Source organism: Crinia signifera, chromosome 11 (genome assembly GCF_055691185.1).
Source record: "Crinia signifera chromosome 11, ASM5569118v1, whole genome shotgun sequence".
NCBI lineage: Eukaryota > Metazoa > Chordata > Amphibia > Anura > Myobatrachidae > Crinia > Crinia signifera.
This window is the reverse complement of record NC_139227.1, coordinates 8827503-8971681: the sequence shown is the minus strand read 5'-3', so window position 1 is coordinate 8971681 and position 144179 is coordinate 8827503. Positions and strand designations below refer to the sequence as shown.

At 45.9% G+C, this 144179-nt stretch overlaps 1 protein-coding gene across 1 annotated transcript; it reads left to right on the top strand.

Annotated features, from left to right (window-relative positions):
• Positions 1-49517: 49517 nt before the first annotated feature.
• CDH5 (cadherin 5) lies at positions 49518-117147 on the top strand. The gene is made up of 12 exons (XM_083165483.1): positions 49518-49845; positions 91765-91974; positions 92815-93103; positions 94546-94665; positions 95510-95677; positions 96902-97089; positions 98346-98599; positions 105478-105605; positions 107520-107644; positions 108666-108774; positions 111913-112161; positions 114746-117147. Exons 2-12 carry the CDS (start codon positions 91783-91785, stop codon positions 115234-115236), a joined length of 2313 nt encoding a protein of 770 aa, XP_083021609.1. The 5' UTR covers positions 49518-49845; positions 91765-91782; the 3' UTR covers positions 115237-117147.
• Positions 117148-144179: the final 27032 nt, after the last annotated feature.

Genomic DNA, 144179 nt, shown 5'->3' with positions numbered 1-144179 from the left:
TTTGTCCCCCGTATTTTAGGAACCAGCGCCGGACCTTGAGCCTGGTGCTGGTTTCATTAAATCAAGGGGACCCCTATTTGTCGGGGACCCTGATTTTATGTCACCAGCACCGGCTCAATGAGCCCGGGGCTGGTTATGCTCTGGCAGGGGACCCCGCGCTGGTTTTTTTTTTTAAATTTTAACTGTTTAATTTTTTTTTAAACCAGAACCCTGCACAGAACATTGCGATCTGTGCAGGGTTCTGGCTAATTCGCCCATCAGAACCTGGTCTGATTTTTGGGCGAATTATAGACACACTTTATACAAATCGCATACCATTAAATATGCGATTTGTATACTTTTTCATGTGAAAACATCTGGATGTGATGTGCTGCGAAAAGCAGCCATTGCATTTCCAGTGTGTCCAACTTGTTGGCAAAAATCACACTTTTTTCAAATTTTCGCAGCTCATTAAATATGCGAAAATGGAAAAACATGCGATTTCGGCCGTTTTTGCGAAAAAAATCGCAAAAGTCTATTTATCTCAACCCATAGAATGTCACCCATATTCTTTTAGTTTGCTGTCCAATTTATTTTAAGGTGATGGCCAGGTCCGGGAATACGTGTTGTGACTGTAGGAGACATTAATAATGCTTGACCTTAACAGACCTAACGCAGCGATTGTAACAATGAACAAACTGCATTGTATCCTTTATGGCCTCTCCTGAAAGGAAATATATTTTTAGCATATGACATTCTTTGTGAAAGCTGTTCATGCACATTGAGTTATCCACAATGCGATCCATGATACCATAAATTCCAATGTGTTAAACTGATGCCATAAGTAATGTACTGCACACATATCTGTGTAAATGTTTACCAACTTTGACAGAATTTAAGTCAGCAATCTCATCAACAAACAGCCAATGGGAGGGTGGGCAACATTAGGCTGGGCAACAGTGGTAATAGCTTGTGGGTTGTGAGCCCAGGTGCAAAAATATTATAATTTGGGCCCCCCTCCTCCACCCCAACCCAAGATAACAATATGAAACACAGCAGTGGGTGATAGGGAGAGGCAGAGGGTGACAGTGTAAGGTAGGGGAGGCAGAGTCTGACAGGGAGTAATAGTGGGTGACAGGGGAAGACAATGTGTGACTGGTACATGCATAATGCCCTGCATGGTGCAGAGAACAAGGGGCATGTACCTTGGTAGAGGCAGGAACACAGTGGCCCTTGTGTGTCTGTGACAGTCCTTCCATCACTTGGCGTTCCTCAGTATGGCACTCGGTCAGAGATACTCTAAAAAGTGCCAGTTACAGCGGGTGTGAGCTGCCTTTTATTCGCAGACAGAAGTGATTTAGAAATTATGTACAGCTGTCTGCTACTTAGCGGCAGCATGTGACTGTGATAATCAGCACTGATAGGTGGCTGGACAAAGTCATCCCTGCCTATCTAAGGTAAGTACCAGGTCCCTCAGGCAGTGGGGACCACCCTGCTCTCTGCATTGGGCCGTTCATACAACATTGCTCAAAATTGCCTGAGGGAGGGCTGAGGGCAGCAGTGGGGCCCTTAGTCCTCAGGGACCCTGGTGCGTTTTAACTTCTGCTCCAATTGTAGTTCTGCCTCTGGCTGACAGGCAATCGGGACAATGGATGGGGCTATTTTTCTTCACCTCGGACTATTCCTGATTGCCCATACACACTAGCCCAATGCTGAAAATTGCCATCTGTGTCTACTGGGTTACTTGCTATATGGTCACTGCAACCAAAACGAGGTCTTCAGTTTTCTAACACTAGCTAGCCTTAGCTTTTGGAGATATATCAGATTTATCAGGAGTTCGCCTCCCGCAGCGAATGCCATCTGAAGATGGCATGACCTCATTTGCAGACTATGGGCTACAGACTGCAAAATCATCTGGTAGAGGTCTCCTCTAAACTTCCCCCATAAATGGCCACCACACATTGTGGTCATTACAATATGCATGCACGGGATTCTGGGTACCACTTCATGTACATAGCAGTGGCTGGGCTCTGTCATACTGACCGGTGGAATAATCCAATTCTGCAAAGTGATTTGGATGCTAACATTGCTCCCAGATGTCATCATTCTAACAATATTACTGTTATATATAGTGTAACCAATCACAGGGCACGTTATATATATATATAGTGTCACCATTCACAGGGTACCAGAGGTGGAACTCTGTGAGGCAATGGAGTCATCTGCTGCCGGGCTCCAGCTGTCAAGGGGGCACCTTTCCTTCCCCTTGGGTTTGAATCAGTTAATTGAAAGCAGTTGATATTGCTAATGTGGCTTACTCCCCCTTCTAACATCATTTTTGCAAGTGTCACACCCTGTATTAGACCCATGACCTTACTGGAGACAGACACCTTACTGAATGAGCTATTTGGGGGGGGGGGGGGCACCAGTGTTTACCTTGCCTCCGGGCAACTCGGATGAACTTATGCCACTGCAGGGTACATTATATATAATATCACCAATCACAGGGCACGACTTTCCATTACTATTAAGGTGATTTCCATCAAAATCTTGATTCTATGACTTGTCACGTATTCACTGAAAGACTTCAGTTTAGATTTACCAGAGACAGAGAAAGCCTGTGTCAGGGAGTGAAGCCATTTGAGGTAAACCTTTGGAAAGGAGAGAAGTCAGTTGCAGAAAACTATGACAGGGAAAGAGGTTTTTGTAATTGATTAACTGTTCCAGTTTGAATTATATTGTGACAGGCGACAACTGAACAGTACAGTCAGGAGCCAGAAACTTACCCTTCTCCAAAGCTCACACACTCTGACTAAAAGTTCCTAAGGATTTGGTAGAAAGTGACCATTTTTAAATGAACAGCCATTTTTACAATTTATTCCTTGATGGTCTATAAGTCCATTGGCCAGAAGTACTGATTCAATCAGGAGAAAAGCAAGTAACCATCCTGGAATTGTCATTTCTGCTGAGAATGTTTGTATTTAAAAAAAAAAAAAACCATCACTTACAGTGGCGCACCCAGGGGGGTTTCTGAATACCCAGAACTCCGCGCCCCCCCCTGCACCTATTCATTGCCGCACGCAGATGAGACCAGAGGAGCCGCAGATTGAATTATGAAGTGCTCAGCGCACGGTCCCATCCCCTTAGTCTCCTCTCCCTCAGGCTTTGAGGGGCAGGGGAAGCAGGCAGCAGGGGTAGCTGTCAGCTGCGCTGTCTACAAGTGTGAGTGGCCGGGCTGCTGTGGAGATGCTGCCGCATACTGAACTACGTAGTGCCCAGTGCACTCCCCTTCCTTTTGTCTCCCCCGGACTTTGAGTGGTGCACTGCAGCCGGGCAAGCTGCTAGCTGCTCTGTCTGTTAGTATCAGCGGCCAGGCTATATATATATATATATACATATATATATATATATATATATATATATATATATATATATATATACTTGTCCTACTCTGCCGGCACTCCAATATAATAGATGTATTCAGCCCCGGTGCCCGAAATAAATTGACACAGCTCCCCACAAGAAATGGCACTCCAGAGGCAATTTTCAAAGTTGCAAAAAAATAAGTGTATTACATCAAGCTTTCGGGGTGTAACCCCCGTCGTCAGGACACACTAGAAAACCTACAGCCATATATATATATATATATACTTCCAGCAATTCCACTTAATAAAAATTGGAAACTCATCTTTAAAAATTCTGCGTTTGCTGCTGACTTACTGTCATATAAAAGAATATAAGAAGAAGATCATAACAAAAAAATTTATGGTCTAGGAGACCTATAGACTATCCACCAAAACCAAGAGATAAATGGGTTGGAGGACGAGGAATAATACAGTATATCTGTTATTTCATATGCATAGTGATACTGGACTCTTTGTTCTATTTGAGATCTGAGAGATTTGCCAGTATTGCGCAATTAAACATTTTTATGTAATTATGATATGGTCATCAATATACCTGTCATTTAGCAGGACTCCATGGAACAAATTAAAAATTGCTATTTTCTGATTCAGAAGAATGGGAACATTCACAACTGTGGCAAAGACTGCTGTCCATAATCTGGAAATGGATTGGAATGCCCAGTATTTATATGCCACATTGAAGATTAGAATTGGATGGTCTTATTTTATGTAATGGAACTGGAATTATATAGAGACAATGAAGTAATTTATAGAATTGTTCTGCATGAGAGATACATTTAGACACTTTAAAGCCAGTTTGAAAAATTATATGTCAATCCTCTTCAACAATAGTTTTATGACTATTTTTTAAATTTTAGAATATTTTCTGAAATTTGTCAAATTTCAAAAATATCCTTCTTATTGAAATAGGAATATGACATATATTCCCATTTCAATAAGAAGGATCTTTTTTAAAATGTGATGTTTTTTTCAGAATATTGTACCACCAAGTACCTCCCATACTATACACTTGTGTCAATTTGTCCTCTATATATAATGGAAGAGTGGGTACCGCATGGGTAGTTGGAATTACACTATATAACCAATGTCTAAGATGAAGGAATTTATTAGTCATTATGAGAGGGAGAGAACTGGGATTGTAGTTGGGAGTTAAGCTGGCCATACATCTACAGATCGATTGTCAAATTGGGCTGTTTGGAACAAAAACCTAATAATATCTGAATGACAGTTTTTGGCAGTTTTCCAGCAATTCAAAGCAAATGGTCAACTGTCATTTGCTCTCATCCATTACCAGGTTTTTGGTCCAACCAGCCCAATCTGACAATCGATCTGTAGATGTATGGCCAGCTTTAAGACAATAGGATTCCTGAGGATGTCATCTCAACAAGAGATGCAACTCCCTGAGACTTGGATGGAGAATCCTGAGAGAGTATTTAGTGCAAGGTAGTTAAATATCTGCAGCCAAATTAAATACTTCCAACCATGCCTTAGGAGTATTTAGAATTGATGATGCCTGAACTAATGGATATATATATACCCATGAGGGAAGCCATAGAGAGTCTGTGACAGGAAGCGGGAAAATTAAATTACATTCTAAAGTCACCCACACTTTCTGGTCAGTCTTCACAAACAAAGCCAGACCTTGAGAGAGGATACTCGTGAGTTAATAGATATGTAGGTCTGGGTGTGCCACACCTCCCTTCAGTTTTGATAAAGACAGTGTTTTCCAAGCTAGTCTTGGCTTTGCCCCTTTCCAAACATATTTAATAAAACCAACCTGAGATTTATTTAATAAGGAAGTAGGAATTATAAGAGAAATGATTCTAAATAAATATAAAAGTTTAGGTAATGTCACCATTTTCAAGGCTGCAATCCGACCCAACCATGAAATATTCAGCATCATCCAGTCGGAGAAGTAATTAGCCTGAATTATAAATACATTCTCTATTGTGGGGGTAATGTAAATTCCCAAATACTTAAGGCTTCCATTCTGCAGGCATACTTATAGTTAGTTTGCAATACATAATTGAGGCAATGTATACACTGGATCTGTAAGAAAGCAAAATGTAATTTGCAAATAAGCAAATTTTGTACATTATGCCTGATATTCTAGGGCCTTTAATACAGTGGCGTAGCTAAGTTTTGGGCACCGCCCCGCCGAGCACCCCTACCCCGCCACCCCGCCGAGCACCCCTACCCCGCCACCCCGCCGCCCATGCAAACCCCCCTCAATCCCCCACAACCTTACCTATCGCGCTGGTCCCGGCGGCTCCATTCTTTTGCTGAGGACCACCACAAAATGGCCGCCCCCATATAGCACACAGTTCTCTGAAACTGTCTGCTGTATGGGGGTGGCCATTTTGTGGTGGTCCTCAGCAGAAGAACGGAGCCGCCGGGACCAGCGCGATAGGTAAGTCTGCGGGGGTTTGAGGGGGGGGTTAACTATAGCACCGCAGCCCCCGGCGCCCCCACATGTACAGCGCCCCCCCGCGGTGGCGGGGGCTGCGGTGCTATAGTTACGCCCCTGCTTTAATAGAATCCGTTGTAAACATTTCAGCCAATGGTTCCATAGCTAGTGCGAAGACCAGGGGGGACAAGGTACAACCTTGGCGAGTCCCATTAGTAATTAAAATATGGGGAAAGCAGATCACTTACAAAAACCCTAGCTGATGGATGTCAGAGCTCGACCTGAGAACCAAAAACTGCATTAAGATAGTCCCAGTGAAGCCTGTCAAAAGCCTTCTCTGCATCCAGGCAAAGCAGCAATAAATGTTCCTGAGACCCAGAGAAGGCCTTGATCAGATGACCGTCTATCTTGTACAAAACCTACTTGATCCTGATTAATGGCAGTGAGGAGTAGGGGATTGAGCCTATAGCTGTCAATTTGTCATATATTTTAACATCCGAATTGAGTAGTGCAATGGGACGATAGTTAGTTATAATATTTTTTTTTTTTTTTCCTGGAGGATACTACTCTAGCTTCTAGAATTTATTTTAGGAAACTACCAGAATTTGAAGCTTTATTGATGACATGTGGTATTGCTCATCATAAGCAATACTGAGTGTACACACTAGGCTGTGAACAATGTCGCTCAGAAAACCCTTCTACTCAGAATATCCTCAAGTGTTTATGGGGCTTAACATCCGTCTCCTACAGTAGCTGCCATTCCCAGGCCACTCGGATTTCTCAGTGGTCCTGGGTAGAGTTCAGACTATCCACTTACCCAAGCTTTAAAAACATAGTACAGTATTGCGGAAATATTTTTTTTTAGAAAGAAACAAAAATAAATGCGACCATTACCTGCTAATGACACACTGCCTACAAAATTGTTGTCATTGAGGAGGTCAATCTAGTTTACATGCTCTCCCGCACATTTGCATTGGGGGAACGTTGTTTTGCGCATGTGCAGGCTCTGTTGGTGAACAAACGCGGCAACTTGCATAGTCGCAGGCCTGTTTGCATGGAGCAATGCGGGCGGGGTAGGCGGGCACAGTTTGCGCCCATGGGAGCGCCCAGCATTTAATGGGTGTCCGCATGAAAATGCAGGATGTTCCCATGGGAATTCGGGAAGGAGGAGGTGTGCCAGGGGCAGGCAGCTGACATCACATGACGCCAGTTGCCCGCCATGTCTCCGGCGGAATGGCCGCAAATAGTAGTCAGTCTCCATTGACTTATATTTTTGTGTCCTGAAGACCATCGAATGGATGCATCCATTCACATGCCTGCAAGGAAAATCGGCATTCATGCCTGCAGGGGGGATCTGCAAAATTCACTGCTTGGTGAGTCAACCAGAATGCCCTCCGGTATCTCTAAACCAGAAGTACACATGAATACATTTGGTGCATATTTGTACTCCTGGCACTAAATTGGGCACATTTTCAGTAGAACGGAACAGAACCACCTCTTCAACTATTCTCACATCATAATTTTATAAATAAAACAATCAGGGCCGGTGCAAGGCAACGGAGCGCCCCAGGCGAGTCGGGGTGGGGGCGCCCCGGTGCCGGGGGGTGGTACCTGTGTAAAAAACTTGCGTCCCCGGCGTCCCTGCAGTGCTGGTGCGTGCAGGGGTGACCGTGCCGCCGGGGGAACCTGCGGCACTGTTATTGTGTATAAGCTGGCCGCGGCCGGCGGGGTCCCTACAGTGAATAGAAAATAACTAGCGCTTCCCGCGCCACCGTGCGCATAGTGCTAGTTATTTTCTATTCACTGTAGGGACCCCGCCGGCCGCGGCCAGCTTATACACAATAACAGCGCCGCAGGTTCCCCCGGCGGCACGGTCACCCCTGCACGCACCAGCACTGCAGGGATGCCGGGGACGCAAGTTTTTTACACAGGTACCACAGTTCGCTAACCCTCCATGCTGGGGGTGAGGGGCGAACTGCCGCCCTCCAGGTGCCGGCGCCCTAGGCAAATGCCTAGAGCTGCCTAGTGGTGGCACCGGCCCTGAAAACAATCTGAAAACATTCTTCTATTATGCCATTAGATACAGGCAAGGGCGTAACTACCATAGGTGCAGGGGGTGCAGCTGCTATGGGGCCCAGAGCTGAGAGGGGCCCATTTTGACTGTCAAAGTATCATGTACTAAATACATTTTTCAGCATTAGGTGATGAATAGGGGCCCTTACAAAATGTTGCTATGGGGCCCACATGTATCTAGTTACGCCACTGGATACAGGTACAGTATCTGACCTTTGATTTGATTTGCCTAACTATCTAATGGTACAGTATGCCTTCCTATGTATTTTATGCCGACAACACAAAGTTCAGAAAAAATGCCTTGGCAGTGAAGGAGTTAAATATGCTCGAGCAACAATGAGATGGAGTCTTGATAAGCATCAGAGTCTGTAAGTGCAACAACAAAAAAAAAGAGAGCAATTAGTTTAACAAGCTACTCCACCGTAATATGATAAAAGTATTCTAAATTGAGCTTGCTATCCCAAATACTTGTGTTAATTGATCTCTTAAGCCACAGTGTTTTTACAAATTTGATAAGACTAATTAAACATACAAGATCTTAAGCTTGTGAAGGTGAGAAGAAATCAGCGTAAATGACTTGTAATGCCCTTGTGTGGATATTAGCTTCATTGTCCTACAACACCGAGCTACAGAGGACACGATCAGAGATGTGTAAAACAGCAGGTACCTCGCTACACGTCATTATTTTCATCACAATAACTGGTAAATTGGTTGTCATATTACAATACTTGCAGAATTCAAGAATTGCCTTATTAGTAAAAACAAAAAAAGAATAATCTACATATGTTAAGTGACACCACGGGCTCCATGGGAGTCAATGGTCATTGGAGGAAGCAACTAGGTGGAGCTGCAAAATGTTTAAAAATAAATAAGCCAGCATCATAAAAAAGAGTCAAATGTATGATGCGGTTACAGAGATGCAGAGGAGCACCAGAAATGAGGTCACCGTGAAGCTGGTTGGCGGGCAAATATTTATTCGCAAATTAATATACCAAGAACCTCTATTATTGATTAAAAATATGGAGTGTGCATCTGCGCCAACTACAAGTCCCAACATGATAGCACTTCATGTATATAGGGTGTGCATTATAAGATCCCCCCCCTCCCCATAAGCTAATATTGTGTACAACTGAGGGTAGGGACTCCTTTAACTTAGAGTAGCACCCCACCCACCTGATTTGAATATTATTTTACCAGCTTTGTCCCTGGTAGACACCGACTGCAAACTGGAGGCACAATGTAGGTAAGACCTAAAATTGACATTAATTGCTAGTCTTGGGGATGGATTTGGGGCGTGGCTCCCATTGGGTTGGTGTGGCTGAGTTGCTTTCCGGGTGGCACACCCTAACATTTATTTTGCACTATTTATTTTCCGCTAATATATTACACTTTCTAGCATTTCACTTTTTAACCTCTAGCTTCTGCTTCTTTCTTATTAATACAATTTTAGCCATTGGGTTAAAGTGGGCCGGAACGGAGCCGAACTGAGTTCCGGCAGTTGTAATTGAAGGTGGAACTCAGTTTTGCCTCCTTCCATGGCCATCCACAATGCCCGGCTGTTAATCACAACTGCATTTCCCCACGACCGGCCTGTCACAATCATATTTCCACCCACAGGCAGCCTGAGACAGCCTGCCTTTAAAAATTCGACATAATAGTGCCTATGTGCTGTGTAGTTTCGGGGCTAGGATGCTTACTTCGTGGGAGGGAGGGGCGGTAACGGAGGTGCAGGTATAGTCAAGCCACATTGGAGGCGGAGGCGCCGCCCAGAAGAAGCTGCTCCGTGGAGCCGATCAAGTAGCTGCGTGCATGCTGCCAGGAGCATGCCTCCTGCTACTACCACTGTGCTGCCTGAACCCGCTCCCTACAGAAGGAGGACGTGCCGTTGCTGCCTAGAGCCTGTCAATGTTGCTGCGCTGTCCAGAGCTGCGCAGTACAGGACTATTTGCAGGTGCCGCTGCACTGGTCGGAGCCTGCCTTGTGCCACCCAAAGATGCCTGGAGCTTCTTCATGAAGAAGGTGCTGCTGTACTGCCAGGAGCCTACCTGGAGATGCTCAGTGTAGAAGGAGGTGCCGCTGTGCTGGTCAGAGCCTGCCTGGAGACGCTCTGCTCCATGGAGGGAGGACGAGCTGCTGCTGCTGCCCTGAGTGGAGGAGAGGAAGGTGATGGTGAGCTACTCCCAACTGTTTGTCAGTCTGTCTATGCCCCCATCCACCTATGCTGCCCCCATCCATCTGTCTGTCTTTGCCCCTTCCCTGTTCGCTTATCAGTTTGTCCCCCATATGGTGCTATGTCAGTACATACCCCTGTCAGTATGTCCCCCCATATGATGCTCTGTCCCTCTTTACACCAATATGGTGCTCTCTCCGTCATCTACAGTATGTCCCATTTCCATCTGTCTGTCTCCCCATAGGTTGCTCTTTGCCATCTAAGCCCCCTGTTTAACTATTCCCAGTATTTCCATCTATGTTCCTACAGTATGTGGTGTTATGTCTCCCCATTTATGCCCTTATATCAGGGATGGGCAATTGCGGCCCTCCAGATGTTGATGAACTACACATCCCAGGATGCCTTGCATTAGTTTTGCTATGTGGCCATGCTGAAACTGATGCAAGGCATGCTGGGATGTGTAGTTCATCAACATCTTGAGGACCCCAATTGCCCAGCCCTGCCTTATATGCTGCTGTCTGTCTATGCTTGGCCCCCACCCACTCATGCCCTTCCCGGTCTGCCATCTGTTTGTCTATGCCCCCCCCCCCTGTTCTGTAATCATGTAGTGCCCTTTAAACTTTCTCTCTCCTCCTTCTCTCTCTCTCCTTCCCTTACACACAAGCGCAAAACAATGAAAATACTTAACATGGCCGTGTTAGGGGTGTGGCTTATGAAAGGTGGGAGGTGCTAGGGGTGTGGCTCCCAAGGGCGGGTGTAGAGGAGTGAGTTCTACCACCTTCCTTGGACCACTTTAAGTACTGCTTTTAGCTTAGCTTTTCACTTGTGTGCTGCCCTGGGGTGACTGGCTTATGACGACCATTTTGGGGTTCCGTGCCCCAGATTCAAACTTAGTATTAGGGACCCACCAGAAAAGAGGTCACCGAGAAGCTGGTTGGTGGGCAAATATTTCTTGGCCAATTAATATACCAAGAACCTCTATTATTGATTAATAATATGGAGTGTGCATCTGTACCATGTATTGGTCTGAAGAAAGAGCCTGGGATTGCAACGATACTGAAGTAGTACAAAATGACAAGTGCCACTGAATATTCCACTGATGGTGCTCGGAGAACTGATGTGCAGGACCAGCAGAGTGAGGCTGAGATCCAAAGACAATGTGTCAGCACTTGGAGACACAGCTGAGATCCATAGAACTGTATGATTTAAAGCTGTAAAAGAGATACGTTCCCACTGAGACCTGTTTAAGAACTATTGAAAGATAATAAGTACCATTGAAAGAACTTGAGAAGTACATAAAGAAATTGGAATTATTGGAAGCTATTAGAGATGGGTCGTTCGCGAAAGAAGCGGTTCTTTTGGACGGATCCCGGATTCCATAAAAGAGTGAGTGAGCCGCCGAGCCAAATAAAAAAGGTGAACCGTCATTCTTTTACTTTCAGTTTCACTTTTCATTACAATGCATTTGCCAGAGCTCAGCACTGCCACCTGTGGCAGCTGAGATGTACTAAGTCTGGAGACTGAGTACAGTGCTGCGACTGCAAGTGAAAGAAAGAATAACAAGGCTGCTGCTGGTAGGGATGGCATCGGTGCAGACTCCATCGAGGGTTGCCATCGATGGCGATTCTGCACCCAGCCAGCGATCAGTGTTTTACTCGGTCATGTATGTTCTTATTTGTTCAACTCACTGTTTAAAAAAATGTAAAAAAAAGTTAAAAAAAAATGGCAACAAATGATTGTAAAACAAAGTATGCTTCGTTATTATCAAATTACCTCTTTTTTCAAAGTGAGCCAGTGATCTGTCTAAAAGATCCTGAACTTTTAATTGCTTGATTGCAGCTCTTCTTAGTAACCCGTTTTGCCCATCTCTAGAAGCTATTGTGAACTATTTGGAATATTTTGACATATTAAAACTACTGAGAAGCATAATGAATGTATGGTGTAACTACAGACTGAAAAAAAATGTGCAGACAGCATTATATTTGAGCGTCTATTGTCTCAGCGACTAAGTCTAACAATGTCTTTAGAAGGAGCCATTTTTGTGAGGGAAACAAACAGCACTTTGGGCATTAGCAACTGATATTGTCAAGTGCTGAAGATAACTGTGCTATTAAAGGTGAACTGTGTTTTTTGTGCATTGTCATTGAAAAGCAAATGCTGTTGTGTCTCTGGAATCAAGAAAGATCAGAATTAGATGTAATCAATTGCTTTTGTCTACCGTGTATTAGTCGCCACCTCCTCTAGCATCCTCAAATACTGCCCCTTACATGTATGCTGTAAGGGAGTGGCCAATTTGTGAGGGACACTTTTCATAAGGAGCTAGGAGGAGTGCCGGGATGCAAACAAGTAGATCTGTGGGTCCCGACTCCCGGCCACAGATGCAGCTGTGTGGTAAGGCTGTGTCGCAAACTGTGTTGCAAATTGCCATATGCAATGTGGGACAGATTTTTGCATGTTTTTGACTGATCCAATGTATTAGAGAATTATACCCCTTTCACACCGCACAAATAACCCAGGTCTGACCCGTGTTGTTGCCAGCCCACCCCCGTGTGACATCAGCAACCTAGTTTATTGCTGGGACGCTTTACCTCACAAATGCCAGGTCACTCCTAGAATGGACCAGTGTCCAAATTTGGGATGTGAAAAGGGTATTTTAATGCAAAGTAACAAACAAAGCCAAACTTTTGAAAATGCCTATGCACTGACCAAAGGTGCCAGCTAATAGACGGAATAAAACTTCAAAGTTACCGTACACTGAATTCTGAGGCAATTTGCAAGTACTATAAGATGATAATTAATTTGCAAGCAGGGGCTGTACTTACAGGCTGCAAATTAGTCACCATGTCTGTTTCTGCACTTGTAACAAACCTACTTATAATTCTAGATGTAAGGAACATTTCTGAAGAGCTGTAAAAGTGTAATTACACGCAGCAGTTCTTAAATCTGCCACCTCTCAGCTGCTTGTTTTATTATAATCCTTCTTAATCTATATCACCAAAATACTGTATTCAGCAGCACTGTACAATCAGAGCAGTTATTCTGTTCATTTTATACTCTTTCAACTTTTTAGATTTTCTGCAGCACACAAAACATTATAGATTGAAGCCAGGGCAGCCATATAGGAGGGAGGAGGGGTGCAGACGACTGCTAGGCATACTTGCCTACTTTTGAAAACTAGTTTCAGGGAGATTATAGTTGGAAGTATAATTGAGGGGGCGTTTCATGTTCCATATATGGAGAGATTGTGAAACGAGATTGTTACTGTGGCACCTAGAAACGTGGGTGTGTACTGCTACATCTGAGGCGAATCTTTTAAAATGATTTATATCCAAATGTAGATGAGCCCCAAAGCAGTTAGAAAAAGAGATACTATACTTGGTAAAGTTCTGGGAAATGGTGCTGATGATTCTATGTAAATGTATCTATCTCTCATTCCTCCCCCCCCCCCCCCAAAAAAAATATAACAGCTTCAGTACATAATGTGGGTTAGGTGAAATGAGGGAGATTATTAGACTAATGAGTGAGAGAGGGAGATTGCTGCTATGACAGGGAGTCTCCTGCAGAATGCAGGAGGGGAGGTATCTATGATGTAACATTGTAATGTGGAATAGATGACATGAGGGAGATTGCTAGACTAATGAGGGAGAGAGGGAGATTGCTGCTATGTCAGGGAGTCTCCTGCAGAATGCAGGAGGGTAGGCAGCTATGCTGCTAGGATAGAAGGATCGGCCCATGACAGAGGGGACTGGGTAGTCAATAATGTTCCAGAAGCCAGACATAGAGGGGGAAATTTACTAATATGGATTCGTAGAAAAAAGGTGTATTCGTAGGGAGAAATACACCTTTTTTTTACGAATTAGTATTTTCGGGATTTTCTATCCCCAAAATACAACAATTCGTATTCCTAAAGATGGAACATTCGTATTTGTATTTACAAATACGAATGTCTACACCATCATTAGGATACGACAGAAATCACCATTCAAAAGAATGGTGGTTCCTGATTTACTAAGCAGCCTTATAGAAAATACGGCTGCTTTTGTCCACGAAAATACGGCAGAAAAATAGAACACCATTTTCCTGTCGTATTCTCGTTTTAGCCTGCACGGATCAGTCAGATCCGTGCAGGCTGCTGTGTAAAAATAAATAAAATAAAATAAATAAATAAAAAAACGGCGTGGGGTCCCCCCCACAGATGAAACCAGCACCAGGCTGACAGAGCCTGGAGCCGGTAATTAAAAATCAGGGAACCCGACAAATAGGGGTTCCCTGATTTTTAACAACCAGCCCCAGGCTCCTGCTCTGGGGCTGGTTCCCAAAATACGGGGGACAAAATGAGTAGGGGTCCCCCGTATTTTAAGAACCAGCCCCAGGCAAGAAGTCCCCCCGGCCAAAGCATTCATCCCTACCGACTAGTCAGCCTGGCCAGGGGCCCTGGGGGAGTGGGGACCCCCCCAATAAAGGGGTCCCCCCCTCCAGGATTTACCTGACCAGGCTGAAGCCTGGTGCTGTCCCCGATGGCCTTGGGCGGTGGGCATCGGGCTGATTCAAGTGTAAAAAAAAGATTAAACTATTGTTTTTTACTGTGGCACTACAAGTGCCAGCAAGCTGGGACTTGGAGATCCACAAGTCCCAGCCTGCTGGGCATTAAAGGGCCCGCTGGCACTTGTAGTTCCACAGTTAAAAAAATAGTACACAAAACACACTGACACAAATTTTAAATAAAAGTTTAATACACACATCACACACACACTGATACTTACCTACCTTGATCCCGTCGGTAGGTCGCTGGCTCCGGTCTCGGCGGCTCCGGGGTCGGCGTCCTGTCTGAAGAAAATCCATGGTGGACCTGTGGAAGGAAATCCTACTCACCAGGTCCTCCATGGATGGTCTTGTGTCTTCTGTCTTCTTTTCCAGGGCTTATTTCTTTATCTTCTTTCTTCTTTCTTCAAGCTGCCGGGCTCCCGGGACTTTTAGAGCTTCTGAGATGTTTCCTCCTCGACGTCTGGACTAAGAATGAATACTAGCCAATCAGGAGCCGCCTAGCGGCCAAACAGGAGCCAGTAAAGTCGGCTCCTGATTGGCTAGAATTCATTCTTAGTCCAGACGTCGAGGAGGAAACATCTCTGAAGCTCTGAAAGTCCCGGGAGCCCGGCAGCGTAAAGAAGAAGAAAGAAGATAAAGAAACAAGCACTGGAAAAGAAGACAGTAGAGACACAAGACCATCCATGGAGGACCTGGTGAGTAGGATTTCCTTCCACAGGTCCACCATGGATTTTCTTCAGACAGGACGCCGACCCCGGAGCCGCCGACACCAGAGCCAGCGACCTACCGACGGGATCAAGATAGGTAAGTATCAGTGTGTGTGTGATGTGTGTATTAAACTTTTACTTAAAATTTGTGTCAGTGTGTTTTGTGTACTATTTTTTTAACTGTGGAACTACAAGTGCCAGCGGGCCCTTTAATGCCCAGCAGGCTGGGACTTGTGGTTCTCCAAGTCCCAGCTTGCTGGGGAGGCTTGCTGGCACTTGTAGTGCCACAGTAAAAAACAATAGTTTAATCATTTTTTTACACTTAAATTAGCCCGATGCCCACCGCCCAAGGCCATCGGGGACAGCACCAGGCTTCAGCCTGGTCAGGTAAATCCTGGAGGGGGGAGGGACCCCTTTATTGGGGGGGTCCCCACTCCCCCAGGGCCCCTGGCCAGGCTGACTGGTCAGAGGGCTGAATGCTTTGGCCGGGGGACTTGCATAAAAAGTCTCCCCCCGGCTGTGGCATTACCCTGCTGGCTGGTTTTGCCTGGGGCTGGTTCTTAAAATACGGGGGACCCCTACTCATTTTGTTCCCCGTATTTTGGGAACCAGCCCCAGAGCAGGAGCCTGGGGCTGGTTGTTAAAAATCAGGGAACCCCTATTTGTCGGGTTCCCTGATTTTTAATTACCGGCCCCGGCTTCTTCAGCCTGGTGCTGGTTACAGCTGTGGGGGGGACCCCACGCTGGTTTTTTTATGTATTTAATTTTTCAATTTTTTTTACACCTTGCAGCCTGCACGGATCTGACTGATATGATGGATCTGACTGATCCGTGCAGACTGCCTGTACGAATTCGTATTAGCAGCCGTATATATGGCCAGCTAATAAGAATTCCTACGACATCGGTGGGTTACAAAGCAGTCTTATATGACTGCTTTGTACATTCCCCTCGGGAACATGACTTTGCATACGACTGAAACAGTCGTATGCAGTCGTACGGGAAATACTAATACGAAAAACTAGGTTTTTCATATTGGTAAATTTCCCCCAGAGAGACTGCAAGTGCATTTAGAATTTTGCGCTGGCTGCGAATGGTGAAGAATTCAAAATGTCACCCACAGCTGCTGTCTTTCCCATGGCAGGCTGCGGTCCACAATCTGTTAGCGAACACATCGCCTGGAAGGGAAGGGATTCGGGTGCCGGGGGAGGTGGGGTGGAGATAAGGTGCTCGTTAGCAGTGAATGACTGCTGATTAGCGAACCAGCCTGAATAAGGCCCTATGTACACTGTGTTCCCATTGAAAACTATAGAGGTCCAGAGAGGTTGGTACATGCTGTCGATGTCTCATGTGTCTCACTGCACAGTAAAGGTGCATTGGCGTGCGGTGGGGTGAGGCAGGTGAGAAGCCATCAGTGGCGTGCGGTGGGGTGAGGCAGGTGAGAAGCCATCAGTGGCGTGCGGTGGGGTGAGGCAGGTGAGAAGCCATCAGTGGCGTGCGGTGGGGTGAGGCAGGTGAGAAGCCATCAGTGGCGTGCGGTGGGTGCACCTGCCTCACCCCACCGCACGCCACTGATGGCTTCTCACCTGCCTCACCCCACCGCACGCCACTGATGGCTTCTCACCTGCCTCACCCCACCGCACGCCACTGATGGCTTCTCACCTGCCTCACCCCACCGCACGCCACTGATGGCTTCTCACCTGCCTCACCCCACAGCACCCCACTGATGGCTTCTCACCTGCCTCACCCCACCGCACGCCACTGATGGCTTCTCACCTGCCTCACCCCACCGCACGCCACTGATGGCTTCTCACCTGCCTCACCCCACCGCACGCCACTGATGGCTTCTCACCTGCCTCACCCCACCGCACGCCACTGATGGCTTCTCACCTGCCTCACCCCACAGCACCCCACTGATGGCTTCTCACCTGCCTCACCCCACCGCACGCCACTGATGGCTTCTCACCTGCCTCACCCCACCGCACGCCACTGATGGCTTCTCACCTGCCTCACCCCACCGCACACCACTGATGGCTTCTCACCTGCCTCACCCCACCGCACGCCACTGACGGCTTCTCACCTGCCTCACCCCACCGCACGCCACTGACGGCTTCTCACCTGCCTCACCCCACCGCACGCCACTGACGGCTTCTCACCTGCCTCACCCCACCGCACGCCACTGATGGCTTCTCACCTGCCTCACCCCACCGCACGCCACTGATGGCTTCTCCCCTGCCTCACTCCACCGCACGCCACTGATGGCTTCTCACCTGCCTCTCCCCAACGCACGCCACTGATGGCTTCTCACCTGCCTCACCCCACCGCACGCCACTGATGGCTTCTCACCTGCCTCACCCCACCGCACGCCACTGATGGCTTCTCACCTGCCTCACCCCACCGCACGCCACTGATGGCTTCTCACCTGCCTCACCCCACCGCACGCCACTGATGGCTTCTCACCTGCCTCACCCCACCGCACGCCACTGATGGCTTCTCACCTGCCTCACCCCACCGCACGCCACTGATGGCTTCTCACCAGCCTCACCCCACCGCATGCCACTGATGGCTACTCACCAGCCTCACCCCACCGCATGCCACTGATGGCTTCTCACCAGCCTCACCCCACCGCACACCACTGATGGCTTCTCACCTGCCTCACCCCACCGCATGCCACTGATGGCTTCTCACCAGCCTCACCCCACCGCATGCCACTGATGGCTTCTCACCTGCCTTACCCCACCGCACGCCACTGATGGTTTCTCACCCCACCGCACGCCACTGATGGCGTCTCACCTGCCTCACCCCACCGCACGCCACTGATGGTGTCTCACCTGCCTCACCCCACCGCACGCCACTGATGGCGTTTCACCTGCCTCACACCCCCCCCCCCCCGCTCGCCATTGATGGCTTCTCACCTGAACACAGCAGAGACTGTCAATGAGCTGTCAGTTACTCGTTACTCAAAGTGCTGAACATCAGACTATTCCTTACTGAATGTAGGTAAGGTGGGGAAAGAAACACTTCATATCGCACCCACAGGCAAAAGAAGAAAATATCATGTAGCTGGACGTATAATTAACCCTTTGAGTGCCAAGGGAAATTCTCAAAATAGGTGTGAAAATTGCCCAGCAAACATTTTTATTCGTCATAATGATCTGTAATGTTTTCCTTATATGGGAAATATAGGAGGTTATTCTGGTTCACTCCTTCTGGCAAATTCCTTCTTAAGCCCTGTACACACACATCGATTTGCTTTTGATTCAATGTTAGATTCGGTTTTCTATTAGATCTGACATTAGATCTGTACTTTTACATTAGATATCGAATTATACATCGATATACATTCATGGTACATTGTACACATTCAATTTACTAGATCGAATTCGATATTTCCTTGGCTGCACGGTAGATTTTTCTGTTCGATTTTGTGAAAACGTGAGCGCTCATTGAATCGAATGTAGATAGAAAGTGACACAAAAAACATTCGATTTCGTTTAGGATTCGATTCGATTTTGCTTCTATAAGCAAAATCAAATCGAAAATCGGGAAAATCGACCCACTTGCTTGCACCTCTTCTTATCTGTCTGTCTCCCCTTCCTACTAGATTGTAAGCTCCTCCGAACAGGGCCCTCTTCCCTCCTGTTGTCAATGCCCACTTCTCTTCACATGTCACTCACAGCTCTTCAATACTCACTCAGTGACCATCTTTGTCCGCATACTCATCTCCATCATTGGCCTCAAGCCTCTAGTTCAGGCATTCCCAACCACGGTCCTCAAGGCACACCAACAGTGCAGGTTTTAGTGATATCCAGGCTTCAGCACAGATGGTTTAATCAGAATCCCTCAGATACTAATCAAGTCACCTGTGCTCAAGCCTGGATATCTACAAAACCTGTACTGTTGGTGTGCCTTGAGGACCGTGGTTGGGAATGCCTGCTCTAGTTGTATGTTGATTGAGTCCTCACTACTTACATTTAAGCCGTAATGTGTATTGATCTGTGGCGCTCTTTATTTGTACTGTATTTTTGTTATTTATTCTATGTTATGCCAAGTTTTGTCTCCCTGTACTGTTCCTTTGTACGGCGCTGCGAAACACTTGTGGCGCCTTATAAATAAAATAATAATAATAATAATGCCCCTAGTAGTGCTTCACATATTATGCCCCAAGAAATACTCACTGTCCGCTGGCCTGCTCACTCTAGCAATGACCTCTACTAACCCTTGCTCCATCAGTCTGCCTGAAGTGACTTGAGTGTAGAGTGGACGGCGCGCTTCCGATGCCCGCCGCTCAACCATTTTAAACATGGCGCTGGCTTGTGACATGATCCATTTGGACCTCGTGGACTGACAATCACTTATCAAGGGTGCCTATCCATGAGCTCTGATTGGCTGGCGGATGGCACCACATTTAAAATGTGCTGCACCTGGATCTAGCCCTGCTTGGAAGCAGCAGTTGCTGCGCTCTGGCTGGGCGGGTGGAGAGGAGGGGCTGCTTCCACTCTGGCTGGGTGGTGGTGGTGGCTGGGGGTGTAGACGCTGCCATATGCCTCTATATCCACCCTCACCCACTGCCCTGTGTCTCTATGTCCTTGATCTCAAGCTTCCCCGTATTCCTATATCTGCACTAGCAGCCACACTGGTCGGGCGGCGGTGGTGAGGCTGCTGCCTCTCTGGCTGAGCTGGGAGAGGCGAGGCTGCTGCCCCCTAAGTGGGGAGGTGAGAGAGGAGACTTTTCTATTGTGCTGGCCGGCGTAGGGGAGAGGCTGCTGGTGCATACCTCTCAACATGACCCATTCCAGGAGGAGCACAAACTCCAGGAGCCAAAATCTACAGAAGGCGCAGTACATCAGCGGCTTATCCTCTCCCCTCCCCAAAGCCCTCAGTGCTGCTCAAACTACTGTAGGGCTTGGGGGAGGGGAGAAGAAAAGCTGCTGATGCACGGAGCACTCTATAGATTTCGGCTTCTTAAACTTGTGCGCCACTGTAGCCAACCTCCCTACGCCCCTGGGTGCAGATCCATATACTTAAAGGTTAATAAATGTCTCTTTCTGACTTTCTTTGTTCCTCATTCCATTTCTCTTTCACACAGTTTCAGTTTTCATTAAATTGGCTTATCTGCACACTTGCGCACGTAGTTCCCAAGACGCCCTATTGAGAGTATAGTCACTGATTTCCAGTTATCAGCAGGTCATAATAATAATTTGACTTGTCTTACTGAACAGGTCCTGTGGATATTATCTCTTCCTTTAAAAACGAAAGCTTGTTTTTATACACGTATACCTTTTCTAGTTGACCCTTCTTCCTCCTTGGTTTAATGAAGAACATCAAAGAGAATACCCAAAGTGTGAATAACAGTATTCTGTCCCATTCATTACACTTCCTCTGTGCAGCCGAGCGGTTGAATAAAACTTTATTAACAGATCTAAGCGTTTTAAACATCAGGTAATGAGAAATATTGTACGTTTCATATTTCATGTCACCCAGTAAGCAGTTGGCATTCTGTCCTGTTGCAACCGGTGTGCCTGTATAAAAGGAGAAGAAAAGAAAAAAAGAGCTTATGCCGTGTACCTTTCTTTTAATCAACACAATATAAAATCAATGTAGAGTTCCTTCCTCTTGACAAGGCCCTGTTATACAGCAGGAAGGAAATCCTTTTCAGCCTGAAACTCTAAGGTTGACATCAGTGACCTAACAAATGACAAAGGAAACACACTAAGCTATTATACCTTTGTACGCAACCACATGGGAACGCTCAAAGTTGAGGTCACATAAAGCAGCAATGTCATGAAAAAAATAGGTGTGTTTTTTTTTAGCATGGTATACGAATAATGTTGCTATTTACTCTTTCTCTTTTGTTTGTTTGTTTTAATGCTGGATAGTGAACTGCCATGGCAACCACAGTCACAGGTCACATAACAAAGTTAGCAGAGAGGCTTTGGAACACCCTTTTGAGCTCTGTCTGCACTCTTCTCTCACTAATGCCTTTTCATGTTTATATGTTGAGAGTTTGCGCCCGATTCAGACAAATTTCACCCATGTGCACAGCTGAAAATAAGTTCACACCCGTGCAGCGCCGAGTAAGCCAAGCCTTACTTGGCGATACGAAAGCAGTGGGGAGGAGGCCGCTGCTGACGTCAGTGCCCCCTCTCTCCCAACAGCGAATGTGTCTGTGTCTGTGTGTGCATGTGTAACTGGCAGGCATAATTTTTGCACCCTACTGAATGATTTTCTTAAAATCACTATAAGATGCATGTTTAAAAGATACTTCATTTAACTAAAGCTAAAGAAAAAAGCAAACAGTAACACTTAAAATCTAGGGGGAATAATTATTACTAGAGACAGGATTATATGCAACATAAAATACTTAAAATATGCATGAAAAGTGTTGAAATATGCTACGTTAAAAATTGCTTTTTTTATTATTTAATGTATTTATTTAAAAATCAGCATACAATTAGCTGCAAATAAACCTCAAATATAGGCCCACAGATGTCTAGTGCTGTACACAGGATTTGTTTTCTTCCTGGCTGCTACAGAAGACTGCAGCGTCCAAAGCTCTTCCTGCATCAACTACACGGAACCTCATCTCCAGCGCTGCTGGATCAAATGTCAGCATAGCGTGTGAGGGCGGCGCAGTGGAAGGCTTCCTCCCTGCGCCGCATACTCACTGTGACACAGAATTTCCTCCGCGCAGTGTGATGTCGCAACCCTTTCGCCCACCTCCTCTGCTGCAGAAGTCTGTCTCTTGGTGTCAGGGGCAGGCAAAGGTTCAGGAGCTTCGTAATGGCATCCGCCCGACTGACTTTTATCAACATGGATTGGCAGCCTAGAGCAGTGTCAGACATAGCATACATCCAAGGTTCCCCACAGCGTGCACACATATTGCCCCAGCCTGCACACTCTACCACTACATGGCCAGCAGCAGCAGGGCAAAGCAGTGCTGTGACTCGCGGGTGGGAAGAGGGCAGGGCCTAAAATATGCACCATCACTAGATTTTAGGTAAAATATGCAATAACCAGTGAGAATGGGCAAAATATGCAAATGCATATAATCCTGTCTCTAATTATTACATTTTTGGAATTCCCCAAAACAGCCATTTGCAGGGGATCCATGTTAAATGTAAGAATCACCATAAGGACCAAGAAGGTACCGTGGTCACCTCAGTGGGGAAGGTCTTTGTTTCTGACCTTCTTGCTCTGGTATTTTTAGTGCAAGTGTCTCCTCATAGCCGATATACTGTTCTTCTCACCATGCCCTGCAGAACACGTCACAGGGGAAGTATAGAGTGGCATAATTTTAACATATTTTGTCTGGTAGGAGGGGGAATGACCAGGTCATAGAGGGAAATGACTTGTGCTGTAGCACGCCCTTGGAGCTAATGGACTACACAAGGCAATGCCTAATCTTTACTGATTCTGCTTAAGGTCATGCACCCCTTCTGTACAGTATAACCTAGGACATGCCCCCTCTCTGCACTCTAACTCATACCTGGCCCCTTGGCCCACCCCCTCTTCTACCCCTATCTTACTACACCTCTTCTACTCCCCCTCTTACTCATTCTTCCTGTCCAGCACAGCTTCCCTCCTGCCTCCTTACTACAAGTGGCCATTATGGAGGGGGAGGGCAGCCGCAATGCGGGCCCCCCTCCCCCTCCGTCCCTGGTCACTGCCGCCATCCCCGGACGCCGCGCGCACCCCTGTCCCTGCACGGTGCTAGCGCATGTGCAGTAACGTGCAGAAGCCCCCGGAGACTTTATCGGGTTCCCGGGTTTCGGTGGGAGAATGCATTCCGCCGCCCCTCTGGGGGCTCGCTGCGCTCGCCACGCTTCGGGTGGCGTGTATAGTGGGGGGGGGGGGGCAGTGAAACCTCATTGTATGTCATACAAGTGTATAGCTAATGGCATGGCATCGCACCCTATAAAATCGCATGTGATTTTGCAGGAGGTGCGATGCAATGCAATGCAATCCCCTAGGGCCAACAGAGCAGTGTATAAATGACATTAAAAAATCGCATCGCATCACATTGCATCGCATGGCACTATAATGGCCCATGAGATGCAATGCAATGCGATTTTGCTACGGTAGCGTACGTAAGAAAACTGGGCACCCTGCTAGGAAACAAATACCTATCTGATCTCTTTAACATTTGCAACATTGATTTATGTCATCCCTGAGCTGTGTCAGCTAGCAGGCGGAGATAATGCCCAATCAACTCTAACAAACTCACAATTCTGCTTTTAAATTGCGCTCCAATTACATAGAACATAGCGAGATGCTGGATCTCGATACAAATCATAAGACATTCAGCGTAGGAACAAACATTCCGAAGTCTGGAACAGACAGCCATTGTTGTGCCGCATCCTGACACAGTAGAAAGCAATGATGATCCATTGTGACAAACACTAAAATATCTTCCTGTCTGATTGACTCTCTTTCCACAGACTACTGCGCTTGTATTATCTGTACGACAAAGGCAGGCATGTGCCCATGATTCAGCCCCAATCTGCCGAAGTGGAGGAAACAGACTCACAGAGGAAACGTCTGATCACAGGGAACTTGCTGATTAAACACTTCATAAAAACATCCACTTTTAATCATTATATTTAGCCAAGTGAGGCTTTGTTTTTAAATGACAGTATGGTAAACGTCACCCGGTATAACGCCGCTAATGATGAGTTGGATTCAATACAAACATTTCTTCTACATTAACCAAGCTCTACATTTACCCAGTGTGACACGTTTAGTGGTAAGTTCTCAACAACATAAAACAAAACTAAATTAGGGAAACAAAAAATATTTAGTAGATCATCATTGAAAGCGTTAAAAGAGTAAATAAACCTACAGAACAACCAACAGCAGTGTTATTTCGCTGCTTAGCGAGCTGGTAAACGCCGGGGAAGCGAACAACCCCCCTTCGCTGACCAAATGCCCGCGCCAACATGCAAATGGACTTGTACGCTGACACAGCCATTTGCATGCAGGTGTCCGGCCCACTCGCAGATAAAAGTCAGTCTGATCTGACTTTTATCTAGGCCGGGGATGACTGAAAATGGGGCGGGCGCTGACTTCATGGGCGTCCCCATGCGACAGCCTCCTGCCCATCCACTATCCAGCTCTCTGTGCGCAAACGGCTCAGTGACTGTTATAGTCACCAAAGGCATTCACACATCAGGATGGCAAATGCGTAATTTCGCCGAAACGCATGTGCAGACCCGCTCCATCGGACCCTGGACCAAATTTGGAAACGTAGATATGAACCTGAATCACCCACTATGTTACCGGTATTTCCACATACTCCCCCGCTCAGGGATTCTGGGCAGGATGCAGCCATTGCAGTTTGCTTGTGGGATTCTGGGTTTATGTACTGGGGTCCAACATATGCATCCGTGGGCTTATGGCCCTTATTCAGATCTGATCGCAGTGCAAATTTGTTCTCAAAATGGGCAAAACCATGTGCGCTGCAGGTGGGGCAGATGTAACATGTGCAGAGAGAGTTAGATTTGGGTGGCTATGTTGAAACTGAAATCTAAATTGCAGTGTAAAAATAATGCAGCCAGTATTTACCCTGCACAGAAACAAAATAACTCACCCAAATCTAACGCTCTCTATTCATGTTACATCTGCCCCACCTGCAGTGCACATGGTTTTGACCATTTTGAGAACAAATTTGTACTGCGATCAGATCGGAATAAGGGCCTATGGCCCTTATTCTGATTGAGTCGGACGGATCTGTGTGCGGTCGGACGGACGATTTTTGGTATTTGCGCATATACAGAGGCGTATCTGCACACGTGCGAATGCCTTTCACGAAAATGATCGTACAGAACCATCCGAGCAGGGGGTGGAGAGGGACATGAAGGGCTGTTTTGGCTCATTACCATATGCGAACGCCCCTGCGTTTCATGGGCGTTCCCATGAAAACGCTGGGCGTACGTATGTTAATGCGGCTGTGACACACGTGTGGGGGGCGGACAGCTGACATAGCCGGATGCCAGCTGCCTGCCCATATCCCTGCTTTCGCACTGAGAAATGCCCGAGTTCTCTAAAGCACTCGGAGCTGTCTGACCGCTCGGTCCATCATTCGATGGTTGGGGACTATCGGGGGATGGGGGAGGTTCCCACAGATGGAGGAGTTGTTCACATGAAACATCCACTCGCGGTCCGTATTCTCGGCATCTTACCGCATTCGGACGGTGTGATCGATCAGTACGGTAGGCGGAGCTAAGAACACTCGGTTCCTGTTCGAAAAACACATCCGTCCGAATCAACTAGAATAAGGGCCTATGTTCGATGGAAGAGATTTAACTGGATCCCTATCAGCAAGGAAATGGGAAAGGAGCCCATAGACTTCTATCGGAAAACACCAGCTAAAGACACTGTTGCCTACCACATCCAAGCCCCAGAAATATCACATCCCAGGGCCATTAAACCCTGCTGCATCCCGGCCACTGCACCAAACCTTGGCTGGAGATAAGTGTCTAGGTTGAAAGTCATGAAAATCTTATGTCAATCTTTTATGTCTGACTGTTGACCTTGCCTATATCATCCAGCTTGTGTCTACCCTTTGGCAGTATCGGCTTAAGGTATGTCAACCCTTTTTCGGTCTTGACCTAGTCACTGTCGACCTTAAGGTGCCATTTTGCATCATTTTATCCCCGCCCCCTCTCTGCAGACCCGTGAATTGCATTGTTTCTATTACATGGGGAACGGTGACGCCAGCCTAGTTCCCCCCTCTTCACGATGTGCTGCTTCTCTCTCGGAGAGGAGATATCAAAAATAGGCAAGTATGCTGTAAAAGTGGTTTTACTTTTATTTTGGGATGCAGTTTAAATCCCGGCGGTCGGGATCCCGGCGTTCAAAATCCCGACGCCGGAATCCCGACACTTTCTCCCCCCGTGGGTGTCCACGACACCCTCTGAGGGAGAATAAATTAGTGTGCCGAGCGTAGCGAGGCACCGGGCCCGCAAGGGGGGGTGATCCACGTCCCCCCCTTGTCGGGATTTCGGGATTCCAGGATCGGGATTTTGAACGCCGGGATCCCGACCGCCGGCTTTTCATGCCGAATCCTTTATTTTTGTGTTGATCTCCTGGCTGGTGTTAATTGGCTCGTGTTGAGTATAGTAATATGTTCCCAGTGTCCTTTATGTTTCTTTTGTGTTTTATCAATAAAGTTTATTTTGTATTGTTTCAAAAACTTCACCTACTCTTTAGAGCCTTCTCATGTTAACAATGGATGCTGCTGGACTTCTGATTGGTGGACAGAATTTGTGTATTCGCAGAAACCCATCCAGGGGGTATAAAGAGTAAAAGCAATCTCTTCTGAGAGTTTGAGGTAATTTCTCAAACACAGCCTTGAAAAAATGGCAGTAGCTGATTTGTGGGGAGGGAGGGGAAAACTCAGATTTATCAAAATGCCCATTTATCATCCAATATTTGCAGCTACAGTAATTTCCTGAAAACACCTGTTTTTGGGGTTAGCTGAAAATATAAGCACAGGTTCTCAGTCGGCTCTCAGGACCCCACACAGTGCATGTTTTGCAGGTCTCCTGACAGAACCCCCGACACACAGGGGGTTCGCTCTTAGCCAAGATGATGAAGGTGCCCCTCAGAGGCGTAAATTTATCCCCAGAGGCAAGATAAAATTGGAACACCCCCCCTACACACACACACATAACACTTTATATAAATATATGTATGCATGTGTGTGTATGTGTGTGTGTGTGTGTGTGTGTGTGTGTGTTATGTTTAAATTAAAGAGAGTGTGATGTCTATTGTCCTGCTAGAAGGGGGAGTCAGCCACAGAAGCGATTTTCAATTAACTAATTCAAACGTGCAAGGGAGGAGAGGTGCCCCCCTTGGAGCAGGACTGAGCCTGGTGGCAGATGACCCCATTGGCTCCCAGAGTTACGCCTCTGCATCTCAGCAACAAGTTCCTCAATCTGGAAATAACAGCTGCGTGCATTTGAATTGGTTGAAATCCTAAACCAATTCAAACGCTCTCAGCTGTTATTTACAGATCGAGGAAACTTGTTGCCGAGACCAATGGGCTCAGAGTACCTCCAAGTCCCAGCAACTGTGCTGTGCAGACGCCTTCATCATCTTGGCTAAGGGCCCCATACATTAGGCCGACTTGTCCTAGGGACAAGTCAGACCCAATTCTCCTGCGAGCCGCCGCCAGCTCCCCGCGAGGCTCACATACAATTTGGATATTGATGTGCCATTTTTTACATGGGATAAATTGCATGCAATTTATCCCATGTAAAAAAAAACGCGGAGCTGCAGGGCGGTGAGGAGCAGTGTGTGGGGGGGGGCGGACAGCGGCAGTAGTGGGGGCTGGCAGCAGCGTCTCTGAAATGAGTGTCCAGTGGGCGCAGCGGGGGCTGCCGGTGACAGTGGGGTGGGCGGCGGTGATAATCATAATGCTGTCACTGTGGGCCTTATTCTAGTTCACTGTTTCTGACAAATTCCTTCTTAGATGGACAAAATCATGTGCACTGCAGGGGGGCAGATGTAAAATGTGCAGAGAGAATTAGATTTGGGTGAGTTATTTTGTTTCTGTGCAGGGTAAATACAGATTTTTTTATTTTTACACTGCAATATATTTTGAAGTAAAGCCCCACCCAAATCTAATTATCTCTGCACAAGTAACATCTGCCCCACCTGCAGTGCACATGGTTTTGTCCATCTAAGAAGGATTTTGTCAGAAAGAGTGAACTAGAATAAGGCCCTGTGTGCAGCGGGCGGGCAGCGGCGGCTATTACAACTTTAAAATAACATGTCAAATGACTGTCCGGCTCCTTCCCATTGACCGCTGATTGGCTGAGAGTGCGCTATCTCAGCCAATCAGAAGCCGGAGAGTCATTTCACATGTTATTTTAAAGATGTAATAGCCCCCGCTGCCCACCCACTGCACACAGTGACAGCATGCTGATTACCACAGCCTCCCGCCCCACTGTCACCGGCACCACCCGCTGAGCACTAATTTCAGAGCCGCTGCTGCCAGCCCGCTGCAGGAGGTCGGACATCATTGTACATGCTGAACGTCCGACCCCCTGATCCGGTCCGATGAGCACAGGACCGCGCATCGGATTGGATGAAATGTCACACGCGTGCGATTTTGGGACGATTTCACGTGGTTTATCTGCCCAAGTGACGAAATCGCCATAAGAGCGAACCCCCTGTGTGTCGGGATAATTCCCCCGCATAGTTATCCCACACTGCCCGGGTGGACAGAGCCGTGGTGCGGCAGTGGATCGGTGAACAAGCGCCGCACACAGGAGTGAAAGCAATTGCCGATTGCCACCTGCCAGCAGAGAGACATGGAGAAAACGCGGCTACCCAATTTTATGCACCCCAGCACGGCACCAGTGGCACATATATTCAGGACATAACATCTATTAAATTGGCCACTCAGTGTCGATACTGGTAACACTGTGAAAGGTACATGTGCCTGCTGGGGGGGGGGGACCTATTATCAGAATAATCAGAATTCAGCCCAGACAGTTCCTCCCTTTCTTTCCCATTAACAAAATACTGGACATTGTACAGATCATTGGGACGTTATAGATCACAAAAAGGAACCTGTGGAAATATATACAGCTAAAAATGCAGTGCAAAAAATTATTTTGATTGTCATTTATCATTTTTTTTTCTTTATATGCTTTTTATCCTATTTTAAATACTTTTTTACTGTAAATGAGGTGCAGATCAATTCTGTAACAAAATAAATGTTTTTTATAAATTGTAGAAACAGATCAGAATGAATCTGTTTTCTACAATCCACCTGTTTTCAGTGAAGTGCTTCATTCTTTCTCTGTATTGAACACTTCTCTTCGGGAGAGGGCAGCCAGTTAAGTGAGGCACAGCGGGCAGGGCCACTGACAGGGCGGGATGGCAGCGGGGTGGCCGGAGGATGATCTGTGTGGGGGCATGGCCAATGCAATTGTGTCCCCGTGGCCACGCCCCCTGCAGTGCAGTACTGGTATTTAGGCATTGCACAGCAGGGGGGGGGGGGGGGGGCTACAAAAACATGAATTGCGTAATTTGCTCCCACGGACCCCACCGCCGAGGGGGGGGGGGGGGTCGCGGGAGGCTGCCCTTATTCTAACGGCATGCCTACCTTCCCGGGTGGGGGGGGGGGGTAGGCAGCCCTGATTTTGGGTGTGAAAGGGGTATTAGTTTAGGAACCATCTCTATGCCAGTAGACTATAGGTACACTCTGCTGCTGGGGCGACTTGCAGGATCCGGTGTGATACGCATTAATGCGGTCATTGCAGGAAAATAGCCCATATTGCAGGTGAATTACCTACTGTATGAGGCCTTTATGCTGATTCCATACATTCTGCAGAGGGAACACAGAACACACCGTTATAAAACTAAACACAAGCCAGAGGGTATTTTTAACTCTAACCGCTTTGAAAGTAGCCAGTGCACGAACTGAACAATGGTCCCTGAAGGCTTATAGACATGTTTAATATGACAGCATTGTAATCATCATCCCGGGAGAGATCTTTGAAAAACGCTCACTTGTTACTTGCTCAGCCACACTGAATAATTAATGAAACAAAAACTTAAAAGCCAATTTTTCTATACTGCTGCAAGCCAGGCACAGTATTCTTACCAAAAGACAGTACAACCTTAACGTACATTATGAAACAAGTAAAAAAAAAAAAAAAGTAATAGATCATATAAACAAAAACAGTGCAGCTAAAAAAACATATAGACAACACGATTCAGAGACAGAATGTGACGGTGCCGCCGCCCCTTGTGTAGTCGCGGGCAAGATAAAATGTGAATGCTAATTTCAGCCTACGCTAATTTTATGTACGTAGTAGCCTGTGTCAGGAGCAGTGCCTCCCTCTGGCCTCTGTGGAAGTGGTTATGCACCTTAGAACGCAGTCTGTATCCATTGACACGCCCTCAGCATCCCCATTACCAGTGGCAGCTTTTAGTGAGTTGAAGGGGGTACTGCACATGCACAAAAGCAAGATGGGCTGCATCAGCTACAGCCCATAGAAGCTGGCTAGGGTTGTATGGTAAGGCAGGGAGCGGCTTCGTTCAGCAAACCAGCTCTCTTCTTAACTCAGCCCAGACTGGCGGTCTCAGAGGGAAGTAACACTTTCCAATTGGACTTTCTGTCATGCAGTTGACTGGCAGGTCGAATTTCTAATAGGAAAGTAGAACTTTCAATAGGAAGTCACTGCCAGTCACAGTGAAGCCACTGGTGAGTAGATGGGCGAGTATCAGCGCTGTCAGTAGATACATTGTTGTAGGTGGATGTGATGTCCCGAGTGTATGGTCAGCGGAGACCCCTTCTCCTGTGTGCATCTAGACGGGCATTTGGCAAGTCTCAGGATCCCACATCTCTTCTCCTCGGGTGCCAAGAACCAAGTAACTACAGAGACATTGTCATCTACCTGCAGCCCCACTGCCACATTCTGACACAACCAAGGAGAATAGACGTGGGATCCCACGAAAGCCGAGACTTGCCAAACGCCCGATAGATGTACACAGAAGACAGAGAAGGGGTTTTATGCTGCCTTTAGACTCGGGACTTCACGTCCCGAGTCAGGCTGACTGGTTTGTAGGGTGTATTACAGGAGAGAAAGAATAGCTTGTCTTATGGTGGTGCACCATTTATAATAAATGAAACATAAAAAATAGCTTTTATTTATTATAGGTTAAAAGTCTGCGAAATATGACGAACAAAACATAAAACATAAATACAAGTGAGACACAAGTGTGGTTAAAATGGCTCGTGCGGCTTCTCACTCCACTGTTCTTAGTCTATATAATTACTGACACAGTTAAATTCCCTCTATTGTCCAAGTGGATCTACTGGGGACTGCGTCTATATTTAAATCAATTGTGAAACTGTAACAGTAACCATGCACATCTACTGGATTATTGAGTCTTATGTAAACAATTGGATACTTTATCACTTATATCTCTAAGTAGTAGGATGCACTGTCTCTCAGCACCGCGAGTGGCAGGTATAACACAGGTATTTTTGCAGAGTGGCTCTATGCCTACAACATGCAGTTCCTTGCTACTGCGACTCGCCGGAGTGATAACGGCGATTACTGTTAATCTAACAGCGTCTCTTGGTGGCGTTACCGCTGCCGCTGGTTGCAGACTCTCCCCGTGGGGACGAGTTCATGCACAGCCGGCTAGCGTGTATCCACCTCACACCCAGTGCCGCCGGTGTTAAACGCAGCGGTTAGCTGGGGTGAGAGATAATCTGTTATCTAGGTACATTAGAGTCCTGACAAGGACTAGTAAATACAGTCACAATTATAGACAGAGTAGGAGTGAGAAGACGTCCGCACGGCCTGAGCAGCCGGCGTACGCTTCGCAGGTCTTCTTCAGGGCAACCCGTGTGGTTGCCCAGGACAGGTTAATATTGCTTGAGCTCCGTTTAAACCAGCCAATGGGGGTCCCCCTCTTAATTGATGGTGCCGCCCCTGTTTCAATTGATTGTGGAGTGTTACGTTAACTTATTCTCCACACCGTATGTATCGCTGATAGTCTGGTTAAGTCTATTGTGTTCCCTGTTTGTTATCAGGGTAAAATTACCTGTGCAAAGGTATGTCCCCTGTCACACAATTGTGTGATAATCCATTAATTGGGTGTATGTTAGTGATACACGGGGCTCCGTGTTTCATCTATGCGATCTGTACTGTTATCCTGTCACTAGCTTCCATCTAGTGATTCTAAGGTCCCTAGCCGTATGATGTCGGCACTAATAGCTGTCGACTAGAAACATGTTCAAGTACTCTTTGCTTTTTGTTTGTTATCAGGGTAAAATTACCTGTGCAAAGGTATGTCCCCTGTCACACAATTGTGTGATAATCCATTAATTGGGTGTATGTTAGTGATACACGGGGCTCCGTGTTTCATCTATGCGATCTGTACTGTTATCCTGTCACTAGCTTCCATCTAGTGATTCTAAGGTCCCTAGCCGTATGATGTCGGCACTAATAGCTGTCGACTAGACGGAAGTGTCTGGATCGGGGTCAGGCGTTTAAGATTACAGTTGTAATTACAACCTGGACTTTTATGTCAATATACATTCAGAGGTTTAGTTATGCGCTGGTCTATCAATTTAAGACTACATCAGTGGTTTAGCGGGGGCTCCGTGTTTTTTCTCCCTTATGCGACACAAATAGGTTTGTCTGTTAACTCCTCTCTTCCCTTAGTACTGGAGTCGGTAATGTGTCAGCTTTGCTCGTATTACATCTGTCTGGTTGGTGGGTATAATCCTTGCGGGTGGGTATTATCCTCTGTCCCATGTTTGGGAACCGTATCTGTATATCACCACAGGGGTGTATGATAATAGAAATAAGATGCGTGTGGGTGTGATGCCCAGGTGGGAATGTGAGGGTGCTTGTTATGGGGCATACCACCATCTCCATATTATTGGATGTGGTAATCCAAGTGTTGTGAAGTCTATCTCAGATTAGAGATGTCTGTTACTAAAACAAAAACAAAGAGTGTCATGTGCCAAAATCATGCAAAGAAAAATCATGTGAACAATCAGTGATGCAGCCGTGTACAGACTACTCTGAGGTGATATAGGAAATTGATATCATTCTTTCTTGTGGTGTGTGACATCTATATTGCCGGTGTTGGTAGTGTGAAGTGTACTTGGTGTAAATCTGTGCTTCAACAACTTGAGGTTGTCAGAGCATAAATGTTGTCCTTAACATACATTGTGTATAGTGCTAAAGTATTCCTCACTTCATCCCTGCGGGTGTCGTTATAACGAAATGGGGTATTAGATCCTGCTGATTGGCCATTCCATGTGGTATTCATGAGTAGGTATGTCACCTGTATGATAAGTTTTCTAATATATTTGACACCAATTCCTGATAGTCATATACTATAATATCACTGCATAAGAGTTTCTGTCATTGATCCTCACAATGAGGCTTATTATCTCTATTTCTATTGGCTATGTCATGTGTACTTCAATGATAAGAGGTAACCCATAGCAGATTTAATATCACTGCGTTCGGAGTTTCTGTGATTTAATCCTCAGGATGGACCTTGATGTCTCTATTCCTGTTGGTTATGTGATGTATTCTTTCTTAGTAAAGGGTAGCCCATAGCAGACTTGCAGGAGTCCCAATTGGGTACTGCCTGATTAGAGGCTTCTAAAATTTGTCAATCCTGTTAGTTGATTTTGCTCTTTAGTATGTACATATCGTAAACGTTTTCCTTAAAGAAAGGCCGCGTAGCTCAGATCTTCATTAAGGCCTTTTGGGGTCATTGTATCTAGCAAGAAGATGAATTTTGTCTCTTGTTGGAGGAGTTCTTTATCCAGGTCCCCTCGTCTGATGCCTTTTGCCAGATGCATCATACCAAAGGCTTGTAGGCCTCTTGGGTCACTCTGGTGGTACCTGAGAAAGTGCTTGGCTATGGGTGTTAGTGTCCTCATGTTCTGTTTGTCCCTACTGGCATTTTTTATGCTTGAAACATGTTCAAGTACTCTTTGCTTTAAGGGTCTAATGGTTTTCCCAATATACGTGAGGTTGCATGGACACCTGAGATTGTATATTACTCCCGGTGTGGTGCATAATATTTTGCCTTTGATGATCCATTTCTTCTCAAATTTATCCACAAAAGCAGTGGTGCTGGTCATATACGGACAGGCTTTACACCCACCGCATTTGAAAGATCCTTGTTTGGCCGGCTGGTCTTTATGCGTTTGAATTTTCTCCAGATGACTGTGGACTAATAAGTCCCGTAGGTTATTGCTACGTCGCCAGCTTATCTGAATTTGGTCATCAAGAATTTTTGCCAGGTCTCTGTCTGTCCTGAGAATGTCCATGTGTCTATTGAGGATGCTCTGGACCGTTTTCCACTCTTGGCAAAAAGTACCTATAAAGCGTACTTTCTCATCGGGTTGTTTTTGCTCCTTCTTTTTGGGAATTAGAAGTTGACCTCTCTCTTGTACATCAGCCTCTTTAACTGCTCTTTTGATCGCTCGTCTACTATAGCCTCTGTGTATCAATCTTTGGCTTAATTCTGTTGCTCTTGTCTGATATGTTTCTTTATCCGAGCAGTTCCTCTTGGTCCTCAGGAACTCTCCTTTTGGTAAACCTTTGAGGACAGGTGGAAAATGGGAACTGTCCCTGTGTAGAATCGAGTTAGTGGCAGTTTTTTTGCGGAAGAGGTCAGATGAAATATGGCCATCAGCTTCAATCGTTAATTTGAGATCGAGAAAAGTGACTGTTTGTCGACTGATGTCATGTGTCAGTCGGAGCTTAAGCTGATTACAGTTTAAGATGTCTATGAATTCGATGAACTGCTCTTTATCACCCTCCCATATAATCAGCAAGTCATCTATGTAGCGATGTCATTTGCTTCACAGAATACCATCTCCCGCTCCCACCATCCCAGGTACAGGTTTGCGTAGGTAGGCGCACAGGCACTACCCATCGCAGTTCCCTGCACCTGTAGGTAGAATTTACCATCACAAGTAAAAAAGTTCTTGGTAAGAACAAATTTTAAAAGTGTGACCAGAAATTCATTGAGGGGATCATCACGGTCCATACTCAGAAAATATTTCGTGGCATTGATGCCATGTTCGTGGATTATGCTCGTGTACAGGCTCTCGATGTCACAAGTGATAAGCCAACAGTTCTCGTTCAAAATAACATCCTGGATTCTATTGAGCACATCCATGGTGTCACGGATGTATGATGGCAATGTGTATACATATTTGCGTAACCAATGATCCACGAATGTGCTTGCATTCTCCGTTAGGCCCCCCACACCGGAGACAATCGGTCTTCCGGGTGGGTTCACTTCATCTTTGTGAACTTTGGGGAGAAGGTACAGTGTTGCTACTTTCGGGTGTTCAACCTGTAGGAAATCCCACTGTGATTTTGTGATAATACCGTTACCCCTGGCCTCCTTTGTAATCCGTGCATATAGCTCATGGAAGTTGTCAAGGGGATTAAAAGTCAGCCTTTGGTAACAGGACTTATCCCGTAGTTGTCGTTCTAATTCATGGAGGTATTGGTCACGTCCCCACAGTACTATATTCCCCCCCTTATCAGAGGGTTTGATTATAGTGTCTTCCCAGTCTCTTATCTCCTTCAGAGCCTGTCTCTCTTCTTTTGTGAGGTTATCTTGTTGGTGAGGAGGTTTATCTCTCTCTAATTTATCCAGGTCCCTGCTGACAAGATCAAGGTAGGTTTTCACCTGCGGGCATAGGTGGTAGTCGGGATAGAAGTGGGATTTCTTTTTTAGGGAAGGGGTCTGGGTGCCATCTGTTCTGGCCTCTCCTGGGGGTCCACATTCTAAGTCACTTTCATTTGCCAATTCTTCCAAAACGGAAATGGCTATTTGATCTTCTTTGGAGAAGAAGTCTGTAATTGTGGTTTGGTTGGGGGTAGAGGTCTGTAAAGAGGAAGCCCCATCATTACATGGTTCCATTTCTTTACGAGAGAAGAATTTCTTTAGCAACAACTTCCTCCCAAACAGGTTTATATCTCGCTCCATATTGAAGCGGTTGAGTGACTGGGAAGGGCTGAAGGATAAACCTTTGCTTAACAGATTGCATTGAGGGGGTGTAAGTATGTGGTCAGTAAGGTTGATGATACGGAGGTGGTCTTGGGGTTCTAATACCTGTGTCGCCGGTATTCCCTGTTCTCCTCCCTCCATTCCCTGTTGACCCTTTTTCCTCTTCTTCCCCCTCCTGATCTTCCTGGTGGGCCCCCTATACTGTCTCTCGCCTCCCGTGGCGTAACCCCTAAAAAATCCTGGGGTGTTCTACGCATACTGATGTGATCATATGAGGAATCACTACCCGAGGAGTCTACATCGGATGTGGTATAATTAGTTCGTCGTGCATCCGTGGGTTTTCTATTTCTTATATGGCTCCATTTGTAGACATTGTTGGTTGTGAAGTCTTGTATATCCCTTTGTAATTTAGATTTCTTACGATTTATTGTTTCTTTCTCCACATTATCAATTTCGACTTTAAATCGTTGGTACATTTTTTGAAATTTCTCTAGCCCCTCAAATTCTTTGAGTTTAGTGCTTAGTCTGGCTATTTCTGTGGCATGTTCATCCAATTTGATTTCCTCATGTTTGGTTAGAATGCTGATGAGTTTGAGGGAACAGTTTGTGAGGGTCTGTTCCCATTCTACTCTCAGATTTTCTGACGCCAGCTCGAATGAGGGAAAGACCCTGGGTCGTAGCCCCCTTGGTGTTACTCTCTGTTTGGAATAGCTATCAAACGTAGCCTTATTCCAGAATGATTTTGATTGTTTTATAAGTACAAATTTCAGAGAGTGTAGGTCATTTACCCAATCATCACTGGTCTGTATTTGTGTTAAATCTCTGGTAAGTAGGTTATCAGAACAGTTCTTAAGTTTTGTCTGTCTCTCAGTTAGATCCTGACTGAGGCTGAAATTAGACAGAGGCGTAACCAGGTTTTCAATATTGGTGGTCATTTTGGAGCTTATAGATTAGTCTGTCCCGGGTTCACTGTCGGGTTCAGAGTGTTATGTTTAATATCAAATAGATTTTAATACCCTCGTGTCTGTGCTAGTGAGACCAGAAAATGATACTAGATCATATAGGATAGCAGGTAAGTTAGATGGGGGTGGTCTACTGCACAAGACTTGGGAATTGTGTAATAATGGTAATACCAAAAGTGGCCCCCTCTTAGTTAATCAACCACTACTGTATCTTAGTAGTATAATCAGTATTCAGGGGTGTGCTACCACGGACAAAAGGTTAGGACTGTATTACAGGAGAGAAAGAATAGCTTGTCTTATGGTGGTGCACCATTTATAATAAATGAAACATAAAAAATAGCTTTTATTTATTATAGGTTAAAAGTCTGCGAAATATGACGAACAAAACATAAAACATAAATACAAGTGAGACACAAGTGTGGTTAAAATGGCTCGTGCGGCTTCTCACTCCACTGTTCTTAGTCTATATAATTACTGACACAGTTAAATTCCCTCTATTGTCCAAGTGGATCTACTGGGGACTGCGTCTATATTTAAATCAATTGTGAAACTGTAACAGTAACCATGCACATCTACTGGATTATTGAGTCTTATGTAAACAATTGGATACTTTATCACTTATATCTCTAAGTAGTAGGATGCACTGTCTCTCAGCACCGCGAGTGGCAGGTATAACACAGGTATTTTTGCAGAGTGGCTCTATGCCTACAACATGCAGTTCCTTGCTACTGCGACTCGCCGGAGTGATAACGGCGATTACTGTTAATCTAACAGCGTCTCTTGGTGGCGTTACCGCTGCCGCTGGTTGCAGACTCTCCCCGTGGGGACGAGTTCATGCACAGCCGGCTAGCGTGTATCCACCTCACACCCAGTGCCGCCGGTGTTAAACGCAGCGGTTAGCTGGGGTGAGAGATAATCTGTTATCTAGGTACATTAGAGTCCTGACAAGGACTAGTAAATACAGTCACAATTATAGACAGAGTAGGAGTGAGAAGACGTCCGCACGGCCTGAGCAGCCGGCGTACGCTTCGCAGGTCTTCTTCAGGGCAACCCGTGTGGTTGCCCAGGACAGGTTAATATTGCTTGAGCTCCGTTTAAACCAGCCAATGGGGGTCCCCCTCTTAATTGATGGTGCCGCCCCTGTTTCAATTGATTGTGGAGTGTTACGTTAACTTATTCTCCACACCGTATGTATCGCTGATAGTCTGGTTAAGTCTATTGTGTTCCCTGTTTGTTATCAGGGTAAAATTACCTGTGCAAAGGTATGTCCCCTGTCACACAATTGTGTGATAATCCATTAATTGGGTGTATGTTAGTGATACACGGGGCTCCGTGTTTCATCTATGCGATCTGTACTGTTATCCTGTCACTAGCTTCCATCTAGTGATTCTAAGGTCCCTAGCCGTATGATGTCGGCACTAATAGCTGTCGACTAGAAACATGTTCAAGTACTCTTTGCTTTTTGTTTGTTATCAGGGTAAAATTACCTGTGCAAAGGTATGTCCCCTGTCACACAATTGTGTGATAATCCATTAATTGGGTGTATGTTAGTGATACACGGGGCTCCGTGTTTCATCTATGCGATCTGTACTGTTATCCTGTCACTAGCTTCCATCTAGTGATTCTAAGGTCCCTAGCCGTATGATGTCGGCACTAATAGCTGTCGACTAGACGGAAGTGTCTGGATCGGGGTCAGGCGTTTAAGATTACAGTTGTAATTACAACCTGGACTTTTATGTCAATATACATTCAGAGGTTTAGTTATGCGCTGGTCTATCAATTTAAGACTACATCAGTGGTTTAGCGGGGGCTCCGTGTTTTTTCTCCCTTATGCGACACAAATAGGTTTGTCTGTTAACTCCTCTCTTCCCTTAGTACTGGAGTCGGTAATGTGTCAGCTTTGCTCGTATTACATCTGTCTGGTTGGTGGGTATAATCCTTGCGGGGATTGACATTTGTACCATCCCCTTATATGTGAAGCCGAAGGATTCCATTACATCGCTGGTAAGTATAATTTCTTTGTTGAGGAATTACTGTTTCTATATTATTCTTCAGTTAATTCCTAAATCCCTATCCGCCTACTGTCGGCATTGGTGAATGTCGACTTGAAGGGGGTGTCGGGATTAGGTTCGGAGATTTTGGATCACAGTAGTGATTGCATTCGGGACATAGTATCTTTAGATCTAGGCTCTCCAAATACTGCATGTGATACGTATATCATAGTATGTAGTTTCTTCTAATTTTGATGGGCATATGTCGGATCCCTTGGTTTATGTGCATATAGAACCCAATCAACATATTCCCTCTGTGGGATAGTCGTCCATGGTGATCGTTAAGGATGACTACTGAACTGGGTTTTCCAGCTCATCGGCTGTGCATCCTCCCGTAAGTGTTATAGCGGTTCATCTGTTCTCCGTCCCCTATTACTTTACATCACATCTCTATTATAATCATACAAGACCTACTATTAATAATCCTTTTATCTTGTCACTTTTGTGTGTTGACACTCAGGTAGTGTCGATTGGGTGGTTGATTCTGTCCCCTTTCTGGGGAACCATCTCCGTGTTATCCTCTGTCCCATGTTTGGGAACCGTATCTGTATATCACCACAGGGGTGTATGATAATAGAAATAAGATGCGTGTGGGTGTGATGCCCAGGTGGGAATGTGAGGGTGCTTTTTATGGGGCATACCACCATCTCCATATTATTGGATGTGGTAATCCAAGTGTTGTGAAGTCTATCTCAGATTAGAGATGTCTGTTACTAAAACAAAAACAAAGAGTGTCATGTGCCAAAATCATGCAAAGAAAAATCATGTGAACAATCAGTGATGCAGCCGTGTACAGACTACTCTGAGGTGATATAGGAAATTGATATCATTCTTTCTTGTGGTGTGTGACATCTATATTGCCGGTGTTGGTAGTGTGAAGTGTACTTGGTGTAAATCTGTGCTTCAACAACTTGAGGTTGTCAGAGCATAAATGTTGTCCTTAACATACATTGTGTATAGTGCTAAAGTATTCCTCACTTCATCCCTGCGGGTGTCGTTATAACGAAATGGGGTATTAGATCCTGCTGATTGGCCATTCCATGTGGTATTCATGAGTAGGTATGTCACCTGTATGATAAGTTTTCTAATATATTTGACACCAATTCCTGATAGTCATATACTATAATATCACTGCATAAGAGTTTCTGTCATTGATCCTCACAATGAGGCTTATTATCTCTATTTCTATTGGCTATGTCATGTGTACTTCAATGATAAGAGGTAACCCATAGCAGATTTAATATCACTGCGTTCGGAGTTTCTGTGATTTAATCCTCAGGATGGACCTTGATGTCTCTATTCCTGTTGGTTATGTGATGTATTCTTTCTTAGTAAAGGGTAGCCCATAGCAGACTTGCAGGAGTCCCAATTGGGTACTGCCTGATTAGAGGCTTCTAAAATTTGTCAATCCTGTTAGTTGATTTTGCTCTTTAGTATGTACATATCGTAAACGTTTTCCTTAAAGAAAGGCCGCGTAGCTCAGATCTTCATTAAGGCCTTTTGGGGTCATTGTATCTAGCAAGAAGATGAATTTTGTCTCTTGTTGGAGGAGTTCTTTATCCAGGTCCCCTCGTCTGATGCCTTTTGCCAGATGCATCATACCAAAGGCTTGTAGGCCTCTTGGGTCACTCTGGTGGTACCTGAGAAAGTGCTTGGCTATGGGTGTTAGTGTCCTCATGTTCTGTTTGTCCCTACTGGCATTTTTTATGCTTGAAACATGTTCAAGTACTCTTTGCTTTAAGGGTTTGTAGGGTGAATGCTTTGGCCGGGGGGGACTTGCATAAAAAGTCTCCCCCCAGCTGTGGCATAACCCTGCTGGCTGGTTTGGCCTGGGGCTGGTTCTTAAAATACGGGGGACCCCTAGTTATTTTGTCCCCCTGTATTTTGGGAACAAACCCTGGACCTGGGACTGGTTTAAAAAAAAAAAAAATCGGGGAACCCCTATTTGCCGAGTTTCCTGATTTTTTATTAGCAGCCCCGGCTCTTTCAGCCTGGTGCTGGTTACGGCTGTGGGGGGGAGCCCACGTCGTATTTTTTATTTATTTTTCTATTTTTTACACACTGAAGCCTGCACGGATCTCACTGATCCTTGCAGGCTAAAGCCAAATACGACAGGAAAATAAAGTGTATTTTCCTGCCGTATTTGGCCGGCCATTCGCAGCCGTTTCATGCCAATTAGCAGCCGTATTTTCAATACGGCCACTTAGTAAATCAGGAACCACCATTCTTTTGAATGGGGATTTGTGGTATTGTATCGATGGTGTAATTATTCGTATTTGTAAATGCAAATATAAATGTCCCATCAATACAAATACGAAAATAAGATTTTTTATGGCGTATACATATTTTTGGCATTTACTATGCCAAAAATATGTATACGCCAGCAAAAAAATAATATTTTGTATGAAAATACGATTTTTTTCACAAATTTTTCTTAGTAAATTTCCCCCTTGGGCTGTCTTGCATGAACTGCACATTTGAGATCTCCCCAGAGTGGCTCAATGATATTGAGGTCAGGAAACTGAGATGGCAACTTCAGAACCTTCACTTTATTCTGCTGTAGCCAATGACAGGTTGACTTGGCCTTGTGTTTTGGATCATTGTCATGTTGGAACATCCAAGTACGTCCCATGTCCAGCTTCCGGGCTGATGAGTGCAAATTTTCCTCCAGTATTTCTGACAACAGGCTGCATTCATCTTGCCATCAATTTTGACCGTTTCCAGTGCCTTTGTAGCTCACACATCCCCAAAACATCAGCGATCCACCACCATGTATCACAGTAGGAATGGTGTACCTTTCATCATAGGCCTTGTTGACTGCTCTCCAAATGTAACGTTTACGGTTGTGGCCAAAAAGTAAAATTCTGGTCTTATCACTCCAAATGACAAGTTTTGAGGCTTGTCTCTGTGCTTTTTGGAGTATTGTAAGAGGGATGCTTTGTTGCATTTGCATTGTAATGGCTTTCTGACTCGACCATGCAGCCTATTTTTCTTCGGATGCTTCCTTATTGTGCCTCTTGAAACAACCACACCACTTTTTTTCAGAGAGTCCTGTATTTCAGCTGAAGTTATTTGTGGAGATTTCTGTGCATCCCAAACAATTTTCCAGCAGTTGTGGCTGAAATTTTTGTTGGTCTACGTGAACGTGATTTGGTTTCCACAGAATCCCTAATATTCCACTTCTTAATAAGAGTTTGAACACTGCTGATTGGCATTCTCAATTGCTTGGATATCTTTCTATATCCCTTTCCTGTTTTATACAGTTCAGTTACCTTTTCCTGCAAATCCTTTGACAATTCTTTGGCTTTCCCCATGACTCAGAATCCAGACACGTCAGTGCAGCACTGGAGGAAAGATACAAGGGTCTTTCTGGAGACCAGAAACTCACTGACCTTTTACACACACACACTGATTACAAGCAAACAGATCACAGTTGAGGATGTTACCTTTAGTAGCCATTCAAACTCGTTTGTGTCAACTTGTGTGCATGTTATCAGGCCAAGATCTCCAGTGTATGTAAACTTTTGATCAGGGTCATTGGGGTAGTTTCTGTTGTCATTATAATTTAAAAAGAGTAAACACAGTTGTGTGACAATAAATGGCTTCACCCAACCAATAACCATGAGTGACAGAAAAGTTTGTGGAGTTATCATTCATATTCTCTGACAAATGGCCAGAAAATCACAAATTCTGCTAGGGTAAGTAAACTTATGAGCACAACTGTACTATGCATCCAAGAGTCTGCCCAGCGGGAAGCCGCTGGCAGCTCAACACTGTCACAATGATAGTGTAACAGAGCTTATTACGCACAGCTGTAGGGAAATGTAGGCTCTGTAATAGTCTATGGGACAGTAGAGGGGTTCTAAAATACCACCTGAACCCCTACAGGGAGTCTCCCTATGATTAGAAACTACAATGATATACTAAGCATTTAGGAACTTTTTATCGGAATCACTGAGGACATTGTGTATCTTTATTACTGTATCACCCTAATTTATCCCCCCCCCATATTTTCACCTGGATCGGATCAAAGTAAAATAATTGCACTGTGATTTTTTTGCTTGTTACACTTTTTCTATATATATCCAAATTGCCTCCAAATCGCTTAGAAAACGCTGGCCGTTCCCCTGCTCCCCCCCCCCCCCCCCCATGCCCACACCCTACTCATCCACCATTGAGCGAACAGCCCGGCGAGTGTGAAACTTGCGAAGCTGTTCGTTCCTTGAATTTACATATTCACACATGCATAGACCCCGGCCATCAGACTTTGGCCAACAGCGGCCGGCCTGAATCAACCCCATTGTACACATTATATTTGTCTTTTAATCAGCATTGGCCCCCTGGAGCTAATTTCCTAGTAGGCGTCCAATACTGTACTTCTCCCTGCATGTAAAATCTACCAGACAGTTGTCAATAATACATTCCAAAATATCTGTTCTCAGATATAAGCTCCCAAAGATATCAGTGAGTTATTCCTGCCAATCACAGCCCAGCCTCCTTCACTGATTTCCTTTACAAGAAAGGAAAAATATTTGTATGAAGACTTTAAAAAGCACACTGCTGCCATAACGAACCCAGACTCTGGGCAGGGAACCACATGGGGGCACTTTCTGGAAGATGTCTTCGGCAATAATTCATTATTCTTACATTCAAAGTGTCAAGACACCCCCGCTGTGGTTCAGTACACAAAGTCAGCATGCAGATCTGCTACCTGACTATTCACACTGCGACCTGCCTGATCTGGGTCAGCTCATGCTGAGTACGGTAGCCGGTAGGGAAGGAAGAAATAAGTCATTAAGATGTATCTAGGACAACATGTAGTAAACAAGCAGAAAGAATGCAATTATAAACAACAACACAGAAGGCAGCCATCTATGATTTCTTGTACTATTATGCAGTGTTATTTCTATGAATGTATTCATTAAAGCATTGTATGTATGTTATTGGTGTAGGAGTCTCAGATTTGCCCTGTTCTAATGTACAGCAGAATTGGGGACTATGTCAAAACCAGACCCGGACCCATCCCGGGGGTGTCTTGTCCGGGGAGATGCCTGTGATAGATTTCACCAGGGACATGAGGAAGGGAAGATTACAGCCTCCTCGTGTGGTCCGGACTGTTCTGTTTTTTGATACAGGCCCGGATCATACAGGGAGACTTTATTCTCCCCCTCCTCCTTTCCAAAGTTTGAAAAAGTTGTCAGAGAACAACGAAACGCATTAGGTTGCACCTATTGTTGGACACTGGACTTCTGACCACACATCCCACTTGGACCAGCTCCCCTTAAATATTTAATCTTGGATCCCCAGAATTGGTTTACACCCTCCAACTGGACATTTAAATCTGGGACACCACCACCTGCTCAAAAATTGGAGATCCACCTGTTTGCAGACATGGAAACCTGATCCTCACATCATCAGGAACAAGCTATTGGGCCTCTGGTTAGGTTTATGGACACCCACAATACCAGTTGGGAGACCAAGTTTGACCATCAGAAGGGAGCACTAATAGGAACAAGCGGGACTGACATTAAGTATAACCTTCCACTGTCCTTCTAACATTAATTATATTTGTGCATAATATATTTTATATGTTCCCTAATAAGGAGAATATTTTATCTTATATAATTTATTCATTTGTTTATTAGATGTTGCTTTTTAAATAAATTCAACTTTTATGTGTGATAACCAATTGATCATTCTGTTGTGACTTTTATAGACAAATGCTCCACCACCAGCTTTGCTTTTTGTCTACATTCCATATTTTGGGGGACTGACCCTCCCCTGAGTGTGAGCAGCTAGCTCAACCTCCTTTCCCATTAGCGCCTGTATAGTTCACTTAGGTGAATATTTTATGCCAGGAAGGTAAGTTGGCCTGGGAGCCATTGGGCGGCACTGTGGGTCAGGGAACTGATAGTGTATTCTTCAGCCTGGGAGCTGGAGATGGTTGGCGTTGACCTGGAAGTCGGACCTGGGAGTCGATGACTGTGTCAGTCTGGGAACCGATGGTCCTGTGCTGCACTAGGGAAGCTGACTGTAAGCTGGATGCTGGAGATAAATATAACAGCAGCTACAGTAGGTGGAATTAACCAGGCAGGGTGGTCATAGCAGCAGCAGCAGGATGAGGATCACTGTAGCAGGTACTCAGGAGTCTTGGACTCAGTCTCTGGGAAACTCTCAGGAGAGTGACGAGTGAGGTTTAGAGTTGACACCTGTGTCGACTAGGGAGTCGAAGATGGTGATGGCCCTTTAAGACCAGTAGCAAACTCTGCTGGGAGATGCTGGAGTGTTCAATCTTCTTCCCTTGGGAGCTGGAGATGGTAACAGCGAGGAAGGTAACCTGGCAGGTGGAGAGAGCCACTGAGCTTTGGTAACAGCAGGTAGTAGCAGCAGCAGATTGCACAGAAAGTTACAGGGACTCTGGGCAGGAACCTGGAGCCTTGGAATGCTGAAGACTGGATACACACAGGAATCAGACAAGTTGTTCAAGGCCCTGAGCTGTTCTCAAGTGAGTCCTTATATCCCCCTAGGTATCTGTGGATTGGCTACTGACCACAGCAGCAATTAGGTCACAACCAGGAAGTGGGGTTACTTGAATATACAGCACCTGGATCATGTGACCAGTGCTGAAGCCAGGGAGCCTCACAGGTGGTTACTCCAGGAGGAATGCAGCAGCAGCAGCAGCATGGACACAGACAAGCCTGGAAACATTGGAAATCACAAAATAAATGTGAGCCAAGTCAGGTTTATGACAGTTTCCATTGCTTACCTCCCAACATGACCCTCTCCAGGAGGGAAACATTGCTCTGCTCCTGGACTTCCCTCTTAATGTATGATTGCCATCACCTGTGTTGAAACACCTGTCTTATCACCTATTATGTTCAACACAGGTGATGGCAATCATATATTATGAGAAAGTCCAGGAGCGGAGCAATGTGTCCCTCCTGGAGAGGGTAATGTTGGGAGGTATGCCATTGGAGTTTGTAAAAGAGTCAAAGTGTTCTCTTTATGTTGCATCATACGAGCCAGGCTCAACCAGCATCGCATAACCTGTGATATTGCAATAGCAGAAAATACAGTGAGATTCAAAATGTATGAAAATTCTCCAAAATGTTAATATCCAGAAAAAAACATCAGTTGAGTCTTGAGATATGTACAGCAGCTCCCCCAAGGAGAACAGAGACGGCACACATGTCACATCAGAGACTGTTGTGCGTTCACAAAGACAACCGTAAACTAGATTATCTCCCTATAGCCCAATGTTAAAATTCACTGGTCCAAATAAAATCAATATTTAATTTCTATTTCCATAATAAGACTGCAATAATGGAACGTTGTATGTTGTATGTTGTATGCCTTTATTTTCAGAAGTAATTACAGGGAGGGCATCCATCTGAAATATCAGATGATGTAAGAAATTAACCATTCTGACAGGTTGTTTATCAATGTCAGCACAGTATGTGCACGTTAAAGTGGAATTATTCAACAAGGCACTTGTGATAGGTTGGTACATTCACTGATAAGCTACAGTGTTTGAGATTATATTTACTGTACATTAAGTTGAGGTTGGGAAGGGGTTTTCGGTACATAAACTGGGTACACTCAGTGGCATAACAATATCCCCGCAGACCCAGCGGTTGCTGTATAGGTGTAGGCGCCGGGGTGCGGGGCTATTGTAATGCCGCTGCCACTGCAGGGAGCTCACCTGTGGTCAGAGCCCAGGACTCGCAGAAGATTTGTCTGCGCCGTGGTCCCGGCTCCACTGTCCCCTCCTGGCTTCTGCTTCTAATCTAAACGGACCATAACAAAATGTCCGCCCCATACAGCAGAAAATTGTCTGCTGTATGGGGGCAGACATTTTGTGATGGTCCGTTTTCATTAGATGTTGGGAGTGGGCAGTGGAGCCGGGACCACAGACAAATCCTCTGCGGGTCCCGGGCTCCGACCACAGGTGAGCTCCCGGCAGGCGGCAAGACAGGGGGGGGGGAGTTAACTGTGGGAGGGGGCGCTGCCAAAATTTCGGCTGGGGGGGGTGCATAATTTTTAGTTACTCCACTCAGGGCCCTAGGCAAATCTTCACCCACCCGCCCGCCTGCCCATCGCCACCGCCACCCATCACACTTCTCTCCACTCCCCCCCCCCCCATCTCAACATAGCCAGGAAGTGGGACTCCCACCCCCTGGCTTTCTTCAGAGGCTGCTGGAGTCGGCACTTCTCATCACGTCGGGCAGGCGGGTGTAAGCTCACCCGCAGATAGCCGCGGCGCTGACCAGCAAGGGTGGGGGAAATGCGGGCAACACCCGCCGATAGCATCAATGGGCGGGCTCCACGGGCGGGCCAGGCAGGTGTAAGCTCACATGTTCCAGCAGAGAGCTGCTGACCAGCACAGGGGTTTGCCGGCAGCTACTGCCGATCACTTCAACGGGCGGGCTCCACAGGGGGGGGGGGGGGGTGATGTGCACGGGGGGCAGGACGGGCGGCTGTAATGTAAGCTCACCTGTTCCCTGCTTGTACTTAACAGCTGCTTTAGTTTCACTTTCTGCTCTCCTCGGGCGGGAGCGCTGCTGCAGCTCAGTACCACCCTCCAGTGGCCGGTGCCCTAGGCAAATGCCTGAAGCTGCCTAGTGGTGGCGCCGGCCCTGACGCCCCTGGGTATACGGTCACTTGGTCTACCAATATTAGCGTCGACCACTGGCCGAGAGGACTTAGGTGGACACATGAAATAGATTAACATGGCTAAGGTCGGCAGTGTCTGAAGGTCGACACAAGCATTAGGTCGACAATGGGACAATGGGAAGGTTGACAGTCAAAAGGTCGACATGATTTTTTCATCCTAATGTATGTCGTCCTTCATATAATCGACCCTATGACCTATACCTGATAAATAGGACCCTTTTTAAATAAATGAATAGATACTAAAAAAACTTATACCATGTTCTCACTGCCAGTGTGAACTACACGGCTTTTACCCGGCATTTAAACCCCCATTCTCAGGGCAGCTGAGAGGTATGCAGGGCCATGGTAAAATCGGAGGTGTGGCCTAATTGCTGGAGGCGTGGCTACCCCCTGCAATTAGGCCACACCCCCAAAATGATTGCCTGGAGAGTGAAAAAACCCTCTAAAGTTGAGGGGGGAGTGTTATTACCCCCCCCCCCCCACACACACACACACACACACCCCTTCAGCAGCAGCAGCACACACAAGCAACATGTGCTGTGCTCACAGCAGGCTCAGCATGAACTCTTACTCTGTCAGTGAGACGCCCCTGCTGAGTCTGCTGTCAGATGTGTGCCGCTGCTGCTCGGGAGGGGCGGAGATGGAAGGGGTCAAACCAGGGCCCTCTACGGGCCCCTCCAGAAAGCCCGGTCTGGGTAATTAGTTCCCGCTCTGGTAAACACGATCAAGCCAGATAGTGGTGGTCTTATTGCATATTAAACTGATAAAAACAGATACACAGCACAGCACACTCGCAGACCAACTCAGTGCTGAACCAATCACCCACTGCTCCTTGGCTGGTCGTCGCCTGTGGTCAAAAGGTTCCACTCCTTTGCAGCTATTGCATTGCTCCACCAATCGCCCACTGCTCCTTGGCTGGTGGTTTTTGGGGCCTAGTTTTTCAAACTGCCATCCTGTCTGCCGCTGCAGTGCCACTCCTAGATGAGCCATGTGTTTGTGCCGAACACTTGTGTGGCTTAGCATAGTTATCCAACCTTTTGCCCTAAAAACAATATTGTGAGGTGTCAGGTGTTCAGAATAGACTGGAAATTAATGTTATTGAGGTTAATAATAGCGTAGGAGCAAAAATAACCCCCCAAAATTCTGTGATTTTAGCAGTTTTTATGCTTAAAAAAAAAAATCAAAACCCAAAACGTTTAGGGGGTGTTTTTGCCAAAACCCATTAGAACCCAAAACCTTAAGGTAATCAGAACCCAAAACGCGAAAAGTTGCCGGTGCACATCCCTAATACACATTGGGCGTTTTTGCGTGTATGCAGAGCAATGATGGGGAAAATCGCTAGGCTGAAAATCACTTAGTGCATACACACTGAGAGATTTTCACCCATCCAATCGATTTCCCTGGGGGTGGACGGCTTTCCACAGCAGGACGCATGGCAAACCTTCCACCCAGTCGGTCATCTGCTGGCAGACGGCTGGCTGGATCTGCAATTAGCTGCAAATCCATTCACAAGCCGCTCACCATTGAAAGATTTTTCTAAGTGTTCATAGCCCAGGACTTCGGCAGCTGCGATAGAAGCCGTCAAATTGGGTCCGGAGCTGACATCACAAGTGTTCCACTGAAATGCCTGGGCAGGCCCACGTTTTCCCTGATACTCCCACAAAAAGGGCGGGAAACCACCCACAAACCCTGACTTCCTGTCAATTACCTTGCGTACGGCCAGCGATCACAGGACGGCCTGGCGTGCAAGCCGCGCGCACGCATAGTCTATCGATAATCGCACGGCCTGCCAATTCGCAGCCGCGCAATCAGGTCTGAATAACCCCCACAGTTTTCAACCACATGCCAGTTGTGCCTGTAATCTACAGAGTCCGATTATGACTTTTTATTCCATCCAATAAACGCAGTCGTAATAATGAAGTCTTGCCGTTACAATTTTCTCATCTTCATGGTCATCGCTGTGCGGTTATAACTGAGGACGGCAGACAGAACACAGTATTGCTTCTGCTTTCCTTAGAAGGTCACAGTGCCCAGATCTGAGTAGCACTAAAAAAAAATCTGAAATAAGTTTATCTAGTTTCCTCCATGAAGTCCAGTGGCTTGGAGCTGGATATGGGAAGAACAATCGCAGGAAGGAAGTGGATGGGTGGGAGCCCAGCTCATTCCCAAAGTGGATTAACGTGGACATTCTGGGAATTTGCAAACTGCTGAACTGACCGTAGCTCCGAACAGCGTTGTCTTTTGTTCTTTGGTGATCCGGTGACTCGTGGATTGTTTCACCTATTTTTACGTGGATTGGGACCTATTCACCTTCTTTTATACAGGTAAGTGATACATTACAAACTTCATTGCTGTCTCTTATCACTGACTACTGTATGTGAATGAGGCCCTGTAGCTTTCCCATATTTAAGCTTTGTCAGTATCTCACTGGGGGCAGATTTATTAAGCTTGGTGAAGTGATAAACTGTCTGGTTATCATTGGCCAATCAGCTCCTACCTGGGCAGTTACAGGCTTGGTTTGAAGCATGACAGGTAGGAGCTGATTGGCCGGTGATAAAAACCAGAAGCTTTATCACTTCACTGAGCTTAATAAATCTGCCCCTGATTTTGCTACACAATTGACTGTTTATAATGTAATTTCTGAATGTCATTTACTGTAAACATATACAGTTGTTTGAATGCAAGGATGGAGATTTGTACATCTTGTCTTTGCTGGACTGATATATATATATATATATATATATATATATATATATATATATATATATATATATATATATATATATATATACCTATAGTTAGGTAAGGGACCAGCCTCAGAGGAGATGAACTGGATACGGCCACTAGGTTGAGTCAATTAAGGTCAAAATACATTGTGACGGCCACAGGAGGTCGACAGCTGAAAAGGGTTGACATGGCTAGGGTCGACAGGGTTGGAAGGTCGACAATGGGAAGGTTGACAGTGAAAAAGTCGACATGGGTTTTTCACATAATTTTTTGGAGCCGACTTGTGCCGACATGCCCTAACATCCACTACGGGGGTATGGATCGCTAGGTCCACCCAAGAAAGGTCGACACCGGAAGGTCGACAGGCAGAAGGTTGACAGGGACTGAAGGTTGACAGTGTCCTTAGGTCGACAATGCAGAAGATCGACACAGGTTTTTTGATTTTTTTAGGTGTCTACATCTAGACGTCTAGTTCTAGACACTGTCTAAGTTGTACGGCAGCCCCTATTCAAGTCTCCCTCCATGCCCTAGTGGATAGTCGGCATGAACTACCGCCTGTTCTGGAACCACAGTGGGGAAAATATCAAAAACCCAGCATCGACCTTCTGCATTGTCGACCTTCCACTGGTCGACTAAGGACACTGTCGAGCTTCAGTCCCTGTCGACCTTCTGGTGTCGATCTAAGGAGTGTTGACCTTTCTTGGGCCGGCCGACCTAATGACCGTATCCCCACTACAGCGTGATAGGAGAAAAATAATAATTGTCAAGAATATTGGGGCCTTGTCAGACTGAGGTTCACCAGTGACTGCAATTACAAATATGTTTTATATTTCACACAAACTTCTACACAATACGCTGCAAAGGGGGAAGATTGATCAAATCTTGGGGAGAGATAAAGCAGAGAAAGATAAAGTGACATCCAATCAGCTTCTGTCATTTTTTTCTCGCACAGCCTGTAAATTATTATCAGAAGCTGATTGGTTGGTTCTTTATCTCACTCCATCCAAGAAAGAAATATGGCCCCGGGTTATTAATGGTGTTGCACTATCTGATGTCAGAATTGTCATATTTGCCATATTAAACTGGTATGAAATATACTATAGACAACCAAATACAGTACTGTAGTATCGGGGTCCATTGGAAGATTCCCTATAACTTAAAAAAAATGTATCCCCTTGATGGTATAGGGAGCGAGATAGCCAGATTTCATGCCTGTTGCTTGTATTCATAATGCCCTGCAACAGCTCATAGCTTAAGCCATTTTTAATAGACCCCCATTATTCAGAGGGCAGATTATATTAAAGAAATATTGCCAAAGGTGTCCCTTTAATGGTCAGCCTGGACTACACTGATACAATTCATATATCATTTTGTTAACATTAGTGATAAAGTTGTGAATACAAATGTCCTGTATTTCCTGGTGCTTTGTCTGCAATTCAAAAGCTGATGACAGATTCGTTAGCGGCATGTTGTAATTTAGCACAGATAAGGTGTGAAGCACATCAGCCAATCATAACGCATGGTTTGTCCAGTCTAAGCTCAGACAACCAGTGTTATGGAACTGCAAGTTTGCCCTGTCAGTCAGCAGTTACCTGGGCATTCTGACATTTCTAGTTCCTCATTAACTAGAGAGGTACAAGTTGTGAGCATTCGATTGGTTGCTTTTAAGTGCATTAGACTTGAGGCTGCTGTTCTATGTTGTTGAATATGTATTTGTGTTTTCTTGTGCTCTTTTGTCATTATTTGGTGTGCGGAGACATCTTAACAAGTACCAAGTAAACCAAAAAGTTGCAGTAATTCTTACAGGAACAGTACAGTAATGCACTGCCAATCCAGCACGAAACTAGGTGTTTTGGCGCCCGGGGCGGCAGCCATTTGGTAGCCCCCCCCCCCCCCCCCAAAAAAAACCCCCACCAAATTACTGCCTTGGGGACAGGCAGCGGGGGTCCGGGGACTGGAGAAGGTTAACTCCGGCTCATAGCGCTGCCGGGCTGTGGGCGGGAAGCAGATTTTGACTGATGACTTTGAAAAGAATTGCCGGACGCTGATTGGCTGAAGTCCGGCAAGTCTTTTCAAAACCTGCTTCCCACCCACCGCCCGGCAGCGATAGGAGCCGGAGTTAACCCACCAGTCCCCGGACCCCCGCTGCCCATCCCCGGGACCCCGCTGCCGGCACCTCACACTAGCGCCCCCTCCAGCGCCCAGTGCGCGTGACCCCCTACCCCCCCTAGTTACGGCCCTGCTGCTAGCCAGAGGCAGGGGCCATGGGGCAGTAACATACCCTCCAACATCTGAAGGGAATAGAGATGTGTGAGGTTTGCGAGTGAACCAGTTCTTTTGAAAGCGCGAGGGAGCCGTCGGTCACTAAAAGTGAACGCTAGTTTTTCTTGGATACCATGATACGTTTGTGTGGCCATGATCCCATCCCAGAGACACAGCCTGATCACATCCCTTACAGCCTTTGGCTTCAGCACTTTCCACCACGGATCACCCAACATCTGCTGCGCCCTTTCCCCCTCCACCACTGTCTGTTCTGTTCCCCACCACACCAGCACTGTTCATTGTTCATCCTCTCTGGAAAGAGCGAGAAAGAACTAGTTTGTTATCTTCTTTCTGGTGGCGGGTGAGCCAATCCCCGTTCCAGCGCTCGGCACTCTGTGCAGTGCAGTGATTCAGATTCAGTAGTGAGCGATCCAGTCAGAGTAGTTGGTTTGAGTCTGACGTACCGCTCCGCTTTTCTCTCCGGTATTGTATTGTGCTATGACATGTTCTGTTTGTTATTAGTCTAAATTACGGCTCAAATGTAAATAAAACGAACAAATGCTACACTCAAAATGGAAATAACCATTCCTTTTTTCAAAGTGAGCAAGTGAACCGTTCAAAAGAACTAGTGATCAAACGAGCACCGTTCCTTTTAGTGAGACACTTTGCCCATCTCTAGAAGGGAAGAAATCAGTAAAACGGGGCATGGCCATGGGTAAGGGTTGTGACTACGCCCCCTTTTTGGTCAGTACAGGCCATAAACACCAGACAAAAAGGTATTGTTATTTTTATTATCTTTATCGTTTATTTATATGGCGCCGCAAGGGTTCCGTAGCGCCTGAGGGTATAAGTATGCCGCAATGGTGCCACCCAAGGGCCCGTTGCAATGTGCAACAGCACTGATGGACACAGCATAGGATCTGAAGATGCAGCATAGGATTTGATGAAGCAGCATAGGATCTGATGACGCAGCATAGGATCTGATGACGCGGCATCAGATCACCTGCGACACCATTGGCTGCTTACCGAACATTGGTACTTGCGACATAATGCAACAGTGATCTGAATCAGGCCCCATATTTATTTTGGACATTTGAAATTTGCGCCATCTATAGCCTATGAATAGAGCTGAGGAAATAGAACAGAACAGAATTCCTTTATTCGTCTCACAATGGAGACATTTGCAATTAGCAACATAATGGCAATGACCGCATTCTGCTTTGTCCTGTGGCTGGAGCAGGTCTGGAACACATGTAAAATGATTCAGAAAACCTGCGCCAAGGCCTGGAACACATCCTGCTTTTGTTTAAAAAGAATAGGAAACAGGATACTTAATATAACAGACGATCCACAGAATGGAAATCACATACGACGTGTTTATTTTTCTCTTTAAAAAATGACAATTAGGACAGATTTGTGTAAATCTATTTCTTTTACGTTTGCATATGTTTTTAGTTGTTATAATGGTTATTTATTTGTCAGTACTTGGGGGGGGGGTTATACTGGTTCACTCCTTTTGGCAAATTCCTTCTCAAATGAACAAAACCATGTGCACTGCAGGTGGGGCAGATGTAACATGTGCAGATAGAATTAGATTTGGGTGGGGTTTTACTTAAAAGTGACAGCTATATTACAGTGTAAAAATAAAGCAGTCAGTATTTTCCCTGCACAAAAACAAAATAACTCACCCAAATCTAACTCTCTTTGCACAAGTTACATCTGCCCCACCTGCAGTGCACATGGGGCCTTATTCTGGTCGATGCGTAAATTTCCAAATTCTTTCGGATGGCGTTTTTTAGCCGTCTGCGCATGCGTAGGCAACGTTATGCGCATGTGCCACGCAAGGTCTCCGTACTTGTTCTCACTAATACCGTACAGAAATGTGCACCGCATTCACTCAGGAGATATGGGCGTATTATGGGCGTCATTCGGAAGTACACAGGGGCGTAGTTTCAAAGTGGGCTAAACTTGGCGTAAACATGGGCGTACACGAGGGAGTGCACTAATTCTGGTAGGCGTGCATTCGGACTGAACACCGACTGCAAACAAACCAAAAGGCAAGAAATATGCGGTGTCCATAAGCAAGTATTTCTTTGCGGACACCACTCGGTCATGCGCTAGGCATTCGGATCGCCCAATTAGTACTCCCGCACCTGAACCAATGTCACCTGAACACAATACAATCCACTCCTCTACTCATTACTCATTAATTACACTCTTTTCATTGCTTCAAGTGGAAACCTTGCAGCTTAAATGAACCATTACTAAACACACAAATCTATGCTGAAAGCACGGCTGCATTTGTTACACACATTTACACTGCAAGCAATGGACAGAACTTGCTTTCACTAATATAAATATACATGTCACTTTTACATTTACCAATAACAGCACACATTTGGGGATCAAAAGATAGTGGTATGTTTTGCGGAAATACACCGCATCGGTGCGTACGGCCATGTTCCCGTCCGTTCTGACGCGGTAAGACCGTGCAGACGCTGTAGGACCGTGCAGAATATGTGTGTGTCCACCACACACGCAAGGTTTGGATGTCGTCCGTAAACACGCCCTCTTCTTAAAGTGTGAGTCCGTCCGAATGCGGAGGACCGGTGGGCGTTTCTTCATACCATGTCCGCACAGCGTAGCGTGCGGACCGCTCAGAAAGAATTCGGAAAATTACGCACCAACCAGAATAACCTCCATGGTTTTGTCCATTTAAGAAGGAATTTGCCAGAAGGAGTGAACCAGAATAACCCCCTTGGTAGGGTAGTTTCACTTGAAACCTCCATACTACAATACTACACAGTGGCATAACTATCAAAACCGTCCCCCCCCCCCCAGTAAAGATAACGAACATCCACTCCCACCCCCCCCGACCCCCTGCCGCCTCCCCGTGCCTTACTTTCCGCTGTCCTTCAGTGCCAGGTGCCAGGGCCCCGCAGCCGGCTCACCTCCTGGCTTCTGCTGTTATGAAAAACGGACCATACCAAAATGTCTTTGCATGGCTCGCTGCGCTGGGCACACTATTTTATCCTCCCACCATACCGTAGTGAATGGTAGGGCAGGAAATACCACCTGTCGGCATATGTCAGCTAAAAGAAATGTAAAAAACTCATGTTGACATTTTGACAAAATTATCGATTTGTGTCTTTCTGTAAAAGAAAATGAGGGGCAAATACAGATGGAGCCATTCTCGCCATTTCCGCCAGCAGGTCATATCGTAAGAGGTGGCGGCAGCTGGCAGACGGCAGGACTGGGATGCGCGGGCGTCTCAAACGCTTGTGCGTCCCATTGGCAAGAATTGGGCGTCTTGTGCACACGTGCCCCATTCTGGCATACAGTGCACCCGATGCAAAGGGAGAAACTATGATGATAGCGGCTCCATCTGTATGGGCCCGATTCTTGTTCATTCTGACCCCCGCGTGTTCGCACGGTGGACCAATGGTGGTGCCCTGCACAGGGCTTCTGAGCGAGCGCCCTGGCCGACCTGCACTGTTGGCGTGGCACTTCCACAGAGGGGTGGGAGGATGGGGCTGTACCGGGGCGGACGTAGCGATGGGCCATGGGAATGCCCACCATTTCATGGGCGATCCCATGAAAACGCTGGGCATTCCCACGTGAATGCCAACGTGATGTCAGCCGCCCGCGCTGTCTTCGGGTGGAAGCCCGCAAATATAAGTCAGTCTCCACTGTTGGCGAGCCCTGGAGCAATCATTTGATGGTCGTCAATGATCAAATGGGACATGCGAGGGGATGGGTGGCGATTCGGTGGGGCGGGCACTGTGGGTTCATAGCTTACCAGGTCAATCAGAATCCGGCCCTTTGTGTAATGTGAATTTTACAGTCACTGATTACGAACTTAATTCTTATGTCATGTTGGATCTCACATAACTGACTCAGGAGTTAATAACTATCAGCCTGCAATTCCTGCACCGGCACTATGGGCATGACTCTGATGTGTACACTAATGCATTGGCAGCTGGGAATGTGTGCGCAGCTAATGTGTGAGTATATGCTAATGCTGCGCCTGGAAATATACTGAGACCTAAGCACCAGCAGCCTGGCAAATCTCAGTGTCTGCAGCCCCCACTGCAGATCATTCGCCATCTCAGTTACCCTACGGTCATGCAGCATGGCCGCAGGAAGAAAGCCGACAAAAATCCTATTATCTTCTTGAAGGTGCTAAATAAAAAAGGACATTTTACATTTTTCACTGGATTTCTTGGCCCGATGCGTCGGAATCAGGTGGAATGTGGCCAAATCAAATACAGATGGAGCGGCTGTCTCCCTCCCCAGCAGTGTATCAGATTTCAGTATCTGGAGGCTGCTGGAGGAGGGCGGGCCAGCGGACATGGACGTGTGATCGCCTCACACACTTGCGTGTCCATAGCAGAGAATGAGGCGCGCAAGCATCTCTGACATGAAAGCACCCCATGCGCCGGAGTGGGTCAGCGGACGGCGGGATGGGAGCCACTCAGATGAGAGCAGCTCAGATGTAAGTATATGGGCACCTTTACTGTACTCATTACAGAAAGACGCTATTTTAGAATGTCTCCAGCAGTCTAGCTCCTCTGCTGTGCAATAGAATTTCTATCTCCTGTTGACTCACTACTAGAGATGGGTCGTTCGCGAATGAATCGTATCTTTTTTTTTGGCGGATCACTTAAAAGAATGATTGAGCCGCCAATCCCGAAAAGGTGACCGGTCATTCATTAACTTGGATTTTTTGTTGTTGATTGTGGCCCAAAATGGTGCTTAGGAAGTCAAGTACAGGGGAAATCTTTGCGAGTGCTACCGATCTCTCGCGAGATTTCATGCTTCATTTGTATCAAAGCAACCTTTTTTTTAAAGCGAACAAATGAATCGTCTAAAAGATCCGACTCTTTCCTCGGGGTGGGCGCTAGATCCCAGCTCTTTTTAGAGACCCGTTTTGCCTGTCTCTACTCACTACACTTTCCTTCTTCCCTTCTACTCAAATAACTTCTCACTAGGGAGAAGCTCGGACAGACCTAATGGGCCCCATACTGTACATCAGCAATTAATTGTGACAATCCTGAGATCTGGAGATAATTGCCACAATTAATTTTAGATGTGTGGGCTCCCCCTTTTGGCAATCCCAATCAAAAATTAATAGGGATCGCCAATCGATTGCTTAATCAGATTTTTAAACATGCTTAATAATCTGGTATTATCTGCGGATCTTTTTTATATGTGTGGGCATTCCCAATGCGTCTTCTTCATCTATTTACATTATGAACAGCTGAAATGACAATCGATTGGGCAATTTCCAGATATGATGATGCAATCTTTAGATGGAAAAATCTGCCGATCACTGAAATAAGTCTGTAATGTGTGGGCAAGTCAAATAGATTGTAGAATCCATTTATCTGGCCAAAAAATCCCTGGATCTGGAAATCCATTTATTGTGATTGCTGATGTATGGGGCCCATGACTGCTGCAGACCGAGATTTACCATGGTAGATGTGGGTAGAGGATTAGCTGCGCTGTATACAACTCCGAAGAGGTCAACACCAGACAAGTCCTGGAAACATTGGAAACACTGGAAACATTAATTTTATTGACATTGCCTGTTGTGCAAATCTATTACTGAGAACCACTGAAATACTATATGCATTGGTCCTTGTGTGACACCTCTAGTGGTGTTTCTTCACCTTGCGTTGTAGACCAGACCTGCTGTTCCTCAAGTCTCTGCACATCACAGCTTGGCCGTTAGCTAGAGACAGCTCAATGCAATAATAACCCGACTTTTGATGATACATCGTTTTTTTTCAACGTCTTCCGTTGGTCGCGTCTCTCAAGTAAAAGATTAAAGCAGCATATACAGTGCATCACCGTGTCAACTGAATAGGCCAAATATGGGTAGAAATACAGTAAAGCAAATAGAAGACTTTATCACAGCTGTTCCCAATGACACCTAAGTTAGGCTTTAAGGTCAATTACTATTAATGCAAATAGTATCTCAATATTTACCAACAATAGTTAATATCAAGTCTAAAATATACAATGGATCTTCTGGCTTGGAGCTGACTCTTGAACACAGTATATAATAATCATATTAATACAGCAGAAAACAAATGACACTAGATTGACATCAAAATGTGTTGCAGAGGAACCTGTAGGGGACATGTTACCTACGTGGTTAAGACTGGATGTATCAGAAAGTCAGTTTTCGTTATTGAGCTACTGTCTACATTACTTAGGTGACACCTATATGAATATGGTCCAAAGTGCATTGAAGTGTTATATATCCATTATCAACCGGTAATATATTTGGGGGCTTCAGAAGTTTTCCTTGAGCATTTAGCATTTAGTTGAGTAAGAATAATGAGCGATGACTGCTGGTAAATCTCCTGCCACATAACAGCACTTTGTGCCCTATTATTAAATACACCCACATGTTTAACAAAGACATTTAAAATTTTAAAATTTCAACTATGCATTCACTAATCTAAACTTTGCTCCATGGGAGTTTGGTAGATTTGAACACTGGGACCTTGATGAATCGCACATTCTAAAAGGGACAATACAGATTTGAGCATAGAATGTAGGGAACAACGCAACAAAGGAGCAGGATGCAATGGAAGGTTTGGACTAATGCGAAGTATCCTGTTTTTCAACAGAGGAAAATGAAAACAGGATGCAGCCTGTGCGCTGTGACCGCTGCAGATGACACTGGACTTCTACCAGCACCTGCTGGGGGTGAGATTAGTGGGCATGGGGGTAGCACCAGCCAAATATATATCTCCTACCCCCAGGATAATGATTAAAAAGTCCCTCTGTGATTGATGAAAGCTCACCTACAGATGGAGCGCCGCTCGTTCTTGCAGGGGGCAAGCGTGCACAAGACGCACGCATGCCCCGTGTAGGCGGAGCTCCCCGCCGCCGTCCGCCACCTCCCCCACAGCCATCGCCAGTCCCCACCGCTGCCCCCTGCTGAGACAGGCAGGGTCCCGTCGCCCAGCCGGCAAGAGACTGGGACACGCGTGCGCGTTAGACTCACGAGTCGTCCCAGTCTGATGGAGTCCCTCTCCACCGGCTCTCGCCAGCGCGGACGTTCTGGCGAGAACCGAACAAGAATGAGAGGGACTCCATCTGTATGTAAAACACACACAACACTTATGTAGCTATAAAAATCTCCTATCACATAGATAACCATCAGTCCCAATTTTCATGGGACAGTCCTCATTTTTTTTATTCGAATGCCCCGCTGTCACCCGCAGTGTCTCTCAGTGGGAGTAGGTGACAGTTGGTAGGCTCCCTGGGGTAATTCAGTCCTGATCGCATGGTTGCAAATGTGCAACGGCCAGCAAATTAATGTATACGCTGTGCCAATGGATGTGTACGGCTAGAAAATACTTTGCAGCCAATAGAAAATGACCCAAATTCTTTGTTACATGCTCACTATCAAATTAACTTTCCATTGGGCATTAGTCATCGCAAGCTAGCAGTAGCCAGGGACTTACTCCGGTGAATACAGGCTTATCGGGCCCGGAGCTGAAGTCACACACCCTCCCCTAAAATGCTTGGGCATGCCTCCATTTTCTTGGACACTCCAAGCGTTCTTCTGGCACTCCCAAGAAACAGGAAGTTACAACCCCCAGACACCTACTTCCTGTCATTCAACTTGCAAACGGCTAGCGAATAGAAAAAGTAGCTAGACTTCATCGCTGACCAGCGCTGGGCAAGTGCAGTGCGAATTCACATCAATGTGATCAAGTCTGAATTAGGCCCTCTGTCACTTATTGCTCTGCTTAGCATTGGGAATTAAAGGGACCATGATGATGCCCTCCCCACCATATTTGCCTATTCTCATAGAATTTTGAGGGAACTGGTAAATGTCTGTGAGTCCCCACATACCGTGAATAGGTCACTCTCCCGCATCTTGCTCATTTCTGGGTTAACAGGGCAGGACCGAGGGTGAAATTACATGTTTCTCAGAGATCTGCATCAGCTTGGCCCTACCTAGGGTTGACTGGCACTTTTGGGTACAGGGCAAAATCCTGGTGGGCCTCAGTGCAGGAATATGTTTGATGTATTTCTATAGAAAGTACACCAAAATCCTCCCTCCTGCCAATTAAATCAAGAGGGGCCTCTACGGCTGCATTTCCCCCAGTTGACCCCTTCACGGCCCAGTTCAATATTGGCCCCGCCCTCTAGTCATGATCCCACAATTCATTGCATTGAGCCGCGGGTGGACTAATGAAGTAAAGTACCCCGACCTCTGCAGTTAGGGGGGACAGGACAGATCTCTCTTAACGAAATAAAAAAAGTTAACAAGTTCATACCCTGCACATTTGTCCATTAGACCTTCTCTCTGAGATCTCCAGGAGTGGCAGAGAGGCCTAGAGTTCCATTTTCTAATAGCTTTATCAGTCATATAGGAGGTGCTATGCTGACAGAAAGCTGTGTGTGATACAAGTCACATAACGTACTGAAACTCAGAAATGCTGAGCGGGGCAACAATATAAGATTGGAGCCTGAAATATTATGTGCACATCAAAAAATAGTTTCAGAAGCTACATTTTTGTAACTGAACTGATCGTAGGCAGACACTGTGCAAGTAAAAGGGGAACAGAACATTAGGATTTTAATCAAAATTTTGTGGCAGTTGTCCTTTAAATGCATTTCTGAAAGGGTCAACACAGGTCTTAAATCCCAGCACTCCGACCCTGGTCAAGAGCTTTAACCTGGTGTGAAAGGGGTATAACAAAGCCCAGGTCCATATCAACTCACAGTATACCGGGAACAGGCAGCTTGGGAGCCTGCGCAGGCTCATTGTCCAAGAGTGGCCAAAGTGGTTATGGGAAAGGAGAGGGCCGGAGCCATTTTCAAGCTGGATAGTAGATTTTATATATATATATGTGCCGCAGGCGCACAGCCTTACTTTGCCGCTGGTGCTGTGGCTTCAGTCTCTGGCTCCTGTACTTTTACTGCGCTGGTCTTCTGTTCCGCACTCTGCGAAATACCTGCCCTGCCTGCTCGTATTGCTCAGCATTCTTTTATAAAAGTGACAGGCCACCAGCAGCAGGAGCCAGCAGGAAGCAGCAGAAGCCAAGCCAGCAGACTGAGAACTAGAGAAGTCCACACCTGAAAGCAGGATCTGGAGCAGCAAAAGGTTAAGGCTCATGCAGAAGAGCGTTGTGTGGATTTGGGATTAGGTGGGGGGCCCCAGAAATATCATTGTACAGGGCCCCAAGATTTCTGTTGCCGGCCCTGCCAACAGATGAATGAACATCGAAAGTATAGTGTAGGAGAAATGGGCACTCACCAAGGTCTTAATCAGCAGCAAGTTTGTTTAGTAGGCACAAAGGTGCATCCGACGTAACGTAACGTTTCGGTCTAGTATAGACCATCATCAGGAATTAGTGCAACAAGCATAGCAAGTAACATGGTCAGACAGGCAACCTGGTATCAATCCTCCAGAGAGGACAGTTATATATAACAACAACTGTTGGAAGCGACCATTGTTATACAGTAGCGCAATATTAGAGATATTGTTTTATATATATAGCTTTCTGTGCGGCAATAACTTCAGTCCAACGTTTCAATCCGTTTCAAGATGCTTGAGCTAACAGCGGCCCCTAGCCTCCCTACGGAATTAGCTGCACTACCCCGCACCGGCATGGCAGGAACAACACCATATAGAAAATCACCAAAACAGTTTTAAAAACATGTACACGTTAATGCACAATAAACCATGTTAATGGCAATGAACAAACATCAGTGCCCACTTGATTTGTGACAGTTTCCCCAGTAGGCTGACATTTGGAGGTATGGATTTCTGACAAAATCCTTTTTCGATGGACAAAACTATGTGCACTGCAGGTGGGGCAGATGTTACTTCTGCAGAGAGAATCAGATTTGGTGGGGTTTTACTTCAAAGTGAGATCTATATTGCAGTGTAAAAATAAAGCACAGAAACAAAATAACTCACCCAAATCTAACTCTCTCTGCACATTTTACATCTGCCCCCCTGCAGTGCACATGGTTTTGTCCATCTAAGAAGGATTTTGTCAGAAAGAGTGAACTAGAATAAGGCCCTTATTGTGAACCCTGCAACTTTTTTTTTTCTTTCAATGGTTCACGTTTAAGCTAGATTGTTGTTTATAATAAAATACCATAACTTTAATTGCACTAAATCGACCAGGAGACATCAGCATTTAGATTCCTTCTGGAAGAAATTTACCCCCTGATGAAAGCTTGATTATAAGACGAAACGCGTTGAGTTATGTTACTTCTGTTCTATTTGTTTGAACTCATCACAACCAAATAAAGATTTTTTGGATAAGCTTATTGTCAATTTATTGTTGCGGACCACCACCAAATTCACAAGTCATGGACTATTGAAAATACAGCAGGGTATCACCTGCTAAGGAATTGTTTTGGTGCTTTTCCACTTTTGTTATTCTCATATATATATATATATATATATATTATAGATTATGATACAGCCATGCAACTCTATGCAGTTTAAATGGTTAAAAAATACAAATTACATTGTTTATAGATCTGTTTCTTAACCCCTTCCCGACATTTGACGTACATTTACGTCATGGCCGGGATGTACTTCCCGACACATGGCATAAATGTACGTCATGACTTTAAACTGTCACTGCGTCTCGAGACGCAGTGACAGAGGGACGATGTCTGCTGTCCCTGACAGCAGACATGTCCCTGCATGCCTAGGGGGGGCTGCGATGTCGCCCCCCCGTCGGCGATCGCTGTGATTGGCTGTTCAGTGTGAACAGCCATTCACAGCGTTTTCCTGTGTTACCAGCGAATCAGACGCTCGGTAACACAGGTGTCAATCACCGCCGGGCGTCAGGGGGCATGAGGGGGTCATCGGTGACGATGACACCTCACCCCACCCTCACCCCACCTGCCCCCAAGGCTGTGATTGGTCCGTGGGACCCACGGACCAATCACAGCCAAGGCGCGACATTTAAACTAACGGTGACTGCGCTGCAGACGCCATTCCGGTCTGGAATAGCGTGCAGAGCGGTCACCGTGCCTATCTGCCATGATACTGACCTGATCCTTGCTAATACTTACCTGATCCTTGCAAATACCTTACCTGATTACCTGATCACTGCTTGTAGCGTGCTGGACGCTTCCTGGATCTGACTTCTTGGGACTTCCTGCTGCTGCTGCAGTGTGATAGAGAGATAGAGAGATAGAGAGAGAGAGATAGAGAGAGATAGAGAGATAGTGACAGAGAGAGCTATATTTTGTGTCTGCTACCTTCCCCCCTTTTTGGGGGTGCAGGTTTTTTTTATATATAAATAACTGTCAGTGCTGCTGCTGCAGTGTCATAGAGTGATAGATAGTGATAGATAGTGATAGATAGTGAGAGATAGAGAGATTTGTGTCTGCTACCCCCCCTTTTTGGGGGTGCAGGTTTTTTTTTTATATATATAACTGTCAGTGCTGCTGCTGCAGTGTCATAGAGTGATAGATAGTGATAGATAGTGAGAGATAGAGAGATAGAGAGAGATAGTGACAGAGAGTGATAGAGAGTGTATATTTTGTGTCTGCTACCCCCCCTTTTTGGGGGTGCAGGTTTTTTTTTATACATATAACTGTCAGTGCTGCTGCTGCAGTGTCCTAGAGTGATAGATAGTGATAGATAGTGATAGATAGTGATAGATAGTGAGAGATAGAGAGAGATAGAGAGAGATAGTGACAGAGAGTGATAGAGAGTGTATATTTTGTGTCTGCTACCCCCCCTTTTGTGCTGATCAGTATATCTGTGCTGATCAGCAACTTTTTGGGGGCGCAGGGTTTTTTTTTTTATATATATACCTGTCAGTTGCTGCCAGTTGCACTGTCAGTTGCACCAAAGGTTGTGCACCTGCTGCCCCTCACTGGTAATCAGTGTTGCATCACTGATCACCTTTTTTTTTTTTTTGAGGCTGCTGTGGGTCTTTTTTTAATTTTTTTTTTACACACACTGTGATTTTGTGGGTGTCCTGTGGCCACTGTGCGCTGATCAGTGACGTACATCACTGATCAGCTTTTTCGGCACAGGGTTGATCTATTTTTTTTTTTTTTTATCAAATTCCTGTTGCCTTTGAGCGCTGTTCAGTGACGGACGTTACTGACCAACATCTGTGCTCAATTTTTGGCGCAGGACCTTTTTTTTTTTTTTTTTAACCCCTTCAATTTTTTTTTTTTAATTGGGTTCAAATTCCTGTATAAAGTGTTTTTTTTTTCTGCACTACATACACACTACACACTACATACCCCCCGGGTTGAAATAAAGTTTGTACCCCCCCCCTACACTATACACGTGTTGAAACATTTCACTACCAGTAACACAAAAATAAAAATGGCATCCCAAATGTCATCCCAAATGTCATCCCAGTCATCCAGAAGAATGTATTCAGCGGAGGAGGCATATGCCATGCTTGCCTCTGATTCTGACACAGCCAGTGAGGCAAGCGGGGAATTTGAAGGATTCATCTTAAGCTCCTCTTCCTCCTCTAGTGATGAGGGACCCCCTCAAAGACGCCCCCGTAGAGCAGCTGAGACCCCCCCCCAATAATTGATCTCGTATGGACCCCACCACCAGACAATTTTGAGCCCCAGGTTCCTGAGTTTTTGGCCATGCCAGGAATCCAATTTGATTCCACAGGTCTCAGAGAAATTGACTTTTTCAAATTATTTTTCTCTGATGATTTTATAAATTTAATTGTGGACCAAACTAATTTATATGCCCAGCAGTTTATTGCTCAAAACCCCACGTCATCATTTGCTAGGTGGACCCCTGTAGATGCAGTAGAGATGATGACGTTTTGGGGTCTGGTGTTTCATATGGGCATAGTAAAAAAGCCAGAAATTAGGCAATATTGGAGTACAGATGTTCTGTACAGCACCCCATTTTACCGTATGGCCATGCCCCGGGCTCGATTTGAGACGATCCTTAAATTTTTGCATTACAACGATAATGCACAGTGCCCACCCAGAGATGATCCCACCTTTGACCGGCTATTCAAAGTCAGGCCGGTCATTGATCATTTCAGTGCCAAATTTGAAGAGATGTACATCCCAGATAAATTCATTTGCATAGACGAGTCCCTTATACATTTTAAAGGAAGGGTTAAATTCCGCCAGTACCTTCCCAGTAAGAGGGCAAGGTATGGCATAAAAATGTATAAGCTGTGTGAAAGCACCTCAGGGTACACCCACAGGTTTAGGGTATATGAAGGGAAGGATTCAAGAATTGAACCGCCAGAATGCCCCCCCTCCCTCGTAGGTGTTAGTGGAAAAATTGTCTGGGATTTAGTGCACCCCTTCCTGGATAAAGGTTATCACCTCTATGTGGATAACTTTTACACCAGCATCCCCCTGTTTAAGGCCCTTGGTTCAAGAGGTACAGCAGCTTGCGGTACTGTGCGCAAGAACCAAAGAGGCCTCCCAAAAACGCACATTGCCCAAGTAATGAGAAGGGGTGAAAGCAGGGGAATATGCACCGAAAATATGTTGTTGGTCAAATATAAGGACAAGAGGGATGTCCTTATACTGACAACAATTCACGGAGACAGTACCACCTCCGTCCCTGTACGAGGTACCAGTACCCACACCTCCAAACCTAATTGTATCCTGGATTACAATAGGTACATGGGCGGAGTGGATCTTTCAGATCAGGTACTGAAGCCGTACAGTGCCCTGCGGAAAACAAAAATCTGGTACAAGAAGCTGGCCGTGTATATCATCCAGATGGCACTGTATAACGCTTACGTGCTATTCCGTTCTACCGGCCAGAGGGGGACATTTATGCACTTTCAAGAGGAAGTCATAAAGGGCCTAGTATTTGGGAACCAGCAGGCAGAGGGCCCCAGTACTTCTAGTACTGGCCCCCGTATTGTACCAGGGCAGCATTTTCCTGATGAAATCCCCTCCACTGGAAAAAAGGGCAGGACACAAAAAAGGTGCAAAGTTTGCTATAAAAAGGGAATAAGAAAGCAAACTATTTTCCAGTGTGACACTTGCCCCGACAAACCCGGCCTATGTATAAAGGAGTGTTTTAAAATATACCACACATCTATGGATTTTTAGGTTCATCATTTCACCGTGCTTCGGGGGTCTTGCTAATGCCACATAGCACCCACCATTCATTCCACCAGAATCTGAGCCGCAAAATCCAAAAATCACTCCTTCCCTTCTGAGTCCTGCCATGCACCCAACTGGTATTTTTTGGTCACATGTGAGGCATTGCCGTACTCGGGAGAAATTGTGGCACAGATTTTGGGGTGCTTTTTCTCCTTCATACCTTCTGAAAATGAAAAATTTTGAGCCAGAACTGCATTTTTGTGTAAAAAAATGTAATTTTTCATTTTCACTGCCCAGTTGTATCAAAATTGGTGAAACCCCTGGGGGTTTGAAATGTACACTATACCCCTAGATGAATTCCCTGAGGGGTGTAGTTTGCAAAATGGGGTCACTTGTGGGGGGGTTCCACTGTATTGGTGCTTTGGGGGTCTTGCTAATGCGACATAGCACCCACCAACATTCCACCAGAATTTGTGCTGCAAAATCCAAATATCACTCCTTCCCTTCTGAGTCCTGCCACTTTTTGGTCACACATGAGGCATTGCCGTACTCGGGAGAAATTGGGGCACAGATTTTGGGGTGCTTTTTCTCCTTCATACCTTCTGAAAATGAAAAATTTTGAGCCAGAACTGCATTTTTGTGTAAAAAAATGTAATTTTTCATTTTCACTGACCAGTTGTATCAAAATTGGTGAAACCCCTGGGGGTTTGAAATGTACACTATACCCCTAGATGAATTCCCTGAGGGGTGTAGTTTGCAAAATGGGGTCACTTGTGGGGGGGTTCCACTGTATTGGTGCTTTGGGGGTCTTGCTAATGCGACATAGCACCCACCAACATTCCACCAGAATTTGGGCTGCAAAATCCAAATATCACTCCTTCCCTTCTGAGTCCTGCCACTTTTTGGTCACACATGAGGCATTGCCGTACTCGGGAGAAATTGGGGCACAGATTTTGGGGTGCTTTTTCTCCTTCATACCTTCTGAAAATGAAAAATTTTGAGCCAGAACTGCATTTTTGTGTAAAAAAATGTAATTTTTCATTTTCACTCACCAGTTGTATCAAAATTGGTGAAACCCCTGGGGGTTTGAAATGTACACTATACCCCTAGATGAATTCCCTGAGGGGTGTAGTTTGCAAAATGGGGTCACTTGTGGGGGGGTTCCACTGTATTGGTGCTTTGGGGGTCTTGCTAATGCGACATAGCACCCACCAACATTCCACCAGAATTTGGGCTGCAAAATCCAAATATCACTCCTTCCCTTCTGAGTCCTGACACTTTTTGGTCACACATGAGGCATTGCCGTACTCGGGAGAAATTGGGGCACAGATTTTGGGGTGCTTTTTCTCCTTCATACCTTCTGAAAATGAAAAATTTTGAGCCAGAACTGCATTTTTGTGTAAAAAAATGTAATTTTTCATTTTCACTGCCCAGTTGTATCAAAATTGGTGAAACCCCTGGGGGTTTGAAATGTACACTATACCCCTAGATGAATTCCCTGAGGGGTGTAGTTTGCAAAATGGGGTCACTTGTGGGGGGGTTCCACTGTATTGGTGCTTTGGGGGTCTTGCTAATGCGACATAGCACCCACCAACATTCCACCACCAAAAATCACTCCTTCCCTTCTGAGTCCTGCCATGCACCCAACTGGTATTTTTTGGTCACATATGAGGCATTGCCATACTCGGGAGAAATTGGGGCACAGATTTTGGGGTGCTTTTTCTCCTTCATACCTTCTGAAAATGAAAAATTTTGAGCCAGAACTGCATTTTTGTGTAAAAAAATGTAATTTTTCATTTTCACTGCCCAGTTGTATCAAAATTGGTGAAACCCCTGGGGGTTTGAAATGTACACTATACCCCTAGATGAATTCCCTGAGGGGTGTAGTTTGCAAAATGGGGTCACTTGTGGGGGGGTTCCACTGTATTGGTGCTTGGGGGGTCTTGCTAATGCAACATAGCACCCACCAACATTCCACCAGAATCTGAGCTGCAAAATCCAAAAATCACTCCTTCCTTTCTGAGTCCTGCCATGCACCCAAATGGTATTTTTTGGTCACATGTGAGGCATTGCCGTACTCGGGAGAAATTGGGGCACAGATTTTGGGGTGCTTTGTCTCCTTCATTCCTTGTGAAAATGAAAAATTTTGAGCCAGAACTGCATTTTTGTGTAAAAAATGTAATTTTGCATTTGCACAGCCCAGTTGTATCAAAATTGGTGAAACCCCTGGGGGTTTGAAATGTACACTATACCCCTAGATGAATTCCCTGAGGGGTGTAGTTTGCAAAATGGGGTCACTTGTGGGGGGTTCCACTGTATTGGTGCTTGGGGGGTCTTGCTAATGCGACATAGCACCCACCAAAATTCCACCAGAATCTGAGCTGCAAAATCCAAAAATCACTCCTTCCCTTCTGAGTCCTGCCATGCGCCCAAATGGTATTTTTTGGTCACATGTGAGGCATTGCCGTACTCGGGAGAAATTGGGGCACAGATTTTGGGGTGCTTTTTCTCCTTCATACCTTCTGAAAATGAAAAATTTTGAGCCAGAACTGCATTTTTGTGTAAAAAAATGTAATTTTTCATTTTCACTGCCCAGTTGTATCAAAATTGGTGAAACCCCTGGGGGTTTGAAATGTACACTATACCCCTAGATGAATTCCCTGAGGGGTGTAGTTTGCAAAATGGGGTCACTTGTGGGGGGGTTCCACTGTATTGGTGCTTTGGGGGTCTTGCTAATGCGACATAGCACCCACCAACATTCCACCACCAAAAATCACTCCTTCCCTTCTGAGTCCTGCCATGCACCCAACTGGTATTTTTTGGTCACATATGAGGCATTGCCATACTCGGGAGAAATTGGGGCACAGATTTTGGGGTGCTTTGTCTCCTTCATTCCTTGTGAAAATGAAAAATTTTGAGCCAGAACTGCATTTTTGTGTAAAAAAATGTAATTTTTCATTTTCACTGCCCAGTTGTATCAAAATTGGTGAAACCCCTGGGGGTTTGAAATGTACACTATACCCCTAGATGAATTCCCTGAGGGGTGTAGTTTGCAAAATGGGGTCACTTGTGGGGGGGTTCCACTGTATTGGTGCTTGGGGGGTCTTGCTAATGCAACATAGCACCCACCAACATTCCACCAGAATCTGAGCTGCAAAATCCAAAAATCACTCCTTCCTTTCTGAGTCCTGCCATGCACCCAAATGGTATTTTTTGGTCACATGTGAGGCATTGCCGTACTCGGGAGAAATTGGGGCACAGATTTTGGGGTGCTTTTTCTCCTTCATACCTTCTGAAAATGAAAAATTTTGAGCCAGAACTGCATTTTTGTGTAAAAAATTTAATTTTTCATTTTCACTGCCCAGTTGTACCACAATTGGTGAAACCCCTGGGGGTTTGAAATGTACACTATACCCCTAGATGAATTCCCTGAGGGGTGTAGTTTGCAAAATGGGGTCACTTGTGGGGGGGTTCCTAAATTTTAGCATCTTATGGTGCCTAGAAACCTACATGGTGCCTAAAAAATAATCTCATAAAAAGGAGGCTCCAAAATCAAGTAGGTGCTCCTTCTATTATGAAGCCTGTGGTTTGGTTAACGTGCACACTAGGGCCACATATAGGATATTTATGAAAACAAAAGAATTGGGGGAATCAATTTTTAGTCACATTTCTCTAGTAAAATGTACTGTGTTCCTTAGAAAAATGTATTAAAATTGCAAATCTGCAAAAAAAATGAAATTTTGAAATTTCACCTACACTTTGTTTTAATTCCTGTGAAACACCTAAAGGGTTAACAAACTTCCAAAATGCTGTTTTGAATACTGTGAGGGGTGCAGTTTTTGAAATGGTATCATTTATGGGGGTGTCTCACATACAAGTCCCTCAAAGTCACATCAGAACTGAACTGGTCCCTAAAAAAATCAGTGTTTGAAATTTTCTTGAAAATTTGAGAATTTGCTATTCATATTGTAAGCCTCCTAGTGTCCAAAAAAAATTAAAAGGAAGTTGAAATAATGAATGAAACATAAAGTAGACATATGGTCTATGTTAGTTATTAACTATTTTGAGTGGTATGATTATTTGTCTCACAAGCAGAAAATTTAACATTTTGCAAATTGCTAAATTTTCCATTTTTTCACGACATTTTGGTATTTTTCACAAAAAAACACAGACTGTATCGACCCAAATTTACCACTAATTTGAAGTACAATGTGTCACGAAAAAACAATCTCAAAATCACTGGGATAAGTAAAAGCAAAAAAAAGTTATCCCCACTTAAGTGAGACATGTCAGATTTGAAAAAAAGGGCTCTGTCAGGAACGCAAAAACTGGCTCTGTCAGGAAGGGGTTAAAAAATAGCCCATGTGTTTCCAATTTCTATTAATGTACACCTGGGGTGCTCCCCCTGTTCCTTCCTACTACAACCCTTATACTATAGGCCAGTCATTTGGTTTTATGTCTCATATGGGACTGATTGCAGAATGGTGTGGTCATATTTAGTCATTGTATGACCACAAATTCCGGTACCTCCCTTTCTCTAAAAGTGACATCATGCTCTAGACCGGTTCTCATGTCCTCATGTCTTCATATAACACCCCCCAACCCCCCTTCTGCTCTCTCCTTCCAGACCTTATTACCTGGTCGTGTCCTTCTTATCTCATGCCCATTACTTTCCTTGACTCATTTCCCCTTGCTGGAATTTCTATGATGTCAGGAACTTGAAATGTACTTTAAGAAAACGTTTCCAGGAGCTCATTCCACATCTTTAACAATCTCCTTTGTTTTGTCATGATGTGTCTTCCTCCTGCTGATTCACTGCACTATACACTTTCATCTGCTGCACTTTAGATACAGGGAAAGAGCAATATATAAATCAAATGATTATTATAATTACAACTTGTGTAACGGGACAGGACGTCAGACCTGTTTATGATTATAGCACAGTGTATTACGCATATCCTATTCACAGCTCATCAATGTTCTATACCGGCTGCAGGACTTGCATATTGGTGTCCGTTAGAACCTGGATGGTGCTAAGTAGAGATGGAATGTTAGATCTAAAGACCTAAATGAGGACACATGACCATATGTTTTAAAAAGTAGTATGATCTGTTTTAAGCTTGGTTTATGATTATTTATTTATTACCACTTATTTATATGGTGCGCACATATTCCGCAGCGCTGTACAGAGTATAGTTGAACAGTCACATCAGTCCCTGCCCCAGTGGAATTTACAATCTATATTCCCTACCACATGTACACGCACAGACCTTCATGCTAGGGATAATTTTGTTGGGAGCCAATTAACCTACAAGTATATTTTTGTATTATGGGAGGAAACCGGAGTAGACCCACACAAGCATGGGGAGAACATACGAACTCCACACAGTTAGGGCCATGGTGGGAATCAAACCCATGACCTTAGAGCTGCGAGGTAGTAATGCCAACCATTACACGTCCATGCTGCCCAATAATGGCTACAAATTATTTGAAGTGTAATATCACATTGGGTGGGACCGTGATGATGAATTTCTAGTACCTCCCACTGGGCAGAATGGAAAATCAGGTACTGAGTATGCATACTCAGTATAAACTTGCATATTATCACTCAAAAGAGAACTGTCTCCTTGGACCGAAGGTTCTATACATCATATCATGAATTCGATACATCCCGCCAAATATTGGGTATATACCGGCATTAATAATGCTAGAATGTACTGAGAAATGAATCACGAGGTCTCCTTAATGAAAATAGTACTTCCGGGTTAATGTGATGTGTACACCACAGGGGACACTGGATGACAGGGCCTGATTTTAGGTTCCAGGTGTCCTAGGCTAATACACATGTAATGCTGCTATACACAGGTGTATGGGCGATAAGGGATTTGCCAGTCATACTGCCCATGTGCATGTAACAAAGGTTATACAACTGGCATGTAGGATCTAATGCTTGTGACATGGGAAGCAGACTTTGGCTGTAGGCTGCCCGGCTGGCACTGTACCACAATGCACATAAAGTAATGGTTCCATCAGTAAGTTATGTTGACAGACACCTTAATAACATTACCCCCCACAGTACATTGGGACGGTTGATAGCTAAAAGCATGGAATAACCCGGGTGGGATCTGATTAGATCCCTCTCAGTAAAACATGCAAAAAGAATCCCATAGGCTTCTACTAGGCATTGCCCATTGGTTACCAGCTCTGGAATGTATCCCATTTGGAAGCCTGGTACATATGGAATGCATCCAAAACTCCAAAAATGGCCATTTTCAAATTTTTGGTCTGCACTTATCTCTATTGTGCATCCCACCATTGAAAGTTTGATACAACTTCACCCAGCCTGCTAACTCTCTGGGAACTAGTATAAGCAGTAAGATATCCTTGTGCATGTTATTCCAGCCTGTAAGAAAGCTGAGACCTCTATGTATAGGTGACCGGAACAGCCAGCCTGGCGCAGCATTCAGCCCTGGGGTGGTAGTGGAACTGCGGTTTAACATGCCCTGTCAGTTACATTGCTACTGGTTACCCAATACCGGTATACACAGACAGAAGGTACAAAAACATACTGTGTGTTGTCATATGGACCCAAACCTAAGCTGACAAACTTACTGCCCATCACTTTGTATGTAGAACTGGGGCATGAATGCCCACCAGGAAATGCCCTTCTGCCAGTGGCGTAACTATAAATTTTGCTCCCCCCTGCCAAAAAGTTTGTGGGGGGGAGCAAAATTTATAGATTTATACAACTCTGTGTACAGTCAATACAATCAGTGGGGGGATTTGTCATCTCTGCCATGGCCCCACCCGCGCTGTGGCTGAGGCAGTGCTCAGTCAGTGGGCAGCGGCAGGCGGCAGTATGTCAGTGCGTCGAGCAGGTGCCGGCGCCCACACAGACCCTGCTGCTGCTTGCTCCCCCAAGTGGCTGCTGGGGCTGCCTTACAGTAGTTACACCTTCATGAGCTTGCCTGCGCTACAATTTGACAGGTGTACCACCCACATTTAAGGGTGTGGTTAGTTTCCAGAGTGGGTGTGGCTAGCCACCACACTGGTTTGCCTGATCATTAGAGAGTGCATGAGCTGGGTCTCTTGATAAATATATGTATTATTTGAAATACTACTCACACATGCATCAAATTCATGCACTGCAGAAAAAACTTCATAGTCTTGTGCAGTATAATGTATAATTTAAGGGCACAGTCTGGAACCGCATCCTGAGAGGAACAGGATTGGGGCCTAGGTAGTGGGGTCCACTGGGGGTTTCTAGTCCAACCCTCCAGGATCGATAAAGTCAAAAATAGGCACAGGCCGAGTATAGAGCACCCCTAATCATACGTTCCTACCTAAATTGTCTCTTCTCCAGGAGAAGCCTCGAGAGGAGACTCTTCAGATTTTTCCTGGGCGGGGCTTGCCATCATTAAGCCCCGCCGCCGTTCCGGTGAATGCCGTAATTGGCGGCTCTTCTGGAAGCGAGTGGTATTACATGACATGATTTTAGCCTCTCCCCCTTCCCAAAGAGGGAGGGGAATGGGAGTTGATGCGGGAGCCTCGCTAAATGCAGGAGGCTTACCCACCCTTCCAGGGGGGTGGGAAGGGGACATGATGTTCTGGACCCTCCCGGTCATCCCATAGTACTGTATGTCCCTAATACACATTAGCTTTATCCTCACACCCCGTCATTATGAAACACAATAGGCTGCACATCACATCCACACCTCTTCCCCTGAATCCTGCAGACTCGTAGCTGCATAAAGGGACGAGCAGCTGCTGTAGTACACACCATGCATACAGAACAATATGGGAAATCATCTGAGCTGACCTCATTATGCAGCAGTCCTCTAATAGCCATGTGTGAGCGTCTGTCTTCTGAGACAGATGGTATCACTAGATCCCATAAAATGAGTTCTAGAACTCACAAGCCACGCTGAGTCCCTCGTATAAAATGCAGATAGGTGCGTGCTTTTATCCGAAACTGCGCCCACTAATTGATTCACGGGCTCTGAAAGATTAGTCTTGTTGTGCTTATTGAAATGATTTAGGATAGCTGTCAGGTTTATTTCCATTGCACTTATGCAAATAATAATAATCATAATAAGGATGTGGCCATGCAATCACTTACAGCAGCTGTCCCATTTGGAAATAGCTTTGCTGTTACATTAGGCATTTGTTTTCCGTATGATAAGATTATGTGTGCTTTTAGTTTTCTTTCCTGAGTACGAAATAACCATTCATCCTTGTTTTAGTGTCGTTGCCTAGCAACTCACTCTCGGAAGTAGAACTTAAGAAATGAAGTTGCTTACAATGGAATTGCATGGAGGGGGACAAGGTCAGCGGCCAGTGGCCTTGAGTCAGTTACTGTATCAGAATAAGCATTTAGCTCATTATTGCAGTGCCATAAAAGATAGTGATAGTGTTTAGTCATACCTCCCAACAGTCCCAATTACAGCGGGACAGTCCCGATTATCAGGGCCTCTCCCGCTGTCCCTTCCGCGGCCGGCAGTGTCCCGCGGTGAGGGGGGGCTGTTGGGAGTCCCTCCTGTAGGCTGCTAAACAGCGGGGAATAAACGCTGTGCGCATGTGACAGCATCTATTCCCGTAGCCAGGGGGCTGGGGGCATGGCTAGAGGCTCACAGAGCCTCTGGGTCATGCCCCCATAGCGACAAAATGGGGGCGTGGCCTCGCGGGAAAGCCGCAAGTATATGCCACGCCCCCAAATTAGGCCACGCCCCCGAAATTTTCGACGCGCAGGAGCAGCGTCCCGCTTCCAACTGGTCCAAAGTTGGGAGGTATGCTGTCCCTCTTTTTGTGGGAATGTCCCTTTTTTTGGGACGTTCCAGCATCCCACCCCAGGTCGGCAGTGTCTCCTGGGGGGTGGGGGGGTGCATTTGGGAGTCCCCCCTGTCACCCTGAATAGACACTGTTATAGAGGGTAATAGAGGGTCTGTGGGCATAACCAGCAGCTCACGGAGCTGCTGGGCAGGGGCATGGCCTTGCAGGAGCATCAGGGGTATAGGCCATGCCCCCTTCCCAATAGACCACGCCCCCAATGTCCCAATGTCCCTCCTCACAACAATCACATTATGGGAGGTATGGTTTAGTTGTCTTCCACATTCAGACTTTAATTTATGGGTTGCCTACTTTGGTCTGCCCTCCCCGGGAGAGGGCAGCCAATTCTTTGAGGCAGGTGGGCAGGAATTTCAGGCATCGCACAGTGGTGGGCGGGGCCACCAAGACAGGGGTGGGGGGTGCAGGAGACTGCCAGATTTCCCGGGAGGCTTGCCTCTGTTTCTAGGAGGGCGGCAGGGGGACCCTATTTCCGGGACCCTCTCGGACATTCCCAGGAGGTTAGGAAACCCTGGTTTGTATCATAGATGCCAGAGAGGAGACTTTCAGCTGCGCTCAGGGGGGCAGGGACGGAGCTTTGCATCATCAAGCCCCGCCCCCATTGCAGGAAATACCGTGATTTTCGGGTGTATGTGGAGGGGGACATAATGCCGGTATTTGATTGGTAAAGTTAGAAGATGGGGGGGGGGGGGGTGGAGGTCCCCATTCCGGGAGATTAGGCAAGTATGGTTTGTATATGAGCTTTTGTGCCTTACAATAGTAAACAACAGTGATAGACTGAAGCTAGGTAATAAAACAAACAACAAAGAAGTAGGAAAGCTGCGCTTGGACAATTACAATAGGGCATTGATATACAAGAGGACACAGGCCCTGCGGCCAATCCATGGAACATACATGTGCTGTGCTATGGAGACAAGGAGTGGGACCGGAGCCGGGAAAGAAATGCATTAACCTTATAAGTGCCAACTTTGCTGTAATAGATGTGCAAAATATCCGGTAAAAATTCCAGCATCGCTCACAGAGCGACTTTTTTTTTTTTTGGGGGGGGGGGGAGCGCAATAAACTAAACTCCAATTAATTGGCTTTATTTTCATATTCCTCGCCTACAGCCCTGGCATTTATAAGGGATATTTTGCACATCTCTCACAGCATCATTGGCACTCAAACGGTTAAGAAATGTCATGTCTATTCCAGAGAGGGTGACTTGAACGGTTGCCTTAATGCACTTAGTAGCACAACAGATGCTGCTCCATTCTCTGTGCGAGCTGACCCATATGCGGTGTAAGCTCGTGTAGCTTAACACAAGCCAGTAGCCCGCAGCACGGACACAAGACCCCTGCCGGAGGCTTGGAGAACATGAAGAGAGCTCAGGGAGCAATGCAGTCCAATTCCATGCCAAATAAACTACCTCCTGCCTGATATCCCATCTTCAATAAAACTCCTATCCTATACCCCTTTCACACCCGCCAAAATTCCCGGGTTGGCCCCAAGAACCACCCGCGACTAGTGCTAGTGTGCAAGGTTCCCAGGCCAAATTCCTGGGAAAATTTTCCAGGATTTCAACTCTGCTAGCATGCAGGGTTGCTCCCATGACCAGCTGGTGTGAAAATATGTTACCCGGGCTGTGGGATCCGGTCAGTGGGCAGCGGGGTCCAGGCGGCGGCAGAGGGGTCCGGGTGGTAGTGTCCAGACTGTGGGGATCCGGGTAGCGCTATTTGAAGTGCAGCGGGGCAAAAAGCGCTGCTGGATTTAAAAACATATTGAAAAGACTGGCCGGACATTCTCAGCCAATCAGCATCTGGCCCGCTGCCCGGCAAATAGCACTACAAGCGCCCAACCGCCGCTGCCCGGATCCCCGCAGTCTGTACCTCGAACCCCACCACCCGCTGCCTGAACCCCACTACCTGGATGCCGCTGACCCCCTCACACCAGAAAATGCAGGGACTAGGCTGGTGTGAAAGGGGCCAACCCGGTAATATCCCTGCATGAGCTCTGGACTGTTTTCCTGGGTAAGTCCCTGCATTTTCTGGTGTGAAAGGGGTACAAAGTAGTGAAAGTAAATGTAGCCCTTAGTGTGCAAGCGTGAACTGATAATGATGATGGGTGTTTCCCACAAGTCAGGGTTGACGACTTTTTAAATATCCTCTCCGGGAGAAGCCCGGAGAGGAGACTTTCAGCAGGCGTTTCGGGGGGCGGGGCTTGAGCGTCATGTCATTAAGCCCCGTCCCCATGATGTCAAATTACCCGATTTGCTGATCGCCGCTGAGGGGGCGGGGCTAAAATGACTTTAGCTCTGTCCCCTCATCGGAGATAGGCATATCCGGTTATTTAAACGGCGCATCAGGGGTGAGCTAGCTGGGAATAGGGGACGCAGGGATTTTCGGGACCATCCCGGCCATTCCAGGAGGGTAGGCAACGCTGCTACAAGTGCATAGGGGAGGTGCATCTGCAGTGAATAGTGATGCTGGTATTTCATGTAGCTTCCGTGTGTGACTACAGTACATCGTGGATCTAGGTAAAAAAGGAAAAGACACAGGTCAAATACTGTGATTTTATACCAATTCCTTAGCTATAAAAATACTAACCCCATCTACCAAGAACACTATAAGCAAATATGTATTCAGCTACAATGCCGTGGCAGAGCATATAAAGCAGGCAACTATGGCCCTCCAGCTGTTGTAAAACTACAAGTCCCATCATGCCCTGCCACAGTTTTGCTATTAGGGAATGCTAAATCTATGGCAAGGCATGCTGGGATGTGTAGTTTCACAGCAGCTGGAGGGCCACGGTTTGGACATGCCTGATCTAAAGGTTAGGTGTATCAGGTGACACTGAGCTATACACCAACCACCAACAACTCTGCATGGAACCCATAGGGGGACATTCAACTAATTGAATATCCCCCTATGATCTCTTAATCTGGAGCTCCGCTGAAGTGGTTTTAATCATATACTGTACAAAAAAAAAAAAAAAATAGAACAAATAATATGAATTTTAATGTGTACTCCCAGTCCAATATCAAAATGATATGCATCTTAATCAAAGAACAAGACCCCCATGATTGCCCTTCTAATTACTAATCCTTTATAATAATTAATCTGCATAATCTTACGCACCTCTCATTTGCATCCTAATAGGAGGCAGACAGTTCAGCGATGCACAAACACAAAATAGTATGTGATACGGCAGATTAAAACTGATATCAAGCCATTTGGAAAGTTAATTACACGATAATATATTTTGGGATATGAATAACAATCTCGTCCATAGGGAAATGCTCATGTATTTAACACCTAAATAAAATCCAGGTGTACTAGCAATCATTTGTGCCTGTCACATGCAGTGGCGTAACTATAAATTTTGCTCCCCCTGCCAAAAAGTTTGTGATGCCCCCCATCCCCCCTACCCCCACCATACATTAATACGACCAATAATAAATCAAAAGCCCTTAATTACCATTATACCTTGGTTTCTTGAGGCTGTTTTATTAATGAAGTCCAGTGCAATGTAATATAACTACCAGTACAGCCACAGTCACATGATGCAATGAGCTGAGGTGCTTTGGAACAGGCCTCTGAGCTCTATATATCCTATAACACATTGAGAGTTTGCAAGTGTGACTGGCAAACACATGCTATATTTTACTTAACTTGTTTTTTTAATGGACAAAAAGATTGGCATTGCTTCTTTAAGAAATGGCAGTGGTGTACTAATACGCCAACCCCCACTGGCCAAATATTAAAAGGTTCTTTCCGTGCGTGGAAGCTGTCGGCACTTGGCAGTCTGCTGAATTGATTGATAACTCTGCATCATATTTAACATTTCAGGTTCAGAACAGTAATTAAAAGGTGAATCTTATTAAGCACAGACTGTATAATGGCTGGGAGAGAATAATTTCTTCAGAGAATTATCTTCGCTGTGGAAATTAGCAGTCGCACGGAAGGAAATGTCCTGGATTACCTAATGCTCATAGGAAAATTTCACTTTGCATAATTATATAGAGCTGAAAAGCTGGCAGTTCTCCGCCCACTCTCTTCACCTCCGACAGAACAGCGCTAAGTAAAGATGTGAGTTCTCTTTGATACAAAGTTATTCCCAACATTGGGAGTATTATCGTCCACCAATCGGAATGTATTTTCAGATACTTTTAATTTGGTTCAATTCCGTTATTGGTTTCATTACAAATCATAAAGTCATTGAGAGTTTTTATTGTGATTTTTTGACCTTTTGTCACATTTTTATTGAAGAGAACTCCCTGTTTACTGTATTTTATAATGTAAGCAACCTTTATCTATAAAGGTCTATCTGCTTGTTCTATGTCAGGAAAGAACAAAATAAGTCAAGGGGGTTAAAGGGTGCCTGTTCTTATTGACAATGTATCTCTTTATGAATATTCTGCAGGTGTTCCTGTCCTCTGGTTATTTCACATTTAAATGGATACACTCTAATAATAATAAGCATACCTCCCAACATGTGGCCTCTGGCAAAGGAGACACTCGGGGACAGTCACGCGGCGGGGTGTGGCCTACGGAAAGGGACGAGGCCTCGTGGGATGATGCTTTCGAAGGCCATGCCCTCCGCAGCGCTGAATAGACACTGTACGCATTTGCACAGCATCTATTCTCTTCAGGCTGGGGGGACTCCCAACTTGCCCACCCCATCTCCCGCTGCGGGACGCTGAAAACTGGGACATTCCCATCGAAAAAAGGACAGTTGGGAGGTATGATAATAAGCAGTAGGAGTCAGTGGTGCTTTAGGAGAGAAGGGGACCCATGTACAGGCTGCGATTGGGCCTCCTCCTCTTTGGAGGTGCAGTATACGCATGCATACGTATCTGGGAACATGGCACCGGTGCTGCGTTCCCGGGGACATCTCTATTGCGCATGTGCGTATCACCGGTAAATAGCCATTTTCCAAGTGAATTTTGCCGCTGACCAATGGATTCGATGGGTGCAGGTTGTGTTGGGCCCCATGGACACATGGGCCCATGTGTACCGTATATAGTGCACCCATTATAGATATGCCAGTGGTAGGAGTCCTTTTTACTTGTGCTACTTTCAGAGGGCTCTCTCTATTCATTTAGAACATGATCTGGCTCCCATAAAATATTATTATATAGTGCATCAAAGTAAATGTGATATACAGAAATGTTATGCAGTCATTTATGAAAATTTACCCAACATATCAGTAGTCTTCTTGGCACTGGTCATGTGCCGGCAGTGCCGTTGTGCTCCAGCATCTGCCCTCCAATCAGAGTGGATGCTGAACACAAGAATGCCGAGTGATGAAGGAGGAGCAGCAGCAGCTACTCTCCGCCCACGAGGTACACCTCAGCTCATTTTGCAATACCCAGAAGGTATTATTAAATGGAGACGCATTATGAAAACCAGATATGTAAGGTTTGGTTTTTTAAGTTCCCAGCTTCCCTCAGTTTGGAACTCAAATTAAAAACCTGAATCTTGGGTTTTGTAATGCTTGTAACTTGGGGCGAGATGTACTAAGCATGGAAAACTGTCATTTTTCACACCCAGCTGGCTGGCTGGTAGTTTATCACTCTCCATGGTAACGAATGCCGGATGATGCTCCGACAGTCGCGATTGGTCGGGATTCCAATGTCGGTATAATACCGGTGGGGCCCCGGCGGTCAGAGACGCATACCGCTCCCACAGTAACCTCCTTCTTGAATATAAAGCTGCTATGAAAAACCCAATGTTTCGTAATACAGGTCTCTTCACCGCTGCATAAATAGAACCCAAATAAAAACACATATAAGCTACATACAGGCAGATATAATACTATTTGTATACACTTATGTTACAGAACGTATTGAACACTTTATGGTGTTTACATTCCATGGAATGCAATTATTACCATATAAACAATGTAAACCACTTTGTCTAAAAGACTGTATATCTTACATGTTGTGGGGAAGAAGGAGAAGTATCTGACAGCCAGGTCATCATTTTATATAGTGAAAGAGACGGACTTTAGTTTCTCAGCGCCTTCAGGTCCAGCAAATTTATAGACACAGAGAAAGCTTTGTTTCGCTGTAAAGTCCAAAAGTGCAGATTTGCAGTAACCATAGCAACCAATAAGTGCAGGATGTTTAAAAAAAAACAGAACTGGAACCTTATCCATCACATGCTCAACATTGTCATTGCGGGGTCTCCCCAAACGGTCATTATTATGAATTTATTTTATTTATTACCAGTTTCTTATATATCGCACACATATTCTGCAGCGCTTTACAGAGAATATTTAACCATTCACATCAGTCCCTGCCCCAGTGGAGCTTACAATCTATATTCCCTACCACATGTACACGCACACAGACATTCTAGGGTTAATTTGTTGGGAGCCAATTAACCTACCAGTCAAGGGCGTAACTGCCATAGGTGCAGGGGGTGCAGCTGCTATGGAGCCCACTTTGCCTGTCAAAGTATCATGTGCGGTATACATTTTTCAGCATTAAGTGATAAATAGGGGCCCTTACAAACTTTTGCTATGGGGCCTATGTGTATCTAGTTACACCACTGCTACCAGTATATTTTTGGATTGTGGGAGGAAACCCAGCTACCCGGAGGAAACCCACGCAAATATGGGGAGAATATACAAACTCCACACAGTTAGAGCCATGGTGAGTATCAAACCCATGACCTCAGTGCTGTGAGGCAGTAATGCTAACCATTACACCATCCGTACTGCCCCGTATATATAACACATGGTGGGGATAGAACCCATGACCTCAGCGCTGTGAGGCAGTAATGTAACCATTACACCGTCCGTACTGCCCCATATATATAACACATGGTGGGGATAGAACCCATGACCTCAGCGCTGTGAGGCAGTAATGTAACCATTACACCGTCCGTACTGCCCCATATATATAACACATGGTGGGGATAGTACCCATGACCTCAGCGCTGTGAGGCAGTAATGTAACCATTACACCATCCATACAGGCAGTAATGCTAACCATTACAGTGAGGCAGTAATGCTAACCATTACACCATCCATACTGCCCCGTATATATAACACATGGTGGGGATAGAACCCATGACCTCAGCACTGTGAGGCAGTAATGCTAACCATTACACCGTCCGTACTGCCCCTTATATATAACACATGGTGGGGATAGAACCCATGACCTCAGTGCTGTGAGGCAGTAATGCTAACCATTACACCATCCGTACTGCCCCGTATATATAACACATGGTGGGGATAGAACACATGACCTCAGTGCGGTGAGGCAGTAATGTAACCATTACACCATCCGTACTGCCCCGTATATATAACACATGGTGGGGATAAAACCCATGACCTCAGCGCGGTGAGGCAGTAATGTAACCATTACACCGTCCATACTGAATAGCCGTGGACCCTGTTTGCATGAACATTTCCAGGGTAATTCTGTTTAGGGGTGCAGGTCTCTGGAAATTGTCCTGGAAGCCAGTTTTTGGGATGCTAGTGTGGTGCCCACCATTCTGTCCTGTCTCGTAACAATGGAAATAATGTTCCACATGCCATGCACTTTCCTGGAGGGCATACTGTGGCAAATTGGATGTCACTCAACGTGTGTAAAGTGACACATAAGATACATAATGGCCCTTGTTCAGATCTAATCGCAGTACAAATTTGTTCTCAAAATGGCCAAAACCATGTACACTGCAGGTGGGGCAGATGTAACTTGAGCAGAGATTGTTAGATTTGGGTGGGGTGTGTTGAAACGGAAATCTAAATTGCAGTGTAAAAATAATGCAGAGAAACAAATGCACAGAAACAAATTAACTCACCCAAATCTAACTCTCTCTGCACATGTTCCATCTGCCCCACCTGCAGTGCACATGGTTTTGCCCATTTGAGAACAAATTTGTACTGCGATCAGAACTGAATAAGGGCCAAAATCTGTTGGTTTCAAAATACACAACTCACGCGCACAGTTTATAATATTCTATATTTTTAGATTACACCTGCCTTGGCGAGCACTTTGGCTACATATTGCTACCATTCATTTAATAGCACAGTTATCTTTGATGGGATGGAAGATGTATACCATTGACGGCTTGCTTATTTAGGCTGGTCGCTATGGTTAAATCATGTTTTGGGGTAGATTAAATGCGTACAATAAAGCAGCTGTAATATCATCCGTTCCAGATCAAAGCAATTTGGAGCCTTCAATCTGTAAATGTCACCAGTCCATAGACTCATGAATCAGACCATTAATTAAATAAACCTAAAGTTGACAAACCATTTGTTTCGAAGAAGCAAAATCAGATTGAAGCCAGCAGAAGGCAATACTGCGCAGCGTATGTCTGTAACCATTCATCTCTTGTCTTCTGATCCATATTGTTTCATTACATTTGCAGCATTTATGTAGCCTGGCTTTCCTGTCCTCCAGAGTAGAGATTTACTACTCCTGTCTTAGAGAAGGTCCATCATGGTATTCATGATAGCTGGAGTTTATATGGGTGACAGGAAGAGGCAGAGGGTGACAAGGAGAGGCAGAGGGTTATAGGGAGAGGCAGGGGGAAGCAGAGTGTGACAGGGAAAAATAGTGGGTGACAGGAAGAGGGTGACAGGGAGAGACAGAGGGTAATAGGCGAAGTAGGGAAAACAGAGTGTGACAGGGAAAAATAGTGGGTGACAGGCAAAGGCAGAGAGGGACAGGGAGAGGCAGAGGGTGACAGGGAGAGGCAGAGGGTAATAAGGAGAGGCAGAGGGTGATAGGAAGATGCAGAGGGTTATAGGGCGAAGTAGGGGAAACAGTTTTACAGGGAAAATAGTGGGTGACAGGCAGAGGGTGACAGGGAGAGGCAGAGGGTAATAAGGAGAGGCAGAGGGTGACAGGAAGAGGCAGAGGGTTATAGGGAGAGGCAGGCGGAAGCAGAGTGTGACAGGGAAAAATAGTGGGTGACAGGAAGAGGGTGACAGTGGGTCCCTTAGTCCTGAGGGGCCCCGGTACACTGCACTTGCTGCACTTGTATCTCGGTTTTGGGCCCAGATGTATCAAAATTCAAAAAGGGATACAATGGAGACTGATAAATAGCCAGGCAATCAGCTCCTAACTGTCACTTTGTGTGCATGTTTTGGCTGGTCGCTTATCACTCAAAGCTGCGAAGTGACATCACAGGGACAGAAGCTTCCTCCCAAGCTCCACCCCTGCACGCGATAACGAATACATCAGCCATGCGCTGTTACTAATTATCGCTAACAGGGCCCTCTTAATGCATGCGCTTACTGGGCAGCTGCCCTAGGGCCCCATAATTCTAGGGGGCCTCTGAGCAGGGGTTTGCTGGTGCCTCCGGAGATACTTGTGAGGATAGCAGAGATTACTGCCCGGCTGCATTTGTTGTGACGTGAAGTCTCATCCTTGCGAGTCAACCTAACCCTCGCACTGGCTGCAAATGGATGTTTTACATAGACATCCAATCGCACCGTGCAGGGGAACGCCCACATCATGTGATCGCCGGCGACCATCGAATGGTGTGGAATGTGCACACGTATGTAAGGGTGCTCTGAGGCACCCGCCCCCGGCGCCCATGTCATGGCCTCAATAGTATAAGAAAGCCCAGCGTTCTCATGGGAGCGCCCATGAAACGCTGGGCATCACCATATGCTAATGGGGCCTCCTGACGCCCCTCTCCGCACCCTGCCCGCTGTTCTAGGTGCGTGCACCCAGTGGTCCGAGTATTCGCCGTGGTTGCACGCACTCTGTGTATGCACATATGTAGAAATGCGCAGTAACAAAACATCGGTCCTCGTGCGAACGAACGGCCACTGTGAACAGACCTGAATAAGGTCCAATATCAGAGGGAACATTCCCTACCGGCCTCCAGCCCAACAGTTACTGGCAGTAAGCTGCTAATTGCTGGGTGGCTGATAGCCGGCGGAGAGACACCGCAGGAAGTTATGGTTTTTTTCACTTAAGTAGGGGCCCCTGTGCATTGCTTTGCCTAGGGCCCACAATGCCATTAAGACAGCACTGATCGCAAATTGGGCTGATATTATCACATCCATCTATGGGCAGTATTCAATGAGGCTGATTCGCCATGTTATATGGCGATTTTGTGCTATTTTCGTGCTGTAAGGCGATTTTTTTGACTAAAACGGTGAATCACCCTAATCAATGACCAGATGGCGAATACATTTCAAGGTTTTTATCGCCATGATTCACCGAGTAGCAATCGCTATCTTTTTATGGTGAAGTGGAAGGTGAACTTTTAAAATAAAGTGTTTTGTTTTTTACATTTGGTGTAAAAAAATCAGGAATTTTATTCTGAGGAGGGGCATGCTATTTTTATTCATGTGCTGTAAGCACATGAATATATATTTAATTTAAAAAAATATATATATATATATATTTTTTTTTTTACACAGCACCCAGCAGAGGGCCGGAGACGAGCCGCTCATTAGATATTCATATATTCACTGCACCCGATCATTACATATGCATGATCGGGTGTAGTGAATACCCGGTCCCCTGTTGGCTATCCCGGGGGGGGCAGCCTGTGCTGCCTGGCTCCCGGAGAGCCCACCTCCCCCACACAAACGTTCTGGGGCAGGCAGGGAGACTTCCATCTCCCTGCCTGCCGCCGTCCTCAGGCTACATACAGATAGTGGCAGATGCTCAAATTAGTTCAGTAAAACTTTTCAGGTGCATGCAAGGGAGGGGTTAATACTTAGTAAGTAACAAGACATTGGTTCCCCCGGCACACTGAATAGTTTTAGCAACCAATCTTGAACACTACATGATAATAGAATTCAGAGATATTGGTTACATATACCTGCGCAGATGTATAACATGCCTCCAAGCTGCGTCTAGGCTTCTCTGTATATTGGGGGTCCCTGGCCTCAGGCATCTCCGCAGGAGTTAAAATTTGCCGGTCAGGGGCAGTGAGCCCCTGACTCGTTGAATACTGGAGCCGGCGAGGCTTCGGAACGCGGCGGGCAGTGGCGAATGTGCAGCGAATCCTAAACAGGATTCGCTGCACATCGTCAAAGTTCTCATTGAATACTGCCCTATAACTGACCAGTAGACAGATGAGTCACCCGGAACATTAGCCACAAATCAATACTAGAAATGGATTCGGTATGAAATCCCGACAGGGTCAAAATACAGATAGGGTCAAAATACAGACAAGGACAAATACTGACAAGGTCAAAATCCCGACATTTAAAATCCCGACAAGGACAAAATACCAACATATAGAATGTGCAGTTGAAACAGTCAACATGACTTTCTGTTGACAGGTCGCGAGGTCGACATGGGTTTTTCACTGTTTTTGACCCGAATGTTGACACGGTCAACATGGACACAGTTGACCTCGCATCGCTCTCAATGCTTCGGGCACAGTGCCTCACTGCGTTCAGCACACTATTTTATTCTCTCACCACGCCCTGGTGGATGGTAGGGCATGAAATAACACCTGTCGGCACATGTCGGGTCAAAAAACAGTGACAAAAACCCATGTCGACTTCGCGACCTGTCGACAGAAAGTCATGTTGACTGTTTTACCTGTACATTCTATATGTCGGTATTTTGACCTTGTCGGGATTTTAAATGTCGGGATTTTGTCCTTGTCGGGATTTTAAATGTCGGGATTTTGACCTTGTCGGAATTTTGTCCTTGTCGGGATTTTGACCGTCGGGATTTTGACTGCATCCCCTAGCAATCTGCATATTTTCTTATCATACGGTTAATCATATAAATGTATTATTCATGCAACTGTAGATATTTAGGTGTAGGAACTGCTAAAACCACTGTCATAAGAAAAAAAATAGGAAATCCACCATCGGCGCGGCGGTTTCTTTACTCTCCGTGATATTAATAATAGTAATTTTACCTCTCTTTTTAATGTCGTGTTCTAAAGCTCCAGAGAAATTACAGGAACATTTTTCCTAGCCCAGTTTCCCCGGAATTAAATAATAAAAACCCAGCAGCATGATGAGAAACCACATTATATAAATATTGTCAAAGCAGAAAAGATATGGATTACTGCCACGTTTAATAAATTCTCCAAATAGCCTCTTTATTCTCTGTAAAATATGAGGTAAAGTAAATACAATGAAGAAATCCTCAGAACCAAGAATATTCAGTCATTAAGGCACAATGGGAATGGAAAATCCTAGTTTTCACTGCTAAAAATGGCCCATTTATTAATTTACTAGTTACCGTCAGCGCATAGCAATATAATAAACGCGTAGACTAATAAAGTCTCAGAGTCTGCAGCCGACAATTGCTTCCATTCGCTGCAATAACCGCTGGATATTAGTGTATGCGTAACCTTCCATTAACCTTGCACAGAAAAATCTAGAAGCCGATACTTTACTTTTATGAGGATGGGTTTCCTATGATTGAGTTGGGTTTATTCAACCTAATAGCCTCCACCGGGAGCTGTGAATTAAATGTCTTTTAACAAAAAATGTCATCATTATTTCATCATCATTTTTGTAAATAAGGTGCTCTGGAGCCTCTAATCCAAGAGATAAATCAACAATGGACCACAACATAAATTAAAACGTATACCATCGTTATTTCCTTAGAGGCGGAATGTGTAAAACAAAGCAATGTCATACATACCGACTTCTAGAGGTGCCTCTCCGTGAGAAGCCCGGAGAGGGGACCCAATGCTGCTTGTCGGGGGGGGGGGGGAGCTGATGTCACAAAGCCCCAAGCCCCACCCCCAATCCATACAAAGTCCGCAATTCACATAATTTTAGTCCCAACCCCTACCAGCTGACCCGCAAATTCTGGAATTTTTTTTCAGCATCTCTGGGGTGTGCGGGGAGGCATGCGGGAGACTTGCTCATCTTCGCAGGGGGATGGGAGGGGTACCCGATATTCAGGAGCTTCCTGGCCATATAAATTCGATGATATCCTTCAGCGTGTAACCAGCTATTCCTGCGGGTTCATCTGTGCGATAAGCTGGGCCCAGGGTCCCTTGATTTTAGGGGCCGTAGAGCAGGGGCGGGCTGGGTCAGGGCATTTGTTCCCCTGATTGGTGCATCCAGAGCTTATTGGGAGGCAGAAAGAGGATGGTTGTGAGTTAAACAGAGTGGCCAGGCCGATTGGTGGAAGGCTTGAGTAATCCACCAGTCAGAGTGCAGCATTCTCTACCTGCAGCCAGACATTGAAAGACTGGAGGTATCCACCTGTGTGCTTCTATCTATTAACTGTATGGAAACACGTGGAGAGACAGCAAGGGACTACGGGAGAGTACGTTTTTTATTTTCATTTATGTACAAGAATGGGTTGGTAGGGTAGCCAGCTCTAGGCAGTCCCACAAGCTTTAGTCTGCTTGCCTGTAGTGTCCAGCTCCTGATTAAAGGTACCTGGTGCCCTAGGTTAATACACAGGTACTCCCCATGTAATGCTGCTAAACCATACCTCCCAACTGTCCCGAAGAATGCGGGAATGTCCCGGTTTTCGGGGATGTTCCCGCGTCCCTCCTAAAGCCGGGAGTGTCCCACAGCGTTGGGAGTACCCCGTCAGTTGCTGACCAGCGCAAAATAGACACTGTGCGTCTATTCCCACAGCCAGAGGGGCTGGGGGCATGGCTAGAGGCTCACAGAGCCTCCGGGCCATGCCCCCACAGTGCCAAAATGGGGGGAATGACCTTGCGGGATGACGCTATTATAGCCCACGCCCCCTGTCTCGGCAAGCCACGCCCCGTAATTTCGGGTGTGTGCCTTTGTCCCTCCTTGCAAGTCTTAAAATTTGGGAAGTATGGCTAAATACACGTGTATGGGCGCTCAGGTACTAACCAGCCATACTGCCCATGTGCATGTAATGAAGGGTATACACCTGGCATGTAGGATCTAACGCTAATGGTGTGTGAAGGAGACATTGGCTGTAGGCTGCCCTGCTGGCGCTGTAGCACAATGTACATAGAGTAATGGTTCCCAAAGGTGCCCATACACTATGTGACTTCTCCCCTCTGAGAAGTCACATACAATGCCCCTCCAGCCACCTCGGACCCCCCGGGCGGCAGGATCGCATGCACAGGAGCGCGCTTTGGATCGGATTTGGGTCCGATCTTGGGCTAATCCATCGGAGTCGGGTGAAATCTGCCCCAGTGCTGTTGTAGTGTTTGCTGTCACTTCCTATTCCTATTACAGAAGACCTGTAGCTAACAATAAGATATTTTAAATCCCATACACACTAGGCGACCCTGGCCGTGGCCGATATGAGTGTACACGCTGAACGATATCGGTAAAATATATCATTCAGTGACAACACTGGGACTCGCTAAACAAGCAGGTTTTTTGGTTATATAGCTGACTTGACCTGCATGTTCAGCAGACAGAAGGGGTCAGTAACAATGCGTGGGAGCGAAAATTGTTAATGATATTGTGTGTACACACTAGACGATATTTTAAAATATATCACTCAGAAGCCCCTTTCTGAATGATATATTATACAATATCCTCTAATGCAGAGGTGGCCAAAACGTTTTCCAAATCACCTAGATGGTGCACAGTTGTAGTCATTACTAACTGTCACATTCCCCAGACTCCCTGGCTGGTGCACAGCTGTAGTCATTACTAACTGTCACATTCCTCAAATCACCTAGCCGGTGCACAGCTGTAGTCATTACTAACTGTCACATTCCCCAGATCACCTAGCTGGTGCACAGCTGTAGTCATTACTAACTGTCACATTCCCCAAATCACCTAGATGGCGCACAGCTGTAGTCATTACTAACTGTCACATTCCCCAAATCACCTAGATGGTGCACAGCTGTAGTCATTACTAACTGTCACATCCCCCAGACTCCCTAGCTGGTGCACAGCTGTAGTCATTACTAACTGTCACATTCCCCAAATCACCTAACTGGAGCACAGCTGTAGTCATTACTAACTGTCACATTCCCCAGATCACCTAGCTGGTGCACAGCTGTAGTCATTACTTACTGTCACATTCCCCAGATCACCTAGCTGGTGCACAGCTGTAGTCATTACTAACTGTCACATTCCCCAGATCACCTAGCTGGTGCACAGCTGTTGTCATTACTAACTGTCACATTCCCCAGATCACCTAGCTGGTGCATAGCTGTAGTCATTACTAACTGTCACATTTTCCATATCACCTAGATGGTGCACAGCTGTAGTCATTACTAACTGTCATATTTTAAAACCTGCTGCATTCATTCCTACTACTGATCCACGGGTTGCCTGATATACATGAACTGTTGGTAGATCTTGAGGTCAGGTTTGGCCACTCCTGGTCTAGTGTGTATGGGGCTTTAGCTTCTATGCAAAAAAAAATCAACAACAACAACATTAACAACAACCATACACAATCCACCAACTGAACTTAAGTTAATTGAGCCTGATTGAGAGATGGACATAGCCCGGGTCACTTGTGTGTCTTTGGTAGCAGTCTGAGAATATGCTCTAATGCAGGGGTGGCCAAACCGGTCCTCAAGATCTACCAAACGGTCCACGTTTTCCAGATCCCCTAGCTGGTGTACAGCTGCAGTCATTACTAACTGTCACATTCCCCAGATTACCTAGATGGTGCACAGCTGTAGTCATTACTAACTGTCACTTTATCAAACCTGCTGCATTCATTCCTACTATAGATCCACAGGTTGCCTGAAATACATGAACTGTTGGTAGATCTTGAAGTCAGGTTTGGCCACCCCTGCTCTAATGCTCCTGGAACATTCTGCCGACTTCTCAGAGTCGCTATTTTTACATCAATGTTGGAACAACATTGTGAACATTGCAACTACCATCAGACAACCCTAAAGATGCTCAGCATGCCCACAAGAACTAGTGAGCCTCCACCAGTGACTGTGCTTCCAAGGATGCAGTTAGCCACACCCCAACCATGGAGGTGACATACAGCCACAAGTCACCGCACCCATGTCTAGCAATTGTGTGCCCAGAGCTGCAGCACCATTGCTAGACATGAGCACTATGGCTCCAGTGCACTCGCAAAGAAGCATCGACCGAATCGCCAGTGAGCCCGTTGCTGAATTTGGAGCGTTGTTCGCATTTCAGTATTGCTATTGGTGTCCAATGTTTGCATGTGAGTGAAGCATCATTGTCCATCATTCTTTCACACTGTTCTTTAAAAAAAAAAATTCACATATACTGTATGGGATATACTTTGTGAAATGTTATAGATACAGTTGAGTTGGTGAATTGAATATTTGTTCATCCTATATGATAACAGAATCAGAAATGTTAATGGTTACTTGTACTGAACATTGGCAGGCTTCATTCTTATTATTTTTGATAACCACCAAAATGCCCAATTCTGTTGTTTGTACAGTGTTATTCCTACGTAACCGTTTGTCATCCAAATAATTCCTTGCTCTCATTTACAGACTGCTGGACGGCCAGCAATGATGAAGTTTCTGTGGCTTCATCTGCTGGTTAGTGCATACATTTCTGGGCCGCTGGTCCTATGTACTAAGGAAAAAATACACAAGGGCAGACATCACAGCAAGCACCCCAGCCGTGTGAAGAGGGACTGGGTATGGAACGAGATGTCAGTTCATGAGGAGCAAACAAAGCTCCCTTTTTACATAGGAAAGGTAAGATAAAAGTGCATCTGAGTCCTCACTTCCTGTTTGTACATCATCTCAAAATGATGGTACTATGCCAACGGGTGAGAGGGCGTGGCCAATACTCCAAAATTACATTTCAATTCCTTGCAGACTTGGCCATTCTCATGTAGAGACTTCATGTACGCATGGCCATGGAAACGGATAATTAGAAATCATCAATAGGGGAGAAGCAGAAGGATTCCCACCATCAATGATACAGACCCATCTATTAGCTCCACCCTCAACATCCGCAAAACCCAACCCCTGGTCTCTGATTGGCCCCCAGCTCACTTAACATTAAAGCAGGAGTGACCATTGATTGGTGAAGCCATCAAAGGCTCTCTCACAGAGGTTATACATCAATGGGACTATCGATGGTGGCCATCAACCTCTTTCTAGCAGGTTTGAGCGGCTCTCAGCTCAAAGCCACCAAGTGTGTATGGCCCGGTGATGGCACTGCTGCGCGCTACCGCAACATCGCCGGGAAAGCCGTTTATCTGCTGGTTATTTTACCAGATGAGCGGCTTTCAGGACGACTTTGCATAGCGCTCCGCTATGCAACACCGTCCTCCCCCCTCCGTTGGTGCCGGGCAGGGGAAAAGCCACTCATTGTGGATGCACCAGTGTGTATGGACCTTAAAAGAATGACGTTATCTATTTTAGTTTATCTATTTTTTCCTAATAAGTCAAGAAATGTAACATAGGTTCCATTGGATATTGAGATGATGATTTGCTAACAAATTACTTTACATGTGCATATTAATTATAATAATTGTAGACTGCCAGAAGAAATTGCTATGTATTCACTCCAGTTATATTTTTATAAAGCTGAAGACCAGCAATTCCAAGCCTAACAGCAGATACGCCCTCCAGGGAGAGTACGCTAACAGCATTTTCAGAGTGAAAGAGGACACGGGTGACATCTATGGCTTTGAAAGACTTGACCGTGAGAAGAAGTCACAGTACGAGCTCACAGCTCTGTTTGTAGACAGAAATACCAATAAAACATTGGAGCGTCCAGAGGTCTTTGTCATAAGGCTCATTGACATTAATGACAACGCACCAATCTTTACACAAGAGTCATATAATGCATCGGTCCAAGAGATGTCTGCTCATGGTACGTACAGAATAAATCTATGTGAGATATAAAGTGCTGCAAGAGGATCAGGATATTTATTGATGAGTGGTATTTTTCTGATGTGTGGGGTCTACCCCCTCAAGGGTTTGGGGAATCTTTGCAAACTATAAATTGCCCCACCTCCCATATGGACAGTGGTCTTACAAGGAAGGGACATGGTCACACTATGCTACCCACTAACACAATAATATTCACATTACAATGCATGTAGTGCCCCTGATTCATATGACACCACACATCAGTGTCCCTTTTTCACATTACGTCAGTCAGTAGTGCCCCTTATTCATGATACACTACACAGTAGTACTCCTTATACATATATGACACACAGTATTGTTGCTTATATACAATGCCCACAGTAGTTGTGCCCCTCACACATAATGCCTACAGCAGTAGTACCTCATGATGCCCTGACATCACACACCATGGCAGAAAAGAAAGCTGCTGGATGGTCTTTTCTGTATAAATGACTGTTCATGGCTGTGGTGGAGGTGGAACTAGTTTACCTACCATTAGAAGTGGCAGCACTCAGTTCCGTTCTGTTCCCTTCACTTTAACCCCTGATTCATAGTATATATCCATACTTAATTACCTGTGAAATTGGCTCTCTGGGAGAAGCCCACGTCGGAAATGCGGGGTCAAAGCTGACTCAAATTTCCCGCCCCCAATCCACAAAAACTCAGTGATTCGTGGGTCCACAAGGAGGGGGCAGGGCTAAGATGATGCAATTCAAATAATTTTAGTCTTGCCCCCTTCCACTGACCCACGAATCATGGAGTTTGTGTGGATTGGAGGCGGGCCTTTGGAGGGCATGTGGGAGACTTGCCCGCCTTCCCGGGGGGCCAGGAGGGGGACCCGGTTTTTGTGATCCTCCCGGCCATTCCGGGAGGGTAGGCAAGTATGTATATATCTTAGCATGTATCTTACATTAATAATTTAATTTTTGCATGTGTAATATGAGTTGCTTGAGTTTGCCTAACCTGCTTTCACTAGGAAACATCCAGAGCTGGTTAAAGTTCATAGTTTTAACATTTTCATAAGTATTAAACTTCAGATGAATATGTTGGCGTGGCAAATCGGAGTAAAAGTAGCCATACACATGCAGATTTATCTGCAGATCTGTCTGGTTGTAACAAAAACATGGTTATGGATGAGAGCAAATGACAGTTGACCATTTGCTTGGAAATGCTGGAAAACTGACAAACTGTCACTCATCCATAACCATGTTTTTGTTCCAACCAGCCAGATAAATCTTACTAGTGTATGGGCACCTTAACTGTTCTCATGTAATGCACCTGGCTGACTGATATTGAGCAGGGTGGTGGATTTCACTGGGAGGCCGGCTGCAGTCCTGCTTTAGGTTCCGCCACTGTCTGCTACTACTTATATACTTACTTATGCCCTGTAATGACTGATTGCAGGGACCTTGGTGACTATGGTCACAGCAGTGGATGCAGATGACCCAACTGTAGCTGGACATGCCATTGTAACATACACAATTATTGACGGGCAACAAATATTCAGAATCAATGAAAAGACTGGTGAGTAAATATGAGATTGTTAAGAACCGATTGTGATAATAGTAATGTGACTATGGGGCAGATTTATTAGGCTTGGAGAAGAGATAAACTGGAGATAAAGCGGAGAAAAGGTAAAAGGAGATAAAGCACCAGCCAATCAACTCCCAACTGTCTTTTTCAAACACAGCTGATTGGCTGGTGCTTTATCTCCTTTTACCTTTTCTCCGCTTTATCTCCAGTTTATCTCTTCTCCAAGCTTAATAAATCTGCCCCTATAACCTTGATCTCGTATGGTTAATTATTTGATCTAAATCAAGTGACTCATGTACAATGGCGCTGTGAGGGGATGGGGGATAGCTACTAACTGAAGCTGTGAGATAGGAGACTGCTGTTGCTGGGCTGTGGAGGCTCCAGGGAGCATCTGCCATTGAGCAGCCACAGTCTCCTCTCTCTCCCAGCAAGTGTTACAGGCAGTGCCTGATTAACCAATAGGCTGATTAGGACAGGGGAGGAGGGTTGTCTTGCAGGTGACAGCCGAGGAATAAAATGAAGGCCTAATTTATTCCATGCTTGTTACTTATCACTTGTCCTGATGTACTGTTGGGGGAAAAGTTCTTGAGGTGACTGCCAGATGGCTGTGCCAATGTAACTGATGGAACCATTACTTTACGTACATTGTGCTACAGTGCCAGCTGGGCAGTCTACAGCCAAAGTCTCCTTCACACGCCACAGTCATTAGATCACATGCCGGCTGTAAAACCTTCGTTACATGCACATGGGCGGTATGACTGGCGAGTCCCTGATCGCCCATACACACGTGTGCTTAGTGGAATTCCATTACCTTTTCCTTCTATCTCACCTTTAGGAGCAATTTCTACAGCAGTGTCCAACCTGGACCGCGAAACAAAGGCAAGCTATGAAATCGTTGTGCAGGCCAAGGATAGCCCGGGACTCGATGGAGGATTCTCCAGCACGGTCACAGTCACTATTCATTTAAATGATATCAATGATAACTTTCCGATGTTCACAGAAAGTGAGTGCTCTACATACATATGTGTTTATTGATTTGAAAATGTAGTTTTACTAATGTGTACATAAATATTCTGTAATAGGAGCGAAAACAGACTGGCGAGAGATGGGCAAAACTATTGCCTGATCCATTCACATTATCTGTGCTTTCTGTTGTGGTGGTACTCAGGGCTCCTAAGGGTCCAGTCCAGATACTCTGGACATAAGAGGGGAAACCAAAGGCAGAGAAAATCCCTTTACATACTGCAACACTGTATGCACTAGGGATGTACTACTCTGTCTTCAACATACTAGCACTTATACAATATGGGTCTCTGGTGCTTCTGTAGGCACTTATGGCAGCGCTAAGTGTTGCAGGTGTTACTGAGAGGAGAGGTCACTTATCCAACGCCAGCGTCACCTCCTCATACCTGCTTCTCCTCATGTTATCAGGGTTTTTACCGCATTTTGGGATGCTTTGAGGCTTACCGCGGCGGGGGGCCATGCCAGAAAAATCTGGCGATGCCCTATAGAAGCTTATGGGCTTCTAACGCGACACCCCGCTGCCCCGCACCAACCCACCGCCGCCCCGCACCGACCCCCCCTCACCTGTGTCCGGGCAGCACAGAGCTGTGCTGCCCGGACCTGTGACCTCCTCCTCCCTGCACTATGATCCTCTTCCGGGTGCAGGGAGGAGGAGAGCCAGCCCCCCCGCCGCAGCAGCAGCACAGTGCCAGGTAAGGGAGGGGGGGGGGGGAGCCGCCGGGTCCCACTGACTCACCGCAAAGAACAGCTCTTAACGCAAGAGCTGTCCTTTGCCATAATTATCACATATGTTACAGCATTTGCGATAATTATGTATGCAATAGCCGGCGATGGGTGGCGGTAAGGGGGCGCAGATGTTAGAGCATCCCCCCAGGATCCGCAGCAAGAGCTCTTTGTCATTTTTTTTTTTAAGAGATCAGAATGATGTGAGTCCCACATTAAGGGGTTGCAATTGGCTTTGCAGTAGTATTTATTAAGTACATTCTATAAAATGATATGTAGAGACCGATTGGTTGCTATGGGAAACGTGTTCCATCAGCAGAAGTTCCTAAAAAGTTGCACAGAGCAAATGATCCACAGTTTTAGTGGGCAAAGGCACAGGAAGAACCCCTGAGATGTTCGGTATCAGAACATGTATTGGAATGTACAGTATTGGGCATTCCTGGGTGTGACAGTGAGGATCTAATTGTTCTTTCACCCACAGAGCTTTTCACATTCAATGTCCCTGAGGATCGGAGAGTTGGGGAAGTGGTTGGAAAGATCTCAGTACAAGATCTTGACGAGCCACAGAACAGAAATACTAAATACACTTTCCTGAAAGAACGGTTTCAAGAATGGTTTCAAATAAGGACCAATGCGCAAACAAATGAAGGGATTATCATTTTAAAAAAGGTAACAAAAAGCTACGATGATTTATATACCTTTATTAGCAGTAACTATCTAATACAAGGGACAATGGGCCAGATACTTGGTAAAGTGCTGGGAAATGGTGCTGATGATTCAGTGTAAATGTTTCTGTCTCTCTTTCCTTTTTCCCCAAAAATGTAAAGTGTAATGTGGGCTAGGTGACATGGGGGAGATTGCTAGACTAATGAGGGAGAGAGGGAGATTGCTGCTATGTCAGGGAGTCTCCTGCAGAATGCAGGAGGGGAGGTAACTATGATGTAACAGTGTAATGTGGGCTAGGTGACATGGGGGAGATTGCTAGACTAATGAGGGAGAGAGGAAGATTGCTGCTATGTCAGGGAGTCTCCTGCAGAATGCAGGAGGGGAGGTAACTATGCATAGCGCCGCTGTCTATACCAGCGCTGCTATCTAAATGATAGTAGGCCGATATGCAGGGCAAATGTATGAACGGTCAGCAGTGCTGACCATTTTTCCACCTGCCACTATCCGCTTTGACAGCTGCAGGGTGGTGATGCCGTATCCCCAAGGCAGTTTCTGCATGCTTATAAGTGGGGAGAATGTTGGAAGATATACAAAGTCTTATTGGGACCATACAGACTTCTCTCGTGCTGCCCCCCTGCACTGGAACAACCTCCCGCCACCCATCAGGCTTTCTGATTCCCTTACCTCCTTCAAGCGCTCCCTCAAAACCCACTTTTTTCGACTAGCCTATCCCTCCTCCTAACCTCTTTTGATCCTCCTATCCTGCCTCCGTTCCCATCCGTTCCTACTTATCCTGTTTTTTTTTTCGTTCGTCCACCCACCTATTTTTAGTATGTTAACTCTTATGAGTAGGGTCCTACTGCCTCACGTACTCACCCTACCTCTTTACCTCACCTGTGCTCCTGCCCTGTTCTTCCCTTCCTCTACTTCATCTTCAGTCTCCTCGACAATTTTGACACCTACTTCTGAACTGATGCTGATTTTAGTTCTACCAGCTATACCCCTATTCATACTGTATTTTTCAACACACCCTGTACGTTACCTTGTAATTTGTTTTTTGTTTGCTATGTACGGTGCTGCGGACACTTTGCGGCGCCTTATAAATAAACGTACTACTACTACTACTACTACTACTACTACAGAAAGCCATACAAGCTATTGATGTACTTAGTTGCATTTCGAAAATCAGACTTTACTAAAGCAATGAAATTATCTCTGGTGATTATTGCTTATTCTAACTTATGCTTCTTACATTTTAGCCTTTGGATTACGAAAGTAAGGACAACGTTTTCAGGATGAATATTGAAGCTACAGACCCCTCTATTGATCTGCGTGTGGCAAAACAGGAAAAGCCCAAAAGCACCACGGAAGTTGTCATTAATGTCCTAGATGTGGATGAGCCCCCGGCATTCAGCAAAGAATTCTACCTGTTTAAGGTTAAAGAGGATGTCAGTCACAAAACCATTGGCCATGTCTTGGCTACAGACCCCGATGCTGCCAAAAGAAGTGTGAGGTAGGGACAGACGTATTTGTCAGACGATCAGATCTTCAGTTCAGTACAAGGGAATAGTTCTGATTTTAGATAATTGTCTGGAACAATGAATAAACAACCAAACGATACAGATATAAGGACCCACCAGCAAGGGCGCAACTACCATAGGTGCAAGGGGTGCAGCTGCTATGGGGCCCAGAGCTGCTGTAGGGCCCATCTTTGCTGTCTAGTAATATGTTTTACATACATTTATCACCGCAGACAAGAGGGAAGGGAAGAGGGGAAAGGCCGAGGGCACTGGGCTATAATGACGGAGGGTAAGAAGGCATACTCCAGTCAATGTGATAAAGTGTAATTAGATAAAAATAAAATTGTGGAGGTGCTCCCAGGGAGTAGGGTAATGGTAGTCAAAAAGGTTAGATATCCAAGAGAGGATATCGAAAAAAGACTCCCGGGTGGGGCACAGCCTTCTAATGAAAACGGATTACTGTTAATACAAAATTTATTAGTTAAAACATGACCCTAATTAAGGGTCAGGAGAAGACAAAAGACAAAGACAAACAGATAACACTCATGGACAATATACGTGAGAAAGTAGTGAAATATTATTTCAAGATATATCTGTCAAGGGATTCAATGGAGAAAACACTCCAATAAGTCACGGTATGTACATATACATTGATAGAATCCTAATAGACAGTAAAAAGCCTCAAATACCAATTAGTATTGGAAATAAATGTCAAAATTAGCTAGATTTGGTTAGTACTTGTATTTCCTGTAAGTGACGGAGTTGTCTGGACTGGGTAAGTCTGAGTAGCTGATTGATAGCAGTATGGTCTAGGTATAGAGACACCTGAGTATGGGTATGCTAAGGGAGTCGCTGCTGCCTGTGCATGTGACGTTAATCAGTGAATGCGCAGTTGAGCGGACTCCGAGAGCGTCACAGGTGTCGGAATATAGATGAGGGAGTTTCTGCTGTTTCCAGGGGTGACCTGTCTGGCTCTGTTATACAAAGTACAGCGCAGAGTCGGATCCAGGGTCCCCCAGAAATGAGAGAACCCTGAATAGAAATAGAGTATTAGGTACCCCTTCGCCCTATCCCTGGTGTTTGCTGCTATCCTCTGTGTACAGGATCATCTGTAGTGAACAGAAGTTGAGCGATACCACCCGGGTGGTGAAGTGTAGAAGGAAGTCTAGTTTGCACGTAGATGGATGATGGCACGATTGCTAGTGCAAGACACAATAAGATCAGAGACAGTTTTGTAAGGAGAAAGATGTCCAGCGATCTTAGGCTGATTCGACAAAGTGTGAGATGCCTGCAATGGTGGATTAATGATCAATGTGTCGTAGTAGGGCTGTAATTTGTTACACCAATAATTTTTTGTAACAAGAAACACAAGTTAATACAATGCTATATTCAGCGTAAGAGGCACATGTAAATACAATGTTGATTTCGACATGCAATAAGGTGATTACCACAGCCCAATAGTCAGAAATTCAGTAGAGGTTGCAGGTGACTGCAATTTTTCGTAGTAATTCAATCAATGCCATATAAAATTATGTAGAGTGATAGTAACTTGGGCAAATATAACTCAATTAGCGAGAATTAGCAGTCGCGGTAGATACCAGTAGTAGATAAGAACTGCTGATTAGAGCTGTAGGTAATATTTCTTGCACTGTGTAATACTAGTGCAAGATTAGCAGAGGGTGTGGAAAACAGCAATTATAGGTTCGGTGGAAAGATTCTTCTAATGCCACAGGTAATTAGCTAAATACGCTGCACAATGGTTATCAAGTTCAACAAGGTGTAAGATATCTGCAAGCTAATGTGTCATAATTGAGCAGTGGACATTAGAAAAATGTAACTAGAATGTAACAAGAAACATAAGTTAATACAATGTTATATTCTGCGCGAGAAACACAAGTAAATGCAATGTTAAATTCAGCGCTAGGTTTAAACACATGCAGTAAGGTGATAATCACAGCTCTTCCTAATAAGGCGTCCTGCACTATTATATGGATGATAACAATTAAGCAGGCACAGATAATGAGGTAGGCACAAATTGCACAGTATGAAGAGACTGAAGTGAATACCCTAAATTCTGCAAGCAGATGATATTGCGCTATAAGAGGACACTCAGGTTCTATACACAGTAACAATAAATAATGAGCGCAAAAAATCAATCAGTTGCCACTGGGGCTGATACACTCACGGCACTTGGACCCACAGTTGTAGCGTTGTGGGTGTGTAACAAGAAACATAAGTTAATACAATGTTATATTCTGCGCGAGAAACACAAGTAAATGCAATGTTAAATTCAGCGCTAGGTTTAAACACATGCAGTAAGGTGATAATCACGGCTCTTCCTAATAAGGCGTCCTGCACTATTATATGGGTGATAATAATTAAGCAGGCACAGATAATTAGGTAAGCACAAATTGCACGGTGTGAAGAGACTGAAGTGAATACACTTCCACCCGATTGAGAAAGCCTTAACGGTGAAACGTACGTCTCGTGCGGCTCCCGCTGTGCACAAGCGGGACCCCTATCACCTCATCTACCAGCTAGACAGTCTTCCTGTAAGTGACAGACTGCGCCAGAACACGGAGTACATCACCCACAGACTCCGGACACCTTTGGAGCTGACAGCTCACCTCCTAACACACTGCCGATTTCCCACGGCTCAGCACACAGACAACATCACCCGCCGCAGGATTGACGCCAGACCAGCAGCCCATCTTTGAGCACACTGCCGGTTTCTGTACTTAACAGCCTTGACTGTGCATCTGCCTTAAAATCAGACACAGCGCAACTCTACTTGTTGGTCAGTCACTCAGCGCAGGCACATTGATTTTCTGGACACTCGGATTCCAGCGCTCTCAGAGCACACGCTCTATCTGCCAGTCCCCGTTGACACTCAGTGTCGGCACACTGACTGCCGGGCACCCGGACTTCAGCGCTCTCAGAGCATACAGCGCCGGCTCCCTCGATTAACATTACATTGGGATCCCGACATCTGTAAGAGATAGAGACACGCATCTCGTCTGGTTGTACCTGCGCCCTCCCTATCACAGTGCCTTTTCCCTGTCTGCACGCACCTGTCAGACTTTTGGATCACCCACAACGCTACAACTGCGGGTACAAGTGCCGTGAGTGTATCAGCCCTAGTGGCGATTGATTTTCTGCGCTCATGATTTATTGTTACTGTGTATAGAACCTGAGTGTCCTTTTATAGCGCAATATCATCTGCTTGCAGAATTTAGTGTATTCACTTCAGTCTCTTCACACCGTGCAATTTGTGCTTACCTAATTATCTGTGCCTGCTTAATTATTATCACCCATATAATAGTGCAGGACGCCTTATTAGGAAGAGCCGTGATTATCACCTTACTGCATGTGTTTAAACCTAGCGCTGAATTTAACATTGCATTTACTTGTGTTTCTCGCGCAGAATATAACATTGTATTAACTTATGTTTCTTGTTACACACCCACAACGCTACAACTGCGGGTCCAAGTGCCGTGAGTGTATCAGCCCCAGTGGCAACTGATTGATTTTTTGCGCTCATTATTTATTGTTACTGTGTATAGAACCTGAGTGTCCTCTTATAGCGCAATATCATCTGCTTGCAGAATTTAGGGTATTCACTTCAGTCTCTTCATACTGTGCAATTTGTGCCTACCTCATTATCTGTGCCTGCTTAATTGTTATCATCCATATAATAGTGCAGGACGCCTTATTAGGAAGAGCTGTGATTATCACCTTACTGCATGTGTTTAAACCTAGCGCTGAATTTAACATTGCATTTACTTGTGTTTCTCGCGCAGAATATAACATTGTATTAACTTATGTTTCTTGTTACATTCTAGTTACATTTTTCTAATGTCCACTGCTCAATTATGACACATTAGCTTGCAGATATCTTACACCTTGTTGAACTTGATAACCATTGTGCAGCGTATTTAGCTAATTACCTGTGGCATTAGAAGAATCTTTCCACCGAACCTATAATTGCTGTTTTCCACACCCTCTGCTAATCTTGCACTAGTATTACACAGTGCAAGAAATATTACCTACAGCTCTAATCAGCAGTTCTTATCTACTACTGGTATCTACCGCGACTGCTAATTCTCGCTAATTGAGTTATATTTGCCCAAGTTACTATCACTCTACATAATTTTATATGGCATTGATTGAATTACTACGAAAAATTGCAGTCACCTGCAACCTCTACTGAATTTCTGACTATTGGGCTGTGGTAATCACCTTATTGCATGTCGAAATCAACATTGTATTTACATGTGCCTCTTACGCTGAATATAGCATTGTATTAACTTGTGTTTCTTGTTACAAAAAATTATTGGTGTAACAAATTACAGCCCTACTACGACACATTGATCATTAATCCACCATTGCAGGCATCTCACACTTTGTCGAATCAGCCTAAGATCGCTGGACATCTTTCTCCTTACAAAACTGTCTCTGATCTTATTGTGTCTTGCACTAGCAATCGTGCCATCATCCATCTACGTGCAAACTAGACTTCCTTCTACACTTCACCACCCGGGTGGTATCGCTCAACTTCTGTTCACTACAGATGATCCTGTACACAGAGGATAGCAGCAAACACCAGGGATAGGGCGAAGGGGTACCTAATACTCTATTTCTATTCAGGGTTCTCTCATTTCTGGGGGACCCTGGATCCGACTCTGCGCTGTACTTTGTATAACAGAGCCAGACAGGTCACCCCTGGAAACAGCAGAAACTCCCTCATCTATATTCCGACACCTGTGACGCTCTCGGAGTCCGCTCAACTGCGCATTCACTGATTAACGTCACATGCACAGGCAGCAGCGACTCCCTTAGCATACCCATACTCAGGTGTCTCTATACCTAGACCATACTGCTATCAATCAGCTACTCAGACTTACCCAGTCCAGACAACTCCGTCACTTACAGGAAATACAAGTACTAACCAAATCTAGCTAATTTTGACATTTATTTCCAATACTAATTGGTATTTGAGGCTTTTTACTGTCTATTAGGATTCTATCAATGTATATGTACATACCGTGACTTATTGGAGTGTTTTCTCCATTGAATCCCTTGACAGATATATCTTGAAATAATATTTCACTACTTTCTCACGTATATTGTCCATGAGTGTTATCTGTTTGTCTTTGTCTTTTGTCTTCTCCTGACCCTTAATTAGGGTCATGTTTTAACTAATAAATTTTGTATTAACAGTAATCCGTTTTCATTAGAAGGCTGTGCCCCACCCGGGAGTCTTTTTTCGATATCCTCTCTTGGATATCTAACCTTTTTGACATACATTTATCACCATCAGTTGCTAAATAGGGGGCCCTTACACACTTTTGCTATGGGGCCCACGAATATATAGGTACGTCTCTGCCCACCAGCAATCATTCTAGTTATTATTTGTCTATTGCCTTCTACAAAATGATAAAAGTGGATTGGTTGCTATGTGCAAAGGCACTTATCCTGGTTTAATCGGTTCCCCACGCGATTACAATCAATAAAATGGAAAACTTTTAAAATAACAGTTTTATTCACAGAGTAAACAATATTAAAACATGAATATACCATTAAAGTCAGGACATTTTTAAATATTCATAAAGGTAATACAGGTTTTCAATCTTTCAGGATTAATCTCTGATTTTAGACAGAATGCAGAGAGTGAACTTCAGATCCTACGCGTTTCATCCATAGGACTTCATCAGGGGTGTGTTAAAAAAAAATTGGGGTTCAACCTTCATTTATATTCATATGGCATATGTATGGGCATAAAGTTCCACTTTATGGATACTATAAAGATAACTTGCAATAAACTGCATACCCCAATGATTGAGTATTCTTCAGGGGGATTACAGGTTAAAGAAACTTAAAAGGTTTAACCCGGTGATTTTCCTTCACATGTGTCTCCTACAAATCAGATACCCGAGGTGAATCACACATCAGGTTTATCTGTCCAATCTAATTGGTGGGAACAAAAATCTGGTATTGTATGGGAGTAAATGACAAACAACCATTTCCTCCCAAAGCCTGGTAAACAGACAAAAACAATTGCTAGATTAAATGTGTTCATTCAAATTATAACCAATTTGTCTGAGTGCCCATGGATTGTCTCCCAGCATTTGTGATCAAATGATGATTGTCCTTTTCACACATACATTACCAGATCCTTGTTCTCATGAAACAGATTGAACAGACAAATCTGTAGGTGTGTATGAACCAAAAACAGACAGATGGCGCACCTCTCAGCCAGCACACGGAAATGCCAGATTTCCTTAGCTGGCGGTGGCTGGTGGAGAGGCGCTTTATCGAACGGGGACGCACGAGCGTCTCACAATGCATGTCAGAACGACGCAATGCGGCGGCGGGGAGTGGGGTGAGCTGACGGGGGCTGTGGGGAGATGTGGAGAACTGAAGGTGGAGGGCACAGATGGAACGGCTGACGGCAATTCTATCACAAGAAACAGCTCAGACGGGAGCTGCTCCATCTGTAATTCCAGAAATAATGGCCAAGGTTAACCTCAACATAGAAAAACTAGTAAGCCCGCTCGAAACATAAGCTTTGAAAGTTAGTCTGCTACCTTGTGATTGCCTCTGTGTTTGTGCATGTGTCAGAGAGAAAGAGATTGTCTTCGTTTCACTAGCTGCCATTAGGTAGCAGTGTTTCGGAGACACACAAACGGACCCTAGACATATATATATATAATATTGGTCTTGTGTGATTTGACGGGGCAACCTATAATGTTGTGCCTAGGGGTGGTCTGGCCTCTAAAATCACCCCTGCCTTCATGTATCAGACAAGTAGTATGTATTCAAGTCTCTTAAATTAATATTTATAAGAATTGCTTGTCCCTTGTTATTTTAGATATTCTACCAACACTAACAGCGATGACCCTATTAGGGTGTCAGTCGCAGGAAGTGTTTTTATTGGGAAGCCTCTTGACAGAGAGACCAAGGCCTGGCATAACCTAACAGTAACTGCTGAGGAAATTGGTAAGTGGGAAATATGATTATTTAATACATATACCCAGTGGCGGCTCCAAAGGTGGGGGTGCAGCACAGTTCAAAATTCAAATAGGGGAGCCACACCTACTGCCACCAACTGCCATTCCAACCTGACTCACTGGCAGTGGGTGTGACTTCACTATTTGAATTTTGAACTGTGCTGCAGCCCCCCTCTGGATTTTGCTTGTGTCCCCCTGCCACTTTTGCTTGTGTCAATATTTTTTTTTATGTTGCCCTATTGTGGTCGACCTATTGACTGTCGACATAGACACTGTTGACCTAATAATCCACCCAGGGCCAGCGCCACCACTAGGCAGCTTAAGCATTTGCCTAGGGTGCTGGCCACTGGAGGGTGGTACTGAGCTGCAGCCGGGGCCGGCGCCACTACTAGGCAGTTTCAGGCATTTTCCTAGGTCGCGGGCCACTGGAGGGCGGTACTGAGCTGCAGCAGCGCTCCTGCCTGAGGAGAGCAGAAAGCAGCTCCAAGTACCAGCAGCTATTCCCAGCAGGGAGCAGGTGAGCTTACAAACGCCTGCCCCCCCCCCCCGTGGAGCCCGCCCGTTGATGTGATCGGCGGGTGGTGCCCGCAACCCCCGTGCTGGTCAGCGGCTATCTGCGGGAACAGGTGAGCTTACCACCATTCGCAAGGCGGGATATGGTTCACTCACAAGGATGCACCCCGACCTCCTGGTACACTGCACCATCTGCACCTCAGAAGTCCTGCTCCCTCCCTTCCTCTCATCCTGCACTGACAGACACCCAGCAGCAGTGTCCATGCCCAGCATCCTATAATTGTCGCCTCCGGCCATCCCCTTCCCCTCCCACACTGTGCACGGCTCCTCACCTGCATCCTAGCGCTGTCAGTCTGACAGCGGAGTGAGCTCTGGCATGGAGGTCAGGACTCAGCAGGATCTCCGGTGTCTGCTCTCAATGCTAAGGACCCGGTCAGTCCGCTGTGTGACTGACAGTGCTGCTAGGAGCCGTGTACAGTGTGGGAGGGGAAAGGGATGGCCGGAGACTGGGTATCTGTCAGTGTGGGGGTGGGAGGAAGGGAGGCAGTGGGACTTCTGGTTGCCGCCTGTGGAGGGGGGGGTCATCGCCCCCCTCTGTATCCCTCCCTGCTCTAGGGAAACTGGCGCCGCAGCACCCCTGTTACTGCGCTGTGGCACCCCAGGAACCCGCGATGCACATTTTGGGAATCACTGCCCTAACTACATCTGCACTGAGTATCTTGAGCCTGTGTGTAGGGTGCTTTTCCAACCTACTGTAAATGTTAAAATCCATCAATTTCAGTTTGTGCTTCACACCTACATTCCGAGGTGTGAAGCAAGCTCAGAAGTAAATCTAAATAAGTGTGTTATAAATACTGAGGATATTTTTGTTTATGGATGAATATGTCCATAAATAGGCATAAAAAGATGATTTTTGTTTTGTTTCAAGAAAAAATATAGTAAGCACCATGATGAGAACAAATTGGATAGATATATATATATATTTTTTTCATTTTATCCTATTTTTTGCAACCAAAAAACTTTCACAGATAAAATACTGTGTTCCATGGTGATAGGGCAATGTTTTATGTCGCAGATGCATGTTGTCCACTCAAGTGGACATGTGTATAACTTCTTTTATTTATTTTTTTAATCATTTTTTTATGAAGCTTATAAAGTGTTTTTTCTAAGCACTGGAAACTATTAAAAAACATTTTCTAAAAATCTTGCATTAGGTTATTATAATTACACGAAAAGGTTAAAATATTCCAATATAAATTACGTGTTTGATAAAAAAAAAAAAAATAATATACAAAATACAGGCTGCATTTTTGGATGAAATTCAAATTAATTCATGTTAATATTTAAGCACCTTAAAGTTTAATAGTAACTGTATCATTTATCATTGCAGACTCTCCTACAAAGAAAGCGTCATCAGTAAACGTGTACATTGAGGTGCTTGATGTCAATGACAATGCTCCTGAGTTTGCTGAGCCTTATACTCCCAAAGTGTGTGAAAATACAGCCAATGAGCATGTAAGTGATCCTGGGGGGTTTGCACTGCAGTCATTTTCCTACGCATCATCGAGAAATTGTAAACCTCACAAACAAGTAGCCACACATGTGGCTCCACCCCCGCTTCACTCCCGGCGCCGCCCCCCCCCCCCCCTCCCTCTGAGCTGGCTGCCCTCTCCCGGAAAGGGCAGCCAGAAAGTAGGTAAGTATGGGATTGAGAGTCATTGCTGAGTTTTGTTGCTGTTTGGCCTTGTGCACACGTAATGCATGCATGCGTATGCATGCACAGTTGTTCGATAATTGATCCGCTTGTGAATTTTTTGTCCATGTCTACAAATATTATTGACTAGTTAAAATCCCGTCAAAATGATGGCTTAGTCCCTATCTACTCCTACCTCCAATCTGTCTAGGGATGGCCATCGACCATGGATCATTCAAAATAATCAATGGTTTAAGACCGATGTAGAATAATTTTGACATCGATGGGGGAGAACCATTGATTACACAGCAAAACCAAATCATTTTTTGTTTTTTTTTCTCCCTAAGGTGTAGGGACACGGAGCAGAGCACCTCCCCAGGTTCTGATTGGACCATGAGCCAGTAAAAAAAAAAAAAAATAGATGACCATCGATAGTCGAAAACATTGATGGTCAGTCATTAGATATTATGCTTTCATCAATGACTGTTTATGCTATCCCCATCAATGGTAACCATCGATGGTGACAGCACCGATGGCCATCTCTATCTCTGTATTTACAGCTCCCTCTGTCCATATCCAGGAATTTTGAAACATATCATTTTGGTTTCACTTTCTGTTAAGGAGTAATTTGCTCCATTGAGTGGCCTCTAGTGGTCACTGGTGGAACTTCATCTCAAAAAGGAAAGAAGGATTTAGCCTTTTATATAAAGTGAAATCTTGCTTAGCAATACAATGAATGGACTGTTCATATGCTTCCACTTACAATGGGGAGCGTACGCTGCACTATTGTCCCTACATGGAAAAGCTATAAAATAATAACTGGAGGTCTTGGTCTCATTTTAGGTCATTTTAAGGATCTCTTCGACTGATAAGGATGAGATGGTTCCGGGGATGAAGTTTACATATTATTCAGCGGAAAAAGAAAACAATTTCACAGTCCTAGATAATCACGGTATTGTCCTGTTCTTACCGGCTCCGTATCAGTTTACACACAGAAATGTCGGAATGTGTTTTTGTAAACCTAGAATTTTGTTTCTATCCTCCTTCAATGGCATCTCTGCAGGGGATCGAGGAACTGCTGCCGAATTCTATCACGGCGTGATACAGAAAGTGTTTGTCTTTCTAATACATCTGCTTCATGCAACACAGCTCAGCAGATGCCAAATTCGAACTTTTCCAAAGTTTTTTTTTAAACCTGAGAAAGAGGAAATGGAACATTTTTATATGAGAAACACATATTACTAAGCCCTGACTTGGGCAAAATAAAGGCTTGTTAATATTGTTCCTTACAGTATGTGCAGTAGCGACATCTTCAGCAGAACTTCATATATGCACATTGTTAGAACCTTCTCCAATGCAGCACCCAGCTGATCTCATTTTAATACGAATACTTGATTACTGTACTGATATGTCTGGAAGACTGACAAACTTCAGGGACTTTTTTTTAGACTCAAAGGAGAATAGTCCGTCTAGATTCTGCCCATTTCCCCAGTAAAGTGGATAGAGCTTTAATGGCACGATATGCTGGAGATGACATCATTGCGACACTACATCCCCTGTGCAATGTTTTAAATTGTGCAAGGCAGGGGGTGGTGTGTGGGAAGGGGGCAGTGTGTAGCAGGTGGCAGGGGGTGTGGTCAGGCAGGGGGCGGTGTGTAGGCAGGGGGTGGTGTGCAGGCAGGGGGCAGTGTGTAGCAGGGGGCAGGGGGCGTGATCATTCAGGGGGCAGTGTGTAGGCAGGGGTGGTGTGCAGGCAGGGGGCAGTGTGTTGGCAGGGAGTGGTGTGCACACAGGGGGGGGCAGTGTGTAGGCAGGGGGTGGTGTGTAGCAGGAGGCAGGACGCGGTGTTCAGGCAGGGGGTGATGTGCAGGCAGTGGGCAGTGTGTAGGCAGGACGCAGTGTGCAGACAGGGTAGATGTGTAGGAAGGGGGCGTTACGCAGCAGGGGGTGGTATGCAGGTAGGGGGCGGTGTTTAGGCAGGGGGGTGGTGTGCAGGCAGGGGGCTGTATGCAGGCAGGAAGCGTTATGCAGGGAGGGGGTGGTATGCAGGCATGGGGCGGTGTGCAGGCAGGGGGCAGTGTGTCGGCAGGGGGCGTTGTGCAGGCAGGGGGCGGTGTGCAGAAAGGAGGCATTATGCAGACAGGGGGTGGTATGCATGCAGGGGGTGGTATGCAGGCAGGGGACGGTGTGTAGGCAGGGGGCGGTGTGCAGGCAGGAGGCGTTATGCAGGCTGGGGGTGGTGTGTAGGCAGGGGGCAGACAGGAGGCATTATGCAGGCAGGGGGCGGTGGGCAGGCAGGAGGCATTATGCAGACAGGGGTGGAATGCAGGCAGGGGGTGGTGTGCAGGCAGGAGGCGTTATTCAGGCAGGGGTGGTATGCAGGCAGGGGATGTTATGCACTTCCTTCTGCATTTGCATTGCTAAGGATATATCCTAAGATGCCAGTGCCAGATTAAGCCTTCGGGGGGCCCAAGGCACTTTAGACAGGGGTGCCCCCTTGCACTTGTCATTACTGGACACAAACTGCATGAGAAAATATTATACTGTCAAAACACAGAGTAAAGACAGTATAAACTTGGTCAATGGGTAACTGCTTACTCTGTAGGGCTGTAGGAGACCTCACTGTGTCAGTGCTGCCTCTGATTAAAAACCCTCCCATGACTAGACTGCTGCTGCTGTACTCCATGGGCCTGAGAAGCATGTAATGATTTCCACCAATCAGAGTTTAGCATAAACCTCTCAGCCTCTGTCCTCTTGTGCAAAGTGTCATGGGACTTAGTCAACTACCAGCAATGCACTGCACACTTAATAATTGTCACATTGGCAGATAGGTGAAGCTGCAGCACTACCCCACTCCCATGCACAAAACCTTTAGACTAAAGAAAAAAAAAAGAAAAATACACGCCAACCACAGGGGGCCCCTAGCTAGATGGGGGCCCAGGGGTACTGACCCCTTTTTCCCCTGCTGTAATCCGGCCCTGTAAACTGCTGCAAGCATCTTATCATATGCGATCCTTACTGAATCAGGCCTAGGTCGGTGAATGAATCATTACAGCCTGCATGTTGTCATATGTCTCGTCCTAGATATGTAATGCATTGTCTTCCAAGCTTGGTTATCAGACAAGGTATTCGCTGAGATAATTCTATTTCATATCTGTTTATAATTAAGTGGAGTCCTTTGAATGTTCTATGTCTGCAGGGAGATGGCTCCAGGTTCCTGCACACTGGGTGGCAAACTGCTCGCACAGCCCTAATTACTGCCCTGAACCCTGCTCCAGAACCCGTAACAAAGGGCCAGAAAGTACTCATTTAGAGAATAAAGGGTACTTGTTTCCTAGCACGGCGCCTGTTGGGTCCCATCGCATACCATAACTTAAGGTATGCGATGGGACCCGATCAGACCCGACCGACCCGATTTTTACATTGGACCCAATGATAAATGCCCCCCAGACATACCCTGATGGTTAATTATTATGTCAAATGCCCCCCCCTCCCCCCCCCCCATTGTTAATGCAACACCACATTCAACGTGAACCCGAAGCGTGGCGAGAGCAGCGAGCCCGCGAGGGGCGGCGGTGCGCGTCCTCCGACCTTTTCATACCCCCACTATCCACGTCGGCGTGGAGTTGATATTATATAGTGTGGCGAGCGCAGCGAGCCACCGCGCCCGAAGCATGGCGAGCGGACGCGTAATACATGTGAAGTAATGCGTATACCCTCGTGGGGTTCGCTGCGCTCGCCACACTATATAAAATCAACTCCACGCCGACGTGGATATTGGGGGTAAGAAAAGGTCAGAGGACGCATGCCGCCCCTAGCGGGCTCGCTGCACTCGCCACGCTTCACGTTGCCATTGATCGTGGCATGGCATTAACAATGAGGGGGCATTTGACATAGTAATTACCCATCAGGGTGGCTGTACAATTAAAAATCAGGTCGATTTTGTCGCATCGCATGCGATGCGATCGACCCGATTTTTTCGAGCCGATTTCATACAATTGAAATGGGTGGCGCCGTGCTAGGAAACAAGTACCGGATAAAGTAGTAACAAGCGACAACGTCCCAACCAGTGTTATATTTCCTTTTGCAGACAATACAGCCAGTATCATCGTAAAGTATGGAGCGTTTAATCGGGATGTGGCCAAGTTCTATGACCTGCCCATCGTCATCTCTGACAATGGGACTCCGGAGCAGAGCAGCACCAACACTTTGACCATAACTGTCTGCAAGTGTAATGAGAATGGGGAATTCACGTTCTGCGAAGAGGCTGCAAAACTCGCTGCTGTCTCCCCTTCCACCCTCATCATCGTTTTTGTCTCTATATTCCTCATCCTTCTGGGTAAGTTCTGGTGTCATATGGGGGCCTATAGGAACAATGACGCCTTGTGGTCCCTGGCCGAGCTCCTTTAAAAATTAGTTTCTAAATATTTTTATTCCAATGTCTAATTGAAAAAAAAAAAAAGTCCAAAAATAATATCATTATATTTTGGGGGCTGGATAATGGCAAGAAATGTAACAGAAGTACAGAGCATAAGGGTGGATGTATAAAGCAGTGATACGGGAGGAGAAGTGATAAAGTGCATGGTACTTTTGGACCGGCCTATCAGCTCCTGAATGTTAAGTTAAAGGCTGCGTTTAACCCCTTCACTGGTAATCCCGAGAATTTTCCGGGCTATGCCTTAATGCCCAGGCTGGCAACCCCGGAAAATTCTCGGGATTGCCAGTGATTAGCGCCAGGCAGCACTGCTGAGTTCATTGCTGAACTCAACTGGCTTCAGCGCTACCCGGCTTCGTGTCCTTCACTGTGCCCCTGGCTCACCCCGCTCCCCCCTGGCTGTTGCATTACAGCCTGTGGCGCCGGCTTATGACAAGCCAGGTTGCCGCAAGTAGGAACGGGGCGCCAGGGCGCAGGGCCGGGCAGCGGCTGATTGACGGTTCAGCAGTGCGGCCTGGACCCGGGGACACAGCGGTTGAATTTGTTTAGGGAGCGCTCCACAGAAAAAACTCACTCAGTGGGGAGTGCTCCCTAAAAAGAAACCCACCACTTAATGGGTTAAAAAGGGACAGTTAATAGCTAATTGGCTGGTAATAAAGTACCAGACACTTTATCACTTCTCCTCCCGTAACACTGCTTCATATATCTACCCCATAATACTTTAAAATGTTATGCAATTAGGGGTTCAAGGTTATTGCAGGTGAGATCAGCTACATTGTACAGATCGTACTGTAACTTGTAATCCGGAGGCAGCCACCATGTCAACCAGAATGTTGACCGTTATGAAGGCAACATTTTAGAAATGTCGACATGGAATGTGAACATGTTTACAATGTCAATATGTGAAATTCTGCAGAATGTCAGCGTCAGAGTTAAGCTGTGTGGGGAGGTTTAGGGTTAGGTTGCAAGGGGAGGGCGAAGTTTACAGACAGGGGTTGGACTAGTGGTTGTTGTAGCAGAACCCTGCATAACCTGACACTGCCGCACCCGGAAAACACCACTGAACGTAAGTGATTGCCGAAATGCCCGGACCCTCTGCACATGTCAATATGGTCAATGTTGACATGCTAAAAATGTTGACATGCTGCATTATTACATGGGGAGAGCCGGAGATCACCATCATGCACAAGTGGACGGCATCTCTTCAATGCCGGGAGGGATCAGAGGGAGCTGGGGGCTGCCCAATCGCTAGGTGAGCTCTGGGCACACCTCCATATATACTTAAGACGGGGGTCACATCACTAGGCCACTCCCCTTTACCAGAGGCCACACCCACCCACACCATAGCTCTGCCCCCTTTTCGGAAATAAGAAAGTTGGGAGGTATGCAGTATGGTTGAATTATTCTAGGCCTCAAAAGATTACAGTCGCTGCTTACAGAGACTCTCCTCGTCCCTCCTCCTCCCGGCACCACGTATTCTCTAACTGGATCCCCCAAGCAACGATAAACTGGGAATCAGGAATATGAAACATGTTAAAAATGCCCGATCCCAACAGAAAAAAAGTCAGTATTGGGGAATAGAGATTGTAACCCTTTGAGTGCCAAGGGAATGTTTCAAAATGGGTGTGAACGTTGCCAAGCAAACATTTTTTATTCATCATAATGACCTGTAATGTTACATTACGTAGAAAATATAATTTTTTAAACAACATTTTTTATTTGAATTTATATAACAAATGTAAGCGACGCTGGCATTTTTATCGGTTATTTTGCATATCTCTCACAGAGATTTTGGCACTCAAAGGGTTAAAAAAGTTTCAATATCTTGATTCCCCGACCCGTCAGGACATTGCAGCAACTAATTTCTGATATACAGTATGGGAACCATAACTCTGTAATGGGGAGGTCCTTTCAACAAAATGTGTGGGCGCACATGGAGACATGGAGACATGACTTGGGCGCATCGTCCGGGCGGGATGTATTAAATGAAAAATGGCAATTAAAACAATTTTTCAGGGTTTTTACCGCATTTTCATATGTATGATTCACCGGCTGTCAAGTTTTCGATGCGTTGAGTAATGCCAGCATTTTTTGAAATTACCCTACAAAAGCCTATGGGCTTCTTTCTGCATCCCGCCAACCACACTGCACACTCCCACCCCCATCACCTCCTGTCCGGGCAGCCTGCTGGTGTGTTCCGTGGATGCAGTAACCTCCTCCTTCCTAGCAACAGCGACTTCACGTTCCAGAGGGAGGAGGAGCCTAGGAGTCATTAGTATCATTGCAATGTTTGGCGGGATGTATTTCGAACTGATAACTCATCCCGCCCTTAGTGTCGCTCATTTTGCGCTAAAGCTAGTATGCTTAGAAGTTAAGGAGCTATTTTGAAGGACAGCAAGAGACAAAACTGATTTGCCACCTGGACAATTTAGTTAATCTTCAGAAAATAGTTCCTGTTTTCACTATTATTTCCCCTTTCCTCTTGCAGTTGTCACAATATTGCTGATCCTGAAAAGAATGCAGGGTAAAAGTCCCATCATCTTAGGAAAAAATGTTCCAGAAATCCACGAGCAGCTGGTTACCTATGATGAGGAAGGTGGAGGAGAAATGGACACCAACAGTTATGATGTGTCCGTTCTCAACTCAGTGCGTAGGAATGTGGTGAGGCCAAAGAGAGAGGCGGAGCCAGGTCCCATGCTGTATGCCCAGGTCCAGAAACCATCCAGAAATGGAGATATGTTCACCATGATCGAAGCAAAGAAGGATGAAGCAGACAATGATGGAGAAGGTCTCCCATACGACACTCTCCACATATTTGGCTACGAAGGGTCAGAATCTACTGTGGAATCTCTCAGCTCCCTAGAATCTGGATCATCTGATTCTGAAATTGACTATGATGTATTAAATGATTGGGGTCCCAGATTTAAAATGCTTGCTGACCTTTATGGCCTAGAGCAGCTGGAGGAGTTTGCTTATTAATATCGCTCGCCTATAACCACACACAAGGATTCTAGAACATCCCATTTGAATTGCAAAAAATATTCTTGTTTCTACTTTGGACCATATTTTTCATTCTCTAAAAAAATTTTTAATACATATATGTACCCCACATACTGACTATGGCCCTTATTCTGGTCCGTACGCAGGTCGCACGGGGACCAATGTTTCTTTAGTGGAGGGTTCATGCACCCATGGTGAACATTCTCACCCAACATAGTGGGCAGGGGGGCGGGGGGCGGAGAGGGGCGGGAGGCGTGAGCCAGCCTCATTACCATATTGGAATATCCAGCATTTCATAAGCGTGACACGGGTGCGGGGAGAGGGCAGCTGACATCACCAGGTGTCAGCTGCCCGCCCATTTCCATCCCAGCATGCACGCAAGTAAAAATATAAAAACAACTTCTATTTTAATCTGATATATTAAATCTGCTTATCTCAAAACAATTTTTTTTAAATCTGTTTATACAGGGAAAACGGTAAAAAAAATAACAACATTTCACTTACCCACAGCCAGTGGCCATGTCATGGTCCATCACATGGGTAAATATACTAAGATGGGAGTTCTATTCTGCAACCAATCAGATTTTATCTTTTATCTTCTAGAAGATTCTAAACAAATAAGAACTAGAATCTGATTGGTTGCAGACTGCAGTGGGCAACATCCCATGTTCAATAGAACTCATGGCGGCTCTGTGCTAAGAGCTGTCATTTTGTGATGATAGGACTCCCAGGTAGAGATGGCCATCGACCATCGATGGTTCAAAATCATTGATGGTTCATTGCTGATGTCGAATACTTTTGCCATTGATGGGGGGAAACCAGATGGTTTTCCACCTTCAATGGAAAAGCAAAACGATGTTTTGCTTTTGTTTCTTCAAAGAGCTGGGACACGGAGCATAGCTCCGCCCCCCACACCCGTGAATCCCCACCCCGTGTTTTGATTGGCCCAAATGCCAATCAATCAAACACAATGGATGACCATCGATATGTAAAAATATTGATGGCCAGCCATTGAATAGTTTAGCACTATCGTTGGCCAGTTGCAGAATTGCCATCGATCAAAAGGGTTTATATGGAGTTTGGCGCACTATACCTGAAAGATGTTATTTTGACACAAATCCAATTAATTTCAACAGGATTTATTAAGATACAATGTATGCACAAAAGAAAGAATGCATAAAGAAAATAAGCAATAAAATACAACACTGATTGCAAAGATGGCAAAGATGGCCATCCCTACTCCCAGGTTTATGACCCACAGCCCTATCCGTGCATGCGTGGGCTGATGTGGCCGTCGTTGAAGGTGCTGGATGGAATACAATTGGATCCTTCTCAGTAGGGGGAACGTAATAGTAGCCCATAGGTTTCTATAAGGCACTAACTAAAGATGGCATTGCCCATTGCATCCGAGCCCCGGAATGTTCTGCCATATTGGTGCATATGTTGTAAGCAGCCAAACTTCCAAAAACCTGAGGGATGGCCACATTTCTAACCTTGGTTGATTGCAGTGGCGGACTAAGCACGGAGCGACAAGGGCGGTCGCCCTGGGGCCCCCCACACATAAGGGGCCCCTACACCAGCACTGCTGCTGGTGTGGGGCTCCTGTCACCCCATGCTTGGGCAGTGGGATCGGGGAGCGCAGGCGGGCTGGCGCAGGCGGGCAGGGGGTCCATGCAGCGGTCTGGGCGGTCAGTGCAAGGGGCCCTGCCGTGGATTGGAAGTCAGCAGCGGGGTCCCTGAAGCAGATGGGAACTAGTAGCCAATACCGCTACTAGTTCCCATCTGCTGCAGGGACCCCGCCGCTAACTTCCCATACACTGCAGGGACCACAACGCTGACTGCTCAGACTGCTGCAGGGACCCCCTGTGCTGCCAGGTACCAATCTCCCCGGGGGGGGGGGGGGTGTATCCGTGGGGCGTGGGGGGGGGAGATGTGTCCGTGGGGGTGGTTGGGTGGGTGGGGGGGTGGGGTGTCTGTGGGGGGGTGTGTGGGGCACACACAATTTTGTTTTCCAGGGCCCCCACAGACCTTAATCCGCCCTGGTTGATTGATTCTACCCTAAATGTGGCATATAAGACTGGAACAAAAAAATGTGAATGATGGGGTCAAAGGCAAGTGTAAGCAATGGACAGGACTAGCTCTACCGTTAGTCATATTTGGGCAGCTGCCTAGGGCTTCGAGATCTGTGTGAGGGGTGGAGGGGGCACCAGTGAGTCTGTTTATCCTAAAATTACGGATGCCTATGAGGAAGACATCCTTGTTTTATTGCAGGTGGTGGTTGTGGAACATATAAGATGCCACCTCCACACTTGAGAAGCTAAAAAGTAGGTATTGTGGCAGTTTGGGTTTGGGGGGGGGGGGGTGAAATTTTGCCTAGGGTGCCAAGGAGCCTTATACGATCCCTGAAATGGGAGAGAGGGTTTGTGGGTGCCTGGAATCCCACCAGGAGACCAGGCTTAAGACCCTAACACCTTATTCAGAATTTTATGCAAACAGAATTCTAAAATGCTTGTAAAAGAAAAATTATTTGCCCCTTTGTGACCTATTCATAGTCACAAATATATGATATACGTCTTTAGCTGCCCCTCGCTTCACTTAATGTCTCTGGGTCACATGTGGCTGGAATAGGACTGGAGACACAGCTTCATTGTTGGAACTAAAAATGCTTAACATCACAATACACAAGCGATACATTACAATAAGTGGCCTGATAATAAGCAGTCAAGTGGGTTGCAGCATCTGAAATGTGACACAAATATACTTTTTTTTATTATGACAACACTTAAAAATATATGTATGCTGGCTTCGTCTTCCTCAATTTTGTGTGAATTATTAATTGTGTAACATGAGTTTATATTGTACTAGCAGTTATACTGTTTTTGCATAAATGGGTGTGTTTTTAATGAGTCATTAACAGGGTTAATTATCCACAACCCTGTGAATTATCCACAAATCAGAACAATCCTGGAGCGAGACGCTGCTCCCTCTCTCTCTCTCACCATCTCCCCCCCCCCCCCGTGCAGTGGTGCTGCAGCCATCTCCCACCGCCGCTCGCCCACACCTCCCTCTCTCTTACCAGCCCCCCCGTGCAGTGACGCTGCAGCCATCTCCCACCACCGCTTGCCCACGCTGCTCCCTCCCTCCCTCTCTCTCTCAACAGCCCCCCCCCCCCCCGTGGAGTGACACTGCAGCCATCTCCCACCGCCGGTTGCCCAAACACCCCACCCCCGCCTGGGGTGCTCCGGTGCCTTGCACCGGCTCTGCCTTTGGCCATGTCTGCACACCAGCTTCCATAACCAAACCAGCTGCAGTCCCTGCCTCGTACATAGTCCTGCGTAGACCTCAAAAAATACATTCAGTACGTAAAGTCACCCTTGCGCACCAAGGGGGTTATTCTGGTTGGCTCGCTAAGCAGCAAAAATTTGCAGCTTAGCGAGCCTTCTAATGCCATACATCGCACATGCGAATGCCCGCCGTGCTCTCAACATCCCCACCACTTTGCGAATGGATGTTTTGCATAAACATACAAACGCAGTGGTCGCCGCTCATCGAATGACTTTGCCCCTGCTCGCAAATCTAAGTCTGTCTGTGCTGACTTAGGCTTGTGGCATCTGGGGCATAAACATTCATTCGCATGCCAGGGGGAACCTCCCACATCTTTCGCTGGTCGCCGACCATGTGTGGTGCGTGCACGCATATATAAAGTGACCTTCAGGGAGGAAATGGGCGGGCAGCTGACATCCGGTGATGTCACTTACCCGCCCCTGGTGATTTCCATGGGAACGCCCTGTGGGTGTGCACATGAAATGCTGGGCGTTCTAATGGGCTTGACTATCCGCCACCGCCCAACACCCCCCCATCCGCAGTCTTGGGTACATGCAGGGCCGGTGCAAGGCACAAGAGCGCCCCAGGCAAGTCGGGGTGGGGGCGCCCCGGTGTCTGCCGCCCGGGTACCTGTCCTGCGGCGCTGTGCCTATATTAAGCTGGCGGCGGCAGCGGGGGGTCCCTGCAGTCAATAAGAAATAATGAGCGCTATCCGCCGGGCTATGCGGAAGCGCTTCTGTTTTGCAAACACTGGCCAATCAGCGTGCGGCCAGTGTTTCCAAAACAAGCGCTTCCGCATAGCCCGGCGGATAGCGCTCGTTATTTCTTATTGACTGCAGGGACCCCCCGCTGCCGCCGCCGCCAGCTTTATATACGCACAGCGCCGCAGGACAGGTACCCGGGCGGCAAGGGGGGCGAAATACCGCCCTCCAGTGGCCGGCGCCCTAGGCAAATGCCTAGATTTGCCTAGTGGTGGCGCCGGCCCTGGGTACATGCACAGAAATGCAGCTGCGCATGCGCAAAACATCGGTCCCCGTGCAAACAAACACCGGCTGTGAACGGACCAGAATAAGGGCCATAGTCCTATGTATTCCGCATGTAGTCATTGTATTTTTTTCACATGGAATATAAATAATTTGAAGAATTTGCTAAATATCTGCTGTATTACTATGTGCGTGTCCCTGAGGGTCTACAACACACCAGGAACCTCATTAAACCAATAGAAAGTCTATGTAAGGGCGCCTTAATTAAATCTTTCCAGGATGAATGATCTGCGGCACCTATTGTATTGTTGTATATTATATTACAGGAGTTCTTTCCATTCTGCCAAAGACTAGTAATACTATATACGGTGTTCATCGCCTCTTCCTCAGGGATACTTATGGGAATAATTACTTGAATCTTACTGCCGCTAACCACATTCCCCTGACATCTAACCGGTGCCGAGATTAGATATTTTGTCCAACTGCAGGACAAAACACATAGGGGGTTATTCTGGTTCACTCGCAAAGGCAAAATCCCTCTCTAATGGACAAAACCATGTGCACTGCAGGGGGGCAGATGTAACATGAACAGAGAGAGTTAGATTTGGGTGTTTTATGGTTTCTGTACAGGGTAAATACTGGCTACTTTATTTTTACACTGCAACATAGATATCAGTTTGAAGTACAAACCCCTCCCAAACCTAATTTTCTCTGCATAAGTAACATCTGCCCCTCTGCAGTGCACATGGTTTTCTCCATTAGAGAGTGATTGTGCCTTTGCGAGTGAACTAGAATAACCCCCATAGTCTGGCACTATGCTATAAACAATACAGTTTGAAAATATTTAAGTGTTTTTTTTATTCCTTTACAACAAAAAAATTGAAAAAAAAAAGTTGAATTTTACGTTGTTTCCATATTAATCGTTCTTATCTAAAATGTTTTAGATTTGTTCATATTTTTGTTATTGTTATTTTATATTGTGTGTGGGGGGGGGGGGGGATTTACAGCATTTCCTGGATGTACTATATCTGTATATGGATTGGGTGTTTGTTTGGGGATTTTTTTATTATTATTTGTATTGAAATAAAACAATGTATACAAAAATATTTTGGCGACAGTTGACATTAATCAGTTAAAAGGTGTAATACATTGTCAACCAATCAAATTTGTTATTTATATTATGTATGTGAAAAATGGTGGGATTCCTACAGGGGCGCTATTGTGATCTAGATTTCTCAGCGTTGCATGTGAATTAAACGCCGCTCGCACAGCCGCACGCAACTCCCATCGCTCGCTGAGCTGTGAATGGTTTTTTTGCATAAACATCCATTCGCAGCCTTGGGTGCGGCTGCCAAATCATTGGATAGTTGCCGTTCATTGAATGATTTGGAAGGTGCACGTAAAAATAAGACTCTTTGGTTTCTTAGCATTCCGTGCTCCCTGTACAGGAACAGGTGGAACTTGCGCGTTGTGGGCCCAGGTGCAAAAATATGCTTCCCCCCCCCCCCCCGCCCTCATACACATTTAAAATGGGAACAGTGTGCGCCAAAGATGGGCTGCATTGTGTGTGTGTATATGGTTAGGGTTACAGGCTGCACTGTGTGTGTGTGTGTGTGTGTGTGTGTGTGTGTGTGTGTGCGTGTATTGTTAGTGTTATAGGCTGCAGGGCGGTATATGGTTAGGTTTAGGCTGTGTGGAGGGGGATGGGTGGGGTTAGGCTGCAGGTGGGTGGGGAATGGTTGGGCTGTGGGTGGTGTATATATAGGGTTAGAGTGTATAATTAAGGTTAGGCTTCAGGGATTATTCTCATTCATTCGGTCTGGAGGACCGATGTTGCACGTCTGCGCATGCGCAGGTGCGTTTCTGCGCATGTGCAGACGTAGGGTACGTGCACCCATGGCAAACTTTCGGTCCGCCGGGTGCACACATCCTTCACGGCGTGCGGGGGGCGCCGGGCTGCCCCATCACCATATGGGAACGCCCAGCATTCCATAGACATTCACATGAGAATGCTGGGCGTTCTCATGATAACGAGGCCGTGACGCGGGTGCGGGGGGCTGGCAGCTGAAATCACCGGATGTCAGCTGCCCGCCCGTATCCGTCCCATTGTGCACGCGTATGGAAGTGACTTCAAAGTCACTTTTATATGCGTGTACCTTCCACATCTTTCGATGGTCGGCGACCATCGAAAGTTGTGAGAGGTTACCCGCGCCATACGAATGGTTGCTTATGCTAACCATCCATTTGCAACCTGTGCGGGCGAACCTGCCCTGCAAGGGGGGGTGGGTGGGCGGACATTCGCCGGGTGGAGTTTGGTTGATTTGCAAGGCTGCGAATTCGCACCCTTGCGAATCAACAAGAATAACCCCTAAGTTTCAATTCGCTCCCAACAAACTGCTTGTTTTGTCCAATAAAATGCTTCCATTTATCAAGAGTTAAAGGAAAGTTCTTTTCACAATTCCTGTTGCCCAAACTAAATACTAACCCCCCCCTCCACTCTTATATCTCATTTGGATAATGGAGCCAGGGAAAACAAGACATATTGGTGCAAAAGGTAGTCAATAAATGTTCTCGGTTATTATGCGGAGTTGCCAGCTATTTTAAAAGTTGCCATTTATTCACATGAAATAAAGCTGGATTTCATTTTGCAGAGTACAGTACTGACAGTGCAATCATACAAGGTAAAATAATTAACATATGCTGCAATTCCACTGATTGACATTTAAATCAAATCTGACTGGCAGTCGTCTGAGGACAATTCGCCTAACATTTTAATGTCATTGCTATATGTCATGTGCATAAATCAACACTTGGTGGCAGCGTGCTGTATATGTCTGCTGTCACTTTGTACTTCTATTGTTATTTAGGAGTAATTGAAATATGATGTTCCTCTGATCAACAACGGAGAAAGAGCAGGAAATAAACACCCAGAACAATTAACTGCTGTTGTTTAAATTTACCGCTAGGTTCATGTTGAAATAATTACATTTTTCTGGAATAGATTTAAAGGGCTACTAAGAATAAATTGTACAACAAAATATGCTGCGACTGTGTAAGTAAATGTTAATACATAATAAACAAATACAGTTGTTTACTTACGGTCCATACGCATTGAGCGACTCTGCCCAGGGTGTATGGACGGAAGAATCACACGGTAACCTTTAGCGCTATCTATATAAACATATGCTGAAAACCATAAAATTGAAATAGAATATGATACATAACTTTTAAAGACCGCAAGGCACTGTGGGTTCCTAAGTCCCAGATGAGGTGGTGAATTTTCCCAAATCTGAAAAAAAGATTTTCTCCAAATCTCCCACAATGGGGTTTTTTGGAGGAAAAAACAACAATTTGGTGCAATAGGTTTTGAACAAATGGAGTGATATTTATTTTGATGCACTCACAATATTCAAAATATCATCCAACACGACCTCTACGCTCCTCCCAAGATCTGCGTCTCTCATCCACACTCATTACTCGCTCCCATTCCCGACTGCAGGACTTTCTTCGGGCTGCACCCACTCTGTGGAATGCCCTCCCAAACACAATAAGACTCTCCTCCAGTCTCCAAACCTAAAAGCGTCCCCTAAAAACTCATCTCTTCAGGCAAGCTTATCAAATTCCAGAACCTGTCATAGAACCTTGTGTTCTGGTGGAATCGATGCAATAAAGAATACAGTATCTATCCTTATGTATCAATGCCTATTTCCCCTTTAGATTTTAAGCTTGCGAGCAGGGCCCTCCTACATTTTGACTGTCTGTAAATACCCTGTTTTGTTGTATCACTGTCCCCTATGTAAAGCGCAACGGAATATGCTGCGCTATATAAGAAACTGTTAATAATAATAATAATAATAATAATAATAATAATAAGGGTGTAGATGATCAAAGGCATAATAACCAATCCTTAATGCATACAACCGCTGGGCTAGTCCTTTACCAGTAGGTCATCCACAGGTTGATCACACATCTAAAAATGAGGAAACTCTCCACACCACCCAAATGTTGATATTGGAGGTGTCAGAGCATAGACAAAATGACACAATTGGTGCAGTATGTCAAACAAGTAACAGAGTAATTTATTACACAGATACACTCACAAGGGAAATCAATAAAAACAGCAAAAACCAATCCACCAGGCAAACTGCTAGGCTTCCTCCATGTACAGTTTCTCACCCCGAGTTGTCACAGAGGTTGAAGGAGTCCAGGCGCCGGCACAAGGATTCCAAAGTACAGCAGATGGGGCCGAAGAGCAGTGTTCCAAGGTGGACAGTCCTCACACAATTAACGCGTTTATGACTTATGTCCTTCGTCAGAAGTGTGATGAAGGATTGGTTATTATGCCTTTGATCATCTACACCCTTGTGAGTGCATCAAAATAAATATCACTCCATTTGTTCAAAACCTATTGCACCAAATTGTTGTTTTTTCCTCCAAAAAACCCCATTGTGGGAGATTTGGAGAAAATCTTTTTCAGATTTGGGAAAAGTCACCACCTCATTTGGGACTTAGGAAGCCACAGTGCCTTGTGGTCTTTAAAAGTTATGTACCATATTCTATTTCAATTTTATGGTTTTCAGCATATGTTTATATAGATAGCGCTAAAGGTTACCGTGTGATTCTTCATTCCACTGTTTCTTTTATGGATGATTGACAAACACCGACCACATTGGTTCCTAGCTGCACAATTTATAGATAAGCACCATTATTCCAGAGATTCTTTTGAAAAAACAGCGTGTATGAACAGCAATGATTGCGTTCATCGCTGCGGGGAAAGCCGCTCAGTGCATACACACTGAGCGTCTTTCCCGCTGCCCGGCGCCGGCGGAGGGGTGGAGGACGGAGTTGCATAGCAGAGCGCTATGCAAAGCCATCCTGAAAGCCGCTCATTTGCTGGTATAACCAGGTATAACCAGCAGATGAACGGCTTTCCCAGCAATGTTGTGCTGGCTGTGGGAGGACGCTGGGGGGAGGAGCCGGCATGCTCTAGCGGAAGGTGCAGCATCTGATGGCTCAGTCTGACAGGTCAGTGAAGCCATCCGTTGCTGTGAACCTCGCTTGCATGTCTGACCTGTCAGTCTGTTTCATCCACAGCTGCCGGAATGCAAGTGTCTCTCGGCCACAATTAGCTGCTGGCCATTGTTAATCTGAGCTGGCCCTAGGCTTGGGATGCCCCTAGGCATTCCGGGTGCCCTAGGCAATTGCCTAGTTTGCCTATGCCTTGGGCCGGCTCTGCTAAGGGCAGTGTCAGACAGATCAGTTAGAACACATATGCACTGAAACTGGAGGGAGGGAGGTTTAGGAGAAAAAATGACCTCACAAAAAGAGTAGTGGACAAGCACTTCTGACTCTGAAAACACTGGCCGCATGCTGATTGGCTGAATCTCAGCCAATCAGTGTGCGGCCAGTGTTTTGAACGTTAGAAGCGCTTCTTGCGCCGCCGCACGGCGGTAGCGCATTATTTCCACTTCACTGCAGGAGTGCAGGGACCCCGGCAACATCATAATCAGCGCCGCAGGGACCTCCAGGCTCTCCCTAAAACACAGGTACCCCCGCGCTGCACGGACCCCCCTGCCAGCTCCCCGCTGCACCTACAAGCAGTGGGAGCTGGCAAAGAAACAACAGCGCCCGCAGACCCCGGTGCCTCCCCGCCACCACAGGGGCTGCGGCCCTATAGCTACGCCACTGGATAGACATAAGGATATCATTACAAAGAAATATGGATCAAATAGGGTGTAAGTGTGACAATATGCTTAAAAAAGGGGAAGACTAGATGGACTGACAGGTGTTCATATGCCGGAAAATTCTATGTTTCTGTGTTAAACTTTCTGACTAGAAAATCATTAGGTTTAATGTGAGTGTACAGTGCAGTCACTGTGACATGAGGAGCAGAATCCTGGTCTCCTTGTCATACCACACGCAGCGCTTCCACAGCAGACTCACTATGGTGTGACTGGGAAAATAGTTCCTCATTTGCTTTGATGTTACGCTGACTGAGTTTATCTTCATTTTGGAACACCATTGTTTCCTGATCAGAAGATTGTAGTGTTCTAAATCTGACATAGTTCCTTAGCAAACATTCTGGTAAACATCTCATACATATTAGATAAAATATGAAAGACCGCTGCAGTATTCACTGTGTAATCTCAATAAACAAATTATTTCCAATGATCAATTCAGTAAATAAAATGTCAGAATAAAACATTACATACTTATCTACCCTCCTGGAACGGTAGCGAGGCTCCCAATAATCCTTCCCAGCCCTCGCCCAACCCCCCTCCCACTCGCACATGACATGCTGCTTCCTGCTGCTGCCCACTGACTGAACACCAGAGGTGAGTCAGCTGCAGTGCGGGTGCGGCTATGGTAGAGACGACAAATCTCCCCACTGATTCAATTGACTGTACACAGAGCCGGCTATTGGCTACTGTGTACAGGATGGGCTGGCGGATGGTCTTGCTAGGGCAGTCTGGGATGCGTCAGAGCCAAGGGAAGCAGCAGTGTATGCTGGTCTCTTTTCCTTTCCCCTGCTTCAGCTACTCCGTTATGCATGTGACGTCATCACATCACACTCTGGGGGGAAACACGCTGCCAAACTGCCAAACTTTTTGGCAGGGGGGAGCAAAATTTTATAGATACGCCACTGTTCCATACCCCCTGCACCCCCCTCGACCACCTACTTACAGAACACAAGTGGGCAGACTGAGGGGGGAACCTTGTTACCCTTTTTTTGTGAATCACATCATTGTAGCCCTGCCCCCTACTATACAGCGCCTTTTTTTACAGCGTTGTGTCTGCCATACAATGCTATCAAAAAAGGCGCTGTGGAGTGGAGCCATGATGATCTGGTCATGGGGCCATGCCTCTGATCCACCCATCTACCTGCCGGCTATGCCCCCACTACACCGACTAGGGAGAAGCAGAGGGGCATGTATGATCAGTGGCGCTGAGAGGTGTGGGGGGGTTTAGTTGCATACCTCCCAACTGTCCCTCTGTCTGCGAGAACGTCCCGTTTTTTGGGGACGTTTCCGCATCACACCCGGGCCGCCAGTGTACCGCGGGGAGGGGGGCAGTTGGGAGCCCCCCAGCCTAAAGGGAATAGAGGCTGTGCACAGGGTCTATTCAGTGCTGCTGAGGGTCAAAAAGTAGGCGTGTGGCCTTAGGAGGCAACCTCCCGTGAGGCCATGCCCCCTTTCCATAGGCCATGCCCCCTTTTCAGCTTATTATGCCATTGCCTCCTGGCAGGTGCTGCAGAAACTTAAAGTCCGTTCTGTTCTTTATTTTATTCGAAGGGTGCATGGCCACGCCTCACGAACCCTGAAAAGTACCTGGGCCTTGCCAGGCTCTCAAAGCAATTTTGTCTATTTTGTAGCGGTAGACAGTATTTTGTAAGTGCCTAGGAGTATTTTAAGAGCTGAGAGGAGCCAAGTAGTTGGTCCTTCCCCGCATGCAACTGGCACCCCCTTCGTACTTGTTCCGGAGGCGCCAAATCCCCATTGATATATCTGAATAGATGGAACACAAGAGTAAAAAAAAACGCTGTCTTTGGTGCCGCTGTGCAGACTCCTCTTGTCTGCGCTGCAAACATCAAATGGGTATTGTGTCGCAGGAACACATCAGTTCCATTCCAGATCTACTCAGCCACATAACATTCACCACCTCCAGCTGGCGATTTTTCTGTCGTGGTCATTGGCATATGAGGGGGATTTATCATGAGGGAGGTTTACAATGATAGATGTATAGGAAAAGATGATGGACGCGGATAGATGTGTAGGAATGGGTGTGTAGAGGATGTGGATAGATGCTATATGGGGGTGTATAACATGGATGACTGAGGACCAGGCACCTCCTCCTCCTACTTCGGCTGCCTCTCTTGCCTGAGGGGAGCAATCCCGTCTTCCCCTATGCCAGTGTACAGTAGAGCAGCAGCTGCTGTCGCAGGCAGGATGCAGCGAGATCCAGCAGCCGAGAACAGAGCAGTAGGAGCTGGGCTGCTCCAGAAAGTAGACACCAGGGAGCAGAGTGCAGCAGCGGGCAGAGGCTGCAGTCATGGACCCGCTACCTAGTGCTCCTGCCGATATAGGGACGGAGTGACGGCTGGGGCTGCTGGCAGGAGAGCTATTACGCAAAGCCTTTGCGGAGAAAGAATTAATAGAGCATACGGCGAAGTGAAGAAAGTAACAAAGCGAAAATAATGCGAAAAATTAGCGATGAACAGGATAAAATGTGGTGAATGTAAGTGCACCCTCCCTTATGACCGTTAGGGCCAGATGTATCAAGCTTCAAAAAGTGGAGAGTGATAAACAGCCAGCCAATCAGATCCTACATGTCATTTTTCAAACCTAGGGGGGATTCACTAACATCACTAACATCTGCCGCCCCTTATCGCCTCTTGCAATAAGAGCAGCCCTTTGCGAAGCAGCCAGCAGGGGGTGAGCGGGTCCCCGGTGGCTCTCCCCCCTCCTACTACCCGGCTGCTGCTGCAGGGCTCCGCTTTCTTCTCCCTGCACCTACAAGGGATGTACAGGGCTAGGGAGGAGGAGGTCACTGGTCTGGGAAGCACAGCAGGAGGCTGCCCGGACACAGGTGATGGGGGAGCCACGGGCGTGCGGAGCGGCGGAGGTCCGTGCAGTGTGGCGGCAGGTCTCCATAAGAAGCCCATAAGCTTCTATGGGGTATTGCCAGCTGGCGATACCCGTTTCAGCGGCACCCCAGCATGCAGGTTTTCCTGCATACCAAAATGCTGTAAAACCCCCAATAACGGGGCCTTTACCGCATTTCTCCTTTAGTGCAACCCGTCCCTAGCCTGTAAAATGGCAGTTAGGGGCTGACTGGCTGGAAGTTTATCACTCTCTATTTTATCACTTTTTGAAGCTTGATACATCTGGCTCTAGATGTGTACATTACAGAGGTTACAGAGATTGATCTGCATTTTAGACAACTTTGAGAATGTGCATTACTGCACAATGGTCAGTAGATGGCAGTACATCCCAAAGATAGATTTCAATGTACTCGTCATGCAAGTTCATCATTAATCATAAATCAAGAATCTATACCCTGAAGCAATAAATTATTTCTAATAAACAGATTGCTGTTTTCTACAGACTTTTCGTATTGCAGTATGCTGTAGTTATAAAGTGCATTGGAGGACAATTAGAAAATAACTCATTTGACATGTAATAAAGATATAATGTTTGAATTGAATGTTATATTCCGTTTCCATGCTTATAATATCATTTATTTTCCATTATAATTATACTCTAAAGCAGAATAACAGAGTGGTGTATCAAACTGTGTAAATAGTACAGGAGTGGAGGGAAAAATCTGATTCCCATCCAAAGTACTGATGTGTTTGCCGAACCGTTGCTGTGCATGCTGCCGTCAGGATCTAGGATGTCAGAAGCAGATCAGCTGCAGACGGTCAGTGTTTGACAGTTTACTTCCATTTGGGGATAGGGAGGGTTCAGTGATGGCTGCCAATTCCCAATACAGAGGAGTGGGGAATGACGGGGCCGGGATGTCCATCATAAGACGGATTTCCTGGCCTCTTTGCTGGAGGGTGTGGATCATTTGGTCACCAGCAAGTTGTTAGACAGTCATTAGGTCGACACCATTAGGTCGACATGCATTTAGGTCAACATCATAGGCGTGCGCACATTGAGTGTTAGGGGTGCACAGGCACCCCCTAATGCTGTGTCCACCCTTATGAACTCCTCCCTGCCGCTAGCAATACCAACAATACATTTTACCAAATACTGTAATCAATTCAAAGTAGCTCCCATCAGTCAATTATGTTTTGCATTATTAATTGTACTAGACCATTGTCATATCACTACATACCTGCGTCATCCATATATGTTTGTGACTTTATTTGCATGTACAGAGTAATTATAATTTAAATAGGCAGGAGATTATGGTGTGGTGGAGAGACGTTTTATATAGTAGCTAGTGCCAATAGATGATAGTAAACGCCTGATTGACGATGTTAGACACACCCAATAGGTGGTGCTAGACACACTTTGATGGTGCACCCCCTAATAAAATGTGCTGCGCACGCCTATGGTCAACATGTGTCTAGGTCGACATGCAGGAAGGTTTACCAAGAAGCTCTTAGACAGCCGGGTTTCCCGGCTGTCTTCTTTAGCAATGCACTGCAGGCAGGGACAGACAGGCAGGGCCGGTGCAAGGCACCGGAGCGCCCCAGGCGAGTCGGGGTGGGGGCGCCCCGGTGCCGGGAGGGGGGGGGGGGGGCGGTGGTGTTGGTACCTGTGTAAAAAACTTGCGGCGCCGGCGTCCCTGCAGTGCTGGAGCGGGCAGGGGTGTCCGTGCCGCGGGGTACCTGCGGCGCTGTCATTGTGTATAAAGCTGGCGGCGGCTGGCGGGGTCCCTGGAGTGAATAGAAAATAACTAGCGCTAAGCGCGCGGCGGCGCGGGAAGCGCTAGTTATTTTCTATTCACTGCAGGGACCCCGCCGGCCGCCACCAGCTTTATACACAATGACAGCGCCGCAGGTACCCCCGCGGCACGGACACCCCTGTCCGCTCCAGTATACTCCATGTCGGCGTGGAGTTGAGAATAGAAAGTGTGGCGAGCCACGCGAGGGGATGCGGACACCTGTGAAGCCCGCCAGGGGACGCGGATACCTGTGAAAATCGCATCGCATCGCAAGCCCCAGCAGCAGCACCAACACACCCTCTCCCAACCCACTACTAGACTGGAGTGAAGATGGCAGGCGCAGCAGCTGCTAATTAAAGCATCGCGAAATCCGGCGCAGGGAGATGACGTTCTGACTACGCGGACGGACCCGAAGCGGGAATCTCTGAGCGCTGCTCGGTACCGGGCTCAGAATGATGACGTCCGTGGGGGCTCGGATCTCTGGAATCCGAGTCTGCACATCTCTAGTTCAGTCACAATGAGCACATAGCCATCCACTTACCGTGCGAAATGCGTGGACTGCTTTTACTAAAACTATTTTTAGTTTTAGTAAAAATAATGTTAATAAATAGACCCCTTAGACAAGTAGTTCCCAACCTGGGGTACGCTGAGGACCGATTGGGGGTACTTGAAAATAATACTTGTAATGGCAGAAGAAGTATCCCAATGGCGGGTGAAGTTTCCCGTGGAGACAGACCGCATTGCATCACTTCCGGCCAATTGGCAGCGTCATTAGCGCCTCCTCGTGCTTTTGCTTGTCCAGTAATCCACTGGGAGCCACAGTAACCGCGCTGCGCTCAGATTTATAAACAGACGCGGGCCATCTAACAGTGGGAACAACCTATCACGGCCGCTACATCAAAGCCTTCCTAAGCCTGCACTGTCCAACAGCTGGCACATCGGCGGTCATCTGCCCTGCGCTGACACGGGTGGTGGAAGCAGCAGAATTAATCCTACAGGCGCTAGCGGGAACCCTAGACACATTACACAGCGGCCAGACACAGAGGGACCCAGTTCCTGACCGCACACTAGTCCTCTGCTACTCCTTAATATAAGGGCAAGTATACCGCTCACTTCCACTCCATGTGCACGTACCGTGTATGTTTCAAATTATAACGGTGCATCTCATAGGTGAGGGGATATATGAGAGGAGGGGGTGCTCATAAATGAATAGCCTACTCAAGGGGCACAGGAGAGAAATCTCCACACCCTACACTCATTTAATCCTAATCACCTCTATGTTGGTTCGGGGTCAGCAGCACTGTGGCAAAAATCACTGGTAAAATGTCCAATGATTCGCTCATGTGTAACGATGTGCAGATGCCAGAGTATACTGCACCACCAGAGGGCCCAATTGGAGCCTGTACAAGGGCCCCCTCCTCTCTTATAGAGTCCCTGGAGTTGCCCACATTTCGAAGAGATGGCAGTCTCCCAGAAATCCTAATAGAGTGGTTAGGTTGACAGAACATATGCATATAAGTGGGGCAGTACGGATGGTGTAATGGTTAGCATTAATGCCTCACAGTGCTGAGGTCATGGGTTCTATTCCAACCATGTGTTATATATACGGGGCAGTACGGATGGTGTAATGGTTAGCATTACTGCCTCACAGCGCAGAGGTCATGAGTTCTATCCCCACCATGTGTTATATATACAGGGCAGTACGGACGGTGTAATGGTTAGCATTACTGCCTCACAGCGCAGAGGTCATGGGTTCTATCCCCACCATGTATTATTCCCACCATGTGTTATATATACGGGGCAGTACAGACGGTGTAATGGTTACATTACAGCCTCACAGCGCTGAGGTCATGGGTTCTATTCCCACCATGTGTTATACTGTTTATATATAAGTGGGGCAGTACGGACGTTGTAATGGTTAGCATTACTGCCTCACAGCACTGAGGTCATGGGTTCTATCCCCACCATGTGTTATATATACGGGGCATTTCAGACGGTGTAATGGTTACATTACAGCCTCACAGCGCTAAGGTCATGGGTTCTACTCCCACCATGTGTTACACTGTATATATATATATATATATATATATATATATATATATATATATATAGAGGAGTTTGTAGGGAAGGCACTCCAATTCAAAGGGCAACTTGCTCCGGTGCCTGTGCCAAAGGACGCGAACGGCCGGTATGTAGCAGGAAGAAAGCACGCACCCACGGAGACTGAAATAAGGCTTCTAGGACTCAGATAGCTGTCAAACGTTTTCGATGCTTTATTGCATCGTCATCAGGATAACGAGTGTTACAAAAACCAGCGTATATATAGACAAACAAACAAACAATGAACTCACCCCGCGTGCACCAGGTCACCAGCTTCCGGTCAGGTCCAGCACGCTCTGGCGATGACGCGAACAACCAGCTTCGGTTGCTGAGACAACCCTGTAACAAGCGCGCCGGCTATGACAGGCGTCTGCTCCCCGCTGCGTCATCCTCCCGTCCAGCCAATAGACGCGCACCACCCCTCCGGTAACCACGGAGACCTGGAGTAAACAATAATACGTGTGTTACAAAAAATACTCAAAGGAGATTAAAAACAGTGCAACAATATAAACGGAACATGCGCCCAATATAGAAAACATAGAAGCATGAAAAAACAATCTTAATAGCCTTCTACAAGCTGTAATAAACATGTACACTAAAGTAAGTATGTATATAACAAAGGTCATGAGACTGTAAGTGACCTAACAAAAGGCTGTCAGTATAGCTACATAGTAAGTAAAGCTATCATAGAAAACAATGGAAGCCGGTGGCCTCGTTTAACCCATTAGGGGACAGAGTACCAAGCCGGTGTATCCACCTAGCCTCTCTTTGTAGGAGGCGTAGTGAACGATCACCTCTGCGTAGGTTATCTGGTTCATGATCAATTATCATGTATTTCAGCATGGAGATGTTATGCCCATTAGTCACAAAATGCCTGGCGACAGGCTGGTCACTTCTGCCGCTGGCAAAAGCTGCTCTCAGGGTGGATTTATGTCCTGCTATGCGTTCTCTCAGGGTACGATCGGTTTTACCGACGTACCCGAGCCCACACGGACAAGTGATGAGATATATAATGTACTTAGTAGTACACGTGACCCTGTGTTTGATGGGGATCCTAACACCAGTGTGAGGATGTGGGAAATCAGCACCTGTATTCAGTGCACGACAAACTACACAGTTAAGGCACCGAAAGCAACCTTTTCTTAACTGTAAGAAGGTGTTCTGGACCGAATCAGCCTGTTTCATGCCAGTGATATCTGTTTTCATCACCCAATCCCTGATATTCTTGCCACGTGTGTAGCAAGACATCAGGGTAGTGCTTTTAAGGTTAAGATCGGGATCAGCGCTAACCGTGGGCCATAGTGTCCTGGATGTTTTCTGTATGGTCCCACTACAGGTATTGTAGTGGTTGACCCATGGTATGCGTTTGGTGAGGGAAGTTTTGTTACGGGTCTTAAGTGTGTCAGATCGATCACAAGCTAAGGCCCTGTTCTTAGATACATCAAGTTGAGTGCGTCTATAGCCCCTGGCCAAAAAGTCACTATACATCCTGTCAATGTGCTTAACAGCTATGTCACGACTAGAGCAGATTCTTATGGCTCTCAAAAATTGGGAATAAGGCAGGGAATATTTAAGTTTGTCAGGATGGAAACTAGCCGCATGTAAGGTGGTGTTCCTGTCAGTATCTTTACGGTAGATTTCTGTACTTATTTTACCCTCACTCAATGTCACCTGTACATCCAAATAATTAACACTGCTGGTGCTGATGTTATGGGTGAACTGTACTGGGTGTCCAGAAGCGTTGTGTGATCTGATGAACTCCTCCAATGTCAATTGATCACCTGTCCAGACCAAGAACAGGTCATCAATGTACCGTTCATACATCAACACATTAGTAGAGAAATCATTGTTACTGAACATGATGTCATCCTCAACGCTAAACATATAGGCATTGGCGTACGATGGGGCCACATTGGACCCCATCGCACAGCCTGATGCCTGCAGAAAAAACATGCCGTCAAATATGAAATAGTTGCAGGTAAGTACCATTTCTAATAAATCAATTATCAAGTTCACATCGGGGCCCGCATAATGTGTACTGCTGTTAATCAATCTTGCGACAGCCTGCATGCCCTCCAAATTGGGGATCACAGTGTACAGACTGGATATATCCAGACTGCATAAGATGGAACCAATAGGGATAGTGTTCATCTGTAGGAGCTTGTTAAGAAAAGATGTGGTATCCTGCAGGTATCTGGGATGATTCTGTATACACGGTTGCAAGATAGAGTCCAGGTATGTTGATACTTTATGAAAAAGTCCATTGCGAGCCGATATTATCGGACGTCCGGGAGGATTGCTGGTGGATTTGTGTATCTTAGGCAACGTGTAGATAATAGGAACCACTGGTGCCACATTGATGAGTGCTGTCATGAGTTTTTTGGAGATGACTCCATCAGATACAGCAAGTTGTAAACGTTCCTCCAATCGTTTTGCGAAGATCAACGTCGGGTCCTGTGGCAAACGTCGATACACGTTACCATCACTCAGCTGCCTGTTTATCTCAGCCGTGTAGTCAATAAGACTCTGTACAACGATAGCCCCGCCTTTGTCAGCGGGGCGTATCACAATGTCAGTGTACCCAGCTAGGTCTCTGAGTGCCCGCAGTTCGGAAGGGTTCATATTGTTGTAAACAGTTCTCTGTCGACACTGTATGTCGATATTTCTTTTAGTTTGATGATCAAGTAGGCGATTAAAGGTCTTTAGGGAGGGGTTGTTGGACAGAGGATCAAAGCGTGATTTTCTCTGTAGGCTTTGTAATGCGGACGGAATCAGTATGTTGTCATCATCAGGATCAGGGCATGTGTTGGCTTTTGCTCCATTAAAGTGTTCATACAATCTCAGCTGTCGGCCAAGTTTATATTTTTCAATAGACCATTGCATATCATCCAGCCTGACTGTCGGGACAAAAGACATGCCTCTCCTGAGCACCTGTTCCTCAATGGAGGTTAACGGGTGGTTAGATAAATTAAAGATTAAGTCCTCGGACGGAGTGGGGGTCTCCCTACTCGTCCTCTTCCTCTGCCTCTGCCTTTCCCTCTCACCTCCTCTGCGGGTACGTCTGCGGGTCCGCCGCGTCTGCGACGGGAACCAACCCCTAAAGGGGCCACACTGTCAACCTGTCTGTTAGTAATCGGCACACTCTCAGATTCACTATTAGTTCCTGCCTCCTGTGATGAGTCAGACTGCCACAACTGTCTATAATCTCTGGGCCGTCTGTATCGTGCCCTCTGTCGTTCACTATTGGAGGCCCACTGATAAACCCTGTTATGATCGTAATCAGCGATAACTTTGTTGAGTTTTTCTTTTTTGAAGATCATCAAATCTCTTTTGTATTTGCTGATCTGTGCCTCCAATTTGTTGGCCCAATCCTGTGTGGTGTCAAGCTGAAACGTGGAAAGGTGTTGCTGCTCAAATGCCTTAATTTTTTCTTGTGCAATGTTCAGCTCACGGGCTGATTCCTCAATGACGAGGAGTAATAAGTCAAAGCTGCACTTATTAAGCACCGCAATCCACCTTTTACAGAATAGGGAATTAAAGCGGCCAATAGTAGGAGAGTTTTTTATCCTGAACCCCCGCGGTATGCGCTTGTCCTTGTGGTATCCACTCAGGGTAATCCCATGATATAGGAAGTCCACTTCTTTTTGTTTCAAACGCACCCAATCCTTGTACAAATAACTTAGAGGGACAGGTTCAGTATCTTCAGCAAATTGTTGGTCAAAATAAATGGCCTCAGCCTCTGCTTCTGAGAATGTTAGCAAGCTTCCTTGTGTGAGGAGTGCTAAATTCTCATGTTCCGTTTCTGTCATGCTATGGACAGATTAAAGCACAAAAAAGATGATTCACAGTGTGCTGTAATAAATATTGTGGGTGCCGTTTTCCCAGCAATGTTGCACACAACGTGCAGATGCAAAGTAGAGGAGTTTGTAGGGAAGGCACTCCAATTCAAAGGGCAACTTGCTCCGGTGCCTGTGCCAAAGGACGCGAACGGCCGGTATGTAGCAGGAAGAAAGCACGCACCCACGGAGACTGAAATAAGGCTTCTAGGACTCAGATAGCTGTCAAACGTTTTCGATGCTTTATTGCATCGTCATCAGGATAACGAGTGTTACAAAAACCAGCGTATATATAGACAAACAAACAAACAATGAACTCACCCCAAAAAATTAAGGCATTTGAGCAGCAACACCTTTCCACGTTTCAGCTTGACACCACACAGGATTGGGCCAACAAATTGGAGGCACAGATCAGCAAATACAAAAGAGATTTGATGATCTTCAAAAAAGAAAAACTCAACAAAGTTATCGCTGATTACGATCATAACAGGGTTTATCAGTGGGCCTCCAATAGTGAACGACAGAGGGCACGATACAGACGGCCCAGAGATTATAGACAGTTGTGGCAGTCTGACTCATCACAGGAGGCAGGAACTAATAGTGAATCTGAGAGTGTGCCGATTACTAACAGACAGGTTGACAGTGTGGCCCCTTTAGGGGTTGGTTCCCGTCGCAGACGCGGCGGACCCGCAGACGTACCCGCAGAGGAGGTGAGAGGGAAAGGCAGAGGCAGAGGAAGAGGACGAGTAGGGAGACCCCCACTCCGTCCGAGGACTTAATCTTTAATTTATCTAACCACCCGTTAACCTCCATTGAGGAACAGGTGCTCAGGAGAGGCATGTCTTTTGTCCCGACAGTCAGGCTGGATGATATGCAATGGTCTATTGAAAAATATAAACTTGGCCGACAGCTGAGATTGTATGAACACTTTAATGGAGCAAAAGCCAACACATGCCCTGATCCTGATGATGACAACATACTGATTCCGTCCGCATTACAAAGCCTACAGAGAAAATCACACTTTGATCCTCTGTCCAACAACCCCTCCCTAAAGACCTTTAATCGCCTACTTGATCATCAAACTAAAAGAAATATCGACATACAGTGTCGACAGAGAACTGTTTACAACAATATGAACCCTTCCGAACTGCGGGCACTTAGAGACCTAGCTGGGTACACTGACATTGTGATACGCCCCGCTGACAAAGGCGGGGCTATCGTTGTACAGAGTCTTATTGACTACACGGCTGAGATAAACAGGCAGCTGAGTGATGGTAACGTGTATCGACGTTTGCCACAGGACCCGACGTTGATCTTCGCAAAACGATTGGAGGAACGTTTACAACTTGCTGTATCTGATGGAGTCATCTCCAAAAAACTCATGACAGCACTCATCAATGTGGCACCAGTGGTTCCTATTATCTACACGTTGCCTAAGATACACAAATCCACCAGCAATCCTCCAGGACGTCCGATAATATCGGCTCGCAATGGACTTTTTCATAAAGTATCAACATACCTGGACTCTATCTTGCAACCGTGTATACAGAATCATCCCAGATACCTGCAGGATACCACATCTTTTCTTAACAAGCTCCTACAGATGAACACTATCCCTATTGGTTCCATCTTATGCAGTCTGGATATATCCAGTCTGTACACTGTGATCCCCAATTTGGAGGGCATGCAGGCTGTCGCAAGATTGATTAACAGCAGTACACATTATGCGGGCCCCGATGTGAACTTGATAATTGATTTATTAGAAATGGTACTTACCTGCAACTATTTCATATTTGACGGCATGTTTTTTCTGCAGGCATCAGGCTGTGCGATGGGGTCCAATGTGGCCCCATCGTACGCCAATGCCTACATGTTTAGCGTTGAGGATGACATCATGTTCAGTAACAATGATTTCTCTACTAATGTGTTGATGTATGAACGGTACATTGATGACCTGTTCTTGGTCTGGACAGGTGATCAATTGACATTGGAGGAGTTCATCAGATCACACAACGCTTCTGGACACCCAGTACAGTTCACCCATAACATCAGCACCAGCAGTGTTAATTATTTGGATGTACAGGTGACATTGAGTGAGGGTAAAATAAGTACAGAAATCTACCGTAAAGATACTGACAGGAACACCACCTTACATGCGGCTAGTTTCCATCCTGACAAACTTAAATATTCCCTGCCTTATTCCCAATTTTTGAGAGCCATAAGAATCTGCTCTAGTCGTGACATAGCTGTTAAGCACATTGACAGGATGTATAGTGACTTTTTGGCCAGGGGCTATAGACGCACTCAACTTGATGTATCTAAGAACAGGGCCTTAGCTTGTGATCGATCTGACACACTTAAGACCCGTAACAAAACTTCCCTCACCAAACGCATACCATGGGTCAACCACTACAATACCTGTAGTGGGACCATACAGAAAACATCCAGGACACTATGGCCCACGGTTAGCACTGATCCCGATCTTAACCTTAAAAGCACTACCCTGATGTCTTGCTACACACATGGCAAGAATATCAGGGATTGGGTGATGAAAACAGATATCACTGGCATGAAACAGGCTGATTCGGTCCAGAACACCTTCTTACAGTTAAGAAAAGGTTGCTTTCGGTGCCTTAACTGTGTAGTTTGTCGTGCACTGAATACAGGTGCTGATTTCCCACATCCTCACACTGGTGTTAGGATCCCCATCAAACACAGGGTCACGTGTACTACTAAGTACATTATATATCTCATCACTTGTCCGTGTGGGCTCGGGTACGTCGGTAAAACCGATCGTACCCTGAGAGAACGCATAGCAGGACATAAATCCACCCTGAGAGCAGCTTTTGCCAGCGGCAGAAGTGACCAGCCTGTCGCCAGGCATTTTGTGACTAATGGGCATAACATCTCCATGCTGAAATACATGATAATTGATCATGAACCAGATAACCTACGCAGAGGTGATCGTTCACTACGCCTCCTACAAAGAGAGGCTAGGTGGATACACCGGCTTGGTACTCTGTCCCCTAATGGGTTAAACGAGGCCACCGGCTTCCATTGTTTTCTATGATAGCTTAACTATCTATGTAGCTATACTGACAGCCTTTTGTTAGGTCACTTACAGTCTCATGACCTTTGTTATATACATACTTACTTTAGTGTACATGTTTATTACAGCTTGTAGAAGGCTATTAAGATTGTTTTTTCATGCTTCTATGTTTTCCATATTGGGCGCATGTTCCGTTTATATTGTTGCACTGTTTTTAATCTCCTTTGAGTATTTTTTGTAACACACGTATTATTGTTTACTCCAGGTCTCCGTGGTTACCGGAGGGGTGGTGCGCGTCTATTGGCTGGACGGGAGGATGACGCAGCGGGGAGCAGACGCCTGTCATAGCCGGCGCGCTTGTTACAGGGTTGTCTCAGCAACCGAAGCTGGTTGTTCGCGTCATCGCCAGAGCGTGCTGGACCTGACCGGAAGCTGGTGACCTGGTGCACGGGGGGTGAGTTCATTGTTTGTTTGTTTGTCTATATATACGCTGGTTTTTGTAACACTCGTTATCCTGATGACGATGCAATAAAGCATCGAAAACGTTTGACAGCTATCTGAGTCCTAGAAGCCTTATTTCAGTCTCCGTGGGTGCGTGCTTTCTTCCTGCTATATATATATATATATATATATATATATACGTGGGGCAGTACGGACGTTGTAATGGTTAGCATTACTGCCTCACAGCACTGAGGTCATGGGTTCTATCCCCACCATATGTTATATATACGGGGCAGTACGGACGGTGTAATGGTTAGCATTACTGCCTCACAGCGCTGAGGTCATGGGTTCTATCCCCACCATGTGTTATCTATACAGGGCAGTACGGATGGTGTAATGGTTAGCATTACTGCCTCACAGCGCTGAGGTCATGGGTTCTATCCCCACCATGTGTTATATATATTGGGCAGTACGGATGGAGAAATGGTTAGCATTACAGCCTCACAGCACTGAGGTCATGGGTTCTATCCCCACCATGTGTTATATATACGGGGCAGTACGGATGGTGTAATGGTTACATTACTGACTCACAGCGCTGAGGTCATGGGTTCTATTCCCACCATGTGTTATATATACGGGGCAGTACGGATGGTGTAATGGTTAGCATTACTGCCTCACAGCACTGAGGTCATGGGTTCTATTCCCACCATGAGTTATATATACAGGGCAGTTCGGATGGTGTAATGGTTAGCATTACTGCCTCACAGTGCTGAGGTCATGGGTTCTATCCCCACCATGTGTTATATATTCAGGGCAGTATGGATGGTGTAATGGTTATAGGGTACTTGTTTCCTAGCACGGCCACACCGATTTACATCGGGGTGGTCGTGTCGGAAAAATCGGGTCGATCGCATCGCATGCGATTTGGTCGCATGCGATCGACGCGACCGACCGATTTTCGACCCGATTTTTTGATTGAATGAAATGTAAATCGGTTCCCTGGGACCCGATTTACATTGGATTCAATGTAAAATATTCCCAACCCCCCCAAATTTAACGGCGTAAACCCCACCCCACGATAGACGCCAACCCGAAGCGTGGCGAGCGCAGCGAGCCCGCGATGGGCGGCGGTGCGCGTCCTCCGACCTTTTCATTCCCCTACTATCCACATCGGCGTGGAGTTGAGAATAGAATAGTGTGGCGAGCGCAGCGAGCCACCGAGCCCGAAGTGTGGCGAGCGCAGCGAGCCCCGCGAGGGGACGCGTATACCTGTGAAGTTATACGCGTCCCCTCGCGGGGCTCGCTGCGCTCGCCACGCTTCGGGCTCCGTGGCTCGCTGCGCTCGCCACACTATTCTATTCTCAACTCCACGCCGACGTGGATAGTAGGGGAATGAAAAGGTCGGAGGACGCGCACCGCCGCCCCTCGCGGGCTCGCTGCGCTTGCCACGCTTCGGGTTGGCGTCTATCGTGGGGTGACGACGGGGACATCTATAATGTGAAATGGGTCATATTGGCCCATTTTACATTTTTCACATTTTCTCACGATTTCAATGTTAAAAAATATTTTAACATTGAAGCCTATGTAAAAATCGGGGGCATCGCGTCGGGACCAATGTTAATGGTCCCGACCGACGCGATGCCCACCGATATTTTACCTTTCCCGACACGATTTCAATGTTAAAATATTTGGTACTTATGTAGTATCTGGGCTGCCGATTTCTAAATCGGGTACATCGCATCGCATCGCATGCGACCATCGGATGCGATGCGATGCAATGACCCGATTTTTCCATAGGAATCAATGTTAAAATGGACTGAGTCCATTTTAACATGGAATTCAATGGTTAAAAGGGGTCCTTTTCATACCCCTACTATCCAAGTGGGCATGGAGTTGGATATAAACCTGTGGCGAGCATAGCGAGCCACCGAGCCCGAAGCGTGGCGAGCGTAGCGAGCCCCGCGAGGGGACACAGAATACCGTCCCCTCGCGGGGCTCGCTTCGCTCGCCACGCTTCGGGCTCGGTGGCTCGCTACGCTCGCCACAGGTTTATATCCAACTCCATGCCCACTTGGATAGTAGGGGTATGAAAAGGACCCCTTTTTCCCATTGAATTCCATGTTAAAATGGACTCAGTCCATTTTAACATTGATTCCTATGGAAAAATCGGGTCATCAAATCCGATGGTCGCATGCGATGCGATGCGATGCGATGCGATATCGCATCGCATCTGATTGTATGCCTTAACTTAAGGCATACAATCAAAAAATCGGCAGCCCAGATACTACATAAGTACCAAATATTTTTTAACATTGAAGCCTATGGAAAAATCGGGGGCATCGCGTCGGTCGCGTCGGGACCAATGTTAATGGTCCCGACCGACGCGATGCCCCCGATATTGTGTACTAGCCGGCAAAATGGACCTGATTTCAAAGGAAATCGGGTCCATCGTATGGATTGTGTACCTTAACTTAAAGGTACATGATCCATAAGATTGTGGCCGTGCTAGGAAACAAGTACCGGTTATAGCATTACTACCTCACAGCACTGAGGTCATGGGTTCTATCCCCACCATGTGTTATATATACGGGGCAGTACGGACGGTGTAATGGTTAGCATTACTGCCTCACAGCACTGAGGTCATGGGTTCCATTCCCACCATGTGTTATATATACAGGGCAGTACGGATGGTGTAATGGTTAGCATTACTGCCTCACAGCACTGAGGTCATGGGTTCTATTCCCACCATGTGTTATATATACGGGGCAGTACGGATGGTGTAATGGTTAGTATTACTGCCTCACAGCACTGAGGTCATGGGTTCTATCCCCACCATGTGTTATATATACCGGGCAGTACGGACGGTGTAATGGTTAGCATTACAGCCTCACAGCACTGAGGTCATGGGCTCGATCCCCACCATGGCTCTAACTGTGTATATTCTCCCCGTAGTTGCGTGGGTTTCCTCTGGGTACTCCGGTTTCCTCTCACAAGCCAAAATTATACTGGTAGGCTAAATGGCTCCCAACAAAATTAACCCTACAATGTCTGTGTGTGCGCGTACATGTGGTAGGGAATATAGATTGTAAGCTCCACTGGGGCAGGAACTGATGCGAATGTTCAAATATTCTCTGTAAAGCGCTGCGGAATATGTGTGCGCTATATAAGAAACTGTTAATAAATAAATATATAAATACACTTTTTCATGCATGTAACTATTGCTGCTTAGGAGTCGGGCCCAAATGTGTAATACTCTACATGAGCCCAAAAAGTGGCGGATTCAGGAGGAGGGGGAGGCGTAAATTCTGCTGACTGTAAGTCATCCTGTTAGCCCTCCATCTCCATTGCAGAGTACATTAAACCAGACCTTGCAGCCGGCAGCTATATGAGAGCTGTTCAAGTGGGCCCTAATACCTCTGATGGAGGGGAATGTTTTATTCTTAACTAAGGGGATCACTGATACAATGGGCCAGATGTATTAAGCCTGGCGAAGAGATAAACTGGAGATAAAGTGGAAGGAGATAACGCACCAGCCAATCAGCTGTGTTTGAAATATGACAGTTGGGAGTTGATTGGCTGGTGCCTTATCTCCTTCCACTTTATCTCCAGTTTATCTCCAGTTTATCCCTTCACCAGGCTTAATACATCTGCCCCAATGTAACTAAAATCAACATAACCACAGTGACAATTGGGCTCACATGGATTAAAGGGGAAATCCTGACATTACAATAATAACATTCTGATGTGAATGTAATAGTTTTAATTAAAGATTGAAGTCACATAATTCAGTCATGTAAAAGACATGTCTGGTGGGAGTTGCAAGATCATGCTGTGATGTCATAATGGTGCTGTGATGTCACAATTGGTACTGCCTATAAAAGAGGCTGGCCTCTTGCTGTCTCACTCATTTAGAACAAGGGACCTAGCAAGACGCAGCTCACCAGCAGGAGTCCTCAAGTCTGTTTTTTCTTTCTTTTGTCCTTTCTCTGTTTTTGTCTTTTCTCTCCTTTTGTCTTTTATCTCCTTTTGTCTTTTCTCTCCTTTTGTCTTTCTCTCCTTTTGTCTTTTCTCTTTTTTTTGTCTTTTCTCTTTTTTTTGTCTTTTCTCTCCTTTTGTCTTTTCTCTCCTTTTGTCTTTTATCTCCTTTTGTCTTTCTTTCCTTTTGTCTTTTATCTCCTTTTGTCTTTCTCTCCTTTTGTCTTTTCTCTCCTTTTGTCTTTCTCTCTTTTTGTCTTTTCTTTCCTTTTGTCTTTTCTCCCCTTTTGTCTTTTCTCTCCTTTTCTCTTTTCTCTCCTTTTGTCTTTCTCTCCTTTTGTCTTTCTCTCTTTTTGTCTTTTCTCTCCTTTTGTCTTTTATCTCCTTTTGTCTTTTCTCTCCTTTTGTCTTTCTCTCCTTTTGTCTTTTCTCTCCTTTTGTCTTTTCTCTCCTTTTGTCTTTCTTTCTTTTTGTCTTTTCTCTCCTTTTGTCTTTTCTCTCCTTTTCTCTTTTCTCTCCTTTTGTCTTTCTCTCCTTTTGTCTTTCTCTCTTTTTGTCTTTCTCTCCTTTTGTCTTTCTCTCTTTTTGTCTTTCTCTCCTTTTGTCTTTTCTCTTCTTTTGTCTTTTCTCTCCTTTTGTCTTTTCTCTCCTTTTGTCTTTCTCTCCTTTTGTCTTTCTCTCTTTTTGTCTTTCTCTCTTTTTGTCTTTTCTCTCCTTTTGTCTTTTATCTCCTTTTGTCTTTTCTCTCCTTTTGTCTTTCTCTCCTTTTGTCTTTTCTCTCCTTTTGTCTTTCTCTCTTTTTGTCTTTTATCTCCTTTT

Excerpts from the sequence above, each read along its gene's own strand:
- CDH5 (XM_083165483.1), top strand. The coding sequence starts at position 91,783 with ATGATGAAGTTTCTGTGGCTTCATCTGCTGGTTAGTGCATACATTTCT. Across the intron at positions 97,090-98,345 it reads GGATTATCATTTTAAAAAAG|CCTTTGGATTACGAAAGTAA; the intron begins GTAACAAAAAGC and ends CTTACATTTTAG. Across the intron at positions 107,645-108,665 it reads AAAATACAGCCAATGAGCAT|GTCATTTTAAGGATCTCTTC; the intron begins GTAAGTGATCCT and ends GTCTCATTTTAG.